Source organism: Oryctolagus cuniculus, chromosome 21 (assembly GCF_051225735.1).
Source record: "Oryctolagus cuniculus isolate XC-2025 breed Fujian yellow rabbit chromosome 21, ASM5122573v1, whole genome shotgun sequence".
NCBI lineage: Eukaryota > Metazoa > Chordata > Mammalia > Lagomorpha > Leporidae > Oryctolagus > Oryctolagus cuniculus.
The window spans coordinates 13,769,865-13,911,810 of record NC_142887.1 but is presented as its reverse complement, the minus strand read 5'-3'; the positions used below and the strand labels follow the sequence as shown (position 1 = coordinate 13,911,810).

At 49.8% G+C, this 141,946-nt stretch overlaps 3 protein-coding genes and 1 non-coding gene across 10 annotated transcripts in view; 1 reads left to right on the top strand and 3 right to left on the bottom strand.

Moving 5' to 3' along the window:
* RPH3A (rabphilin 3A) overlaps positions 1–1,603 on the bottom strand; it is a 247,979-nt gene extending 246,376 nt beyond the window's left edge. For both annotated transcript variants that reach the window (XM_051826562.3, XM_051826564.3), the window contains exon 1: positions 1,377–1,603. The gene's annotated coding sequence lies outside the window, so the exon portion shown is untranslated. The remainder of the gene's footprint in view (positions 1–1,376) is intronic.
* Positions 1,604–24,408: 22,805 nt separating this feature from the next.
* On the bottom strand, positions 24,409–119,638 carry PTPN11 (protein tyrosine phosphatase non-receptor type 11). Of its 4 annotated transcripts, none has more exons than XM_008272268.5 (16): positions 119,386–119,638; positions 88,525–88,647; positions 78,314–78,508; positions 74,399–74,591; positions 73,246–73,362; positions 72,211–72,324; positions 49,023–49,119; positions 45,696–45,775; positions 45,412–45,570; positions 40,586–40,717; positions 39,094–39,260; positions 37,707–37,774; positions 37,089–37,240; positions 31,955–32,067; positions 30,081–30,182; positions 24,409–28,653 (listed from the first exon to the last, which is right to left on the bottom strand). In XM_008272268.5, exons 1-15 carry the CDS (start codon positions 119,397–119,399, stop codon positions 30,113–30,115), a joined length of 1,794 nt encoding a protein of 597 aa, XP_008270490.1. In that variant the 5' UTR covers positions 119,400–119,638; the 3' UTR covers positions 24,409–28,653; positions 30,081–30,112. The 4 variants fall into 4 exon arrangements, with proteins under 4 accessions (XP_008270490.1, XP_008270492.1, XP_008270491.1 ...); XM_008272270.5 differs by having other exon boundaries at positions 39,094–39,248; XM_008272269.5 differs by having other exon boundaries at positions 78,314–78,505; positions 119,386–119,621.
* LOC127484776 (small nucleolar RNA SNORA26) lies at positions 103,811–103,931 on the bottom strand. Its single transcript, XR_007911986.3, has one exon. It is a non-coding gene; the product is annotated as a small nucleolar RNA SNORA26 (small nucleolar RNA).
* A 12,081-nt stretch (positions 119,639–131,719) lies between the features above and the next one.
* RPL6 (ribosomal protein L6) lies at positions 131,720–135,405 on the top strand. Of its 3 annotated transcripts, none has more exons than XM_017349557.4 (7): positions 131,720–131,831; positions 132,470–132,712; positions 132,797–132,898; positions 133,445–133,588; positions 134,135–134,183; positions 134,619–134,803; positions 135,218–135,405. In XM_017349557.4, the coding sequence occupies exons 2-7, from the start codon at positions 132,470–132,472 to the stop codon at positions 135,368–135,370; spliced, it is 876 nt and encodes a 291-aa protein (XP_017205046.1). In that variant the 5' UTR covers positions 131,720–131,831; the 3' UTR covers positions 135,371–135,405. The 3 variants fall into 3 exon arrangements, with proteins under 3 accessions (XP_017205046.1, XP_089179290.1, XP_089179292.1); XM_089323164.1 differs by having other exon boundaries at positions 131,813–131,908; XM_089323166.1 differs by lacking the exon at positions 131,720–131,831 and adding an exon at positions 131,972–132,300.
* The last annotated feature ends 6,541 nt before the right edge of the window (positions 135,406–141,946 follow it).

Genomic DNA, 141,946 nt, shown 5'->3' with positions numbered 1-141,946 from the left:
ATCTTTAGATTGGGGATTCTTTAGGGCTCTAAGGAGGCAAGGAGGCAGCTAGTTAAAAGCAGAGAAGACTTTTGGTCAGAGTGCAGAGGACGGAATAGATTGGCAATGAGGGAGAGGGTTCAGTCTGCCCAGAGCTTGAATGGCAGTCCCTGGGTAAACTGCTTGTTGGGGAAGGTGCCCAGCACCAGGTGGACTCTGGTAAGTTGGGCGGAGAGGCCAGTGGCCTGGTTTCTGCTGGCCACACCCAGCCCACCAGCCCCTAGGCGCTGTCTGCACCCAGTTTCATGGCCTCCATGGCCTAAAAGGATCTAACAGGGACCATTTGCATTTAGCCCTTTGCAGACTTAAAAAAAAAAAAAAAAGGTTATTTTATGAGTTCCTCTACTTTCCTGTAGGTTTAAAACTTTTCATCCTAAGACGTCTTTTTAAATGAACTGTCAAAAGCTGAAGGTAGGGGCCAGCACTGTAATGGGTAAAGCCACTGCCTGCAGTGCCGGCATCCCCTGTGGACGCCGGCTGCGCCACTTCCGAGCCAGCTCTCTGCTATGACCCGGGAAGGCTGTGGAAGATGGCCCAAGTCCTTGGGCCCCTGCACCCGCGTGGGAGACCCAGAAGAAGCTCCTGGCTCCTGGCTCCAGATTCGGCACAGCTCCAGCTGTGGTGGCCAACTGGGGAGTGAACCAGCGGATGGAAGACCTCTCTCTCTCTCTGCCTCTCCTCTCTGTGTAACTCTTTCAAATAAATAAATAAATCTTAAAAAAAAAAAAAAAAAAAAAAAAAAAAAAAAAGCTGAAGGTGATGTTACTTATGTTCAGCCTTCCTGTCTGGGTCTCTTCCTCAGAGCCCCGGGCCTGGATCTGTGTGGCGGGGAGCCCAGCCCTCCCCACCCGCAGGGCCGAGCGCGGGGGTGAAGCTCGCTCCTCAGCGGCCCCGTCCGGGAAATGGGAGTCCAAGGTGCGGCAGGGATGCAGATGCGCAGGGCCCTCCGGGGGGCGCGCAGCCTGTGGGTGGGGCCGGGGAGGGTCGTTCAGGGGCCGTGAACCGGGAGCGGCCGAAGCGCAAGGCCCGCAGACTTCGTCCTCCCGGCTGCGGAGGCCACAGTGTCCCGGGTTCCCCTCCTCCTCCTCCTCCTCCTCCTCCTCCTCCTCCTCCTCCTCCTCCTCCTCGGGAAGACCCCCGATCAGGCCTGGCCCGGGGCGCGGAGGAAGGTGCACACCGACTCCCTGTGGTCGCCGGGCGCCCCGCGACCACCTGTTCTCAGCTTGCGGGAGCGGCCCCCCAGCGGACCTCTGCAGGGACCGCCCCCGGCCCGCGGTAGATCAGCTCCGGGGGCCGCGTCCCGCGGGTCCCGCACTCACGTCCCCTGCCCGGCTTACCGGCCCGCAGCGTGGGGGGAGCCGCGTCTCCCGGCCGCCTTCAGCGGTGCCGCCGCCAGCGGTGTCGCCGCCAACGCCGCGGCACAGCTACTGCTCGTGACCCTCGGCCGCCGCCGCACCTGCCGCGCGCGCTGCCCGGCCACGCGGGACCCGCGCGCCGTCCTGGCCTCGCCCACCCGGGGGACGCTGCGAAGCCGGTCGTGAGCCGAGACCCGGGGTCCCGGTCGCCGCCACCTGCTGGTCCTGCGGGTGCGCTCTCTGCTCCCCCATGCTGCACCATTCCTTTATTTTGCTGACCCTCCAAAAACCACCGTGGGCTTTAGCGCCTGGGCCACAGGCACCTGCTGTCCCTGGACCCCTCCCCCCTCTTCTACAGACCCTCCAGGGAAATGGAGGAGGGCTGTTGGGTGCAGGTGTGGGAGACCCCCATCTATGGGGTCTGAAGGGAGCCTTGGCCGCAGGTGCGGGTTTTCCTCGCCTGGACTTGCAGCCGTTTTACTCATCTCTCTGCGGCCCAAATGAGACCGGAGCTGCTGTTGACAGCATGGGAAGAATCTGTGCATCTCCGAAAATCAGTTATGGGGGCCAGCAGGACCTGCACCCCCAAGGCCGCAGTGGAAGGGAGCATCCTTTAGGAGCTGAAATCTCCTTGGCCAGTGACCCAAACCAGAGGACTAGAGGTTGGGCCACAAGGCTGGACTGCAGAATACTGGTTTATCTGGCGTTTCAGAAAAACTCTGAATGAATCGTCCATACTTAAAAACAAGAGTTAAGAGGCTGGCGTGTGGCACAGCGGCTGCGGCACCTCGGGATGTAGGGGTTCAAGTTCCAGCTCCACTTCCAATCTAGCTTCCTGCTAATGCACAAACAGTGGCTCAAGTACTTGGGTGCCTGCCACCCACCCACGTGCAAGACCCAGACCGAGCTCCAAACTCCGGGCTTCAGCTGACCCAGCTGCTGTGGGCCTTTGAGGAGCTAAGCAGCAGATGGGTCTCTCCGAGAAAAGCAGGGAGTGTGGAGTAGACAGAGCTAACACAGCGCCCACGAAGACCCGGCACCTCCTCACTCTGTCTCCTCCACTGCACTCTTGTCTCCCTGGCCCCCAGGGGGCCTTGGAGCTTAGCCAGAGGCCTCCTGCTGAGCTTGCTCCAGTTTCAGAAAAAAGTCGCTGTCATTCTCCCCATTTTACAGGCTAGGAAACAGAGGCTGGGACAGGCCCCAGGTCAACAGATGGCAGAACTGAACTTAGAGCCCGGTTTTCATACCCGAGTCCCCAGGTGACCCAGGGCGGGGGGGGGGGGGGGGGACCTCTGCAGGGACCGCCCCCGGCCCCGCGGTGGATCAGCCCCATGTCCCGCACTCACACCCCCTGCCCTGCCTACCAGCCCGCAGCGTGAGGGAACCACGGTGAGAGGAAGGAGGCAGGGGGAAAGTGGTTTCCACTCGGCCATCTTTGGGAAGGGAACATTTTTTATTAATAGCACACTTTGAATGCCAACTTGTTGGGCTTCACAAGAATGTAAATTTTTAGCTTCATCTACATCAGCTCTGCCCTCTCCCACACTCACTCCACCCCCTGCTGTTTCTCCTTTAAGCGTCCTGTCTAAAGGCTTGACTAAGACCGAAAGGGCTGCTTTTCCATCCGTCCCTGGTTCCTGGCAGTCGTAGGGGTTCTTTCCGTCTTTTTTTTTTTTTTTTTTAGCCTCTTTATTTTTATTTTACTCTTTGTAGTTTGTAAATTCCCTCTCGCCAGCTGCTCGAAGAAGCAAAATGCTGCTACTGTTCAGCTTCCAGTGAGGGTCGCACAGTCTCTGAGCTCAGGAAACACAGGAGATCCGCGGGAGCGCGCACGCACGCCCTCCGCAGGCACACGCCCACTGCTTGACGCTTCTTGGCGCCATGTCTCATGGCTGCAAAATATATTTACGGATCTTCAGCGCTGAAGTCAGAGACAGGTTTTAACTCAAGGAGCATTATTTTCTGAGCACAAGTTCACCACCTTCCACGGGAAATTCTTGGAAAAGCTCGGGTGCCACAATTGGTCGTACAAATGATCCTATGTTCTTGTCCATTTTTATCTTTTTACTGTTTTTCTGCTTACTTTTTTTCAGGCAGTCTTTGCCTTTTAAAGATACGAAATATCTGAAGATGAAATGGTTTGATGCTTGAGATTTGACAGTCACGTAGCCAGAATCAATCCTGCCCGGCGCTCAAGTAGCTCTCCCTCGTCTTGAAGGGAGGCGGGGTGGAACGGAGGCAGCCTCTTGGACAAATCAAAAGCGAGAGAGAGTAGATCTCTGCTGTGGCAGTGAAGATTCTCCTTGGGATGCGTGCGTCCCACGCTGCAGTGCCTGAGCTCAAGTCCTAGCTCGCGTCCAGCTCCAGTTTCCTGCTAGCCAGCGCTTGGTGTAGTAAGTAAAGCCACTACCCGCAGCACCGGCATCCCGTAAGGGCGCCGGTTCGAGTCCCGGCTGCTCCACTTCTGATCCATCTCCCTGCTAATGGCCTGGGAGGGCAGCAGAGGATGGTCCAAGTGCTGGCCAGAAGCAGCTCCTGGCTCCTGGCTTCTGGCCTTTGTGGCCATCTGGGGAGTGAACCAGCAGATGGACGATTCTCTCTCTCTCTCTGTAACTCTGCCTTTCAAATAAATAAGTAAATCTTGAAAAAAAAGAGTAAAAACTTTAAAAACAAACATCACGGGCCAAAACAGAGCTCGGGATCTCTGGGCGCTCCCCAGCCTTGCTCCAGGTGCACACAAGTCTGTCGTCCTCAGGACCGAGGAGCTGTGCTCCTGTCACTCAACGTGGCTTCTGAGCCAGGGAACGCAGCTTGGCACTTGTCCATGCTGCCAAGGGCTGTGCCGTGTGGCGCTCTGACCACTTCCCCCCCACCCCATCAGGCACCGTTTCTTACCATTCCAGAAAGCTTTCTACCAACACCTTTGCACCAATTGTTTGGTCTGCCTGTGGGGTTTTCTTGGAGTGCTTTTGAAAACTGTGAAAAATGGGTCAGCCGGCACCCACGGTTTAATTCCCTTGGATTACTACCGAACGCATTTTCAATGCAGCAAGAATGGTTATTAAAAATCACCTACCGGATGTGACAAAAGGGACTGCTTCAGCTTTAATTCATCATTGATCTTCCTCTCTCTCCCCTGTAATAACACCCATCTATCCTAGATAAAATAGGAGAGTGAAACATACTTATTACAATAATGGAAAAATACCTATTTTCTGGCAAGATATTTCATGCTTCTATGCCCTTGCAAGTTCTTCTCAAATTTTGTCCTATCATTCACTATAACCAGTGTGTCAGTTTCAGGGTAAACAGGCAGGATGGGGTTGGGGGGGGGACATGGTGGGGGGTGAGCGTTGTCATGGCAACAAAGGATCGCAGTGATGGGTATCCATGGTGATTGTTGCTACATTCCGAATGGCTTTAAGTGCTTTATTTAAAATACATCATGACGGTGCAGCTGCTGAGGGTGTTACGGGGAAAGAGGGGAACGGGCTATGCCCTTTCATGGGTACACTTGGTGTAGCTCAGAAGGAAGACGAGGCGGCGCTATTTAGCGACAAGACTGCTGTCCCACCTGTGGGTCTCATTTGTGCCTTGATCACCTAAGGACAGAGTAACACACCTGTGACACAGTCTGGCAGGCACCAGCACCCCCCCCCCACACACACACACATACACACACACTGCCCTGGAACCGAAACCCACAGGGCTCTGAGTAGAACTGACAGCTCCCGAGGGCCGAGCTGCATCGGAAACACGAGACAGATGTGAGATTACAGAGCGGGGACGCTCATCTTCCCACCATCCCCCAGTTCACACGGAACAGGAGCTGCAAAACGGAACTGGAACGCACGTCTTGTAGCTCCTGGCCCAGAGTTCATGTCTTCTGTTTGATGTCAGAATGGGGTTTGGCTGGGAACAGTGGAGACACAACGTGACAAGAACTTTATCACGATGTCAGTTTGGGGGCCAGCGCTGTGGCTCAGCAGGTTACCGCCCTAGCCTGAAGCGCTGGCATCCCTTATGGACACTGGTTCGAGACCCAGCTGCTCCACTTCCAATCCAGCTCTCTGCTGTGGCCTGGGAAAGCAATGGAAGATGGCCCAAGTTCTTGGGCCCCTGCACCCACGTAGGAGACCTGGAAGAAGCTCCTGGCTCCTGCCTTCGGATCAGCACAGCTCCGGCCATTGTGGCCAATTGGAAAGCGAGCCATCGGATGGAAGACACCCCCCACCCACCGTCTCTTCTCTCTCTGTGTAACTCTGACTTTCAAATAAATAAATAAATATTTTTTAAAAAAGACTATTCAATAAGGCAAAGATGTAATTTTAAAAAAAGATGACAGTTTACAAAAAAAATGGGGGGAGGCGTATTAAGCCTCCGCCTGTAGCACCGCATCCCATGTGGGCACCAGTTCGAGTCCCAGCTGCTCCTCTTCTGATCTAGCTCTCTGTTGTGGCCTGGGAAAGCAGTGGAAGCTGGCCCAAGTGCTTGGGCCCCTGCACCCGCATGGGAGACCCAGAGAAGCTTCTGGCTCCTGGCTTCAGATCAGCTCAGCTCCGGCCACTGCGGCCATTTGGAGAGTGAACCTAGTAAATGGAAGACTTCTCTCTCTGTCTCCCCTTCTCTCTCTAACTCTGCCTCTCAAATAAATAAATAAATCCTTTAAAAATAAATTTTTTTAAAAGGGCAGAGGCTCAGGAACCAGAGTCCTTCCATCTTGTTGTACCACTATGTGTAGACTCCATTTCCATTGCCACTTCATAATCTACCATGGCTGCCTGGTTCCAACCATTTCATCCAAATTCCAGGTAACAGGAAAGAGGAGGAGATGAAGAACTAGAAGCTGGGGCTGGCACCATGGCGTAGTGGGTAAAGCCGCCACCTGTAGTACCAGCATCCCATATGGGCACTGGTTCGAGTTCTGGCTGCCCCGCTTCCAACCCAGCTCTCTGCTGTGGCCTGGTAAAGCAGTAGAAGATGGCCCAAGTCCTTGAGCCCCTGTACCCATGTGGGAGACCCAGAAGAAGCTCCTGGCTCCTGGCTTCAAATTGAGGCAGCTCCAGCCATGCGGCCATGTGGGCACTAAACCAGCAGATGGGAGTCCTCTCTCTTTCTCTCAATCTCTCTCTCTCTTAGCCTCTCTGTAACTCTGCCTTTCAAATAAATAAACCTTTAAAAAAGAAAAGAAATAGAAACAAAGAGCTGATTTTTTTTTTGACAGGCAGAGTGGACAGTGAGAGAGAGAGACAGAGAGAAAGGTCTTCCTTTGCCATTGGTTCACCCTCCAATGGCCGCTACGGCCGGTGCACCGCGCTGATCTGAAGGCAGGAGCCAGGTGCTTCTCCTGGATTTTTGTAGAAGCTTCCTAGGAGCTGCTGACACGGCCCCTCCCGCATCGTCCACCACAGCTAGCCACAGAGGAGGATGGGAAACAAATCTTTTTTCCCAGGAGGCTCACTGGCCGCTGAAACATCGCAGGAGATGATGGAAGACGGGAGAACACCCCTGGGAGACAGCCAGCAGTCGGAGGCACGCTCTTAGTGGGAGCTACACCCAACTACCACCCTCCCTCCCTGCCATGTCCTCCTCTTCCCGCAGACCCCGACCTGTTGGGCGATTCCAACACCGCCCAGCCGCCGGGTGGCCCTCCTGGGCAAGGCCTCACTGGTGACCATCCACCTTGGACGAATTGACCAGGCGGGCATTTGGTGCAGGCCCTTGGGACAGTCACGTCCCCTATTAGAGTGTACGGTTTGAGTCCTGGCTCCTCCGCTTCCAATCCAGCTTCCCCCAGGAGGCAGCAGGTGATGGCTCAAAGCTTGGGGCCCTGTCGCCCATGTGCAAGACCCAGATGAAGCCCCTGGCTCCTTGCTCCCTGGCCATTGTAGGCAATTGGGGGAACCAAAATGAAAGATTTCTCTCTCTTTGCCTTTCAAATAAAATGAAAATATATCATCAACAAATGTTTAAGTGAATTGATTTAAAGGGGAACACACCACGTAGACAGAGCATGCGTGGCACCAGGATCTGTGAAGTGGGACTGAAATACGGAGCCTGCAGGTGTAGTGGAAAATGTAACTTTCCTGGCACCCTGCCCCCCACCCCCGCCTTGCTGTGTGGCCTCAGCCAAGTCCCTTCACCTCTCCGGGCCTCTATTTCCTTACTTGCAAAATAAAGAAACCTGGGCTCCTTGGATGCTCTGAATAACAGGAATTCTGGGGGGGGGGGGGGAATCTACAGAGAACCCCCAGGGTACTCCAGAGGCGCCAGGTGTCACTTCTGTGTCACCAGCACAGAGGGTGATTGCCACAGCAGCTGGGGGGGGGGGGGGGGCAAGCATCTGCATTCCGGGCATTCAGAATAAATATTCAGAATAAATGCAGATCTTTATGCCAGCTCTCCAACCGCAGAATTAGACTTCATTATTTGTAAAACAATACCTCTCCGAATTTGCAAATGAGCAGAACAGACCGCTTGGCAGGGCTGTATTCTGGAAGCTAGCTGGTGGGTGGTACTGTGGGGTCCGCATGGAAGGAAGGCCTACTTCCTGGGAAGAAAGTCCTTGTCAAGGTCCCTGCGGGTGCCTAAAGGTCAACCAGTGAGGATCAGACCCGCCTCAACCTTTAACCCCCATGCCCTGAATCTATAAAAGGAGCTCTCCCAATCTCTGACGCGCGACTTCTCCGGCCCCCCGCTCTGTTGCTCTGTTGGGACAGGGGAACCTCGCCCGGGAGCGGAACCCCAATAAAAGCCTGTGAATTAATCGATTCATCTGCCTGGGGAGATCTGTTACGCGCCGGACACCTTACAGTGGGTTTGTCAACGGAAGATTTCCACGCTCTCCCTTCACACACTGCCCCCCCAGCTGTTTATTAATAACTCGGCACATTCTCCCGAATATTGAACCCGGCGTGCAGAGAGATGCAAACTCTCATTCTGCACGAGTCGCTTGTCTTAGCCAATTAACCAAACACCGTTCCCTCTTCTCTCAAGGAGCCAAAGGCAGCTCCAACTGCCAGGCACATGGGGACACAGACGCAGCGTCTCTCACACAGGGCAGCCCTGAGTGCCCAAGCGTATCAAGAAGTACACATTCAGTGGGCGCCAGCGCCGTGACGCAGTACGTTAATCCTCCACCTACAGCACAGGCATCCCGTATGGACTCTGGTTCTAGTCCCGGCTGCTCCACTTCCAATCCAGCTCTCTGCTATGGCCTGGGAAAGCAGTAGAAGTTGGCCCAAGTCCTTGTGCCCCTGCACCCACGTGGGAGATCTGGAGGAAGCTCCTAGCTCCTGGCTCCTGGCTCCAATATGCTCCAATCCCAGCCACTGCGCCATATGAGGAGTGAATCAGCAGATGGAAGATCTCTCTCGCACTCTCTGTCACTCTGCCTGTCAAACAATTAAGTCTTAAAAAAAAAAAAAAGCAGAACCAACAGAAGCCACGTGGAGCTGAGTTGAAGCCCAGCTCATCTGTGCTCTTGGGTAGATCACTCACCCTCGGGGAGCCTCGGTTTTCTCATCTGTAAAGTGGGGCTAATCAGTCCCATTAGGACCATTATGAGAGATGAGTGAGGTAGTGCTCGAGAAGTTGAACCCAGCGGACAAAGGCTCGCAGAAGCCACAGAGTCCTGGAGCCCTGAGCCAGTCAGGGAAAGAGAAGTGGATCTGTGCAGAGATGGACTGAGGAAGCTGGTGCCACTGCAGCACAGACCAGGAGGGCTCACAGGCACGGGAGGGGCGCAGGCAGCACAGGGACCATCCTCAGCGGGGAGCCGGGAGATCTCTTGGCCTCCTCCTCCTTCCCCCCTCCCTCTCCTCTCCCTCCCCCTCCTCCACCCCTCCTGTCTCTCCCGCCTCCCTCCCTTAACTGCAGCCTCCCCGCTGTTGATGGAGAGAGCTCGGCCTGCCCCCGCCGACCTTCTGAGCACTGAAGATGTGGGCAAAACAAAATAATTGCGCCCTGCGTTTCCTGGCATCTTTCCGCCGGGGAACCAAAGTGCTTTTCCAACATTAATGAGGCTGCTGAGGCTCCCAGGAGCCGAGCATCAGAGGAGAGGTCAGCGAGCGGGGGCAGGGCTGGCAGGGTCTCTCTTCCTGCAGCCCTGACAGCCCTCCAGCAGCCCTGGGAGCTAACTCAGAGGCGTGTCCGTCCTGCGGCAAAGGAACAGGTGACCGTGCCCTTCCGCCCCGCTTGCTTGAAAAGCTGGTAAATTCGACATAGCAAAAGGAAGCCTGAAACCCTTTAAAATAATCATGGATGGAATCTTACGCCATTCACACCGATTACCAACAATCAGCTCAGCCACTCCTGCCACAATTCAGCTGGAAACCAGCAAAACAGCACTCAATCAACGAAAACTTGCATCTCTCAGACACAGTAAGGTAGCATCACGCTGTTCCCAGCACCTCCATCACTCCTCCCTCCCTTTCCTTCCCTTCCCTTCCCTTCCCTTCCCTTCCCTTCCCTTCCCTTTCCTTTCCTTTCCTTTCCTTTCCTTTCCTCTTTTTTTTTTTTTTTAACTTGAGGAGAAGGAGAAAGAACTACCTTCCACCTGCTGGTTCACTCCCCAAATGCCCCCAGTGGCTGGGGCTGGGTCAGGACCAGACCCAGGAACTAAATCCAGGTCCCTGACGTGAGCGGCAGTGACCCAGTCCTGGAGCCATTGCAGCTGCCTCCCAGGGTCTGCACTAGCAGGAGGCTGCAGCTGGAAGCCAGAGCTGAGAACTGAGCCCAGGCACGCTGCTGTGGGATGCAGGGCTCTTAGCCATCACCGTAACCCGTTGGCCGAATGCCCACCCCGGGCCCTATTTTGTCTTCTTGCAATCCTTATACAACATTACCGTGACTTAGCTATCTTCTGATTCACTGCTCCCTTCCCAGCTGAAAAGCAGCCCCAGGTCTGCCGCCTGCTGCTCTGCTCCAGCACCTTGGACAGCAGCTGACAATCCGCTTCCGGGGGAAACGTTTGTTGAATGAGCAATGGAATGAAGGAATGAAGGCCCCAAGGAGGGGGCAACTCTGTGAGGTGGGAGGGGCAGGTGTCTCTCTGCCATCCGAGGCTCGGCCACACTGAAGCAGGAGCTGCAGGAGGAGACGAGGGCGAGAGTGATGCGTGAGGACTGTGCCGGCTCTGCGGCAGGGGCTGCCTGCCCCGAACCCACGAAGGAGGCGGGATCAGCCCCACGGCGCAGGTGACGAGCAGACTTCACACACTGCCTTGTGCAAGGCCGAAAAGTGCTTCCCTAAAGACGTCCGCTTCCCAGTCGCTGGAACTTGTGACCACGGCACCCCTACATGGGAAGTGGTCATGGAGGCTGCCAGGGAATTAAGGTTGCTCCCCAGTGGACCTCAAAATACAGAGTCACGGGGCAAGAGCTTGGCACAGGGGTTATGTTGCTGATTTGCATCCTGGGAGGCCGCAGGCAGACGGCTCAAGTCTTCTGGTCCCTGCCACTACCATGCCGTGAGACCCAGATGGAGTTCCAGGCTCCTGGCGTGGGCCTGGCTCAACCCTGCCTGCTGCAGGCATGTGGGGAGTGGACCAGCAGAGGGAGGGAGAATCTTTCTCTGTCTGCTGCTCTGCCTTTCAAATAAAATGAAACTAAGCAAATAAATGTTAACAAATATTTATTTAATAAAATTTTAATGGATCCTTTGAAATCTGTCAAATAAAGAGATGTTTCTGGATTATTGGGGTAGAGGGGTGGAAAAGGGAGGCGGGAGAGTGGGTCGGAGTGATGCAACTGCAAAAGACCCAACCGGCCGCTGTGGGCTGTGAGAGCGAAGGAAGCATCGAACATCCAGACGCCGAGGAAGCCTCCCAAGGAGCCCCCGGAGCCACCAGCAAGGACCAGTGCCCTCCTGAAACCTGGATTTTTTTTTTTTTTTTGACAGGCAGAGTGGACAGTGAGAGAGAGAGACAGAGAGAAAGGTCTTCCTTTTGCCGTTGGTTCACCCTCCAATGGCCGCCGCAGCCGGCATGCTGCAGCCAGCGCACTGTGCTGATAGGATGGCAGGAGCCAGGTGCTTCTCCTGGTCTCCCATGGGGTGCAGGGCCCAAGCACTTGGGCCATCCTCCACTGCACTCCCGGGCCACAGCAGAGGGCTGGCCTGGAAGAGGGGCAACCGGGACAGAATCTGGCACCCCGACCGGGACTAGAACCCGGGGTGCCGGCGCCGCAAGGCAGAGGATTAACCTAGTGAGCCGCTGCGCCGGCTGAGACACAGTCTTACATTAGTTTCTGTTGAGAGCAGCCTGGGGCCAGACCTCGTGGATGAAATTCATTGGGCCCACACCGCACTTTCAAATCCTCCTCTTGGGACGGGTTGCCCGTGTGCTTTCAGAAAATGACAAATTTCAAACTTGGATGACCTGCGTCTCTTCCAGGCCCAGAGCCCCCCGCCAGCTGGGCTCCCACTCCCAGGAGCAACAACGGCCTGAGTGGAGTGGCCGCCACCATGGTTCAAAGGGACTGGCATGCTTCTCTTTGTCCCCTGTCCCACAAGCCCCATGTCCCCAGCACCATGCCTGGACATCTGTCCCAGGGATCATCACGCTGGAGTGACCGTTTGTCTCTCCACTCCCGTGGGGTCATCTGTCTTCTGTGAGCTCCCCTCCCCTGTTCTGCCCTGACCCGTTCAGCTCAGCATCCCACCCCCCCCACCCCACCCCAGCCAGAGGCTGACCACGAGGAGCTGGCAAGGACCAAGGCCCAGGAACAGACGCTAGCCCTCCACTGAGGGCCACAGTCTGTCCAATGGCCCTCTCTACTCCGCCTGTGACTGCTGGATTCCAGAACCACTCCTGACCCCTCCCAGTGGGGAGAAGTGACCCCTCTGCTGTCACCAGCCCTGGGACACCTCCCCAGGCCTCCATGCCAGCCCATGCCTTTATGAAAAGCCCTTCCTGCTGCCCTGCCCCCGGGGACTGCCCCAGCGAGGACCGCCATCTGTGTCCTGCTCTCACCCTGACTGGCGTGTCCTGACTCTGCCCAGACCCGGGATGTGCAAGTGGGCCTTGGAGGCCACATGCTTTTTCTGTCCCTGTACCCCCTGAGAGCTCTGGGTTTGAGATCCCGATGCACTCTCTCTCTCGATGCCTTGAAATGGGAAAGACCAGGAAGCCATGTGGCTGTTAAGAAACCTGGGAAAGCAGAGAGAGAGAGAGAGAGAGAGAATGGACAAGAGGCTAAGGCTGCCAGCTGAGCATTCTTCCAGGTCCATGCCGCACTGGCCCCACTCCCCTCCTCCCTCCCAGCTGCAAGACGCCCCCTACCACAGAGCCTGCCATGTGCTCGTGGCCAGTGGGAGTGGGCGTCCCTTTTTGTACCAACTCCTGAGCTGCAGAGGAGCCCAGATAAGGCCTCAGTGGGCTTCTGTCCTGGTCCTGCTCCCCACAGCCAGCTCCCTCTGGACTTGGGGAGTGACCTGCTCCTCTTACACACAGGGGAGGAGCAAATGGGGAATGCACTTTGGAGGGTGCTGTTTGCTTCTGGCCTGCTCCTCCTAGGGGTGAAGAATGTGTGGTGCCTGGGCATGGTACCCAGCCCTGCCACTGCGAGGCCCCGGCTGGGCCCCTTTCCTGGGTTCTCCTCCCGAGGCTGAATCCCCCACCACTGAGGGCGTCTTGGCCAACGGACAGTTGTCTTAGTTGGGGGGGGGGATGAAACAGACACAGGGCTGGGGCTCCACTAGGGCCTCGAAGGTTCAGAAGAGGCGCGAGGCTAGGAAGACAAGGAAGAGTAGGCCAGAGACCAGGGCCCGGCTTCCCCCAGTGACCTCTTTGGGACCCACTGCTCTAAGAGGTCCCAGGGTCTAGGCTCAAACCGGCCTTGCAGGTCCTTATGCAGCCGTAGGTGCCCAGGCAGATGGAGTGTATCTTTTTATATTTTTTAAGATTTATTTTATTTATTTGAAAGAGTCTTTCAAAGAGAGAGGTAGAGATAGAGAGAGAGGTCTTTTATCTGCTGGTTCACTCCCCAAATGGCTGCAACAGCCAGAGCTGTGCCAATGCGAAACCAGGAGCTTCCTCCAGGTCTTCCATGTGGGTGCAGGGGCCCAAGCACTTGGGCCATCTTCTACTGCTTCCCCAGGTGCATTACTAGGGAGCTGGATCAGAAGTGGAGCAGCTAGGACTTGAACCGGTGCCCATATAGGATGCCAGTGCTACAGGCAGGGGCTTTAACCTGCTGTACCACAGCACCAGCCTCCCAGATGGAATGTATTTTAACACAACACTTTGATTTGCAACTTTAATCAGGGAGGCCAACAGTACACATGCCTCCATTTGTACTGGTGCCACAGGGTCCCCACCACCGCAGGCCAAGAAGTCAGCGTGGAACCGAAGTGAGTTCCCATCCGATGCTCCCCACTCCCCCTCCCCAGTCTATGCCTGAGCTGAGCTCAGTGGCTTGTAGCCAAAGAACTGTCGCAGATCCATCAGCACATTCGGGGCGGGGGCGGGGGGGGAGTGGGGGGGGTGTCAGAGGCGCGTCCTCAGGTCCGTCTGACTTCCAACGTCTGACAAGGCATCCAAAGACTCACTTGGATCTGCTCTCTCTGACGCAGCCCTAACTCTACCTCATATCCTCTTCCTCCCTCTTCTTCCTCTCCTACTGCCCAGGGAAAATTGTGCACTAAGGTGCACTGATGGGGCGGAGGGTGAAGCCACCACTTGCGACACCGGCATCCTGTGTGAGTGCCAGTTCAAGCCCTGGCTGCTCCACTTCAGATCCTGCTCCCTGCGAATACAGCTGGGTGTCGCTCCCCGTCTTCGTGGAGGAACGACACAGGACCCTGCGCTGTTCTTTCGTCTGCTCGGCCGTCCCCGGGTTTGCTGCTGGTCCTTCCCGGGTTGGCTACCGTCCCTTCCACCTCCGTGGAAGGGCGGCTCCCCCTGCCACATTCCCCACTTCCGCGGGGGAGCGGCACACCGCCAGCCGGCTCTCTCGGGGGCTGCACAGGTGTTCCCCTTAGATGTTCCTCGTGCATGCCGTCTCTCTCCTCCTTTATAGTCCTCTTCCACCAATCCCAACTCTGCTACCCACATGCCGAGTACGCTGCTCTCCTCCAATCAGGAGCAGGTCCCACAGTTTATTGGTTGAACTGGAGGCAGCTGTGTAGAAGCTGTTTCCCTTCTCAGCGCCATATTGTGGGAGAGCAGATGCATAGAATAAGTCTTAATTCCAGTAACTTAGTCTAGTCCGAGTTGCTCCCAGTTGCTCCCCACAGCTGGGGAGAAAGAGGATGAGGGTCCAACTACTTGGGCTTCTACCATCCACGGGGGAGCCCGGACGGAGTTCCAGGCTTCTGGCCATTTGGGAAGTGAACAAGAAGATGGAAGGCATCTTTCTCTCTCTCCCTCTCTCCTTCTCTCTCTGTAACTCTGCCTTTCAAATAAATATAAATCTTAAAAACACCCTCTGAGTCACGTAAAAAGGTTGTACATGGAGCTCCAGCTTCCATCCTCAAATGAATCAAACAAAACAAGAATTGTTTTAATCTTCCCTAAAAACCCTCAAAGCTCCCACATTTGCTTCTGCCTTTTGTAAATATTTCTCTCTCATCCTCTAAAAGTGCTGATTGGATGAATAATAATCTGGAGCGAGGACTGAGAACATTTCCTTCCTTTAAATGAGAGCCTCTCTCATGCAAAATTATTATTCAAATTATGCAAACATCAGCCTCTCCACTGGAGGAACTCACAGCAGCTGGGGGCAGACTGTTCTTGGGGGAGAGACAGAGAGAGAGAGAGACAGAGAGAGAGAGAGAGACAGAGACAGAGAGAGAGACAGAGACAGAGAGAGAGAGACAGAGAAAGACAGAGAGACAGAGACAGAGAGACAGACACAGAGACAGAGAAGAGAGACAGAGAGAGACAGACAGAGAGAGAGAGAGACAGAGAGAGAGAGAGAGACAGAGAGACAGAGAGACAGAGACAGAGAGAGACAGAGAGACAGAGAGAGACAGAGAGACAGAGACAGATAGAGAGACAGAGACAGAGACAGATAGAGAGACAGAGAGACAGAGACAGATAGAGACAGAGAAAGACAGAGAGACAGAGACAGAGAGACAGACACAGAGACCGAGAAGAGAGACAGACAGAGAGAGAGAGAGAACACCAAGAAGAGTAGAGGAGACCCAGGCCTGGGGCTGGGCCACAGCAGGGAGCAATCTCTGTGCTCCTTTCTCCTGCTCCCTGCTCCCTCCCGCACTTAGCAGATGGAAGCCCCTGAGCCACTTCCCTCCATCCCAGGAAGTGAGCTCCTCCCACTGTGGCTGGGAATCAGGAGCTCCCAAAAAGAGAGGAGGGAATTCCCTCCCGGCAGGCGTCTGGGGGCTAAGACACAACCTGAAACCAGCTTCCATATTTATTATTATTACTGCTGATGCTGATACGCCTAATAATAACCCCACTCATTTGCTGTGGTGCTTTTCTGTCTTTTTAAAATTTTTTTCTGTATTTTTATTTTATTTGGGTAGAGAGAAAAAGACAGAGACAGAGAGATCTTCCATCCGCTGGCTCACCCCCCACATGCAGGAGATGGGCCAGGCTGAAGCCAGGAGCCCAGAACTCAACCTGGGTCTCCCACACGGGCGACAGGGACGCCAGTACTTGAGCGGTCACTGCTGCCTCCTGGGACATGCACGAGCAGCAAGCTGGAACCGGAAACAGAGCCAGGACTGCAACCCAGACGCTCCAGCGTGGGGCAGGGGCGTCCCAAGTGGCTGTGCCAAACACCTGCCCCTTTTCTTTGGTTAAGGAAATGGGGGCACAGTCCCCTCCCCTGCTTAAAGCCACTGAGCAGCTTCCCACTGCACTCAAAACACAACCGGAGTCCTCACGGGGAGACCCACGTGCCCGCGTCGTCTGGCTCCTATCAGTCTCTGTTCAACTCGCAGCTCTGCGTCTGAGCCCAGCTTGCTGCCGATGCACTGGGAGGCAGGTGATGGCTCAAGTACTGGGGCCCCTGCCACGCAGGTGGAAGACTCATGGTGAGTTCCAGGCTCCTGGCTTCAAGTCTGGCTGAGCTTTGGCTGTTACGGGCATTTGGTTGAGTAAACCAGCAGATGGAAGCGCGTGCGCGCGCTCTCTCTCCGCTTTTCAAATAAAAAATAAATAAAAGTTTTTAAAAAGAAAATATCTAAGCACTCGTCACCTGCCACCCCTGCCACGCATCCAACCTCGAGCTCCGATCCATCCCATCCACCTGCTCCTCCTGCGCCCCACCCCAGCCCTACCCTGCACCATCCCCACCCAACCCCCGGGAGGCACAGACGGAGCCCCCCCCCCCAAGCCTGGCATCTCCTTCAGCCCTCCCAGCAATCCCCCGGCTCTCCTTGGGGAGGCAGCGCTGTCTTCTCTCTCCTTGGTTCTCAAGGCTGCCCAGGCCCCAGCCCCCTGTTGTCTGGCAGGGAGCCACCCCTCCCCTGCTCTCAGCCCCTGATGCGGGGTGAGGGGGACCCACATCCGCGGAAGCAGTCATGGGAGGGTTCTGACTCCACCCAGGAGTGCAGTCCATCCTCCTCCTGGCCGGAAGGATTGGCCCAGGAGTGGGCATGTAACCTGTGGTGAGCCAATCAAAGCCAGCCTCCTCATTGGCAGCCACCTGGCCACCGCGGGGACAGAAATGGGCTAAATATAGCCAACCGCCAGCTGAGAGAAAGTCCTAGGAAGGATCTAGCCCTAGCTGGAAGTGGACCAGTGCCATTCTGGCGGGAGAACGGAAGAAGGGTGTGGTAGGTAGAACAGAGGAGCGCACGCCTAGGCCCTGCGGCGGAAGCGGTGTTTTTGGGAAACAGGAGGAAAGCGCTGTGGCTCAGGGCCAGGCCCGCCCGGGCGGAGATGGCCGTGAGGATCAGGGTCCTCGTTCCAAGGACAACGGGCAGCTGTCAGGGAAGGGCTAATGTCGCTCCCCCTCTTCATGGAGGAACGACACTAAACCCTGCCTAGGCTTCATATCCGAGTCACGGCACCATTATGTCGCTCCCCCTCTTCGTGGAGGAACGACACAGGACCCTGCGCTGTTCTTTCGTCTGCTCGGCCCTCCCCGGGTTTGCTGCTGGTTCTTCCCGGGTTGGCTACTATCCCTTCCACCTCCGTGGAAGGGCAGTTCCCCCTGGCCGCATTCCCCACTTCCGCAGGGGAGCGGCACACCGCCAGCCGGCTCTCTCGGGGGGCTGCACGGGTGTTCCTTCAGCTAGATGTTCCCCATAGATGTTCCCGGTGCATGCCGTCTCTCTCCTCCTTCATAGTCCTCCTCCACCAATCCTAACTTGGCTGCCCACACGCCGAGTACGCTGCTCTCCAATCAGGAGCAAGTCCTACAGTTTATTGGTTGAACTGGAGGCAGCTGGGTAGAAGCTGTTCTCTCCTCTCCCAGCGCCATATTGTAGGAGAGCAGATGCATAGAATAAGTCTTAATTCCAGTAACTCAGTCTAGTCCGAGCTGCTCCCCACAGAGGAGAGCAGATGCATAGAATAAGTCTTAATTCCAGTAACTCAGTCCAGTCCGGATTGCTCCCCACAGATCCCCCTTTCTTTTTATTTTTGGCGTTGATACGCGCCTGTCTTCGGTGTCCCGCGGCACACACTCTGCTCTACTTGCTAGAGTTGCCACAGGCTCTTACAAGTCCTATCAATCAGGAAAACCGAATCCGGGTCCTCTCTTCGCCATGTTGTGAGGAGGTTTTTAGGCGCTGATGCGTGCCTGTGTTCGGTGCCCTGCAGCGCATGCTCTGCTCTGCCTGCAGGGGACTTACAAGACCTATCAGGCAAACCGAATCCAAGCCTTCTCATTGCCTTATTGTGGGGGAGACTTATTAGTGTTGGTTCGTGCCTATCTTCGGTGACCTGCAGCTCATACTCTGGTCGAGCTGCTTGCTGGCGCTTACCGCCTTAATCAGGCAGACCGAATCCAAGCCTTCTAATTGCGGTATTGTGGGGAAGCCTTACTGATGTTAATTCGTGCCTGTCTTCGGTGACCTGCGGCGCATAAGCTGCTAGCTGCCCGCAGGTGCTCATCGCCTCACTTGATTAGGCAGACCGAATCCAAGCTCTCACATTGCAGTGTTGTAGGGAGGCCTTTTTATTTCTCTATTTCTCTATCTCCGGGCATTCCTATTTCTCCCATTTTACTTCTATCTTCCAGCATTCCTATTTTTCTCACTTTACTTCTAAACTTCTGTTTCTCCTATCCCTGCGGCTTTCCGGCACCTCGCCCCGCCAGCGGGTTCCCGGCTCTGCGCCGCTTCAGCCCGCGCGCCTCTCTCATCTGCGCAGCTTCCCGGCTTTGCTCGGCTCGGCTTCGCGCGCTCCGCGGTCTCCACGCTTAACCCTTTCGCGTCTGAACCACGGCCTACGCCAGCGTTCCCTATCTATTCACGCCCCGTGCTCTCTCTGCACGCGGCGGCTTCCGCGAGTAACACAGCGTAGCTTGCGTCTCCACCACTAGCATTCAATCCAAGTTCCCCGGGCTAGCCTGGCGAATTCAACCCAGCGTACGTCTCCGCCCCACGGTTTGGCTTCCCGTCCTTTGCTCCCCGGGCTAATCAGACGGATCCCAACCTGGCTCACGTTTCAGCTTCTGGTTTTAACTTTTCGCCCCCTATTCCCGGGCTAACTTGAGAACCCCAAAGTGGCTTTCGTGTCCGCCTTGGCCTGCCCCCCACGGCTTCAATTTCCCTAACATTTTTCTCTACCCGGTATGTTTCCCCAAGCTTTCTTCCAACAATACTCCTCCCTCATTTCTCCTGGCCTCTCCCCACAGTCCGCGTCCGAGTCTGTTTGTTCTAGCTTTCACTTTCGCTTTCGACCTTAGAGATTTCTCCCAGCTTCCCCCCGTAGTCCGTATACGAGTCTATGCCTAGGCTTTCAACAGCTTCTTCCGGCACCTCTTTTCGTCCGGCTTTTCCCTAGGCTGTTTGCTAGTCTCTCTCTCCGGTAATTTCCCAGTTCTTCCCGTTTCTTCCCTCCTAAGTTTGCTATCCGTTCTAGGTTTCCTATCCGAGTTAGGTTTCCTATCCGAGTCACGGCACCATTATGTCGCTCCCCCTCTTCATGGAGGAACGACACTAAACCCTGCCTAGGCTTCATATCCGAGTCACGGCACCATTATGTCGCTCCCCCTCTTCGTGGAGGAACGACACAGGACCCTGCGCTGTTCTTTCGTCTGCTCGGCCCTCCCCGGGTTTGCTGCTGGTTCTTCCCGGGTTGGCTACTATCCCTTCCACCTCCGTGGAAGGGCAGTTCCCCCTGGCCGCATTCCCCACTTCCGCAGGGGAGCGGCACACCGCCGGCCGGCTCTCTCGGGGGGCTGCACGGGTGTTCCTTCAGCTAGATGTTCCCCATAGATGTTCCCGGTGCATGCCGTCTCTCTCCTCCTTCATAGTCCTCCTCCGCCAATCCTAACTTGGCTGCCCACACGCCGAGTACGCTGCTCTCCAATCAGGAGCAAGTCCTACAGTTTATTGGTTGAACTGGAGGCAGCTGGGTAGAAGCTGTTCTCTCCTCTCCCAGCGCCATATTGTAGGAGAGCAGATGCATAGAATAAGTCTTAATTCCAGTAACTCAGTCTAGTCCGAGCTGCTCCCCACAGAGGAGAGCAGATGCATAGAATAAGTCTTAATTCCAGTAACTCAGTCCAGTCCGGATTGCTCCCCACAGGCTAATAATACGACTGTTTGGAGTGCCTGGGGCGGAGGGGGTGTTCAGGGCCTGAGGGCCCCTGTCAGCGTGGGTGACAGAGGCCGGGCGCGAGGCCCAGCTGCTGCCCCCAAGAGGCCGCGGCCGGCCACGCCCACCTCTAGCGGCTGCGAGGCCGGATTGGCTGTCCCTGAGCAGCCCCCACGCACCACCCAATCACGGATGAGAGCGCTGCCCGCGCACAGCCCCAAGGCGAGGCGAGCTACGGAGGAAGCGACTAGGAGATCTTGCATCTGCTGGTTCACTCCCCACATGGCCGCAGTCGCCAGGGCTGGGCCAGGTCCACGCCAGGAGCCTGGAGCTCCATCTGAGTCTCCCACGTGGGCGCAGGGGCCAGAGCACTAGGGTCATCTTCCACCGCTTTCCCAGGCGCATGAGCAGGGAGCAGCCGGGACTAGAAAGAGCGCCCATACGGGATGGCGGCTTACCCTGCGGGTACTTTCAAATGCAGAAACACAGTCAGTGCCGGGACTCGGGTTTGTCTAACTCACACCACTGCACCCTCAGGAGACATTATCTCAGGCCTCCAGACAAAGGAACCCTTTCTTTAGAAAGGAAAACTTTCTAGGGTGCTGTGGCGTATTGTGTAAAACCGCTATCTCAGTGCTGGCATCCCATACGGGCGCCTGTTCGAGTCCCGGCTACTCCACTTCCGATCCAGTTCTCTGCTATGACTTGGGAAAGTAGTAGAAGACGGCCCACGTCCTCATGAAGTAGGCAGGCAAATAGGTTAAAATCAATTAGGTTTGTGAGCTAGAAGACCACGCCTTCGCCACGCCCCTGTGTGACCTTACGCCCTACCTGATACCTTTGCCATGTCCCTGTGTGACCTCATTCCCCTACCTGGCCATACCTGGGTGCCCACCAGCCAATCAGGTTAATTAACCACTCCCCTTTGGAAGTGGGTTAAAAGCCTGGACTGTCCAGGCCTTCTCTTCTTCCCTGGTCTCTTGCCAGCAGGGGGCTGGCTGTAGCCCTGTGTCTCCAGGGCATGTGGCCTTCGGGCCATGTGCTCTAGGCTTCCTGGCCTAGATGCTCCTCCACGTGGCTGGTTCCTGGTGCTCGGAATGAACCCATTTACTGCTCTTAGATAAAGCTCTCACTCTCCTATGCATTTTTCGCATGAAATAAAAGCCTAAAATGTACCATGCTGCCTCGTTTATTTATGCCTGTATTTAGAATTCTTCTCTAAATATTAGCCAAGAACCCTCTCAGGCTTATTAATATTGGGGATTTATTAATAAGCATATGGTGATATCGTATGGCACCCCAAATTCTGATAGCATATGTGGCACCCCAGATGGGACTTCTGGGGAACTCTAAGGGGTCACATTTTCGTATATATTCTAGGGGGTCATCTCCGATATCACTCGGGCCCCTGCACCCACGTGGGAGACCTGGAAGAAGCTCCTGGCTCCTGGCTCCTGGCTTTGGATCAGCGCAGCTCCGGCCATTGCAGCCAACTGGGGAGTGAACCAGCAGATGGAAGACCTCTCTCTCTCTCTCTCTCTCTCTCTCTCTCTGCCTCTCCTTCTCTCTCTGTGTAACTCAAATAAATAAACAAATCTTAAAAAAAAAAAACTTTCTAAAGAAGAAAATTGATTTTAGTATGAGTAAAAAAATAATGGTGATGCAGAAAGCAACCATCGAACACATGTGAATGAAAATGGAAAAAAAAAATCTTACAAGTCTCAGAATCTGTCAAGACCCAGACATCTGTCACTTCCCGAGCAGACTTTAATTTCAGAGTTCGCTTCCTTTAAATCGTTTCTCCTTCTCTTCTCCTGGTTCGATGGGTTTCACATATGCTTAGGATTTCGCAGATGCGGCTTCGGTAGGTGTGATGTCTCAGAATATCTGAAGCTATTTGCAGACATCTGGGGGAAGAGGCTTGTCTTCATCTTCTGTGCTGGGATCGCCCCACACCCTGCAGCCTGGAATCACGGCGCCTGCGTGCTATCCAATGATTCTCAAGTCCCAGATGCCGCAGAAAAACTGGCCCAAGCGCAGGTATCTTCTCCCACGGCCTTGATCTCCCCACGAAATCCCCGGGGGACAGCCCCTCGTCAGAAACGCAGATTCTGCGGAGCCGGGGCCTGAGTCTCTGTGTTTCTCACAGTCCCAGGTGCGGTTCGGCGCCAGACCATAGCTTCAAAGACAAGGGCCCCGGGGCCCAGTGGTTGCGGGGCCTGGCATCCCGTATCACGGAGCCTGAGTTTCAGTCTGTTCCCATCCGGTTTCCTGCTAATGCACGCCCTGGGAGGCAGCAGGGGATGGCCCAAGTGGCTGGGTCTCTGCCACCCATGTGGGCGTCCCAGATGGAATGCCTGGCTCCTGACTTCAGAGTGACCCAGCCCCGGCTATTGTGGGCATTCGGGGAATGACCCAGCACATGGAAGATTCTCCCCACCCCCGCCTCTCCTTTGTCATTGTCTTTCAAATAAATAACAAATATATTAACTTTTAAATAAAGTAACAGGACATTGCCTTTTAAAATCTAAAAGGCAAGCCTCCAGCAGCTGTTTTTCTCTGTTTGCCTCCCGCCCTCAGCCCAGACCACACTGCCCTGTTCTGTGCCTGGGAGACAGAGCCCAGCAGAGGGCAGCACTGCACAGCACGCCTACCCCCCCACCCCCCCTCACCCCACCCCACCCCACCCCACCCCCGCTTGCACATGGGTTGAACCAATTGGAGGCAACAACAGATTAGAGGGTGAGAAGAGTGCTGGGAGTATTTCCTCCCATCCTGCTGAGCCTACAGCTCAAACCACCTTGGGGAAGTCCTCCCTTGGTTCAGGGTGGCCCAGGAGGGTGTCTTGGAAAGGTGCCATTTGAGTGAAACTTGAATGACAGAAGTCAGCTGTGGGAAGATCGGAAGGGAGAGCATTTCAAGAAAAAGCACCGAGGGGAGGATGTTTTGCACAGCAGCGAAGTCGCCACTTGGGCCCCGCATCCCACACCGGAGTGCGTGCGGGGTAGGAGCCCCTGCTCCTCCCCTTCCAATCCAGCTTCCTGCTAATGCACACCCTGCAGGTAGCAATAATGATGGCTCGAGTGCTTGGGCCCCTGCCACTGATGTGGGAGACCCAGATGGACTTCAAGGCTCCTGGCCTTGGTCTGACCCAGCCCTGGCTGTTGCAAGCATTTGGGGAGTGAACCAGTAGATGGCAGATCTCTCTCCCTCTGTCTCTCTGCCTTTCCAATGAAATGAAAATAAGGAAATATTTTTTTAAAGAAAGCAAGAGCATCAGCATGTGCAAGTGACCACTGGCGAGCAGCCACCATGGACGAAGGGCGGTGAGGAAGCACGAGAAGAGAACGGTGCCGAGCGAAGTGTTTGACACCGAAGTGCGGAGTGGGTGGCTGCGTGGGGAGGCGGGAGGCAGGGCAGAGGCCAAAGGCAGGGTGCTACGGGTTGTGCCCCCGGAAACTCAGGGTGCAGTGCCTGGCATCCCGAAGCGGCGCTGTCATTCCTGCACAGGTGGGTGTCTGGATCTCATTAAATGCAGGGACTCAGGTGAGAAAGACAGGGAGGCATCTCACAGTGAGCGGAGACCCAACCCCTCCCTGACATTCACAACACAGAACTTACAGCTCTCTAGTTTGCTAGGTACAAAATGGCTTCTTTCTACTCATGCTGATCCTCGCTGTTGTCAGAGACGGTGGTCACGTGTGCCCGGGGCCTAAGTCAACTCTACAGGGAAGAGCTGATGTCCTGGACGTCAGACCCACGGCCAGCCCTCTGCGGTTTCTAACCATTTCCTACACACTGGACCCAGATGCAACAGGTTCTTCAAACAGAATTTCCTTCCTGTCTTCTCGAGCTCTCCAGAGAGCAGGCACTCAATGAACTCCGGAGAATCGAGCCATTTATTCTGTTTCTAAGTCACCCTCTGGACAGGAGCTGCTAAATGCTTGTTTGGCCTGGCAGCCAAGGCCCTGACTGGGATGCGCACACCCCGTACCAGAGCGTGCAAGTCCCAGTTCCACTCCTGATGCCATCCTCCTGCCAGTGCACACCCTGGGAGGGGTGACTGCCACCCGCATGAGAGACCTGGACTGAGATGCTGGCTCCCAGGTCACCCCGGCCCAGCCCTGGCCCAGCCCTAGCTACTGCGGGAGTAAACCGGGAGGGATGAGCGGCACTCTCAGTCTGCCTCTGTCTCTCTCAGATAAACTAAATAAATGTTTTTTCAAATTAATTTTTAAAAATGACGTCAGCATTTTGCTAATGTGAAAGGTCAAAGGACCCCGACCGCATTTCCCCTGGACATTTCTGATGAAGTGAATGACAACTACAACAATATAAGAAAATGGTTTTATTCCTAATTTTAGTTCCCATACAGTTTACAAATACACTTTTACTCTGATAATACAGCTTTGTAACTAGCAAAGCAGTTGAACTAACACCCATAAATACAGGTGGGGAGACAATTAACATCCACTAATGTTTCTCTACATAAACTATTCTTTTAATGTCACTGTTTTTAAAAAAAAAAAAACAATTGCAAATAGACTACATAATATACGTGGGCAAAAAGGCAATTGGGTGAATCTCTGGAAACACTAAATGTATAATAAACAGCATATTATCAACATTTACATGATTCACATCAAAATGATGACATCCTAAAACGTACTCCTTTTAAAGGATAGATTTATCAATAAAATATTACATATCTTTTAATACTCTGGTACAATACTTCTTCATACACTGCAGGAAAATTAAATGTAGGTCTAGTCATCAGCTTAATAAAGGATCCTTTTCCATTAGCTTTTATTAATAAAAGAATCACAATTAGGTCATAAATAAACAGGCAAATTATTAATTACATGATTTGAGGTTTAGGATGAAAACCTTGTAGAAATTAGTTTGCTACACAGCAAAGTTACGTAACACACTAAAACCAGCTGTTGACTATTTTTGCCTTGTGTGAACTGCCCGTAGTGAGAAAGGAACACATTTTTCAGTGATGGAAGAGACAACAAACTATATTTCAGAACTTAGTTTTCAACAGGAAGAAGGGGAAAGATTGTAGCAAAATGAAGGGCTGACACACTTCCTAATAAAGGCATCTCAAAGCCGGGGAGCGCCTGTGCTTGCCATGTAAAACTGCACTCCCCAACAACAGGGAGCAAACAACTGCGCTGGGGTGCGTTCCTGTCTACAGTCAGCTCCCTTAAGGATCACTACTCTACAACAAAACACTTCACAACTGCTCACCTTCCCACAATCCCCCGAACCGGAAATCACCCAGGCTGTTCCATCAGTTCTTAAAATCCCCAGGAAAACAACTCCGAAAGATAATCTTGACCTTTTTCTTGGCTGTTCCAAAGCCACCGGGCTCTGCAAAGCAGGCTCGGGCTCCGCGAAGTCCGCCCGCAGCTCCGCATTCCCAGGCAGCCAGGCTGGAGGTCACTGATGTCCACGGGAGATGGGACCTTGGGTTTCAAGAGGGCCATGCACTGGACGCAGAGGCGCCCTTTACTTTTTTTAAAAAAAAAAAAAGCCATGAAGATTCTGAAATTTGACCCTTTTTAAAACCTGAATACCACATGCCAGATAATGTCTTCACTTCAGATATAAAATCTTAGGCTTATAACTGTAAAATGGGCTTCCAGCCATGGGATACTGCGCGTACTTCGTGTCTGCCAGCAACCCAGAAGAAGGCTGCAAGTGCGCAGCTATCACACCCATGTTGCAGGTCAGCTGGTCACCTGTGACTGTGCTCTGGCCCCGGGGCCGCTTGACCTCCTCAGAAACCACCTCTTCAGAACTCCCACCTCCACAGTCCTTTCACCCTGCACCTGGAGCTCCCCATCCTCCCGGCCCCTCTGCCTGATCCACCCCACGTACAGCAACCTCACCTGAGAACCTGCCGACACCTTTTACCGAACACACCTCGAAGCTCAGCAACCTAGGGGCTGCCACGAATCTTGTCTTGGCGCCAGCTGACGTGACGATATGACAGCTTTGACTTCGCAGAGGGGAAACGCAAGTGAAATCAATGTCCTGTAACAAACAAAGCTCGCCAAGATCCGGGACTTCTGTGCCAAGGGCAAACACGATTCATCTTAAGCAACAGGCAGAGGCATTCGTGCAGCAGGTGTATTTGTACGATCAAACCCTTGGGTGCTGGTGAAAGACTTTGTCCCTCCAAAGTCCGAGTCCAAACACTGCCGTGAAATCGAAGCAGAACGGAGAACAATCCCATGTGACAATGCAGTAAGGACAGGACTGAGATCCTGGTCTCCGATACTGAGCTGCACGCCCTTTCTCTGAGGCCTGACAAGAAGACAGTACTCATCACCTCCCTCGCAAGACTACGTGCTCAGTCTGACCTGCGTTCAGAAGCAGCTCTAAGGTCCGCGGGTACCAGGGCCTTGGGTGGGGCCACAATGAACGCCTTGGCTGTGCAAATGGTGGCCACTGCACTCCCCAGGCCCCCTCGGGGTTTCAAGGGAGTTACAGACCCCAGCCAGGACCACTTCTGGAGCTGGACTGGGTCCTTCCTGTCGGGAGCCAAAGCGGAAAGAGCCTGGCTGAGCAGGCGCTGACTCCCGGGCCAAGCCGCTGCAGTGTGTTCTCGTCTTGACCCAGGAGACACTCGCTGGGCGGACAGTCAACACAAGAGGGATGTCTGTGGAGAAGGCACTTAAGGTAGAACATCAGCAAATCTGACTGCTTGGCCGAAACAAGAACCGAGCTAATGCACTCTGACTGGAGGCCTTGCTGGGCGGGCCCGGGCCCCCTCACTGCAGCCTGTCTGCACAAACTGCTGGCGCTAAGCAGGTTCGCATCCTGTCATGTCTGCAGGTGTCACAGGACGGGGTGGCTCTGCGCGCGGGTGCTCCGTCCCCCTAAGCACATCTCTCCTTAGGAGACCTGTTTGCCCAAGCAATGCTTCAGAAACTGCTCAGGGCTGCCAGAACTGGCTCAGCGAGCTTCTAGAAGGGCCTCTCTCTCTCTCCCGGACTTGCAGCTTAGGTGTAAGTGGGGCACACAGCTTCAGCGTCTCTAACCTCGCAGAGTTTCCCATGGCACTGGCTGTGAGGGTCTGAGAGACTGCTGGCTGCCAAGGAGTGCCCCCTGCTGAGTCTGCGCTGGGCCCACGACTGGTTTACCCGTGGAGGGGGACGGTGCTGTGGCAGTTCTGGGCCTAAGTCCTAGGAATCCTGGCTGCGTCTGCTGTGGAACTCTTGGGAGCTCTGAGCTGCCATGGGAGAGGTCCAGCTACCTGCTGGCGAGTTCCCGGGCAGAGACCACATGGACAGAGAGGGGCTGCATGCGGAGAAAGGCGCCGTCAGCCCAGGGGCTCAGCCACCTGCCCAGCGCGGCAGCGGCGCCTGTAAGACCAGCAGAATGTGGGGGAGGGGTGGTGCTGCGTGAAGCCGCCACATTTTGGGGTAGTTTGCCAGCAACACTGTATAACCAAAACACTAGTCACCCACAGATGTCCTTTGTCTAAACACATGACAATCAGTCAAATGCAAAGAAAATACGGCCACCCTTTTCCCACCACAACCTTTGCAGCCAACAGCTGTATGGTCACTGGTCACAGGCTAAGAAAAGACAGCTCTTACCCTAATTGATATATTCCCAAGATTCCCCCCTCCAGGATCATTTAATGACAATGTAAAAGAAGACAGTCAAATTCTGACTGACTGAGGCATTGGCTTGATTTAGCCAAAAAAAAAAAAAAAGAAAAAAGAAAAAGCCATCAAAACTAAGTATCCACTGCTGGATCACAGCTAGGCTTGACCAAGCCCCCTAACACTCATGTGCTGGAAATCTGAGCCCCAGTGCCCCAGTGGTGATGAGGCGGGGCCTGGGGCAGGTGCTTGGGTCACGAGGTCTCTGCGCTTCTGAGTTCATTAAGGTGCCCGCGCTGGCGGGCTTGTTATTGCGAGAGTGGGTTTTGTCATAAAAGCATGCTCAGCCCGTTCTTGCCCCCTTTTGCCACGTGACACCTCCCATGTGTTCCGATACCACACGCAGATGCGGCCCCTCACTCTTCCAGAACTCTAAGAGCAGAACTCTCTGCTCATGAGAAATCACTCGGGCTGTGGGATTCAGTTCTAGCAACACAAAACAGACTAACGCAACATGGTCAATGAAAGTGTTCTCCTCTCTCAAGGATGTGTTGTTACTTAGTTTCCCCAAACTATTTCTTCTTACAAGTGCCCTATCATGCCCCACCAAAAGAAAAAAAAATTAAGGTTACAAGAAGAAAAAATAACATTTAAAAAATATCCCATAACTAGAACTTGAATCCCCATAACCTGCAAAATACAGAGCACAGTTGAACTGCTTCCTCAATTAAAACAAAACTCTATAAAATGTAACAATGTCTACATTGTAGAGATGATTCCTTCTTATCCAAGGAAATGAACTGTTGAGTCAGAGTACGGTGGTCTTCAAAGGGTTTCCAATTTTGCTTATCCAAAGGCAGTCAGCCACAGTGCGGCCTTGCCGACCCAGATTCATTCTTCACGTAGACTTTCTCACATCTGTCCTTGATCTTTTCAGGGGGAGGACGAAAGTCCACGGCTGGGGAGAAGTAAGTTAGAATGTTTAAGCTCCAAACAGCTGGAAGCATGACAAAGCATTCACTTTAGAAGTGTGCATTTAAGGCTTGAACACACAGCTCAGTGACCTGAGGGAAAGGGGTGGTTTAGAGCCCTGGGAGGGGGCCCACGGTGGTGTCAAAGAGCCCAGATTCCCACTGGAATGGGGGTTTCAACCTGAGGCACTGACTCTGTGAGTCATTGAAACATAAGCAATACGCACTTGGGACCCTGACTAAGAAGGTGATGGACAGGGAAGAGGGATACAGGGAGATGAGCGCTCAGCTTCAGAGCCGGAAGGGAGTGGAGCTGACACCGCCAGAGGCCAGGAGCACCAGCGCCCGTGTCTCACAGCTGGTGAGAGGCCAACTGGGATGAGCACTCAGGCACCGTGATGCCCCCAACCACCCAATGCTGTGTCCTGACGTTTCCCAGTCCCTTAACAGATCATCCCCTGGCACAGCTTGGGTTAACCGACTCTCACAAACATCACTCTTAGGGCAGCCGGCGATGCGGCACAGAGGGTTAAGCAGCCACGTGCGATGCCTGGCAGCCCACATGGGCGCTGGTTGGTGTCCTGGCTGCTCCACTTCCAGTCCAGTTCCCTGTTAATGCACTTAGTCAGGGACCCAAGCGCGTATTGCGTATGTTTTAATGACTCACAGAGATGGCCCAAGTCCTCGGGCCCCTGCACCTGTACGGGACACTCAGAAGAAGCTCCTGGCCCCTGGCTTCAGCCTGGCACAGCACTGGCCATTGCAGCAATTTGGGGAGTAAACCAGCAGATGGACGATCAACTGATCTCTCTCAGTCTCTCTCCCTCCCTCCTTCCCTCCCTGTAACTCTACCTTTCAAATAAATAAAATAAATCTTAAAAAAAAATTGTTCTTAGGGACATGTGCTTGGCACTGCCGTTAAGATGCCGCCTGGGACACCTGCATCCTGTTTCAGAGCGCCTGGGTTCAAGTCCCCCTGTGCTTCCAACCCAGTTTGCTGCTAACACACACCTGGGAGGTAGCAAGGAATGGCTCAAGCACTTACGTGCCTGCCACCTACCTGGAGACCTGGATGGAGTTCCAGGCTATTGTGGGCATTTGAGCAGTGAACCAGCAAATGAAAGACCTCTGTCTGTCTCTGTCTTTCAAATAAGAAATACGGAAGTGTATTTTAAAACTACTCTCTCCCAGCAACATCAACCCCTGTGCCTGGGATAAGTACCCGCCTTGCTTCTTACACACATCATTCTATATTGGATTTTAATGCTTATATGAACTCCAACCTAAATCTAGCTTGGAGACAGAAATACAAGGAGAAAAAGGAGGCTGGTGTATGGCATTCCATGCCGGTACGGACTGAAGCAGTCACAAATCATACGGGACGCTAACGGAGACAGCACTGGCGTCTCCATACCGGTTTCTGCGCTCAGGTCCAGGCGGCTCTGCTCAGCGGAAGCTTTTCTGCTGCTGCATCAGGCCCACGTTCTCATAGACTCTAGCATTATCTTCTCGCATTCTGTGGAGGAAAGAAGGAAGGCATTTACAGAAGTGCAGTCCGTGCTGCCTAAGCTTACAAGATACCCATAAAGCACACACTACTGCCTACGGGGACCAGTTCCGATGCAGTCACGGTCCCTGCTCCCCTGAGCTGACACTCCCGGAAGGGATGCAAGACATGAACACACAGCGATACAATGACGACAGCCTCGAGTCCCGGTGCTGTCTGGGGTGGGATGGAAGCAGGCTGTCTTTCAGGCGAGCAGCGCAAAGCAGTCTGTAGGATGAGGCCCTGGAGTCAGACTGCAAAGCAGGGTGGAGAGAAAGGAATCACAGTGATTTCTAGAAGGATCTGAACAAGCAAAGGTCCAAGAAAATAAAGCGTGGGAGCAGCCAGGCTTGGAGGTCCATTAGCATCCACCCAGGTAGGGGAATGTTGGCTCCGAGCGCTGGGAGGCATCGAGGAGCCCAAGTTCATTTCTGAGTGCAGGGAGAGATCAGAGCAGGCAGGCAGGGCAGAGAGCCCCGCAGCGTGGGTGCCAGCCTGCAGGGGCTCCAGGACTGTGCACCCCACAAGGAGGATGACGGACAGAGAGGCTGCCAGCCCCGGGGCTGCCGCTGCTAATAAGGGTAGTCGCTCAAGCTGCTTCTGTGAGGCCGACGTGAGGAGACAGCTTTCTGGCAAGGACTCAGAGACCTGACGCTCCGGATCCTCGGCAAACTTCTGCAGAGCGCGATTTAAAATGCCAGCTCCCCCAGCCCATCCACGGGACACAGAAAAGCAGGCAGCAGGAGGGGCAGCTTGGAGGAGAGAATCCTTCCGCTATGTAATTTCATTTCAATGGAAACAGAAAGTAAGTGGAAACGCAAGCTGCCCAGATGCGACCTAAGAGGCTTGTATAGAATATTAAAGTCAGCAGGGCTTTTAAAATTCCACATCAGATTCAAAGAGAGACAAGACTCTTAGGGGAAAATAAAAAGTAAATGTTATACTGAAGAGTGACTTCAGAATACATACGAAAATAACAACTTAGAACTGTCATGCCTGTAATCAATATAACGGAATGTCTTCCTGTCATGTTTTAGTTTAAACAAGGAGTGGCAAAGTTTTCTGGAAAGAACAAGAGTGCATATTTTCAGCTCGGTAGGCCATGCAGTTTCTGTAGTGTTATTGTTCTTTAAAACCCAGTCACAGGCTATACAGAAAAAACCAGATTTGGCCTCTGAGCTGTAGCTTGCTGATGTCTGGTTTAAATACCCAAAGTACATTTCTGCTACTGGTGGGAAACTGACAGGCCATGAGTGCACTGATGTACGCACTGTTGATTTATTTACTCTTCATTAGCAGAGTCGTAACATGTCAGAGGGGACGTGACCCTCCTCAGCAATGATTCCCACATCAACAAAAGAAAACTCAAGATTCTCCCTGGAAAACCACTGCCTGATACACTTACGAGAGAACTTTTTAAAACGTCCATGGAAAATGGAATTAATCTCTGTCCGTCTACCTTTCAAATAAGTAAATCTTTCTTTTAAAATGGAATTAAAGGAAAAGTCTATTCTGGCATAAAAAACTGCTGAAATCTATGCATCACTTGTTTTTCTCCCCACAGTAAGCATTTTCTGTGAACTCTGCAAGCCCCCCGTGTGGTCCCGAGTCAACCCACAGAACCCGCCGTCACCGACACACGGGTCACCAGGCAACACCACCGTGTGCCGGAGAGATGCGAGAGCGGCAAAGGCTTTTCAAAAACCTCCGTTCCGGTAAGAACTTCCTTCTTCACTACTTACTCCGCACAGGGAGGCGCGGGGGTACAGGGCGGGAGGGGGCTCTGATCCCCGCTTGTCTGCTCGGCGAGGGAATACTTGATGTTTGTGTATTCGTGCCCTTTCCTCTTGCTTTTCTGAAAGTGGGAAGAGCACACGTATGAGGCACTGTGACTTTTGTAAAGGAAGAAAGAATCAAAACAGGCATTTCACCAAGAAATTTTAAAAAGAGCCACAGAAAGCCAGACAGGCCAGAGCCCTGAGGATGCTGACGTAGACCTGATGATTCCGGAATCCACCTCAAGGTAAACACACCGCGTGAGCGCGAAGTTCGCGGCAGCCACTCCACTCCAAAGCACGGAGCGTCCGACGTTCCCGCCTTGCGGTACTGAACCTCAGGACCTGTAGCTGAGCAAGGGGAGCTCACACCTTCTCTGCCGCGTTGGCACCCGGTCACTGGTGGCGCATGTAACGATTTCCCGGCAGACGGCTGGGAGAGGCGTCTAACGGCTGCACTCTCACTAGAAACAATAAGGCACTCCACCCTCTCCTCCCCTCACCCCCAGAAAAGACCCAAGCTCCTTTAGTTATTCAGTTTTGGCTCTAACCATACCTGGGGGCGGGGCAAAGACGGCCAGTAGCAAGGTGTCCCATTTCAGACACAGAGTGAACTACACTTCCAGAACTCTTGGGTAGATGATTTATTCTTTTCTAATTTTTCCCTAAACACAGCCAATTCTGAAAATCTCATCTGTCAAGTGAGCAGCATCCCATAATGTTACCTTCCTTGTGGGAGTGCAGCCCCTTCAAACACTGCGTAGACGCGGGAGCTTCCACGCACCGCGAAGGAGGGAAGCGGGCACCAGCGCTGTGGCGCACCGTTCCAGGCAGTAGTTCTAGGAACTCAGCAGGCAGCAAAACCGAAAGGCGCAGAGCTCACAACCCTGACCAGCTGCTTCTCCAGGAACCCCTGCCGTGAGCCTGCACGAGCTGTGGTGTGGGACAGGACATTCTTGACAAGGCCCACTGACAGGACAGAGGAACGCGATGCATTCACACGGCGAAGTCAAATGTGGCAGTGAAGAGCAACAACACAGGCTCCATAAAACACTGTTTATGAAAACACATTTCATAAACAATGCTAAGTGCAAAACACAAGTCCCACAACAGTCAAGCAGTGTGATGCCATCTGGGCAAATGTTCTGAACTGACTAAATGAAATCCACAGTTTACAGGTACCCGTGTTTTATCATCTAAAAAGAGACTGCAAGGCTAGTGACTGCTTGAGGGTTTCAGGCATGGAATGCGGGGGATGCAGGGGTAAGGGTCAAAGGGAAACTTAGCTGTCCCTGCTACACTTGACTTCTTCCCTTTAATTAAATGTTTGTTTTCATCCACTTGAAAGGCAGAGCAACAGAACAACAGAGAGAGAGAGAGAGAGAGAGAGTGAGACAGAGAGAAGCTAGATTTTTCCATCTGCTGGTTTACTCCCCAAACAGCTGCAACAGGCAGGGGGTGGCCAGGCCAAAGCCAGGAGCTAAGAATTCCACTGGGGTCTCCCACATGGGGTCCCGGGTATTTGAGCCATCATCCACTGCCTCCCAAGCACATCTGCAGGGAGCTGGATCAGAAACGCAACAGCCAGGATCAAACCTGCTCTCTGATCTGGGATGCAGGCACCCAAGTGGGAGCTTAACCTGCTGCACCACAACACCAGCCCCCTGACTTGTTTTATAAAGGGGAAAAGCCTTGAAATAAATGTAGGAATTGGCATTGCGGCATAGTGGGTCAAGTTGTCACCTGCAACACCAGCATCATATATGGGTGCCGGTTCGTGTCCTGGCTGCTCCATTTCTGATGCAGCTCCCTACTAATGGCCTGGGAGAAGTAGCAGAAGATGGCCCACGGCTGGCACCGTGGCTCACTTGGCTAATCCTCTGCCTGCAGTGCCGGCACCCTGGGATCTAGTCCAGGTTGGGGCACCAGATTCTGTCCCGGTTGCTCCTCTTCCAGTCCAGCTCTCTGCTGTGGCCCAGGAGTACAGTAGAGGATGGCCCAAGTGCTTGGGCCCTGTACCTGCATGGGAGACCGGGAGGAAGCACCTGGCTCCTGGCTTTGGATCGGCACAGCACACCGGCTGTGATGGCCATTTTGGGGGTGAACCAATGGAAAGGAAGACCCCCCCTCTCTCACGCTAACTCTACCTGTCAAAAAAAAAAAAAGATGGCCCAAGTACTTGAGCCCCTGCCACCCACATGGGAAACCCAGAAGAAGCTCCTGGCCCACCGCTGGCCATTGTGGTCATCTGGGAAGTGAACTAGCAGATTGAAGATCTCTCTTTCTGCCTCTTCTCTTTCTTCAACTCTTTCAAATAAATCTTAAAAAAGAAAAACTTGGTGGGTTTTCAGACTGCCACTAAAACCTAACTGAAGATACTTCTTTTCCACAAACTAGGTTGCGAGTTCCTAGACTGATTAAAATGGTCCAACACAGAGAGCAACAAGTTATAGGATCCCATTTTTAAAAGCCAATGAATTGATGTGAAGGGGAAGGGGAGAGGGAGTGAGAGAGGGGAGCGTTGTGGGTGGGAGGGAAGATACAGGGGGGAGGAGGCTATTGTGGTCCATAAGCTGTACTTTGGAAATTTATGCTCATTAAATAAAAATAAATAAATAAAATAAAATAAAATAAAATAGATCTCCTGCCCATTTAAAAAAAAAAAAGCCAATGAATGGGGCTGGTGCTGTGTGTGGCATAGCAAGTAAAGGCGCCACCTGCAGTGCCAGCATCCCTTGTGGGCACCAGTTCGAGTCCCAGCTGCTCCACTTCTGATCCAGCTCTCTGCTATGGCCTGGAAAAGCAGCAGAAGATGGCCCCTGCACCGGCATGAGAGACCTGGAAGAAGCTCCTGGCTCCTGGCTTCGGATAGGCACAGCTCTGGCCATTGTGGCCAGCTGGGGAGTGAAACAGTGGATGGAAGGCTTCTTTCTCTCTCTCTGTCTCTCCTTCTCTCTTTGTGTAACTCCAACTTTCAAATACATAAACAAACCTTTACAAAAAAAAAAAAAAGCCCAAAGGCCCATGTAAAAACAGTAGTTAATATGCTTATTAACCTAGCACCAACAATATCAACACCCAAAAAGCACTGGCTGCATGATGACTGCAAGCACTTTAGAGGCAGGATTACTGGGACTGTTACTTTGCCCATTCCATATTCTGTAACACCTGAATTATTAAGGGTGCAGCAACTAAGCTGCTGCTTGGGACGCCCACACGCCATGTCAGCGCGCCTAGCTCAAGTCCCAGCTACTCCACTTCCCATCCAGCTCCCTGCTAATGTGAGCCAGGGAGGCAGCAGAGGACGGCCCCAGTGCTCGGGTTCCTGCCACCATCTGGCAGAGACTGAGTTCCAGACTCTTGGCTTCAGCCTTGCCCAGCCCTGACTGTGAAAGGCATTTAAGAATGAACCACAGGATGGACGATCTCTCTTACTCTTTTTGTCTCTCTCTGCCTCAAATAAAATGAAAATAAATAAATAAAAAATGTTTTTAAAGTACTAAGGACTATGTTTCGCTTTTGACCTCTACCAGCCACAACCCTTCCAAGAAAAAGGTAGCAATGAAGATTTTTTTTTTTTAAACTAGTTCCTAAATCCAACTCAAAACTTTAGCTTTAGGGTCAGGGAGAACCTATGGTAATAAGAAGACCCTCAATCCTCCTAACAAGAATAAAAATCTTCTAGAGTCTTCTAAGTTTCTAAAAGAAATGAGTCCTTACACTTTAGCCCTACTTTTCTGAGCAAGGTTAAATGTGTGCTTCAAGACCCTTCGGAATGGTTTTCAACACGTAGCGGCTGTGCTACATTCTCTGATTAACAGTCTTTCGTAACTTTCTCCTTAAACTATGGCTGGCCTCAGCAACTGGAAGGCACGTGTCACGTAACTGACAGATGCCATCTGAGTATCTCATCGCAAGCTTGGGGCGACGTTTCACGCTGCTGTGGAGGCACCATTTGGTACATGCTCACGGCCCGTATCAGCCTGCTCAACGCACACCCCGCAGGGCAGCAGGGCATGACTCCAGTCCCTGGGTCCCTGCTGCCCACGCGCAAGGCTCAGACGGGGCCCCAGCCTCCTGGTCTCAGCCTGGCGAAAACCCAGCTGTTGAGGGCGTTTGGGGAGTGAACCAGTGGATAGAAGAGCTCTGTCTTTGTGTCTCTTTCTATCCTTCTGTTTTTCAAATAAAATGCAAATAAAGAAAAGAAATAAAAATAAAATGACAACTGGGATCTTGTTAATTATTTGGCCCCAGACCTCTCTATATATGCTGCTTCTGTACAATTAAACAATCCAGTGTCTCCCTGTGGACTGAGAATTCACTACACTCATTCACAGGTGCCTTACGCTGGCTAAGCCAACATTGACAGCGTGGCTGCTATCCCACTGGATATTTCAAGTAGGTGGCGGGTCCCAGTTTGAGACACAGTTTTCTGGAAGGCACTAAACAGAGAGGAGCAGGCAAATGGCACTGATGTTTAGACGTCTCCCCATCTGCAGCACAGCAACAGGGCTGAGGGGGCTCGGAGAGGGGGCGGGCACAGCTCCCCAAAGGAGCAGTCCTCTCCTCCCTCCTCTCGTTTCAGCAGGTTCCTCATTAACACAGTTTTGTGTCTGTTATGAAAAGCTTCAAATGGAAAGGTGCCAATTCCGCATCCTTCTTCATTATGCACAGCTTATTAAAACTGAAATTTCACTGTTTCCAACTAGACCAAATTAGTAGTTCAAACCACTGTGCGCTATTAAGAGTGAGGCATTCATTTTAGAAGATGGAATCAGAATAAACATGGCCTGGATCAAAGCTGGAACAGGTTGGAAACACCAAGGCTTTGAGGGCTGAGCTTGCCACGTGAGCCTGGGAAAATCGCAGGCATGGCACGGCAGCTGCTCCACCTGGCGGGCCCCTCCCTGGGTGCCTCTGTACCAAACAGAGTGGCAACTAACTACCGCTTCCAGGAAGCCCTTCTAGGTGGGTACTTGTTTCCACCCCCAAATAAGCACAGGTGCCTATCAGAGCCTGGGGCCCCGCTCAGGAGGAAAGCACCCCCAGGCTGCCCGGAGAGGATGTGAAAACCTGCATGCCAGCCCCTCCTGGCTTGTACCTGCTCCTCCTCGATCCTGCGCTGTAGTGTTTCAATGTAATGCTGGACAGCCATGTAGATAAAGCGGTACTGCGCCTCTGTCTGCACCATCCCTGACCTCTGAGACCGCACCATCTGAATGGTCTTGGGCACGTCAATGTCACAGTCAACACCTGCAAAGCAACCAACCACCACGAAGCATTAGGAGACTGCAGGGTCAGCGAGAAGCTCGTCCACATCCAGCTCTTAGCAGATGCGAGAGGAGGCAGATTCGCTAAGGTGCGAGCTGAGCACGTTCCCCTGGGCTGTGGCCCAACCCCAGCGACCCAGGAAGACGGCAACGTGTCAGACACCAGGATTCCGACTCCCCTTTCCAGTCCTGTAAGCCAGCACTCGGGAGCTGGGTAGGAACCCACCACTGCCTTCACGACAAAGGCCGTGGCAGTAGGGTCCTCAGCTCCTGGGCTGCATCTGAGGCCAAAAGCTCACACAGCACAACTTCCGTTCTCACGTGAACTGAAAGCAGAAGTGCCAGCCCGTTTCCGTGAGACGCTTTCACATTCGAATTCCCTTCCCCAGCGCCTTCCTTCCAGGAACTAACAGCCGGAGCTGCAGCTTCTGGCCCTCCGGGAGACCTACCTTTTTCTCTGATGATGTCAATAAGGATATCAATCACAATAAACGTCCCTGTCCGGCCGATTCCAGCACTGTGGGCAGAAGGACAAGACGCAGGGAGAGTGGAATCACTCACGGGAGTTTTATACCCAAAAACCAAGCTATTAATATTAACAGAAACAATATCTGCTCTTGGGAGTACTTATAACATAGTATGTTTATATCTGAAGATATATTAGCAATGAACACAGAGCTCTGCCATCAGCCAACCAGGGCTTAAAGCCCAACTTCTCCAGTACCGTGTGCCTGAGGCAAGCCCTGCAGTGTCCCCTCCTGTGCAATGGGGACAACAGCGATGCTTCACAGACTACGGTGAGGATAAGACATAATAATGGAGGGGGGCCGGCGCTGTGGCGTAGCAGGTAGCACTGAGCCTGCAGTGCCGGCATCCCACATGGGTGCCAGTTCGAGTCCCGGCTGCTCCACTTCCAATCCAGCTCTCTGCTATGGCCTGGAAGATGGTCCAAGTCCTTGGGCCCCTGCACCCATGTGGGAGACGAGGAAGAAGCTCCTGGTTCCTGGCTTCAGATCAGCGCAACTCCAGCCCTTGCAGCCATTTGGGGAGTGAACCAGCAGATGCAAGATCTCTCTCTCTCCACCTCTGCTACTCTGTAACTCTGCCTCTCAAATAAATAATTTAAAAAAAAAAAATAATAATGTAGGAAAAGCACTTAATTCAGAGGTTAGGACAATAAATGGCAGTTTTTTAAAAAACAGAACAAGTAAGTCCTCTCACACATCTACTTGTCCAACACACAAATGAGATTAGGAAATCAGACTTCCCCAAGTACAATCACGAAGCGCAGACTTGGATACCAGCAGCCAGCACATTCTGGTGCAGGGCTCGGCTTCCATCAAAGGCCTCGGCACGAAGCAGTTGGAATCTTTTGAAGCAAATATGCACAAGGACAGGGTCGGGGAAAATACGTGAGGGGACATCACAAAGTTTGTGGGAAGTGGAGCTAAAAGATAAGTTTCCTTGGGTGCAAAAAAAAATTGTGAAATCTACACACAGCATTTTAGAACATGCATTTTCCACTAACTCAGTGAACACCCTTCATCTCTTACTTCCTCAGCGGAAGAGAACAGAATCACAAAGAGATGGACCCTAAATTACTGGATTTCAAAAGAAAACGTAGTCAGAAGCACTAGACGGGGCGTCGGTGAGAACAAGGGCTGTGTCCAGCCCGCCCACCAGCCCGACCCCGCAGTCCTGCAGGGTCTGTAGGAAGCGAGCATCCCTACTGCAGCCTGCTCAGGCCTTAAGCACAGGTAAACTGCCGGGGATGGCCGGTGAAAGCAGCCCTGGGGGGCAGGCACAGGCTGCGGCAGGAGGGGCAGGGGCTGTCACCTGCAGTGAACCACGACCGGGCCGGCGTCCATGATGCTCTCCTGCTTGTGGTGGACCTCCTCCAGGAAGTCCAGCACGCCCCCGGGGTCGCTGGGCACGCCGTGGTCCGGCCAGGTCCGAAAGTGGTATTGCCAGACCGTTCTCTCCGTATTCCCCTGGAGTAGAGCCAAGAAAAACCAGAACCGAATTAAATAAATCAAGGGGTGGAGGAGCCGCCTGGTTCTGAGCTTTCCCACCTGCTACGGAAGTCACCGGTGCTGGCGGGCCCGGCGGCGCTCAGTGGCCACCTAAAGGCCCACTTGAGTCTCCAGGGCGCTCCCATGCCAAGAAGCCAAGCAGATAGACTTTGGGAGTCGGGTGGGGAGGTTTAGGCTCAAACCCCAGATATTCACACTCACTCCAGCCCTTGGGCAGCTCTGAGCCTCAATGTCTCCATGTGCAAAATGTGAAGAATCGCCTCTCTCTCGCCGCCTCTTTATACCACCGTGGGGACGGACAGCTCAGCGGCACACTGCCACTGGTCAGCACCCGAGGGCTGATCTGAGGACAGGGATCGCAAACAGAGACAGCGAAGGCCCCGAGACTGCAGGAGACAAGGGGGATTATGTCTGTGCTCAGCCCAGCCCAGGTCACTGCAGTGGCACTAGTCATGGCTACCCAGTCCCTGCATATCTGGGGACAACCCAAGGCAAGCGACAATTACAAAGGTAGCTGCCAAGCAGAAATGAGAGACCGAGGTGCCGGAGACGCTTATCTTCGGTTCTGTTGACAAATGCCCCATCTTCTCATCACCACGGGTTTCTGAGTAGCTGTCAGGACACCCCCACACCCCCCGCCACCTCCCTGCGTAGCTCCTTTGCAGTAGCACACTGGCCCAGGAGTTTGGCACCCTGGGTGCAGGTGCTGATGGAAGACTGCTGGTTTCTCCTGAATCCTGGTAATGTGGTTTCTATTTTGTACAGAATTTTATATTTTCTCTAAAGCACTGCCATGCAACATCACATAAGCTCCACCCTGCCCAGGAAGGAAGAATTAGGGCAGAGACCTTGTTGACCGTTTTCCAAGGTGCAGGGCGTGGACATGCAGCCACTCTGGGGGCAGGTCTCTCACTCCCTGACAGTGGAGCTGCCTGGTTTAGGGGCCACCCTGGAACATCAGCTCTGAGAGAGACCTGCCCCACGGACTCCATCTCAAGGCCCCAGTCACTCAGGAACACACCAACCACCCTGGGCCCCTACAGACTGAACTCAGGGAGCTCAATTTACTCTAAATGTCCTTTCTCCCCAGGCACTGGGAGGGCACAGCCATGCCTGTCTCGTTCACATGCACCAGGAGTGCCTGACTGTGCTTGGCACACAGAAGGTATCCCAACAACGGCTACTTAATCAATGTGTGAAGGCAGGCAGGAGTGCATGCACACGAGCGTAGCTGCAAGACCCTGGACCACTGCACACCACGAGCCCCGGCCTCTAAAATACGACAATATACTTACTTGTCCGACCTTCGAAAGTTTAAGTTCTCTTAAGGTATAGTCATGAGCGGCACTTTCTTTGACGTTCCTAACACGCATGACACCGTATTCTTTTAGAGCATACTCATCGGGCCAGTATTTGACACATTTACTCTGGAAGGGACCAGAGAAAAGACAGTTAACCTCCGTGAGCTCCCAACAAAAGCCTAGGCTGGCAGCAAACAGTCTAACAGGGAAATGGCACGTCTGGCTTCTTCGTGTGGCTCAACAGTTAACTCACGACCAGGGACAAGCGCAGCCCCTGTCAGAGCTGGGTGCCAGCCCTGGCTACTCTGCTTCCTGGAAACTCAGCTTCCTGCTAACACAAGAAGGCTGATGCTGGGAGGCAGCAGATTACAGCTCAAGTCCTTGGGCTCTGCCACCCATGTGAGAGACCCGGACTTGAGTTCCGGGTTCCTGGCTTTAGCATGACCCAGCCTTGACTGTTGCAGGCATTTGTGGCGTCAAATGGGGATGGAGGACTTCTCTCCCTCACACACACACTCACTCTCTCTTACTCTCTCTCTCTGCCTTTGAAACAAAATGAAAATAAATAGATAAAAATATAAGGAAGGAAGGGCTCAAATAAGAAAAGCAGGTGCTGGGCCGGCGCCACAGCTCAATAGGCTAATCCTCCGCCTGTGGCACCAGCACCCCAGGTTCTAGTCCTGGTCAGGGCGCTGGATTCTGTCCCGGTTGCCCCTCTTCCAGGCTAGCTCTCTGCTGTGGCCCGGGAGTGCAGTGGAGGATGGCCCAAGTGCTTGGGCCCTGCACCCCATGGGAGACCAGGAGAAGCACCTGGCTCCTGCCTTCGGATCAGCGCAGTGCACCGGCCACAGCAGCCATTGGAGGGTGAACCAACAGTAAAGGAAGGCCCTTTTTCTCTGTCTCTCTCACTGTCCACTCTGCCTGTCAAAAAAAAAAAAAAAAAAAAGGAAAAGAAAAAAAAAAGAAAGAAAGAAAGAAAAAGAAAAGAAAAGAAAGAAAAGCAGGTGCTTAGAGAAGTGGGACGAGAACCGGGCTCTCCCGGAGCTGCCCATCAAGTCACGGTCAAAGGCGAGTCCACGCTTGCTCATCTCTAAGGGAACAAGCCCCAGAGAGGGAGGGGCTCCAGTTTGTTGCTGTCTAGCACCACGGAGTCTGGAGTCCTAGAGATCTGCCAGTCACTCTGAGGGCAAGGCAAACAAGGATGTGGAGGCGGCTGAGCTGCCCACCGAGCCAGACCGTCTGGTTCATTTCCGCACCTGTGTAGGAGGACTCGAGGCCTTCTCTCACCCAAGTGTGAACAGCTCTGTCACGGAAAGGCAGCCTACGGGGCTTTGACCCAACTGCTTCTTCTATCCCCAGACCCATCTGATACCTACTATGCGCGTCACTTCCCCTGAACTGAGTGCCCAGCCCGCGGTCGCTGCTGGCTTCAGGAGCAGGCGAGCTGAAAAGCGCAGCACCAAGGAAACCGTTTCCGCTGCCAAAAAGGGAGCCGTTTTGCTCAATGGGAGGTGTGTGTGCATCTATCTGCTGATGGGTTCCGGGCAGGGAAAGGTTTTATGTTTTGTTTTTCTCTGGGGACAGTCGCCCATTCCACAAACTTCCTAAAGCCATCAAGGCACAAATATCAGCAAGAGAAATGGATCTTGCAGATCAGGAAGAAAGTCCCAGCTATGAGGACAAGCATGGAGCCCCGTGGCTGACTCATTTCCCTACCAGGATTCCTGGGTTCAGTTCCCCACAGCAGCTCCTGACTCCAGCTCCCCGTTAATGTACCCTCTAGGAGGCAGTAGGGACGGCTCAGATAACTGGGTTCCTGCCACCCACCTGGGGATGTGGATTGAGTCCCCGCTCCCAGCTTCAGCCCTGGCCCAGCCCCAGCTGCTGTAGTTCTTTGGAGGAATAAACTTGCAGGTAGAAGCACGCTCCTTCTGGTTCCCACCCTCTCTCTCTTTGCCTCTCAATTAATTAAAATGGCTTTATTTTAAAAAGAAAAAAAAAAAAAACTAGTTACAAAGCTCGTGTTAAGAGAGCAACTGCTAACATCGTCACAGTCCACGATTACCTGAAAGAAAACGTGGTAGGAGGAAGTTTCAACACAAGGATGCGGTCTCTTGTTCCTATTCTGGATTCAGCCTCTCCTCTGGTACTCTGCAGATCAAACCAACTCCTGATACAATGTTTATTTTCCCCAAAGAGTACTCAACGTACTCCATGCCACTGCTGGACAATCCGCTCTGAGAACACTCAGTCACCACAGAGAGCTTGGCAGAACAGAGCGGGCGACGACCCTGGACCGTCCCAGCCGACCTGAGGCGCCTGCGCACTGCTGCAGCCCTCCCCCGGGTTGCCCAGACTCTACAAACCTCGGAGACCGATTCTAAGACACGAGGGCTGACACGTTCTTTTCAACTGAAGCTCAGGAACCAAAGGAGTCCAGGGTCTGGTGTTCCTCTGAGTCCTGGGGGTACCAAGGTCATCAGAAAGACCAGTGGAGAGGGTAAAGGCTCGCTGTGCCTTCCGCTCTGCGGCCCCAAACCAAGGAGGGAGGGTGGGAAAGCAGGCAGAGACCGGGCGGGGCAGTGAGGAATGCGGCCGAGCGCTCCGGCCCAGGTCTGTGTGCAGCAGCTCTGAGGGGGACTGCCACTGCTTCCTCGGAGGCCACGCGAGAGCCTCTCTCCACAGCCCCCCCCCCACCCCGAGGACAGGCGGCCTCCCACATCGGCCTCCGGGGAGAAGGACAGAGGACCTCCAGCGTCTCTCCGTACGTAGCACAGGCAACTCTCGCCCGAAGCAGGAACTGTGAAGAGTCTGGACAGGTCCGTTCATTCAAGAACACTCCATCGCCTGCAGGCAGCTGCCGCGGGCAAGCTCTGCCGCACAGCTCACCAGGTCTGGCCTCTCAAGTGGGCTGATGGGTATCGTCTCGGAGGACGGCACAGAAACCTTGTACAATCAAACTGACATGTGGGAGGGCTAAGATCCCAAGTCCCCCCATCTGCCTTGGGCAGAGGTGTGCTTGCTACATTTCACGTAATTCTTACATAAGCCAATTAAAGGGCATCTAAAAAAATCTTTGATTAGAACACAAACAAAAACAGAACCATTTCATTTTAAAAAATAAATAAATAAAATAAACCCTGCCTGGATGGGCTCACTTTGGAATAACACAGGGAGCTACGTCACTGTCAGATCCGTCCGCACTTCTGAGGTGTGGGAGTTTCCGGAAGTGCTGCGCAGTGTGTGGGGAGCCAGGCAGGAGGCAGATGCCGCTGGCCGCTGGCGGAGTCTGACACAGGGCCGGCCCCTCAGAGGGCAATGCCACCTCAGAGGGTGGCATTGAGTACTCTTTGGGGAAAATAAACATTGTATCAGGTCTGTCAAAGAGTTGGTTTGATCTGCAGAATACCAGAGGAAAGGCTGAATCCAGAATAAGAGACCACATCCTTGTGTTGAAACTTCCTCCTACCATGTTTTCTTTTCTTTCAGGTAATCATGGACTGTGACAATGTTAGCAGTTGCTGCCTTTTTTTTTTGACAGGCAGAGTGGACAGTGAGAGAGAGAGACAGAGAGAAGGGTCTTCCTTTGCCGTTGGTTCACCCTCCAATGGCCGCTGCGGCCGGCACACCGCGCTGATCCGATGGCAGGAGCCAGGTACTTCTCCTGGTCTCCCATGGGGTGCAGGGCCCAAGCACTTGGGCCATCCTCCACTGCGCTCCCTGGCCACAGCAGAGAGCTGGCCTGGAAGAGGGGCAACCGGGACAGAATCCGGCGCCCCGACCGGGACTAGAACCCGGTGTGCTGGCGCCACAAGGCAGAGGATTAGCCTAGTGAGCTGCGGCGCCGGCCTAGCAGTTGCTTTCTTAACACGAGCTTTGTAACTGCCTGAAAACGGACAGCACGCACATCGGATGACCCAGCACTCCTTCTTGACATCTAAGCTAGAGATACACTCGCCATGTGCACATGGAGACGAGAACGAGACTGTGTTCACTTCAGTACCGCCTGCAGGAGCAAAAACCGGCACACTTAATTGCCTACCTACGGCGTGACGGTTAAATAAATTACGGTCCATCCCCACCAGAGTATCACGCAATTGCTCGATAGAATGAGATGCCAGTATGCATCAACAGTGTAGAAATGACACTTCAAACCGAGAACAGGACTTTTAGGCTGGAGGAGGGGACAGAGAAGGATGACACAGGCGATTTCAACCTTAACTGTAATGTGAGAATATTTACATGAACACACAGTTTAGATGATTCAAAGTCTTCATACAGACAGCTGACTTGAGCAGTGAACCCACTACTCCTCAAGGCTCTCATCACAGGCTTCCTTAAAGCCCTTCTCCATCGTGGTTACGAGTTACCCTCCCACCTTGGACAACTAAAAAACTGGAAAAATGAAATGATACATATAACAGTATTAGCACACAAGGACATTAGCACACAGGCATTATAAACATAAACTGGGGCTAGCGCTGTGGCGCAGTGGGTTAAAGCCCCGGCCTCCAGCACCAGCATCCCATACGGGCACCAGTTCGAGTCCCAGCTGCTCCACTTCTGATCCAGTTCCCTGCTAATGTGCCTGGGAAAGCAGCAGAAGGTGGTCCGAGTGCTTGGACCCCTGCACACATGTGGGAGACCCGGAGGAAGCTCCTGGCTCCTGGCTTCAGTCTGGCCCAGCTCTGGCCATTGCAGCCATTGGGGAGTGAACGAGCAAACGGAAGACTTCTCTCTCTCTCTGCTCTGCCTCTCCCTCTGTGTAATTCTTCCTTTCAAATAAATAAAACCTTGTGAGAAAACATTACAGAATGTACCTTTCCCCGTTCCACCTCTTTTGTTGTCATGACGATCACACGGGAGTTCTCCTGGAACACCATCCGCCAGAAGTCGTTCACCGTGTTCTGCAGGCATCCTTGCGTGGCAATGTAACTCTTCCTGGGCTTTGAATTGTTGCACTTGGTTTCAAATTCAGGCTAGAATGTAGGAAGAAAATCCTTCAGACATTCGAATATTGCTTTCAGGACACAAGGAAGGATTTGCAGTACAGAAACCTGCTGGCAACGTGTGGTCAGAGAACATCATGAACGGCCAAGTTTACCATGATGATGTTTGCGTTGATGTAATCCGAAGCAGGCTCGTTGGGATCCCCGTCATGCAGGACGACCCTGGTGTGGTCAACTGGAAGAGAGGGAGACCACTGTCACCTTGGAACACAGACTGCTTCAAGACACACCAGTTCACAGCAGCCACGCCACACACTCATCTAAGTTTTGTTCATTTAATGATGAAGCCACAAAAAAATTAAACCCCAATAAGCACAACGGTAAATGCCCCATGAGCCTGACAATGCTTCCTCTACAGTTCCCCGTGCCTAGTAACATACTAGGGGTCAACAGTACTTCTCACGAGGGACAGTGGGGATGGGTGCATGGGGGCCCTCCATACTATTTTTATAACTTCTGATCAATCCAAAATATTCTGAAACCAAGAGATTTCTTTTTAAAAAAAAAAAAAAGAGTAAAGTTCAGATAAATGCCATAATGTCTGAGATTTGCTTCAAAATAACTTGAGGAGTAGATCAGAGTATAAACAAAATAAGATTGGGCATGAGCTGATCACTGCTGACAGAGGGTGACAGGTATGCACAGGTTCTGTCTACTTTTAAATATATTTGAAATTTTCCATAATAGTTTTCATGGAACAGAACAAAATATAGTGTCTGGAAAACAAAATTCTGATAGCTTCCTTTTTTTTTTTTTTTTTTTGAGGTGTATTTGTTTATCTGAAAGACGGTTAAGGGGATAGAGGGGGAGAGATACCTTCCATCCACTGGTTTACTCCTCAAACAGCTGCAACGGCCAGGACTGGGGCCGGCTAAAGCCAGGAGCCTGGAACTCACCTGAGTCTCCCATGTGGGCAGCAGCGGTCATCCTCCGCTGCCTTCTCAGGAACATTAGCAAGGAGCTGTATTGCAAGTGGAACAGCCTGGACTTGAAACAGTGATCCTACGGGATGCCAGCGTCACACACAGCAGCTTACTTGGCTGCACCAGAATGACGACCCCTGCCACTTTCCGCTGACCAAAGCTGTACAAACACAATCTTGGTATAAAAATCTGTGGCGGGCATTGTGGTGCAGCAGGCTAAGCTGCTGCTCCGGATGTCTGACTCCAAACTGAATCAAATAGTGGCTATTCCACTTCCAATCCAGCTTCCTACTAGTGCATCTGGGAGACAGCAGAGGATGGCCCAAGTACTTGAGTCCCTGCACCCACATGGGAGATCAGAAGAGAGTTCCTGGCTCCTGGCTTTGGCCTGGCCCAGCTGAAGATATCTGTCTTTCTATCTCCATATGTCTTTCTCTCTCGCCCTCGCAAATAAATAAATAAATAAGTATTTTAAAACTTGATTAATCAATCCATAACGTGAGTGTTCTGTGTAAAGCAACATGTCTTAGAAAAAGGATCAGTAACATGTATATTCTTTGGTTTCAGACTCTTCATCTTTTTTAAAAAAATGTTAAAGGAAACATCAGTTGGGGAAGTTTAAGGGAGAAAAAGATGTTAGATACTGCACACTGCTGTTCTCTTCATCTTTTCTGCATCCAGTGTCTCACTAATGAGTACCACTGGACCCCCTAAGTAGAACTGTAAACTTGAACGTGAAAAGGACGAGGCCTCCCGCAGTCGTTAGGGTCGTGCTGCGGCTCACACTGCCTCTCCACTAGCTCCTAGCTGCCTTGTTTCGTGCTGGAAAAGCCTTCACTTCCCTCCTCCACATGTGCTCACACCACGTGGATGTGATAAACACACACCACACAGAGGCACACACACATGCAGAAGGACTAGGTTTCTCTCTCTCTCTCTCTCTCTCTGTCTCTCTCACACACACACACACATACACACACACACAGGTTGGGTCTACAACATCTGACCAGACAGCTCTGACCGGATGAGATGTCAGCAATACTCTATCACTTTGATCATGTACCCCAATCAAAAGCTTTAGAACATTGAAACTAATACACATACGTGTATGATATATACACAAATAAGCCTTATTGTTTCATTGGATAAATACATTATGCACACACTGCCATCAACCTAGGCATCACAATTTTCAAGTTTTTTTCTCTTAAAGGATATAAACAAAGAGAACTTCAGAACGCTCCTTCCCTTCCCTTCCCTCTGTGCCCTGTCCTGCACAGCCCAGCCTGCGTAAGAGCATGAAACCAGTGGCAGTGCTGGCTCTGCACTAACTCTCATTGCAACCCTGACCAAACAGCCTGAGATGGGGATGATAAGAACACCTCCTTCCTGTATGCAGCATGGATCAAGTGAGGTCCAGATGCAAAGGGTTGGGTGCGGACCTAGCCCTTGGGAGAGGCAGGCTACAACTTGTTTGGGCCATTCTGGAGCCCTCCCCAAGGCCTGCCCCGTCATGGCTCAGCTTGGACTCTGTATAGTTGCATGTGGTGTTACAGGAGGTACAGCCTTCTGAATATGTCCAAGGTCCTTGCCATGGTCTGGATGGTCTAAGTCAATCCCCAAGAGCCCCTTGTTAAATTCAACCCCCACTGTGAGGTCTGGAGGGCTGGAAACTTAATCGGACTATGGCGTTTACATGCGGGGTCCCTGGGAGGGCACCAGGGTGGAGCCTCCGTGACTGAATCCTGGAGGCTTTGTAAGAAGGAGAGCAGGCCACACACGCACACGCATGCACACGCACACGCATACACACACACACGCACACACACACACACACACACACACTCCCTGTCTACTGCCACGAGACGAACCTGCTCAGGACTCTGCCAAGCAGCAAAGCTCTCACCGACCCAGCCCCTCAGCCCTGGACCTTCAGAACCCTGGGCCAAAATAAACCTGGTTTCTTTATAAAGCTGCCTGCCTCGGGTGCGCCACAACAGTAACCGCAGACCAACAGCGCTTCCTCTGGGCCCAGCATAGGTGAGCACAGCGATCAGCGAGCACAGCAGGAGCCTGCTGCTTCCCAGCGAGGGGACAGAGGCCAGAAAGGAGGGGCACCTCATCCAAGACCCACAAGCTGGGTACGTGGAGCAAAGACACAAACTCGGATCCCTGAGGCTCATGGCAAGTGGCCTGGCGCTAGGAGATCACAAGCCTCTTGGGCAGACAGAAAATCAATCAATCAGTTAATTTGCAGAAGGGAATGACCACAGCCAAAGCCTCCTAGAGGCGATTTTACTCTGTCATCAGCAGGACAGGAGCTCACTGAATGAGTCCTTCAATCCCCACCACTGGAGACTGTTTTACAAACTGCTCATAAGTAAGAGGCTCAGGTCTCGAATCTGCTAACAAGAGCACCCGCCCCCCAGGAGGAGTGACAGGGACATATCACAGTGTCCGAGCTACAGTGACCAGCCTGCAGCAGACGTGAATACTTACAAGGCAGGATGTTTTTATATCTATTTTTGTTTTTATTTTCTTGCCTCTGACCCTCCTTCCGGCTGTAGAGAAGTTTGCACTCCTGTTGTTGTAGTGTCTAGAAGGAAAGAAAAATAAATCTTATGCATTAAGTCACCCGACAATACATACACAAAAGCAAACTCTGGCTCTGTGTTCTGCTTTAAGGAATTCATCCTCAGAAATGCACCATCAGGTGAGATGGCTACAAGAACACTCTCATGAACACTGCATCAACAGTGAGAAAAACATTTTAGAGGTTGAATTTTAAAATACCCAACAGGACAGAGCTGCCTGAGAAAGTATCACTCAAGGGTGAGTATCGGCTCTGACAGTCAAGATGCCTGCCTCCCGCATCCGGGTGCCTGGGTTCGATTTCTGACTCTGGTTCCTGCTTCCAGTTCATGTGGACCCTGGGAGGCAGAAGTGATGTTGGGCCGGCACCGTGGCTCAATGGGCTAATCCTTCGCCTTGTGGTGCCGGCACACCGGGTTCTAGTCCCCGTCTGGGTGCAGGATTCTGTCCCAGTTGCCCCTCTTCCAGGCCAGCTCTCTGCTGTGGCCAGGGAGTGCAGTGGAGGATGGCCCAAGTGCTTGGGCCCTGCACCCCATGGGAGACCAGGATAAGTACCTGGCTCCTGGCTTCGGATCAGCGCAGTGCGCCAGCCACAGTGGCCATTGGAGGGTGAACCAACGGCAAAGGAAGACCTTTCTCTCTGTCTCTCTCTCACTGTCCACTCTGCCTGTCCAAAAAAAAAAAAAAAAAAGAAGAAGTGATGCTGAAGCAACTGGGTTCCTGCCACCTATGTAGGAGACCTGGGTTGAGTTCCTGGCTCCTGGCTGTAGCCCTAGCCCAGCTCTAGCTGTTTCAGACACTTGGGGAGTGAGCCAGCAGGTAAGACCTCTATCTATCTATCTGTGTTTATCTCTCTCTCAAATAAATTATAATTTAAAAAAAATGTTTATCATTCATTTATTCATACAAAAGAATGCTCTGCAGTGTGGTGGAATGAGAACGCCATGCCAAGATGGCCGCTGGCAACAGAAACTGCCTGGCAACAGGCTGTGATTGGATGGTTTCAGAAATCACATGACAGCAGAGTCTGCCTGGCAATAGGCTGTGATTGGATGGCTTCAGAAACTGCCTGGCAACAGGGTGTGATTGGTTAGGGCATAGACCGCCCCTTGACTGGATTGGCTGCCTTGGCTATATAAGCTGCTGTAGCAACTGAAATAAACAAGTCTGCAGGCTGCTTCCCTCGGGCCTGCTTTCACCCGACTCCCAGGGGTCTGTGTGGTGACTCCACGCCTCTTGCCCCCACCACACTCCTCATCCCAGAAAGAAATCAACAGCGACACTGCAGTCATTTAAAAAGAGGTTCTAGAAGGAGTGGGTGTGTGATGCAGGCTGCACCACTGGTTGGGATGCCCATGTTCCATCTCAGAGTGCCTGGGTTTGAGTCCCTTCTTCATTTCATATCCAGGTTCCTGCTAATGAACCTGGGAAACAGCAGATAATTGGGTTACCACTACCCTTGAAGGAGACCTGGATGGAGTTCCTGCTCATGGCTTCTGCCTGGCCTAGCTCCAGCTGTTGAGGGAATATGGAAGAGTGAACCAGCAGATAAAAGTTCTGTGTGTGTGTGTGTGTGTGTGTGTGTGTCTTTCTCAGCTGTCTTACCTATCAAATAAGTAAATGAACCTTTTTTAAAAAACAGACATTCTAGGACAATATTTAATGCCTTGGAAAGACGCTCAGAGGTGAAATGGTCGAACTTCCAGAACAGCAAATGGCATGACCTGCATGCTTGCATCCACCTCTGTACATAACAACAGCTGAAGGGTTTGCACCAAAAAGATGACAATGATTTTTCTTTTTCAGAGTGGTGAGATCATGAAATCCTTTTCTGCTTTTTTATTGTTTCTCCTATGTGGGTAGCATGGACCTAAGTACTTGGGCCTTCTTCCACTGCTTTCCCAGGTACATTAACAGGGAGCTCAATGGGAAGTGCAGCAACAGAACTCAAACTGGCATTCCACTATTGGATGCTGGCACTGCAGGCAGCAGTTTAACAATTTAAAGATAACAGTTATTAAGAATGAAAACCAATGAGTCCAAATATCTTTATCCAAAATGTATGGGATCAGGCTTCAGATCTGGTTTTTTTTCAAACTTTGTAGTATTTGCACAAAGTGAGATATCTTGGGGACAGGACCAAAGGCCAAGCATGAAAAGCCATGCATTGGGCCAGCACTGTGGCACAATGGGTTAAAGCCCTGGCCTGAAGTGCCGGCATCCCATATGGGCGCCAGTTCGAGTCCTGGCTGCTCCTCTTCTGATCCAGATCTCTGCTATGGCCTGGGAAAGCAGTAGAAGATGGCCCAAGTCCTTGGGCCCCTGCACCCACATGGGAGACCCGGAAGAAGCTCCTGGCTCCTGGCTTCCGATCAGTGCAGCTTCAGCCATTACGGCCATCTGGGGAGTGAACCAGCAGATGGAAGACCTCTCTCTCTGTCTCTACCTCTCTCTGTAACTCTTTCAAGTAAATAAAATAAATCTTAAAAAAAAAAGTCATACATGTTTCATATACACCTATACACACAGCAGAAAGATAATTTTATAGAATATTTTTAATAATTTTGTATATAAAACAAAGTTTCAGGGTATGAAATTTTCTGCTTATGGTCTGGAATTTCAGATTAGGGATGCCAACCTCTATTGGTGTAGAGCAGACAAATAATAAGATATGACCATGTTCTTGAGGAGTTTGAGACCTACCTACTTGGATCATTGATTTATTCAGAACAAGCCACAGGCCAGCTCTTGGACTGGGATATTGGAGCACAATGGAAGCGTGGTTTTGGTGCCGCTGGGTGATAGGCACACAATCCCTATGAGTGAAGCTTTGCAATCTCCCCAGGCCAAAAGCCCAAGTCAGTGCCACAGGTGGACAGCCTGCGTCTACACAGACACCTGCTCTCCTGAAGTCCCCCCAGCAAAACCTGGCAAGATTAAGTGAATCCAGGAAGGACAGAGCCAAAGAGGGAGGATGCGGATCTCGGCTCCCACGGCAAGCATCAGGAAGGACACCTCTGCAGGAAAAGGAGGTGGTAACGCACTCAGGAAAAGAATACAAACCAAGCCACACAGCCGCAGGGGCTGGCCCACTGGGAGAGGGGACATGGGGAGTAGAGACGGCACCTGCCGCAGAGTCAGACACGAGCAGCCCGAATGGCGCACATTCAAGGGGGTGGATGTCATTGTCACAGCTGCCAGAGTGCCTCCTTAAGGGACCACTATTTTCCACCAACCCTGGTTTTTAATGGCGAATCTCAAACTGGCAATTCAACAAAGCAAAAGGCTCGCTGAAGGGAAAAACAATCTTTACATAAGCTAAGATGGCTACCTCTCAAACATTCTGACAAGGAGAGACAGAGGCAGTAATTCACAACACACAGCCCTGTCTTATTCCCTTTTCATTTGTCTGAATTTCACAGACAGGTAGAAAAGTCAGGGTTTTAAACCGGTGTTCGACTTGGTTTCAAAATGTGATAATCAATCTTGACACGCAGCTCATAACGAAAGTGTTTAGATAGCTAAAACCCACACAGGAAAAAATACAAGGCATGGAGAACTCTGACAATGAAATGGTCATCTAAACCTTTAAATGAGCTCAGATTGGATGATCAAAGACTCCAAGTTGTCATTTCCGTCAACTGCAAGCCGGTCTTACCAGGCAATGCTGCTCTGCAGGAAGAAGCTTCGTTCCTGACTTTTAGGCAGGTCATTAAGGTGAGGTTCAAAAATAAACTCAAATGCTATGCTGAATCAGTCACTTAAATATTAACCAAGATGATGAAGTGAAACATCAACCAAAAACTACAGTAATAAGGGGTAGAGTCTGGAAGTCGTAAATGACTTGATTGAAACAAACTCAGCAGTCAGGCATCCAGGTCCTCACTGATGAACCAAACTTCACAGGATGCTTCCCTTGTGGGGGGCACACGGGCAGAGCAATTGCTATGGAAAGTGAACTTCCAGGGTCGGCGTGGCACTGCAAGTTAAGCCACGACTTGCAGTGCCGGCATCCCCTACCCAGAACGCCAGTTCAAGTCTCAGCCACTCTGCTTCTGATCCAGCTCCTGCTATTGCTCCTGGGAAAGCAGTGGAGGATGCTCCAAGTACCTGGGGCCCTGCCCCCACATGGAAGAACTGGGTGGAGTGCCAGCCTCCTGGCTTCAGGCTGACCCAGGCCCAGCCATTACAACTATTTAGGGAATGAACCAGTGGATGGAAAATCTCTTTCTCTATCTCTCCCTTTCTATCATTCTGCCTTTCAAATAAATAAATCTTAAAAAAGAAAAAAGGTCCTCCAGTCCCCCCTGTTAATCATTGTCCAACTTCCTCCTTCAAGATTAAGTCCAAGCTTTTCAGCACAACACAACCTCCTTCTCACGGCTGTTACCTGGGGCCTGCCTCTAACCGCAGCCCCCTCTGCTTTGTTGTGCCACCCAGCCTGTCTGTCCCTCAGTCTCCCCAAGTATGAATGGGGATGATCCTGTTTCTCTATGTATAGGGTCGGTGTAAGGGTTCAATGAGATGCATGTAAGTTGCACACAGAGCCAGGAATACCACAAACCGTGTACGCAGACGCTGGCTGTGGCTGTTACATTAGTAGTAGTAGTACATGAACTCCATATTCTGCCTAGTCCTCGTATGTCTGCACACCAGCAGCCAGCCAGCACCGCCTGGGAGGCCCCAGGTTTACTCAGTCAAGATTTCCAAGGGATTCAAGTGTACATTACAGTCTGAGGAGTGCTGCCCCTGCCCAGCCACGCTAATGACACACAGGGTCTTGGCGTCACCTGACTCCTCTGATGTGCCAGGCCCTGCTGCCTGGAATTCCCTCTCCCCCTGCAGCACCTCTGAGTAGTTTTATTTTCTTTTTTCTTAAACAGTTCCTCCCTAAGGAGCTTTCTCTAACCCACTCGGCCACGCACTAGCCTCCTCTGTGGCACGTGGTACTTAGCACATCATCTGCAGTACCAAGCTCCCTGAGTGCACTTCTCCCACAGAACCCCAGCTCAGTCCTCACATGTCCAGCCACATGCAACACAGTGCCCAGCACTCAAAATGTGTTTGCTGAATGAACGAAGGAAGGGAGAGGGGAGAGAGAAGCAGGGAGGGAGGGGTACACCAAGCACAGACTGGCCTGGGGATGGTCGGGCACTGCAGGCCCTGGCCTACCCACAGCCATTGCAGCCATTGGATGGAAGATTCTCTCTCTCCAGTGACTCTTTCAAATAAATAAATAAATAAATGTTAAAAAAAAAAAAAAAAAAAAGACATATCAATACCTTCTCCCAGGCATCAACACAAGAACTGGATAAAGAATAAAGAGAAAACTACTTCTCATATGTAAAGCCAATGTTACCTACTTTAACAGGTAGCACCAAGAACCACCATCTCCACAGGAAGGAGACACTGGGGCCTGACGGGCATCAGGCACAGCTGTGGCTGGCAGTCATCGCAGATTCACAACGCCTAACAGTGCACGTCTCCCGAGCGCATCTAACTAGCTCCTTCCCTGGTGCCCAGACCACCCTCATCTGTGCCGCAAAGCCCACACTGCCCAAACAGGCTTCATCCCCCTCGGTGGAAAGCTGCCATCCGTCTAGAGTGAGGCCAACAGTAAAAGGCATGGAAGCTGTGACTTCCCCGCTTTGCCCACAGAGGCCCCAACTGCACGGGGCTCCCATCTGCTTGGGAAACTCTCCCCAAGCCCCACCAGGCTGCCGGCCCCCGGGAGTCAGGAGACCATTTCTGGCCTCCAGGAAGATCTCATTTGCTAGGGCTTATCTTGCAGAACCTTCTACTCCCCAGCAGCCCCTGGGGCACAGAAAGCTGCTAAGGACCTGTCAAGCTGAATGTCACTGCGTTTCCATCCCCACTCCCCACTGGGCCTCCCTGATGAAAGGGCTCAAGACAGGCAGCAAAAAAAGACAATGGGCAGCTGGATACAGACTGAAAGATACCGCATTTCCCTAAGTAATACCATCAAAAGGGATCCGAGCATAATTACAGTACCTGATCACGCGAGAGCATGCAGATCAAAAGCCACAGACCACAACTAACCACTAAACCTTAAGAAACACCCAGAGAAAATCCATGTTGATCCATGCTGTGTAGAGGCACTACCAACCACGGGTGGGGCAAGTTTTCACTACGCAGAACCTCCCTTATATTTCTGACCACTGATTGAACATGCTTTGCTTGCTCCCCACCTCTGAAACCCTGTCAACCTAAATGGCTTTAGCAAAAGGCCCAGTCACTGTGATGACCAAAATAGACTCCCATAGGCTTCTAAAGCCTTCCAATTGCAAATCGCTGGAGCTGGCTGCTGACTAGAATTTCATGAAAGGAAGTGACTGAAAAGAGCCAGGGGTTGGGGCCAGTGCTGTAGCTCAGCAGGTTAACACCCTGGCCTGAAGCTCTGGCATCCCATATGGGTGCAGGTTCGAGACCCGGCTGCTCCACTTCCCATCCAGCTCTCTGCTATGGCCTGGAATAGCAGTAGAAGATGGCCCCTGCACCCGCATGGGAGACCCGGAGGAAGCTCCTGGCTCCTGGCTTCAGATCGGCACAGCTCTGGCCATTGTGGCCAATTGGGGAGTGAACCACTGGATGGAAGACCTCTCTCTCTCTCTCTCTCTCTCTCTCTCTGTGTAACTTTGACTTTCAAATAAATAAATAAATCTTCAAAAAAAAAAAAAAAGAAAGAAAAGAGGCAGGGGTTGTAACGGTGGTTGTTAAGACTTTGATTAAGGCCGGCGCCGTGGCTCACTAGGCTAATCCTCCGCCTGCGGCACTGGCACACCAGGTTCTAGTCCCGGTTGGGACACTGGATTCTGTCCCAGTTGCCCCTCTTCCAGGCCAGCTCTCTGCTGTGGCCCGGGAAGGTAGTAGAGGATGGCCCAGGTCCTTGGGCCCTGCACCCGCATGGGAGACCAGGAGAAGCACCTGGCTCCTGGCTTTGGATCAGCGCGGTGCACTGGCCACAGCGGCCATTGAAGGGTGAACCAATGGTAAAGGAAGACCTTTCTCTCTCTCACTGTCCATTCTGCCTGTCAAAAAAAAAAAAAAAAAAAAAAAAAAAAAAAAAAAAAGACTTTGGTTAAGACATTCACATCTTCTGCTGCCTGCAGTGCCAGTAACCCATATGAGTGCTGGTTCAAGTCCCGGCTGCTCCACTTCCGACCCTGGGAAAGTAGCAGAAAATGGCCCAAATGCTTGGGCCCCTGCACCTACGTGGGAGACCTGGAAGAAGCTCCTGGTTCCTTGCTCTTGGCTTCAGCCTGGCCCAGCCCCAGCCGTTGCAGATATTTGGGGAATAAACCAAAAGATCTCTCTCTCTCTCTCTCTCTCTTTCTCTAACTCTTTCAAATAAATAAATAAACAAATCTTAAAAAAAAAAAAAAAAAAGACACCTGCATCCCACCCTGAGTGCCTGGGTTCAGTCCCAGCTCTGGCGCCTGACTGCTGCTTCCTGCTAATGCACATCACAGGAGGCAGTGATGATGGCTCCAATAACTGGATTCCTGTCTCCTGTATGGGAGACTTGGGCTGCGTTCCTGGCTCCCAACTTCAACCTTAGTCCGGCCCTGACCATTGCAGGCAATTGGGGGAGTGAATCAGCGGACAGGAGATCTCTCTATATATATTTATGTGTGTGTCTCTCTCTCTAGCTAGCCCTCAAATATTAAATAAATATGGGTGGTTATTTGTCACCACTAGGGATGTCTCCATCCCATATCAGATTGCCTGGGCTCGAGTCCCGGCCCTGACCCCAATCCAGCTTCCTGCTAACGGGCACTCTAGGAGACAGCAAGTGATGACTCAAGTACTTGGGTCCCTGCCACCCACACAGGAGACTTGGATTGGGTCCGGCTCCTGGCTTCAGCTGGGCCCAGCCTAGCTGTTGCCCGCATCTGAGAAGTGAACCAGCAGATGGGAGAGCTCTGTTTTTCTTTCTCTGCCTTTCAAATAAACGAAAATAAATAATTTATTTTTTAAAAAGTAAAGGAAGAAAGTGGAGCAAAAGCATCGCTGGTAGGGCGAGTCATCTGTGGGCCCCGGGACAATGCTCCAATGACCATTCTGCCTGCACGGCTCTGAGCAACAGGGCCAAAGTGCCAGAGGGGAAAATAACTGATGCCACTGACCACCGAGGCCAGAACAAGCTGTGCCATTGTTTACTTTTAAAAACACGGCCGAGTGTGTGTGCTGGACAGGGCCAGGCCACGGAGGGGATAGAGAGGGAAAAAACAAAATTAATGAAATGTCAGCAGGTGTTAAGGCGGGGGTTACTATACTATTTTCTCCACTAATGGGTCTGTTTGAAAATTTCAATAAATAAAGGGTGTGATAAACACGCTGATAATAAATAGATAAAAAAGCTCCTGCTAACCCCCCCCCCCCCCCTCGTGGCTGTGACTCCAGAAGGAGAGAGAAGTTGAGAAGGGCTGTCGTCGGACAGACGGCCTCTCCGCTTGGACGCCATGAATAATTAAGACAGCGGTTAACCACCTGGGCCGGCTCCAACACCAGGCCTCTGATGGGACTGAAGAAACTGCTGCCTCCCTGTGGCATCTGGCCGCTCTGCGGAGCAACTCTGCAGTGTCTCCTCCCAGCCTCTCCCCTGCCGGCTCTGCAGCAGCAAAGGCCCTGCTTTCCGACGCTGCGCTGCAAGTCCCGGCTGCTCTGGATCTGGGGCAGCTCTTCCTGAGCGAGGGCGGCGCTGCCCAGGAATGAGGAGGACACCGCAGACGCTCATGGCCAGGGCAAGTCCCAGCTGACCGACACACTCTCAAAGTACCACGAAGGCTTTGATTCTCCACCAGGTGCTGTGTAAGCCAACTTTCACCTCCACCCCTCCAAGGAGGGGGTGAGCACATCAAAAAGCTAACTGGGGCGGGCATTTGGCACAGCTATTAAGATGATGGTTGGGACATCCACATGCCATATAGGGGTCCCTGGGTTTGAGTCCTGGCTCCACTTCTGATTCTAGCTTCCTGCCAATGTGCACCACGGTCTCCATGTGGGAGACCCAGACTGAGTTCTGGATCCTCAGCTGCAGCCTGGCCCAGCCCTGGCTACTGCGGGCATTTGGGGAGATAATCAACAGATGGAAGATCTTTGTCTCTCTCTGCCTTTAAAATAAAATGAAGACAAGTAATATAAAGTTTTTTTTTAAAAAGAAGAAAATTAATTAAAAAGGCATGGCCCCTAAAGAACAGGTTCTGACACATGCAACAGCAGCAGACTGTACAAGACAAATCTATAATTAAGTGAGTAATTAATTACATGTTATGGAATTGAAGGAGTGAGAGCCACAAAAACTAGCTGCAGAGGTTGCTGTGGGAGCCCAGGCTGGACACGGGTGAGCACAGGAGGATGGGGGGCGCGAGACAAGTGGGGGGCGGGGTGTCAGGTGCAAAGGCGGCTCAGTGCGCTTGTGGGCAGGTGAAGGAGCCTGGGTGGTGAGTCTGGAAGCGGTGCGAGGAAGGCGAAGGAAAGGAGGTGGCAAAGGAAAGGAGGTGACAAAGGAAAGGAGGTGAGGTGAGGAGAGTGAAAACATGGAGGGGTCTGGAGACTGGGCAGAAATTTCCACGGCTGGGTGAAAACAGATAGGGGATGGGAGATGCCAAGTTCAAGTTCAGCCAGCCACCTCCCAGCCACCTGCCAGCCACACCCCGGGGACGACCTGCTCACTTCTGGAAGTCACAAGTTCAGCTAGCCACCTGCCAGCCACACCTCGGGGACGACCTGCTCACTTCTGGAAGTCGGTTTCCTTGTCTTCAAAGGAAAACACTACACCTCTGGTAGGAAACAGGGAGACACTGGAGGGTTGTGAGCAGAGTGGTGACACGAGAGATCCCAAGAGAAGACTGGCATGAAGGGTGAGTGGGGGGCAGAGGGAAAGGTTAGAGAGAAAGGGCAGCTTTTGTCTTCTAAGCTGCTGAGAGCCTACACTTCCGGCCTCAGGCAGGAGCCCTATTCTGCTGCTGCCCCTGGGCAGCCCTGGTCTCCTCATCTATCAGAACACGCGGCAGCCACACAGCCTCCCTCACAGGACCCTGGATGCAATGAGACGCCTCCGCAGTGCAACACGCAGGACCATGCAGGCAATAAATGCTGCTTTTCTTCCTTCCTCTAAGGCCAGAAAGACATCAGGAAAGAGAATCAACAGGACTTGGAGAGAGGCGGGGAAGGGGGAGCCCTTTGAGTCAAGGACACTCTGCGGGTCCCCGTCCAGAGAAGAAATGAATGCCAGCAGGGACGGGGCCGTTAAAGGGGATCACTGGCTTGAAGGAGAAAACAGCAGGGCCTGCTTGGAAAGCTTGAGTTTGAAGAGCCGTGACAGCCAAGAAGAAAGGTGGAATGTACAAGCCCAAAGTCAAACCAGAGCTCAAAAGCAACATGAACATGGGGGTGACCAGAACAGGAGGAGATGGCTGTGTTCTCCAAGGACCGTGTGTTCACAGGAAGGCTCTCAGAGAACCACGAGCGAGCTACGCCGGAAGAGGATGCAGTGAGCAACAAGGGCACGAGGAGAGAGAGGGTGTGATCAGGGTGCTGTGGCTGCAGTTCAGACATCAAGAAGGGGCAGCAACCAGGAGCTGGCCAAGAGGCTGGACACACCCACAGAGGGGGCTGGAAACAGACTACGCGGTCACCGCAAGAAGGCCACTGGGGTCTTTCCAGAGCATCATTTCATTGCATCAGAAGTCACATAACAAGACTAAAGAACGCGGGGCAGGCACCGTGGCACAGCAGGTGACGCCACTGTGTCTCATATGGGAGTGCCTGGGCTGGAGTCCCACCTCCACTTCCTAACAAGCTTCCTGCTAATGCACCTTAGAAAGCAGCCGGTGAGAGCCAAAGTGCTTGGGCTCCTAACACCCACAGGGGAGACCTGGATGGAATTCCAGGCTCCCGTTTTTGGTCAGAGAGAGAGAGAGAGTGAGCGAGAGCAAGAGCGAGAGAGCATGGGGGATGAAGGAGAGACAGGGACAAAAGAAGAAGAAGAGAAATACTTCACCACAAACACCTTTCTCGAGCATGGAGCATTGAGCTTGTGGAAGCAAACCTCTGTCCACGGAAACGTTCTTTCCCCAGGAAAGCAGCAGCTCTTCTAGTAGGCAACTGCGAACTCGCACCGAGATGGAAAACGCTGGCAACAGCACAAGCCCACCATCCCGGAGGGTTTTAAGCAGGAGACTGGAGCCCTGGGTACGGCTGCCACCAGAGATCACCAGCCAGAATTCTCATGTGGGACGTGGCTCTGGGCTGCACTTGAAGCTTTGTTTCCGTCAAACCTAACCATCTCACAGCAGGATTTCCAACCCTCCCCAAGCAGGACACAATCGCATGAAAGCAATCAGACTGGACTGTGAGCCGGGAGACGCTCCGGCCTGTCCAGGAGACCCACGGGTGAGCAGGGCAGCAGGGGCGTCCAGGGACAGCCACGTGGCCGCCCCTGCTATGACAACCAAGAACAGCTCTTCCCACTTCACAGAGGAGAGCCTTGCATAATGGAAGGAGCTGGGTTCTTTTTAAAAACAACAACGGAATTACTACAGGAAACACGTTTTACAGCACTAAGAAAAAAGTAACCTCAGTTAATAGGGTATTACACGGGTGTTTTGGCTCATTTGGGGCTGAAAGGGGTTGGTACTGGAGGTTTTTGAGGTTTTTTTTTTTTTTTTTTTTTTAATTAATCAGAAACAGGAAGTTTAAAAATAAAAGCTGTCAGAAATTCAGCACTGCAAACCCAGATTAGATCTTTCTGGACATTTGCGTACAGTGATCTCAGAGGATAAAATGTGAGCCCAGGGGCCAGCGCTGTGACGCAGCGGGTTAACACCCTGGCCTGCAGCGCCAGCATCCCATATGGGCACTGGTTGGAGACGCGGCTACTCCACTTCCAACCCAGCTCTCTGCTGTGGCCTGGGAAAGCAGTAGTGATGGCTCAAGTGTTTGGGCCCCTGCACCTGAGTGGGAGACCCGGAAGAAGCTCCTGGCTTCGGATCAGCACAGCTCCGGCCGTTGCGGCCATCTAGGGAGTGAACCAGTGGATGGAAGACCTCTCTCTGTCTCTACCTCTCTCTGTAACTCTGTCTTTCAAATAAATAAAATAAATCTTTACAAAAAAAAAAAAAAATGTGAGCCCACCAGGCCTCAGATGGGCTTGAGATAAAGACGGACTGTAGGAGAGAGAAGCAGAACATCTCAGAGCAAAGCCCAGAACACTCCCCAGAACTCTGAAGCAGCAAAAAGCTGTTTTCTTGCTGAATATACACAAGAGTCCGAATTAACAGAACGCTCTCTCACTACCGAAAGTGGTCAGATTCAACATGCCACAGACACTTCTCTGCGCAAACCACTTGCCAGGCTCTCTGTGGATTCTGCAGCCACAGTAAACCAAGAATGACCTTGTCTTTGTGGGGCCCATGGACTGCTGAGTTTTTTTCTTTCCTAGATAAACACAGCCGAAAGAAAATAACAGGACCTAGATGGGTCTCCATATTGGTTCCTTATCAGTTTTGCCTGAGCAAAATCTCTCTCTGTTCCAACAAATCTACTAACGTTATCTGCTTGTATGGATTCCTAGTATCTGAAACCAACAACCATACAAATTATTCACGTACCATAGAGACAAGGATTCCCTGCCCTGCACACATGGAACAGAAAAGACCAATATAGCCATGGAGAGGGGCATCAAGGAAGGTCTCCACGAGAAAATGCCCCTGAGGCTGGGAACTCAAGAGTGAAGAGGGGGCCAGCGCTGTGGCACAGCGGGTAAAGCCCTGACCTGAAGCACCGGCATCCCATATGGGCGCCGGTTCAAGACCTGGCTCCTCCACTTCTGATCCAGCTCTCTGCTGTGGCCTGGGAGGGCAGTGGAGGATGGCTCAAGTCCTTGGGCCCCTGCACCCACATGGGAGACCAGGAAGAAGCACCTGGCTCCTGGCTTCGGATCGGCGTAGCTCTGGCCATTGCGGTCATTTGGGGAGTGAATCAATGAAGGAAGACCTTTCTCTCTGTCTCTCTCTCTCACTGTCTGTAACTCTACCTGTCAAATAAATAAAATCTTTTACAAAAAAAAAAAGAGTGAGGAGATGTGAGCCAGGAAGAGAAGTGACGAAGGAAGAATGTTCTAGCGTAGTCGCAGCTGTAACATCACAGAACTCACTGCAGAATCATGCTCCAGACAGACGTCTAATGGGCGATTCAAACTCTCACATGTCCAAAATAAAAACTGGTCCCCTCCCCCAAAACCTATTCCTTCCAGTCTTCCTCATCTAAGTAAACAGCAACTCTGTCCTCCCAATGGCTCAGGCTTTCACACCACCCCTGACGTGGCTCTGTCAAGTCATGTGACCTGTAACCTCCATCTCCAAATCCTGACAACACAACCTGTGAAACAGGTGCAGGACCCAACCACCTGCCCACCATTTCTCTGCCTGGGTAACAGCAGCAGCCGCTTTACAGGGCTCCCTGCTCCCCCTTCTCCCTCCGGCTGCCCTCCCCCCGCAGTTCGCGCTCACAGCCCCGCTATGCTCACTCTCCATGGACTTCCTCCCTCCTCCATGCACAAGGCCAAAGCCTTCCACTGACCACTATCCGGGCGCCGTCTGCTCCTCCACCAGACACTGCTGCACTGGCCTGCTTGCTGATTCTACGCCAAGGCTCCGTGCTCCCTTTGTCTGGAACGCGCTTCCTGCGCTGACATGATGTGTGCCTTTATCTCCCTCAGGTCTCTGCTCAAACGCCATGTATCACCGAAGACCTGGGAAAGCCACGCCTCACCAATTCATCCTGTACATCCTACCTACCCTACTTTTTTTTCTAATACTGACTGATTGCTTGACTGATTTGAAAGGTAGAACAACAGAGAGAGAAAGACAGAAACCTTCCATCTACTGGTTCACTTACCAAATGGTTTCAACAGCCAGTGTCAGGCCAGGCTGAAGCCAGGAACTAGGAATTCCATCTTGGTCTCCCACATGAGTGGCAGAGGCCCAAGTACTTGGGTCACCTCCTACTGTCTTCCTTGATGGGAAGCTGGATGGGAACGAAAACTGGCACGCCAACAAGGAATGCCAGCAATGCAAGCAGCAGCTTAACCTGATGTGCCACAACACTGGCCCGCTCTACTCTGTTTTCTTCATAGGAGTGATCATCATCTCACGTGCTGGGTATTTAACTGTATCTTTGTTTACTATCTGTCTCTTCCAATTGGACGTTAGTTTTATAAGGATCAAGACTGACTTCTTGGGACAGGCATTTGGCACAATGGTTAAGTCACCACTTGAGATATCGCATCCCATGTCAGGGTGCCTAGTTTGAGTCCCAGCTACTTCACTTTTAATCCAACTTCCTGCTAATGCGTATTCTGAAAGGTGGCATGGAATAGCTCAGGTCCCTGCTCTCCACATAGGAGATCTATGGGCTCCTGGTTTTGCCCTGGTCCAGCCCTGGTTGTTATAGGCATTTTGGGAGTGAACCAGCATATGGAAGATCTCTCTCTCTCTCTTTCTCCCTGGCTCTGCCTCTCTGCTCTTCAAATAAAATAAAAATAAAATTAAAAAAAAGATTTTTTTTAAACTGATTTGTTCATTGCTGACATCCCCAGACCCTAAAACAGAGCCTAGCAGAGTCTGTGTTCAATAAATATTAGTAGGGGGAAGGAAGAAAGAAGGGAGGAAAGGAGAGAAACCAACACCATTGGTGTCTATAGTCTTAGGTGATATTTTTGGGATGTCTGCCCACCTTACTACAACCTTCCTCTCTAAGAACCACTTTTCCCCGAGGAGGGCAGTCCACGGCGGACACACCTCGTTCACATGATCATGCACTTGGCATTGCTCTTTGGACTCCAGATAGGTAGCACCTGAACCCATGAGAATTGCTGAGACTTGGGTACAAAGACTGAAAGTTGCTAGTTTCAAAATATATATTTTTAAGATATATTTATTTTAAAGGCAAAGTTACACAGAGTCAGAGAGAGAGAGAGAGAACGAGAGAGTGAGAGAAAGGTCTTCCATCCACTGGTTCACTCCCCAAATGGCAGCTGCAGCTGGAGCTGGGCCGATCCAAAGCCAAGAGCCAGGAGCCTCCTCCAGGTCTCCCAAGTGGGTGCAGGGGCCCAAGGACTTGGGCCGTTTTCCACTGGTTTCCCAGGCCATAGCAGAGAGCTGGATTGTGGAACAGGCAGGACTCGAACCAGTGCCCACACGAGATGCTGGCACTGCATGCAGCAGCACCAGCCCCTCAAAATCTATTTGAGAGGGAGACAAACACACACACACACACACACACACACAGATAGTAATAGACAGAGACGTTTCATCTACTATTTCACTCCCCAAATGCCTTCAATAGCCAGGGCTAGGCCAGGCTGAAGCCAGGTGCCCAGACATAATCCAGGTCTCTCTTGTGGTTGGCGAGGACTCACGTACTTGAGCCATCACCTGCTGTCTCCCAGCGTGCACACTAGCAGGACGCTAGAACTGGGAGCAGAACCAGGACTCAAACCCAGGCACTGTAATAAGAGATGTGGCCATCCCAAAACGTGTCTTAACCACCAAACACCTGCCCCTACTTTCCATATCTGACAGGGGTCGGACAATCTGTAAGTCAAGAAACTGAAAATCTGCTGATGGAAAAAGACTAGAAAAGATGAGGAGGGAACAGGGATTCTGGACACAGAGAGGGCAGCAAGCTAGAGGAGGGTGGAGAGGAAGAGTGAGGCCCAAAGGACTGGCAGCACCTAGATCCTCTAGGCAACCGACCCTGACGTCGGTGAAGGCAAGCGCCCAGGCTCAGACCAGTGTCCCCTGGCAGCTCAGGCCTAGAGGACTCAAAAGGGAGGGACAGGCACAGAAGGCAAACGCCACATAAAGGTGGCCATGCAATACCCACCTTGCCACGAGGCACAGGCTGACTCAAGCCTGGCATAATGTGCCCATCGCAAGCGCAGACGTACAGAACCATAAACTGCCATGCCACTCCTTTACTGTCAGGCTCACTGGGGCAGAACTTTACTGGATGTCCATAAATTTGGAAATATTATCCACCTCTTTACATTCATGAGCAGATGTGAGATGTTTACACGGCTCAGAAACGGGCAATCTCCAGGAAAAATCAAAGACTTAGATTCATGGCATTTTGATTACACAACATATCCTAGATGGAAATCATCAACCTGAATTTATTTCAGTAGCAAAGGAGAAAAAAATCAACGAGCTTTAACGAAGACTTCGTATTTTAAGATGCGTCAAAAGCAAAGGTAATTTATAGGTATCTTCTGGGTAAACACACCAGAAACGATGCACAGTTTTACAGAAAACCAGGAGCTGAGCAGAGACAAAATTTAAAAAAATGGCTGCCAGGGTTAAATTACTGCCAGCGTCATTTTCAGAACCATCAGGGCCCAGATTTATCACCCTCTGGTGCACGAAGGTATAATCACTGAAGTAACACTGCCTTGCTGTGTTCAGTTTGGCTTCAGAGGATTTAAATTATAACGGGGGGATCTGCTTCCAAGGATCTGCTTTTTTCTAGAGCGGTTTGCTTTGTTCTCGGTCTCATTCCCCTGGGTCCAACCTGAAAGGGCGATTTTTTTAAAAACTGGCTGAAGTGGAGAAGCAGGCACGTAAGAGAGCTAGCAAGCAGGACGCCAGCTCCTGAGACACGCTTCAGTTTCGAAGAAATGTTAATGCCCTGATTTAGGGCACCGCCTCAACCTGACCTCTACAGAGACCTTGTATGGCTGTGATCTTGTTATTTTCCATTTCCCTCTAAAGCCAACTCAATTTCCCCCTTTTTGTTACAAATAATGTATAAAAGATGAGCTGAATCTGAGATGTCACAGAGTGAAACCATCAGGTCAGCACTTAGATCCACTGTCTTTTTCCATCAGAGAGCTGGGCTTCTAAGGTCATATCTTGATCCCAATGGGACCATGAAAAGCAGCCCTTGCCACCAGCTCTCTGGGAAAGTTTTGTTTTTCTTTTTTTTTTTTTTTTTTTTAATGATTTTTCTTATTTATTTGAAAGGCATATTTACAGAGAGTGAGGAAGAGACAGAGAGAAGTCTTCCAACCCATCATTCACTCCCCAAATGGCCACCAACGACCAGGGCTGAGCCAGGCCAAAGCATTTTTGCAAATGCAGTCATTCCACCTCTCTGCTAAAATTTTTAGATCCAAAGTCACTTTAGGAGCCAGCACTGTGGTATAGCAGGTAAAGCCACTATCTGCAATGCCAGAATCCCATATGGATGCCAGTTTGAGTCCTGGCTGCTCCACTTACGATCCAGCTCCCTAGTAATGCGCCTAGGAAAGCGGCAGAAGATGGCCCAGGTACTTGAGCCCCTGCACCCACACAGGAGACCTGGAGGAAGCTCCTGGCTCCCGGCTTCAGATCAGGCCAGCTCCAGCCACTGAGCTGTTGAACCAGCAGATGGAAGACCTCTCTGTCTCACCCTCTCTCTCTCTGTAACTCTGCCTCTCAAACAAATAAATAAATCTTTATTAAAAAAAATAACTTTCCATGAAAAGTCATTTATGTATAGATCATCATTTCTGAAGGAAATATAAGACTAAAAAGAATTCAGATCACAAAATAACTTCCTTATATTTAACTGACATTTTAATTAACAACAGTATTTTGCAGATGTTAAATATGCTAACCAAAATCTTGTCTAATATATAATGAAAGTTAAGGATGGGAAGCAGGGGCAGGCACTGTGGGGCAGCAGGTGAAGCCGCTGCTTGGGGCACTTTTCACTCCACATCAGAGAGCCAGTTCAGGTCCTGGCTGCTCTGCTGGCCATCGTTTCCGGTCAGTATACCCTGGGAGGCAGCAGATGACAGTTCAAGCACTGGGCCCTGCCATCAACAGGGAAGATCAGTATGAAGTTCTGGGCTACAGGTTTCGGCCCGGTCCAGCCCTCACTGTTGTAGACATCTGGGGAGTGAACCAGCAAATGGAAGATCTCCCCTCTCCCTCGCTCTCATTCTCTCTCTCTCTCTCTCTCTCTCTACTTCTCTACCTCTCTTGCACATGTGCTCTCTCACTCTTGCTCTGCCTTTCAAGTAGATGAAAAATAAACTTTTTTTTAAAAAAAAAGATCAAGACTATTTTAAGAAAGATGAGAAACTATTATCATTTTTTAACTTAAAAAAAAAAAAAAAAAAAAAACAGGAAAAGACACAAGGACATGGTTATCATGACCCTCTTTGTAATTCATTTAGAAATTACCCAAATGCCTATCCATACGTTGAATAAACTGTACTTCAACCACACAATGCAGTACTATGCAGTAAAAAAATGAATGAAGAGCATCTTCAGATACTACCATGGACTGACGTCCAAGATGCTGAAAAGGTTAGAAAAGAGTGTATGTAGTGCCGGCGCCGCAGCTCAATAGGCTAATCCTCCGCCTTGCGGCGCTGGCACACCGAGTTTTAGTCCTAGTTGGGGCGCCGGATTCTGTCCCGGTTGCCCCTCTTCCAGGCCAGCTCTCTGCTGTGGCCAGGGAGTGCAGTGGAGGATGGCCCAAGTGCTTGGACCCTGCACCCCATGGGAGACCAGGAGAAGCACCCGGCTCCTGCCTTTGGATCAGCATGGTGCGCAGGCCGCAGCACGCCAGCCGTGGCCACCATTGGAGGGTGAACCAACGGCAAAGGAAGACCTTTCTCTCTGTCTGTCTCTCTCACTGTCCACTCTGCCTGTCCAAAAAAAAAAAAAAAAAAAAAAGGCAAAGAGTGTATATAAAGTTGCACTATGTTTGTTTCAGAAAAAATAGGAATATATACATATTTCCTTACATTTTTAACACGTAATGATAAATTACAGTTTTTTAACTACAGTTAAATACAGAGAAGGAAAGGACAGGGATAAAAGGAATGTATTTAGTATGAAACCTGACTTCCAAATCGAAGTGCATGCTCTGCATAATTATAAATAAAACTTTAGGTTCCAATGTAAAATGACAGAAGTAAGTGAATGCACACTCCGCTCATTTGTAACCACACAGAGAATGACAAATGAATTGAAGGCACTGATCTGACTCTACACCTCTCAAGGATTAAGAAAGAAACTGCAAAAATATTCAACCATTTTCAGTAATCAGATTAAGAAGTGTTACCATTTTGAGGCAATGTGGGATGCAAGCAAATAAGTCATCACGTAACAGCTTTGAGAATAGAAATTCTAGCACCAGAGGAAGAAGATGCAGAGGTAACCAAGATCAATGAGGTTAATAAAAACTCCAAAGTCCTGAACTTGATTTGGAAGTATCGTCTGAACTCAGAATGTATTTTATTTCAAGGGAAAAAATTTTTAAAAAACGTCTAGCCCCATGCACTGACGAGGTCTAGAAGTAATAACCAACCTAGCAGCAATGAACTCTGATACCCAGATTACAGTCTAGAAACACCACTTCCCTTGAAATGAACAAAGAGAAGGAAGGAAAAGGGGAGGAAACGCAGAAAAAGGGGAGAGGTCAGCCCACTGGGTGGGGGAATGAAAGACGCAGTTCTGCACTGCAAAGCAATTAGCCCGTGAAAAGGCAATCCACCAGAAAGAGGAATCAAGCAGGGTCTGCTCAAGCTGAATAGAAGGGCTAGAAGCCAGCCCGCAGAGCTCACACTGACCGAAGGTAAGAAGAGCTGGGCCTGGCATTTTGGCGCAGTGGGTTAAAGCCCCTGCCTGCAGCACCAGCATCCATATGGGCACCAGTTCAAGTCCTGGGCTGCTCCACTCTGACCGAGCTCCCTGCTAATGCGCCTGGGAAAGCAGCACAGGATGGCCTGGGTCCTTGGGCCCCTGCACCCGCATGGAAGACCTAGAAGAATCTCCTGGTTCCCAGCTCTGGCACTGCAGCCATTTGGGGAATGAACCAGTGGATGGAAGACCTCTCTCTGTCTGTTTCTACCACTCTCTGTGGCCCTGTCTTTCAAATAAATAAATAAATCTTTTTTAAAAAAAATCTTAACAGCAAATATGATAATAAATTTTGTAGACAGAAATACATCAAATGTGTTAAACATCCATGAGTATATATTGATATAAAATAAAACTTTACAGTATGTTATTTTGATTTTTAAAAATATTTATTTTTATCTATTTGCAAAGCAGAGTTACAGTGAGAGAGAAAGACAGAGATCTTCCATCCACTGGTTCACTCCCCAAAATGGCTGTAATGGCTGGGGACTGGCCAGACAGAAACCATGAGCCTGGAGCTTCTTTCAGGTCTCCCACATGGGTAGCAGGGGCCCAAGTACTTGGGCCACATTCCATTGCTCTTCCCAGGCCATTAGCAGGGAGCTGGATAGGAAATGGAGCAGCCAAGACTCGAACTAGCACCCATATGGGATGCCGGCATCACAGACAGCAGCTCCACCCACTATGTCACAACAGCCCCAGAACGTTATTTTGGAAACTACTTAGAAAAAAAAAAAAAAAAAAAAAAGGCCGGCGCCGTGGATCACTTGGTTAATCCTCCATCTGCAGTGCCGGCATCCCATATGGGCGCTGGGTTCTAGTCCTGGTTGTTCCTCTTCCAGTCCAGCTCTCTGCTGTGGCCCAGGAGGGCAGTGGAGGATGACCCAAGTGCTTGTACCCCTGTACCCAATGGGAGACCAAGAGGAAGCACCTGGCTCCTGGCTTTGGATCGGCGCAGCACTGGCCATAGCGGCCATTTGTGGGGGTGAACCAACAGAAGGAAGACCTTTCTGTCTCTCTCTCTCACTGTCTAACTCTACCTGTCCAAAAAAAAAAAAAAAAAAAAAAAAAAAAAAAAAAAAAAAAGAATCAAACATCCCACCAAATAAATAATGAAGAATCATAAAATTATAAAATCATTACCTTAGAATCCCTTATGAATCAAGGGGTCCAAGCAATAAATATCAGTTACTGTTCAGAACATAAAACCAGAAACCACACAGGACTCAAGTGCCTGCTGATATTTCACTGCTATGTAGTCTTGGCAAAGAAAAACTTTTTTTTTTTTTTTAAGATTTATTTATTTATTTGAAAGAGTTACACAGAGAGAAAAGGAGAGGCAGAGAGAGGTCTTCCAACTGCTGGTTCACTCCCCAATTGGCTGCATTGGCTGGAGCTGCACAGATCCGAAGCCAGGAGCCAAGAGCCCCCTCCTGATGTCCCATACAGGTGCAGGGGCCCAAGGACTTAGACCATCTTCTTCTGCTTTCCCAGGCCACAGCAGAGAGCTGGATTGGAAGTGGAGCAGCTGGATCTCGAGCCGGCACCCATATGGGATGCCGGCATTGCAGGCGCCAGGTTTACCAGCTGTTACCCACTACGCCACAGCGCCGGCCCCAGAAAAACTTCCAATAGAACTTCTGCTTCTGATTCCAGTTTCCTGTTAATGCACACCCTGGGCTGCAGCAAGTGATGGCTCATGCACTGTGTCTCTGCCACCACAGGGAAGACCTGGCTAGAATCCCAGGCTCCTCTTGGGCCTGACCCAGCCCCAGCTGTTGTGGGCATTTGGGGATTGAACCAGTAGATGGGAGCTCCCTCCATCCTTCTACCTCTGTTTCTTTTTCTCTGACTTGCAAATAAGTAAAATAAATAAAAAAGAAATGATTGCTGCAATGTTGCATTTTGTTAAGTAGGCAGAAGGGGTAGAATGAGGCAAGCGGTGAGCTGGAGAGTTTGAAATCCCGGCTCGTTACGTTCGTCATCGCTTTTCAGGGATGCTTTTCAATGCTCCTTTAGGCAAAAATCTGTTCTGCCTTGCTCATTACAGTGCCCTTAGCACTTGACCCCACGCCTGATAAGAGAGAATAAGCCTGGACTCAAGTCTCTGCTCTGCGCTGTTGGGCCGCACCCATCCCCAGTGCTGGAGCTCAGCCCATGTCAGGTCTGGACAGTTTAAACTCCCTGAGCCTCAGCTGTGCACCTGCAGAACGGAAATGTTAGCCAGCTCACCGTGCTGCTCTGACACGCCAGGGCTAAAAGGGCAACACTGCCCAATCGTTCATTCCACAACTATTTGTAAACGCAAAAGTCTCACCAAAAGTATGGAATGATCAGTTCCATCAAAAAGAACAGTCATAACGAAATGATGGCGAGCATCATGGCACGGAGGGGTAGCCTGCTGCGTGTGACGCCTGCATCTCACATTGAAGTGCCCGGGATCTTGGATGGCACCCAACCCCCACTTCCAAGCCAGCTTCCTGCTAACGTGCACCCTGGGAGGCACCCTGGGAGGCAGCAGAGCAAGGCTGCCATCCACGTGGGAAACCCAGATGGAGTCCCTGGCTCCTGACTTCGGCCTGTCCCAGACCCAGCTCTTGTGGGCATTTGGGGAGTAATCCAGAAGGAAGATTATCTTTCTCTCTTTCAAATAAATAAAAAAAAACTTTTTACATTATGTAAGCATTAGCTAAATATAAATACTCATTCAACAAACATTCATGGAGTTTCTGCTACGTGCAAGAGACCTTGCTGAGTGCTAAATGCAGAGGACAACCACACAGGGCAATATGCCAGAATTTCTGTTTTTGAACAAGTTTCACTCAAATAGATGCGAACAGAAAGAGATCACAGTGTCGAAGGTAAGTTACACGGAAGAGCAGGAGAACTGCGCAGAGCCCCATCAGGGACATTCTCCACCCAAGCTGCTTTCAGGAGAGAAATGGGTTCCCTTAGCTTCCCAACGATACCAAGTCAGTCCTAAATTAGAGCCAACATGAGCCATTTGTCTTTGACTTACTCACTGCAATAAGGCTATAGATTTTTTCTAAAGACCCCAGTGAATGCTGGAAATCCTCCAAAGGAATTAGATACTTTTGTTTTTCTGAGTTTCTGCCAGTGGTCCAAACCAAAAAAGCCAAATGGAGCTGTTGGCGCGCCCGTTCCGTACTAACTGCCAACTCGTCTCTGGGAACACAGCGCCCTTCTATTTCAAAGAGGCCCCTCGGCAACTTGTTCCATGTCAATCAATGGCTGAATTAAGAAAGGATGTCAGATTCAAGTGTTTCAGATCCAAGTCCAAAAACAAGACCAACTTCTCTTCTACCAAAAATAGGATTTAATAACTTCATGTGAAAAGCTTTTTAAGAACTTACCTCAAATTCTTCCCAAAAGCCTTGCTTGACTTTATCTGTGGTCTCGGCCAGTTTGCTCAGTTCTCGAACCCGGCTCTCTATTTCAGCTGCGTTTATACGGGTTGTATTGAGGGGCTGATCAAGTTCAGCAGTAGGTGTAAAATGAAGAAAATATAATGTTAATATATAAAGAAAGCCTGCAGGCAAGGACAGGCCTCTCGGGATGCGGTATGCCACAATAAAATTCTCAAATTCAGGGGCAGGCGTTCGGCCACTTAGGACACCTGTCTCCCACATCAGAGTTCTAGTCCTGGTTCTACCTCTGATCCTAGCTCCCCACTTATGCACAGCCTGGGAGGCAGAGGTGAGGGCCCAAGTACTTGGGTCCCTGCCACCAACATGGGAAACCCAAACTGAGTTCCAGGCTCTGGCCTGGCCCAGTCCTGACTGTTGTGGCCATTTGGGAAGGGAATCAGCAGATAGAAGCCTTCTCTCTGTCTATCTCTGACTCTCTTTCAAATAAAATGAAAATAAATAATAATAATTTATTTAAGTTTTCAAATGCAGTTTCACCTTCTCTTCTGTGCTGCTAGGAAACGAAACTTTCTTCAATTCCACACACACATTACTCTGCTGATAAAAATTCAATCCTATTTTTCTTTATAAATAGACCACAACATTATTTTGAAAAATTCTATCATCTGCCACTGTCATAAGGGTGAACTCCGAAATAGCAACAACTTTAATGTCCATGTGGTCACCTAACAACAACCAGAGTGGATCCATGCTGAAAGCTTCCTCTAAAGCCATCAGGCTCTTCACAGACACCAGTGGAATTCCACAACATCTGGACTTGGTTTCCAGACACCACGGAGGTGGCCAGTGAACACAGCATACAGAAGGAAGGACTAAAGAATCAGTTACAATTGAGGCTGAAGAACGAGCACATGGACGTTGACAGCGCTACTCTGTCTACCCCTGTAAGTTCGGAAAACTCTAAATTGGGGTTTCAAAACTTTAAAAGGAGAAGGAGCTGTAGCTTTCTGAGCCACTTACCTGCTTGAGTTGCAGCACTGTGCCCAAGGTTTCTACCATAGGATTTTTCTTGTAATGTTCCACCAGATCTGTCAGAGAATCAAACCGCTCTCCTCCACCAACATCGTATTTCAGTTCCTTTCAAGACAAAAAGACGGCATGTATTACCTTTGTGTTTAACTATTGTGCTTCCTGCATTCCTGTGTTCGCGGCAGCAATATCTACAATAGATGGGATACAGAAACAACCTACACGTCCAGCAACAGATCAGATGAATAAAAATGGGGGAGGGGAGAGTGCTATGGGACAGAAAGCTAAGCTTCTGCCTGTGGTGTTGGCATCCCATAGGGGTGCTGGTTCAAGTACTAGCTGCTCTTCTTCCGATCCAGCTCTCTGCTATAGCCTGTGAAAGCAATGAAAGATGGCCCAAGTGCTTGGACCCCTTCACTCACACAGGAGATCCGGAAGAAGCTCCTGGCTTCAGATCGACCCAGCTGCAGCCACTGCAGCCATTTGGGGAGTAAACCAGTGGATGGAAGACCTTTCTCTCTCTCTCTCTGTAACTCTACCTCTCAAATAATAAATAAATCTTTATTTTAAAATGTGGTGTGTGTATGTATATGTGTGCATGCACAAATACTGGAAAATTATTCAGCCATAAAAGGGGGGAGGGGGAGCAAATCTTGACATGTGTGACAACATTATACTTGCAGACATTACGTAAGTGTAAAAAGCCAGGAAAGAAAGGCAAACACTTCGTGAGCTCACTCACAACTGGAAGCTAAAAACACACCCATGGTGACACAGAGCAGAACAGTGGTCACCAGGGGCTGGGGCAAGGGGCGGGGCTGGCCAGAGTGCACAGCTTTCAGTAGGATGCGGAAGCGCAGGGGCCACAGTCAGTAACAACGTCTTGTCAGACTGGACTTTGCTAGAAGAGTAGATCTCAAGCATTCCCATCATGGGGGGAGAGGGGGTTGTTAGGCATGATTTAATCTGCCAGAGATAACCTGGAAGTAAATGACTCAAAAGAGTTTTGAAATCCTGAAACAGTTATAATCAACATACCACAAGTGCAGAAACGCTGACCTGGGCCGCACAGCATCTGTCTCCTCGCAGGGGAAAACCCCCCAGGGCGACAGTTTGCAGCCCTGCAGGCCGGGCGGAGCATTACCTGACAGCGAATCATGACGTGGGTCACCTTGGACTTGCCGTCATTGCTCTCCACCTTGTCGTCGCCAGTGCGGACGGAGAGAACAAAATCTCCAGGGTGGCTCTGGCTCTCGCGGACCAGGAAGCTGCCATGTTTTCCTTTCTCAGTCAATAATTTCTCTGCTTCTTTCCCAGAGAGGTGCCCGTGAAACCACCTGGTTTTAAGAATGAAAACAAATTGAGTTCCACTGCCAGTTCACAACATTCTTTTCTAAAACTACCGTAAATACTGCAGTCATTGCTAATGTTTCCTGCAGAGTAAAACCCCAGGTGAGGACCACTGCCTCATTCATTCATTCATTCATTCACAGGCAAAATTCATAGCCTCACCACGTTTTCCCTACTCAAGACAGTATGCCACTGGATTAACTGGCTTGCTCTTGCAATTTCATGTATTTTGCAGATCCTATCTATGATTTCATATGATCATCCCACACGTATGTTCTGGATACAAAGCATCCTTCTCATTACTGAATTTTTTTTTTGGACAGACAGAATGGACAGTGAGAGACAGAGAGAAAGGTCTTCCTTTGCCGTTGGTTCACCCTCCAATGGCCGCCGCGGCTGGCGCGCTGCAGCCGGTGCACCGCGCTGATCCAAAAGCAGGAGCCAGGTGCTTCCTCCTGGTCTCCCATGCTGGTGCAGGGCCCAAGCACTTGGGCCATCCTCCACTGCACTCCCGGACCACAGCAGAAAGCTGGCCTGGAAGAGAGGCAACCGGGACAGAATCCGGCACCCCGACCAGGACTAGAACCCGGTGTGCCGGCACCGCAAGGCGGAGGATTAGCCTAGTGAGCCACGGCACCGGCCAGTCTGAAATGATTTTTAAGCATAACACATGGCACTGTATGGCAGATTATATAGAAAGTTTATATAAATTTCAAGGAAATAGCAATCAATCAATCAATCAATAAATAACTACCATATATAGTCAGCTCTCCTAAGACAATTACGAATTAGTCCCTGCAAGGGACTGATCAATCTCACATAAGACAGAATTCGCAGTTCAGGAAGACAGGAAAATGACAAAAATGTTAAAATGACCAGTCATTTGGAGACAAATGTCTTCCAGTTTTTCAATTAAATCTCTCAATTTTTTTAGAAGATTTATTTATTTATTTGAAAGTCAGAGTTACACAGAGAGAGGAGAGGCAGAGAGAGAGAGAGAGAGAGGTCTTCCATCTGATGGGTCACTCCACAAATGGCCACAATAGCCAGAGCTGCGCCCATATGAAGCCAGGAGCCAGAAGCCTCTATCAAGTCTCCCACATGGGTGCAGGGGCCCAAGGACCTGGACCATCTTCTACTGCTTTCCCAGGACATAGCAGAGAGCTGGATCAGAAGAGGAGCAGCCGGGACCAGAATCGGCGCCCTTACGGGATGCTGGCGCTTCAGGCCAGGGCGTTAACCTGCTGTGCCACAGTACCGGCCCCAAATCTCTCATTTTTTAAAGACACAATTTGCTCTTTTTGATTGCCCACTCTTAAAAGACCAATTATTCTATCACAGCCATATAAGAAAGTTCTAATAAGACACTGCAGGGGCAGGCATTTGGCACAGCAGTAGGAACACCACTTGGGATGCCTGCACCCATATCAAAGTATCCGGGTCTGAGTCCTAGCTCCCCTTCAATTCCACCTTCCTGCTAATGCACACCCTGGGAGGCAGTCGGTGATCACTCAAGAAGTGGAGTCTCGGGGCCGGCCTGAAACGCCGGCATCCCATAAGGGCACCGGTTAGAGACCTGGCTGCTCTACTTCCAATCCAGCTCTCTGCTATGGCCTGGGAAAGCAGTAGAAAATGGCCCAAGTCCTTGGGTCCCTGCACCCACGTAGGAGACCAGGAAGAAGCTTCTGGCTCCTGGCTTCGGATCGGCACAGCTCTGGCCATTGTGTCCAATTGGGGAGTGAACCATCAAATGGAAGATTCTCCCTCTCTCTCTCCCTCTCTCTGTGTGTGTAATTCTGATGTTGAAATAAATAAATAAATCTTAAAAAAAAAATGAAGAAGTTGAGTCTCTGTCACCAAAATGGGACTGAGTTCCTGGCTTCAGCCTGGCCCAAACTTCGCGTTGTAGGAATTTGGGTAGTGAACCAAAGGACAGTAGATTCATTCTCTTTTGTGTGTTTATCTTTCAAATAAATAAATATGTTTAAAGTTGTGACAGAGACAGGAAATCATTTTGAGTGTTTGCCATTACTTTATTGAAGATTAAAAAGGATCTTTGTTATAAATTAATTCAAACGTTCTAAATTTTGCCATATTTCCAATCTATACTTCAATAACCTCCATATTAGCTGTCATGTCTGTGGGCTATATAGAGGACTATCATTTTAAATTTCAATGCACACTAAGACTTGGAGTTGTGTGACAGATTTTGTTAAAAATGTGAATTCTTGGGGCTGGTACTGTGGTTTAGCGGGTAAAGTTGCCGCCTGCAGTGCGGGCATCCCATATGGGCGCTGGTTTGCTCCACTTTCAATCCAGCTCTCTGCTATGGCCTGGGAAAGCAGTGGAAGATGGCCCAAGTCCTTGGGCCCCTGCACCCGTGTGGGAAGACCTGGAAGAAGCTCCTGGCTCCTGGCTTCAGAATGGCACAGCTCTGGCTGTTGTGGCCAACTGGGGAGTGAACCAGCGGACGGAAGACTCTCTCTCTCTCTCTCTCTCTCTCTCTCTCTCTCTCTCTGCTTCTCCTTCTCTCTCTGTGTAACTCTGATTTTCAAATAAATAAATAAAACTTAAAAAAAAATGTGAATTCTCACACCCCATACTCAGAGTCATCAATTAATACATTTAAGTCCGAATGGACCCAAAAATCTAGAGGCTTAACTAGCAGGCCACAGAGTCCTGACGTAGGCTGCCAAAGGTCACTCAAGGACAGACTTTGAGCCAACACTGCTCTAAGTTGTTGTGGGAAGCATCGTCACATAGTCACGTAGGCAGTGGGCCTTTTCCCTCAGGACCTCAGTAGGAAAGCAAGCATGACTGAGGCGGGTTATGCTAACCGTCCACCACTAAAGGAAAGGTCTCTGAGTTCTTTCTCATCCACACTCAACTGGAAAGAGTGCAGCGTAGAAACGAACTGCAGAGCTGGCCGACAGCCTCTGCTTGGAAGCTGCAGGGGGAGTCAGAAACAAATTATTGGCACATGAACAGCACTGATGTAATGGTGTAAAGCTGAAAAAAAAAAAAAAAAAAACCCACACCTGCCGATACAGACAGACAAACCTCAGTAGCAGACCCTGCACCTGTGCTGAATCAGAGGCGGCCGGGGATGCAGAAACCCAGTACGAGACGTGCAAGTCGGTCAGGCCCCAGCTTGCATCACTTGGTTCCCACACCAGGGGAAGATCTCCAACATAATGCAGTTCCCGTTAAATAAGGGCCCTCCCACATTCGTGGATATAACATGAAAAGAACAGATGACAAAGCTGGCCCTCCGAGTTCTCTCTGCGTTTCCACTTCCGGGCTTCAACTGACATCTGCTGGTGGACTGCTGAGTAACTACTGGTCAGGAGCCGCCCAGAGAGCTGCTGCGATCCTGGTGTCTCCATTACCATTTGTCTTCCTCTCAATACCCTCAAAGGTTTTCAACTGAAGTGCAACAAAGCTTAGAAGTACTGCATGTGCCACGTATGTACAGGAACAGCGTGAGACCCCGCAAAGTGAGTCCAAGGAACGCTTTATCAAGCTTCTGCAAGGCAAGGTCAATCTGAGAATAACTTGATACTACTCTTCTTACTTTAGTAACATTTTCACTGAGAAACAGACACCAGCTTTGGAGTCGGTGAGTCACACACAACTCACCACACTGCACTTGCATGACACGCATGGCACAGGAGTGACACAGAGTCTGTGTCCCAAAAATGTCACTGACCGTTCAGAGGTAGGATCTGCACAGTTCAGAGGGTACTTGAGCTCAATCACATCTCCATTCTTCTCCTTCAGCTGCCCATGGTGTTCCATGTAATACTGAACCAGCTCAGCCAAAGTGGCAAACTTCTCCCCTCCATAGAGGTCATAATAATCACCAGTGTTCTGAATCTTGATGTGGGTGACAGCTCCATTTCTTCTAAAATAGTCCATTGGAAAGGAAGGGAGAAACAAAGAGTTAGACTAGTAAAAACATATCTCACGTTCGATATCAGACTTCACCCAAATGTTGAGATGAACCCAAGGAAAGAATGGATTTCCTCCTTCGCTGTAACAAATGCAATGGGCAAAATGGCCACACGGTCCACTGTCTCCATGTGAAAGGCTTTGCTCTTTAGTTTCTGTACCTTGTAAATCTTCTACTTCGAATGATCGACCTATCAAAGTGACAATAATTATTCTCATCAGTATTCAAGGACACATCTAATTACAGTAACAAATCTACCTGTTTTGTTCCTCAAACTCATGCCAACATTCAAATCCCAAAACCTTCTTATGTTAATGGTTAACGGATCAGTGGTTCATGGATCAAGGATGGAGGTTAGATTCAGTTTGTATCAGAAGATGGGCCTTTGGAAAGCAACTGAATTAGATTGGGTTACGCTGCTAGGGTGGAGCCCGTGGTTCAACCACGGCAGCTTAAAAAGAGATTTAACTTAGAGGGTAGAAGAAAGTTCTTTGTCTCTGTGCTTCCTGGATCACCACACAACTTCTGTCACCCACCATTCACATCACACACCAGACCAAAGGAGCAACCAATCTTGACCTGTGAATCTTCAAACTGTAAGCCAAAATAAACCTTCTATCTTCCCCAGAAGTTATTTTCAGTATATCAGTTAAAGCAGCTAAAAGTTGACTAATACAAGTCCCAAGTATTTTACTAAAAATTATTTAGCATCAAAGCACTTATACGGGACCGGCACTGTGGAACAGTAGGTTAATCCTCCACCTGCAGTGCCAGCATCCCATAGGGGCTCCAGTTCGAGTCCCAACTGCTCCTCTTCCAATCCAGCTCTCTGCTATGGCCTGGGAAAGCACTGGAAGATGGCCTAAGTGCCTGGTCCCCTGCATCTGCGTGGGAGACCTGGAAGAAGCTCCTAGCTCCCAATTTGGGATCAGCTCAGCTCTGGCCATTGCAGCCATTTGGGGAGTGAATCAGTGAATGGAAGACCTTTGTCTCTCCCTCTCACTGTCTGTAACTCTACCACTCAAATAAATAAACTTTTTAAAATCTAAAAAAAAAACACTTATACAAGAATGTCTGTCTCAAAAAAAGACAAGCATCTTGGTGCAGCAGGTAAGCCACCACTTGGGAAGCATGTATTCCACATCAGAGTACCTGGATTCAGGTTCTGCCTCCACTTCCAACCCAACTTCCTGCTCATATGCACCCTGGGAGGCAGCAGGCAATGACTCAAATTCTTGGGTCCCTGTCACCTATGTGGGAGACCCAGACTGAGTTCCTGGTTCCTGGCTTTGGCCTGGCCCAGCCCAGTTGTTGTGGGCATTTGGGGAGTGAATCGGTAGATGGAAGATCTCTGTCTGTCTCTCCCTCTCTCTGTCACCCTGCCTTTCAAATAAATAAATAAATAAATCATTTTTTTAAAAATACAAGCTCAATGGCCGGCGTCGCGGCTCAATAGGCTAACCCTCCGCCTGCAGCGCCGGCACTCCAGGTTCTAGTCCCGGTTGGGGCACCGGATTCTGTCCCGGTTGCTCCTCTCTTCCAGGCCAGCTCTCTGCTGTGGCCAGGGAGTGCAGTGGAGGATGGCCCAAGTGCTTGGGTCCTGCACCCGCATGGGAGACCAGGAGAAACACCTGGCTCCTGGCTTCGGATCAGCGCAGCGCCAGCCTCAGCGGCCATTGGAGGGTGAACCAACAGCAAAGGAAGACCTTTCTCTCTGTCTCTCTCTCTCTCACTGTCCACTCTGCCTGTAAAAAAAAAAAAATACAGGCTCATGGGGTCACCGTTGTGGTACTAGCCTGGAGTGCCAGCATCCCATGTAGGCAATGGTTCAAGTCCCAGCTGCTCCACTTCCGACCCATCTCCCTGCTAATGCACCTGGGAAAGCAGCAGAAGATGGCCCAAGTCTTTAGGCCCCTGCACCAATGTGGAAACTTCAAAGAACCTCCTGGTTCCTGGCTTTGGATGGGCTCAGCTCCGGCCATTGTGGCCATTTGGGGGGTGAATCAGCAGCTGGAAGACTTTTCTCTTTCTCTCTTTCTCTCTCTCTCTCTCTCCCCCTGTAACTGTGCCTTTCAAATAAATAAAATAAATATTTTTTAAAAACTAAAATAAATCAGGCCGGCGCCGTGGCTCAATAGGCTAATCCTCCACCTTGCGGCGCCGGCACACCGGGTTCTATTCCCGGTCGGGGTGCCAGATTCTGTCCCGGTTGCCCCTCTTCCAGGCCAGCTCTCTGCTATGGCCAGGGAGTGCAGTGGAGGATGGCCCAGGTGCTTGGGCCCTGCACCCCATGGGAGACCAGGAAAAGCACCTGGGTCCTGGCTCCTGCCATCGGATCAGCGCGGTGCGCCGGCTGCAGCGGCGGCCATTGGAGGGTGAACCAACGGCAAAGGAAGACCTTTCTCTCTCTGTCTCTCTCTCACTGTCCACTCTGCCTGTCAAAAAAAAAAAAAAAAAAAAAAAAAAACTAAAATAAATCTTTAAAAAAAAAAAACTCAAGATTCAGGATAGCAATAACAGTAGGTTAAGCCGGCCTTCCGGGACACCAGCATCCCATATTAGAGTGCCAGTGTAAGTCCTTGCTGCTCTACTTCTGATCCAGCTCCCTTCTAGTGTACCTGGGAAGGTAGCAGATGACCCAAGGACTTAGATCCCTGCCACCACATGGGAGAACTGAGGATTGAATTCTTGGTGCCTGGAATCAGCCTGGTCCAGCCCTGACCATCACAGCCATTTGGGGAGTGAATCAGCAGATGGAAGGTATCTCTCTCTCTCTCTTTGTCTCTGTCTCTTCCTCTCTGTGTGTAACTATGCCTTTCAAATAAATAAAATTTTTTAAAAATTTTAAAATACAGGCTCACTAAAAATATTATATAAAATTACCCTCAGTCTTTTTTATGTAAAGTGTATATAAAACATAAATCAATTTTGTGTTTATAGACTTAGGAACCATCCCCAAGATATCTCATTACATATATATATATATATATATATATAATTCCAATATATATATTCCAATATATATATTCCAATATATATATTCCAAATATATATATATTCCTATATATAGATATATATTCCAAAAAATGCAAAAATCTGAAACACTTCTCATCTCAAGTATTTTGGAAAAGAGATCTTCATGTGTGTGTGTGTGTGTGTGTGTCAGAAGTAAGATTTTATTAATTCAAGGTACGAAATAAATATCAAATGTAAGTGAAACAAAAACAGACAAGAATTAACCTTAACTCATTCATTTCCAAATTGATGGAGGTTGACTGAATTATTTACCAATGTGATGGTGATTCTAAATTTTTACAATTCTTAGTATTACTACAGAGACAATTTTGACCATTAAGAGAATGTTTATGATCAACAACTCCACTACTGAGCATACATTCATACAAAAGAAATGGATAAGAGACATTCAACCCGTATCACATATATGGAAAGGGAACACGTGGAGGTCTGGCAGGCTCACTCAAAACACTGGTTCTGAGAGCGTTCACCAGAGATTACAGACAGCCTTTCCACTTCTGAAAGGAATTTCAGGTTCAATCATAAGATAAGTGAAAATTAAAATTTCCCAAGATCCCACTTCTCGCCTCACAGATTAGTGACTGATAATGAAAAGCTCGCACAGCAGTCCAACCACTATGGAGAATCTGGAAAAACCCGTACTTCACTCCAGTCCCAGTCATCTCTCTCACTCCCACGAATTCACTCTGTGGAAACATTTCCAAGAGCACAAGAGAACATATGCAAGCAGTTATTACATTCTTTGAGGCACTATATATCATTTTCAAATATCTGACACAACTAAATTCCCATCTGTTGGTGATTATATACAGACCTGAAATATTCACACAATAGAGTGCTATGCAGCTGATTAGAGATGAGATCACTGAAAGAATTCTTTAAATGAAAAAAAAAGTAAACTACTAAGAAATACAGTCAATATTCAGCTTCATGTGTACAAGTAAAAGGAAAATAATTGGGGACTGGCACTGTGGCACAGAGGGTTAATGCCCTGGCCTGAAGCACCGGCATCCCATATGGGTGCCAGTTTGAGACCTGGCTGCTCCACTTCTGATCCAGCTCTCTGCTGTGGCCCAGGAGGGCAGTAGAAGATGGCCCCCAAGTCCTTGGGCCCCTGAATCCACTTGGGAGACCGGGAAGAAGCTCCCGGCTCCCGGCTTTGGATCGGCGCAACTCCGGCCGTTGCGGCCATCTGGGGAGTGAACCAGCAGATGGAAGACTTCCCTCTCTCCCTCTCCCTCTCTCTCTCTCTCTCTCTCTCTCTCTCTCTCGGCCTCTCCTTTCTCTGTGTACCTCTGACTTTCAATAAATAAATCTTAAAAAAAAAGGAAAATGTTTTTTAAAAAAACTCATATTTGCTTAGTTCCTTTTGCAAGAGACACAGAAGGATGAATCAGACTAGCAGAAACGACTACCTCCAAGGACAGATGGAGAGAGTGTGCAAGGGATAGAGACAAGAATGAGATCCTGGGGCTGGCACTGTGGTGTAGCGGGTAGAGCTGCCGCCTGCAGTGTCTCATATGGGCACCGGTTCAAGTCTCAGCTGCTCCACTTCCCATCCAGCTCTCTGCTGTGGCCTGGGAAAGCAGTGGAAGATGGCCCAAGTCCTTGGGTCCCTGCAACCACATGGGAGATCTGGAAGAAGCTCCTGGCTTCGGATCGGCGCAACTCCGGCTGTGTGGTCAATTGAGGAGTGAACCATCAGATGGAAGACCTCTCTCTCTCTTTCTCTCTCTCTCTCTCTCTGCCTCTGCCTTTCAAATAACTCTTTAAAAAATTAAAATTTTAAAGTATTTATTTATTTGAAAGAAATAGAGGGAGAGACAGTGGGTTACTGCCCTAGCCTGAAGCACCGGCATCCCATATGGGCGCTGGTTCGAGACCCGGCTGCTCCATTTTCGATCCAACTCTCTGCTGTGGCCTGGGAAAGCCCAAGATGGCCCCTGCACCCACGTGAGAGACCCGGAGGAAGCTCCTGGCTCCAGATCGGCACAGCTCCAGTCGTTGCAGCCAATTGGGGAGTGAACCATCGGATAGAAGACCTCTCTCTCTCTCTTTGTCTCTCTCTGCCTCTCCTCTCTCTGTGTAATTCTGACTTGCAAATAAATAATCTTTTCAAAAATAAAATAAAATAAATAAATCTTAAAAAAAAAAGTGAGATCTTTCAGAACACACTTTTTTGGGACTGGCGTACACTGGGTAAAGCTGCCGCCTGCAACACTAGTAGCTCACATGAACACTGGTTCATGTCCCAGCTGTTCTATTTCTGGTCCTGCTCTTTGTTAACAACCTGGGGAAAGCAACAGAAATGGCCCAAGTGCTTGGGTCCCTGCACCCATGTGGGAGACCTGGATGGAATTCCAGGCTTTCGGCTTCGGCCTGGCTCAGCTCTGGCTGTTGCAGCCACTTGAGGAGAGAACCAGTGGATGGAAGGTCTGTCTGTGTGTGTGTGTGTGTGTGCGTGTGAGTATGTGTGTTTGTGTAAACAGAAAGAAATGAATCTGTGAGGTAAGTTCATAACTACACAAAAAATTAATTCCAGCAACTTTTGAATGTCTACACTTAGAAGGATGTAGTATAAAAACAAAAGGACTCCAGAGGAATCTTGTACTTAACAAATCTGTAATTAGAAATGACAGTGGCCGGTGCCGCGGCTCAGTAGGCTAATCCTCCACCTAGCGGCACCAGCACACCGGGTTCTAGTCCCGGTTGGGGCGCCGGATTCTGTCTCAGTTGCCCCTCTTCCAGGCCAGCTCTCCGCTGTGGCCCGGGAAGGCAGTGGAGGGTGGCCCAAGTGGTTGGGCCCTGCACCCCATGGGAGACCAGGAGAAGCACCTGGCTCCTGCCTTCGGATCGTCGCAGCGCACCAGCTGTGGCGGCCGTTGGAGGGCGAACCAACGGCAAAAGGAGGACCTTTCTCTATTTATTTCTCTCTCACTATCCACTCTGCCTGTCAAAAAAAAAAAAAAAAAAAAAAAAAAAAAAAAAAAAAAAAAAGAAATGACAGTGATGATCCTGGCTTCAGATCGGTGCAGCGCGCCATCCTTGGCGGCCATGTGGGGGGTGAACCAATGGAAAAAGGAAGACCTTTCGGTATCTCTCTCTCTCTCTCTCACTGTCTAACTCTGCCTGTCAAATTAAAAAAAAAAAAAAAAAAGATAGTGGTGAATGGAGTGAGGATGGTAAGTAGGTACAGGGTAAAGTTGGATAGCTTGAATATGCATAATATTCCATGGCACAGTAGGATAGCTGTAGTGGACAACAATTAATTATAAATTGCAAAATAGCTAACAGAGGATTTGTAATATTCCCAACACAAAGAAATGGTAGATATCTGAGGTAATGGATAAGCCAATTACCCTGCTCTGATCATTTCATATTGTATCCCTGCACTGAAATGCCACACTGTATCCCAAAAATATGTGCACTTATTATATGTCGATTAAAATTTAAAGTACACATTTAAAAATAAATGATAGTGGGGCTGGTGCTGTGGCACAGCAGGTAAAGCCACTACCTAAAGTGCTGGCATCCCACGTGGGCACCAGTTTGAGTCCTGGCTGCTCCACTTCCAATCCAGCTCTCTGCTATGGCCTGGGAAAACAAAAGATGTCCTAAGTCTTTGGGCCCCTGTACCCATATGGGAGACCCAGAAGTTCCTGGCTCCTGGCTTCAGATTGGCTCAGCTTCAGCCATTTGAGGAGTGAATGGAATAGCTCTCTCTTTCCCTCTCTCTGGCTCTGCCTCTCGGTAACTCTGCCTTTCAAATAAATAAATCTTTTTTAAAAAAAGAAAGAAATGATAGTAGTATAGCAATTCTGAAACTAGTTTGTATTCGAAGTTTGGGCAAACGTGGCCACCTATGGATGCTGCTGGAAATCAGAGCTTGCTTGCCTTTTTTTTTTTTCTTTAAGATTTATTTATTTGTTTGAAAGGCAGAGTTACAAAGAGAAAGGGAGAGATCTTCCACCTGCTGGTTCACACCCCCAGTGCCTGCAACAGCATGGCCTGGGCTAGGCCAAAGCCAAGAGCCAGGAATTCCATCTGGGTCTCCCACATGGTGCAGGGACTCAAGTACTTGGGCAATCACCTGCTGTTTCTCAGGTTGCACATTAGCAGGAAACTGGTTCTTTTAAAGGGCAGCATATCAGGCACTCTGACCTGAGATGTGGGGGTCCCAAGCTGCAATTTAACCTACCACAATGCCTATCAGTAGGGTTCTCTTCACAGGAGAAGGCAGATACAAATATGGAATGGGGAAGATAAGGGCACTGGGTTTAGCTGGAACTACCAGTAAAACTACTTGGTGTTAAATATCTATATACTTATTTCCCAGTTTTTCCACAATAAGAGTCTAGAAGCAAGAACACCCCAGGGGCACCAACATATCGAGCACCAAGATCTTGGCTTCTAAATATGATCTCCTACAAGAACCAAGGCTCCTGTGAGAAATGCGTGATTCTAGGCCTGGGAAAGGAAAACTGCAAAAAACATCTTATGGATCTGGAAAGCAAGTAACAATGCAGACTACTGGAGACATGTCGTAAGGATACAGGCCAAATTTGGAGCAAGCCGAACAAAAAGAATAATGTTACCAGTAAGTTAAAATAGGGGCCGGCGCTGTGGTGCAGTGGGCTCAGCTGCCACCTGTAATGCATCCCACGTGGGAGCACCATGTGAGCTCTGGCTCCACTTCCACTCCAGCTCCCTACTAGCATCCCTGGGATGCCAGCGGGTGACGGCTCAAGTACTTAGGGCCCTGCCGCCAGAAGGAAGTCCCTGGCTCCTGCTTTTGGCCTGATCCTCACCTGGTAGCTGCAGCCGTGTGTGTGTCTCTATTCTGCTTTTCAAATACTTACATACATACATAAAACTTATAAAAAGTAAGTCAGCATATATTGGATAAAAAGAATAGAAAAAGCATCCTTGAGCTCACAGTGACACTCAAAACTAAAAAGGAGCAGGGCCAGCACTGTGGCATAGAAAGCTAAGCCTCCGCCTGCAGTGCCGGCATCTCATATGGGCATCGGTTCAGGTCCTGGCTGTTCGACTTCTGCTCCAGCTCTCTGCTGTGGCCTGGGAAAGCAGTAGAAGATGCCCCAAGTCCTTAGGCCCCTGCACACATGTGGGGGACATGGAAGAAGCTCCAGGCTCCTGGGTTCAGCCTGGCTTAGGCCCAGCTGTTGCAGCCATTTGAGGAGTGAACCAGTAAATGGAAGATTTCTCCTGTCTCTCTCTCTTTGTAACTCTGCCTTTCACATAAATAAAAATAAATATTAAAAAAACTAAAACTAGGCCTGCGCCGTGGTACACTTGGCTAATCCTCCACCTGCAGTGCCAGCACCCCGGGTTCTAGTCCTGGTTGGGGCGCCAGATTCTGTGCCAGTTGCTCCTCTTCTAGTCCAGCTCTCTGCTGTGGCCTGGAAGTGCAGTGGAGGATGGCCCAAGTGCTTGGGCCCTGCACCAGCATGGGAGACCGGGAGGAAGCACCTGGCTCCTGGCTTTGGATCGGCACAGTGAGCCAGCCGTGGCAGCCATTTGGGGGGTGAACCAACGGAAGGAAGACCTTTCTAGACTCTGTCTCTCTCTCTCACTGTCTAACTCTGCCTGTCAAAAAAAAAAAAAATAAGGCCAGCGCCGCGGCTCAATAGGCTAACCCTCCGCCTGCGGCGCCGGCACTCCGGGTTCTAGTCCCGGTTGGGGCGCCGGATTCTGTCCCGGTTGCCCCTCTTCCAGGCCAGCTCTCTGCTGTGGCCCAGGAGTGCAGTGGAGGATGGCCCAAGTGCTTGGGCCTTGCAGCCGCATGGGAGACCAGGAGAAGCACCTGGCTTCTAACTTCGGATCAGCTCAGTGTGCCAGCCACAGCGCGCCGGCTGCAGCGGCCATTGGAGGGTGAACCAATGGAAAAGGAAGACCTTTCTCTCTGTCTCTCTCTCTCACTGTCTACTCTGCCTGTCAAAAAAAAAAAAAAAAAAAAAAAAAACTAAAACTAACAGAAAGTAACTGAATATCCATCACCAGGAGACCATCCCAATAAACGGAGATGGTCACATCTTTTGACTGTTACACAACCATGAAAGTTAATAATTCCATCTGCACGTATGAGTACAGAATTTTCAAAAGTGGTAAGAGGCAGTTATAAAATGAATGAAGCAATTTATGTGATTTTTGAAAACATACAAACCAACGTCATATAAGGATACTTTAAAGGTGGTGGAAAACACAGATGAATGATAAAAGTTGACTTTGGTGTAAAATTATGTTCATAACCCAAGCAGTATTATTATCATACATATCATCCATGAGCTTTTTGAAGATCCCTCCTATGCACAAATTTCAAAAAAAAATTTGCTGTAAAATAAATGTATCTTGTAATTCCATTATGGGTAAACTTCTCTAAGTTCTCCGGCGTCATTCCTGCACAACGAAAATGTGGTACAAGAATAGAAACGTGGTCAGAAAGGCCCCGCGCCAGCCCCTTGGTGGTGGTTTCCTCTGGGGAAAGAGGGAGGGGAAGGGGACTGGGCAGGGGAGCAAAGGGGCCACAACTTCCTGTCGTGTTTTATTTCCTGGCAAAGGAAGTGATCTGAAGGACCCCTTGGAAAGTATTCCCCATGAAGGAACCAACGGCAAGGAAAGGAAAAATGCAGGAACCAGGAGCAAGCACGGGGGCCTTCAGAACCTGACGGGTCTGTCCAACTCCTCCTCAGTGGGAAACTCGGCTGGCCAGGCCGGGGCAGGGGGAGATGCTCACCACCCACCCCTTCCACTGAATTCCCCAGCTTCTCACTCCCAGGAGGCCGTCCCACAAGCCCTGTGAGCCTGGGGCCCCCGCTTTCAACTCTAAGCAAGGGAAGTAAGTTGTCCACCTGTGGTGTTACCAGTTCCTACCTGGAAAACACTCCCAGCATCATCTTTTCCTTCCACCTTACCTGACGGAAAGTGTGAAGTCTCCAGGGTTACTTTTACTGGGCCTTGCCAAAAAACTGCCATCAACTCCTCTTGTCAACAGTAGGTTTTCTGCCTCCACACCAGTGATATTTGGGTGAAACCATCTGGAAAGAGGGAAAAAGACAGAAAGCAATAAAGCACAAAGAACTCAAAGCACTGCTTCCCACACCCCATGAGTGGGTGGGGTAGAGGACAGAAACACAAAGCCAGAGCTTGCCTGCCCCGCCCCTCCTTCTCCTTGGTCACCACCCCTCCCTGCCTTCTGGGTAGGCGCCTGGTACCCTGGAAGCACTGTGGGATGAACTGGGAGGATAGATAGTACTCTGGTGGGCCCGACCCAAAAAGACAGCCCATATGGTCAGGAAATTGAGTCCGCTAAATGAGACGGAGCAAATAAGTCAATAAACCAACTTCTTAGTTTCTCGATGTTGGAGAAGATACAAGTACGGAAATGGAGAAAACCAGAGTAAATTTTGTGGTGTTAGACTGGAATTGGAAGTATCAATGCAAACTCTAATTTTGAACATACATATGGACATAGATATCTGGACACAGAAATTCAAACGCATGCTTCTGTGTGTGTGTGTGTGTGTTTATGAAGACACATCCACACCTTTCTTAGTGCTCCTTCACAAGGGGCTTAGAAAAAATGACATCCTTATAGCAATCAACACACCTAACACCTTCAACATGGTGTCTAACAATGATTTTCCAATATAAGGAACTGGGCTCCTTGGATAAATGGCCAATTCCCTCCACTTCCAATCCAACTTGCTGCTAATGGGCACCCTAAGAGGTAGTAGGTACCTGGGTCCCTGCCATGCAGGCGGGAGACCCGGAAGGAGTTCCTGACTCCTGGCTGCAGGTCATTGCAAGCACTTGTAGAATAAAACAGCAGATGGAAGATCTTTCTTTCTCTCTGGCTCTCCTTGTCTGTCATTCTGCCTTTCAAATAAATAAATATATAAAGCTTTAAAAAAAACACAAGCAAGAATGATTAAGTCCATCATGAGTGGCATTCACTTCAGAGGTGTCCTCTCCAGTTTCCAGTAAAAGTCCCTTCCTGGACCCCGAAAGTTACTAAGATTTGTATTAAGACAGTAATTTCTAAAGCTCAATTATCCTGGATCTTTACAGACTACTTCAATACTCTTAAATACTCCCACGAACATAAGTCAACATTAAATGTAGAGTCCTGGTACGGACAATCAAGTGAACTTTAAAGAAACTTCCTCATCAAATACCGGCCTGATCAAAGTGTTGTACAACAGGGAAGGAGAGGGAGAAGGCAAGGGTGAAGAGCTGTCACAAGCCCTATTCCAAGAACCAGGACAGCCTCCCAGCACATGGTCAGAATCTCCTGCCCCAACAGAACTGAGCTCTGCCACTTGCTAGCTCTGTGACCTAGGCAAGGGTTTCTTCTTCTTCTTCTTCTTAAGATTCATTTATTTATTAGAAAGAGTTACAGAGAGAGGGAGAGAGAGGGAGAGAGATCTTCCATCTGCTACTTTACTCCAGATGGCCACAACGGCCAGGGCTGGACCAAGCCAAAGTCAGGAGCTATACCCAGGTCTCCCACATGCATGGCAGGGACCCAAACACTTGGGCCATCTTCCACTGCTTTCCCAGGCCATTAGCAGGGAGCTGAATTGGAAGTGGAGCAGCTGGGACACAAACCAGCACCCATATGGGATGCCAGCATCACAGGTGGCGGCTTCACCTGCCACACTGTAACACAGTCCCCTGAGCAAGTTATTTCATCTCTCCCCACCTCATATCCCTCGTCTGCAAAATGGAGGCAGTAACTCTTAAGCTCGTTTTAAGAATAAACTGAGGCCAGCGCCACGGCTCAATAGGCTAATCCTCCACCTAGCGGCGCCGGCACACCAGGTTCTAGTCCCGGTCGGGGCGCCAGATTCTGTCCCGGTTGCCCCTCTTCCAGGCCAGCTCTCTGCTGTGGCCCGGGAGTGCAGTGGAGGATGGCCCAGGTGCTTGGGTCCTGCACCCCATGGGAGACCAGGAGAAGCACCTGGCTCCTGGCTTCGGATCAGCATGGTGTGCCGTTTGCAGCGGCCACTGGAGGGTGAACCAATGGTAAAAGGAATACCTTTCTCTCTCTCTCTCTCTCTCACTGTCCACTCTGCCTGTCAAAAAATTTTTAAAAAAATTAAAAAAAAAAAGAATAAGCTGAGAGGGGGCTGGTGCTGTGGCGTAGCAGGTAGAGCCACTGACTGTAGTCCTGGCTGCTCCACTTCTGATCCAGCTCTCTGCTATGGCCTGGGAAAGCACAGAAGATGCCCAAGTCCTTGGGCCCCGGCACCCCCATGGGAGACCCACAGCTCCGGCTGTTGTAGCCATTTGGGGAGTGAACCAGAGGATGGAAGACCTCTCTCTCTCTCTTTCTGCCTCTGCCTCTCTGTAGCTCTTTCAAATAAATAAATATATCTTTTAAAAAAAGAATAAACTGAGAGGAGCCAGCACTGTGATGTAGTAGGCTAAGCCCTTCCTGCAGCACCAGCTTCCCACATGTGCACCAGTTCTTGTCCTGGCTGCTCCACTTTCAAACCAGCTCCCTGCTAATGGCCTGGGAAGGCAGTGGAAGATAGCTCAAGTACTTGGGCCCCTGCACCCAGATGGGAGACCCAGAAGAAGCTCCTGACTCCTGGCTTCGGATTGATGCAACTCTAGCCATCGTGGTCATTTGGGAAGTGAACCAGAGGATGGAAGACCTCTCTCTGTCTCTTCCTCTCTCTGTTTGTAACTCTGCCTCTCAAATAAATAAATCTTAAAAAAAAAAAAAAAAAAAAAAAAAAAAAAGGGTAAACCGAAAAGTCACACATTCAGAAAAAGGAATGAAGGGATGGGCATTTGTCACAGTGATTAAGTTGCCTCTTTCAATGCCCACTTCCCCACATCAGAGTGCCTGGTTACAGTCCTGGCCACTCTGTTTATGAATCAGCTTCCTGCCAATGTACACCCTGGGAGGCAGCGGGTGACCACTCAAGCACCTGGATCAATACCACCCACATGGGAGACCCAGAGAGACCCAGCTCCTGATGCAGCCTGGCCTAGCTCTGTTGTGAGCAATGGGGAGTGAACCTCAGATGGAAGATGTGTGTGTGTGTGTGTATGTGTACGTGTGTGTACGTGTGTGTATGAGACTCTAGCTTTCAAATAAACTCAAAATAATTTTTTAAAAATTTTTATAAAGGAACGAAATACTGCTTCATGTAGTAACACAGATCAGCCTCAAAACCATAATGCCACATGAAAGACCAGACACAAAAGGCCACACATCATATGCCACGTGAAAGACCAAACACAAGAGGCCACACATCATATGATTCCATTGATATGAAATGCTCGAAACAGACAAATCCACAGAGACCCCAAGGATATCAGCACTTACTTATGGTGGGGGAGGGAAGGGTGGGATCAAGATAGCTAATAGGGAGAGCTTTCTTTCTGAGATGATGAAAACATCCTAAAATTGTGGGGATCGTCACAAATATGAATGTACTGTTTGTTAACCACTGGATTTTACAGTTAAAATGGGTGAATTGTATGGTACAGAAACCGCATCTCAGTGAAGCTCTCTGAGAATATCTACGACTTAAAAGAAAAAGAGTATCTGAGATAATGAAAGAGAAGCACTCACCGGATTCACTCACTCGACCAACACCGAGCGAGCACACAGCACAGGAAGACGTCCTGCACTGAGGACCGGGCAGTCAGTAAAATGTACTTCCTGACCTCCTGAAGCAGGGGACAGGAGACAGGGTCTGGTGCTGGGACACAGCAGGTTAAGTCACCACGCGCAACACCTCACCACAAATACGAACACTTCTTTTTTTTTTTTTTTTTTTTTTTTGAGATTTTAAAAAGCAAGATTTATTACAGTCAAAGACCTCCAGCCAGAACAGGATGGAGGGAGACTTCCAACTTCCAAGAGAGGAAAAGACCCAAAGGGTCCCACGGCACTGGGGTTTTTAAGTACAATTTTGAGGAAAAAAACCTGACAATCAGACTGACATTCAGTTATGAGGCAGGGACCTGATTTACCCTCCTTCATCCTCTCTGGCTTGCTATAAGCAAGTTCTGGCTGCTCCACTTCTGATCGAGCTTCCTGTTAATGCGAATACTTGGGCCATTTCTGCTGCTTTCCCAGGCACATTAGCAAGCAGCTGCATTGTAAGTAATACAGCCAGGACTCAAACTAGCACTCATGTGGGATGCCAGTGTCACAAGTGGTGGCTTAACCCACTGCACTGTGACGCCAGCCCCAAGAAAAAAAGTTTCTTAAATACAGAGGTAATAGGCAAATAAAGCGTCAGATGGTGATAAACGAAGAGGAACAAAGCAGGACGGGCACAGCAGATGCGCAGGGAAAGTGAGGTGGCTGGGAAGGCCTCAGTGATAGGGCAATATCTGACCAGAGACCCAGGAGGGCTGAGGCAGTGACATGCAGATGCCAGGAGAGGAGCTGCCCTGGAACAGGGAGGAGCAAGGTCAAGGGCACGGGGGCCAATATTCGATGTGCTCAAGTATGCAAGGGGCCAGTGACACCAGAGCACTGGAAACAAGCAACAGAGGAGCAGGAGATGAAGCCAGTGAGGTAATGGAAGGCCAGGTCATGCAGCCATGATCTCAGAGACCCTGTAAAAACTCCAGTCTTTATTTCTTTGAAGTGGGAAAAGACTGGAGGGTTTTAGGCAGAGGAGCAACATTATCTGATTTATGGTTTTTGTTTTTTATTTTCAATTAGTTTTTAACATTCAATATACTTGGTACTTTTTTTTTTTTTTTTTTTGACAGGAAGAGTTAGTGAGAGAGACAGAGAGAAAGGTCTTCCTTTTTCCGTTGGTTCACCCCCCAAGTGGCTGCTATAGCCAGCGTGTTGCGGCTGGTGCGCTACGCTGATCTGAAGCCAGGAGCCAGGTGCTTCCTCCTGGTCTCCCATGCGGGTGCAGGGACCCAAGCACTTGGGCCATCCTCCACTGCACTCCCGGGCCACAGCAGAGAGCTGGACTGGAAGAGGGGCAACTGGGACTAGAACCCGGCACCCCAACCAGGACTAGAACCCGGGGTGCTGGCACCGCAGGAGGAGGATTAGCCTATTGAGCCGCAGCGCCAGCCGGTAGATACAATTCTAATATAATCATATTCCCTCTCTCCCTCCCCCTCCCTGATTTTTGTTTTATTTTGTTTTGATTTTTAGATTTTATTTATTTGAGAGGCAGAGAGGAAGACAGAGAGAAAGGTCTTCCACCTGCTGGTTTACTTTGCAAATGGCCACAATGGCCAGAGCTAAGCCGATCCAAAGCCAGGAGCCAAGAGCTTCTTCTGGGTCTTCCTTGTGGGTGCAAGGGCCCAAGTACGTGGGACATCCTCTGATGTTTACCCAGGCCATAAGCAAAGAGCTGGATAGGAAGAGGAGCAGCCAGGACATGAACCAGCGTCATATGGGATGCCGGCACCACAGGCGGACACTTAGGCTATTATGCCACAGCGTCAGCCCCTCTGATTTGTTTTTTTATTTGTTTGTTTGTTTGCTTGCTTAAATTTTATTTATTATTTATTTGAGAGGTAAAGTTACAGACAATGAGAGGCAGAGACAGGGAGAAAGATCTTCCATCTTCTGGTCACTCCCCAAAAGGGCCCGAAAAGGCCAGCACTGGGCTAATCCGAAGCCAGGAGCCAGGAGCTTCTTCCGGGTCTCCCACACAGGTGCAGGGGTCCAAGCGCTTGGGCCATCTTCTACTGCTTTCCCAGGTCATAGCAGAGAGCTGGATTGGAAGTGAAGCAGCTGCGACAAGAACCGGTGCCCATATGGGATGCTGGCACTGAAGGCAGAGGATTAATCTACTGCGCGATGATGCCGGCCCCCCCTGATTTTTTAAATGATCCTTCAAGTTACTGTGTAAGAACACAGACAGAAAAGCATCCAGATCAGTCAAAACACCCCCACTGGGCAAGAAATGATGACGCCAAGTACCCAGGCAGCAGCAATAAGAAAGGTGCGAAGCAGCTGCACTAGAAATATTTTAAGGGTAGTCAACAGGATTTGCTAATGAATTATATAAAATGGCAAAGACAAGAGGGAAGAAGAATAACTCCCAGGCTTTTGGCTAGGCAACTAGAAGATAGAAAGTTCTGTATAAAGGGATGCAGAAAAGGTAGAGAGAGGAAAACCGGATGTGTGGGAATCAGTACATGTGAAACCTGAGCTGCTTAGTAGTCATCTGAGCACCTAGTACACATGGAGCTCTAATGTTAGGTACGTGCTGATAATGCCGATGCTGATACTGCCAATCATAACAGGATTGCATTCGAACAGTAACAGTGGGGTGGACCCTGTGCAGACCTTAAGCCCCTGCCTGGATGCCCACATCTCATACTGGAGTATCTGTTTCAAGTTCTGGCTGTTCCACTTCTACTCCAGCTTCCTGCTAACTAGTGTCTTAGGAGGTAGTAGATGATGGCTCAAGTACTTGGATCCCTGCCACTCAAGTGGGAAGCCCGGATGGAGTTCCAAATTCCTGGTGCCTGCCTGGCCCAGCCCAGGCTGTCGTGGGCATTTAAAGAGTAAACCAACAGATAGTCTTTCTCTTTCTCTCTCTCCCTCTCTCTCTCAACCCCCCCCCCAAATAAAAATAAACATTTAAAAATAACCAGAACAGCTGTGAAGACCTAGCCTTTGTTTCTGTTAGACTGCTTTTCAGTTCTATAATGAGTATCTTAAGTACTGTAGAAAAGATGCCACTTCTTCCTTTAAGGCTGTTTTGTAATATATACAAGGACTGGAATTGTGTTTTTTAAAGAAAAGCATTCAAGTATGACAATATACTATCTGTGTTTCACCATCCAAACATAAATAAATAAATAACCAGGAAATGGAAGAATCCAGATGTAGTATGACTTCAACATTCCTAGTTTACATTAAATGAAATTTATTTTTAATTTTTCTTACAGCATCTCATTAGAGCTTTGGGAGAAATCTAAATGTCACTCTGACTAACTGATTGGCCTAAGAAAAAAAATCACAAGGCTCAGATCAAATGAATAAAATATTAGTTTGCTTTTTGTTCCATCTGAGAGCTTGTCAGAAGATGAAGACGGACTCTCGCCCTGGGAAACATCGACCACAATTCACGCAATACTTGTCATACCCTACTTCTGCATTCAGTATCATTTCTTCAATCATCTAATTATCAGGAGGAAAAAAATCACCTTTGTCCTCGGCTTCTTTGATCTGTGGTTCCCATCTAGGTGCTTAGAGCTGTAGGGAATCAAAAAGGAATAAAAGGGCTTCCAGCTACTTATAATTTTTCAAAAGTTATAATGGAACTCTCATATTAACCCTCAATTTGTCTACCCACATAAACTAATTAAAATGTCAAATCTCTTCTGCTTTTGACTGCAAAACAATTCTGTTACCTTGGTATGGCAGTCAGAAGCTGAATGCCAAATATGGCTTCTACCCATAGGGGAAGGAAATGGAAAAACAGATTATTTTATAATACAGGTTTGGAAACCAAGTCTTTCAGAATAATAGGTCTATGGTTTAAAAACAAAAAGAGGTACAGACATTTGCCATATCAGTTCAGATGCTACTAAGGATGCACACATACCATATTAGAATGTCTGGGTTTGCTACCTGGCCCTGTTTTCAATTCTAGCTTCCTGCTAATTCATACCCTTGAGGGCAGCAGGTGATAGCTCAAGTAGTTGAGTCTCTGCCACCCACACAGTAGACTGGAAATGAATTCATGATTTCCGGCTTCAGTCACTGTGGACATTTGGAGAGTGAATCAGTAGACAAGAGCACTCTCTCACTCTGTCTCCCCCTTAAAAATTAATTTAATTAAATGAAAGCAAAATTGTAACTGCACTCCACCCCCAGTTTGACGGAAGATCACTAGTATGTGGTAACAACACTTATAGGGGCAGGAGCTGGAACTCTGGTCACAGATAACCTTGGTTTGACTTTCAGCTCTATGTGACCCTGAACTAGTTGTTTAACTTCTATGTTAAGTAATCCATAAACTAAGGATAGTACAAGGTACGTTTTTAGCACAGCAGTTAAGACTCCACTTGGAACCCCACATGGCTTATCAAGGTGCCTAGTTCAAATCCTAGCTCTGAGGCCAGCATGGTGGCCTAGCAGGTAAAGCCACTATCTGTGACAGCAGCATCCCACTAGGGTGCCGGTTCAAGTCCTGGCTGTTCTACTTCCCATCCAGCTCCCTATAAATGGCCTGGGAAAGAGCAGCAGAAAATAGCCTAAGTATTTGGGCCCCTGCCACCCACATGGGAAACCAAAACGAAGCTCCTGGCTCCTGGCTTTGGCCTTGCTCAGCCATGGGCATTGCAGCCACTTGGAGAGCAAACCAGCAGATGCAAGACCTCTCTCTCTCTATGTAACTCTTTCAAATAAATAAGAAAATCTTAAAAAAAAAAAAAAAAAAAAAAAAAAAAAAAAAAAAAAAAAAACTAGCTGCACTTGCAATCCAGCTTCCTGCTAATACACACCCACAGAAGGCAGCAGGTACCTGTCCCCCTGCCATTCACATGGGAGATCCAGACTGAGTTACACGTGCTGGCGTCAGCCTGGCCCAGCCCTAGCTAATGTGAGCACCTGGGGAGTACATAAGCAGAAGAGAGATTTCTCTCTACCTCTCAGTCTTTCAAATTGTAAATAAAATGGGGGGAAATGAGGATAGTAATAGCATCTATCTCATAGGACTGTCGGGAGGATGAGTTTATATTTATAAAGTGTCTAGAACAGGGCCTATGCTTCCCAGAAGCCAAGAACAATGCAGACTGCTTAAATCCACATTTCCCCACAGATCCTTCAAAAACAATACAGAACTTAAAAAAAAATCAAATATACAAAAAACACACAGTCAAAAGAAGAAACCAGGGAATGATCAAACTTCTAAAGTACCACAGGAAAAAAAGAAAATATGCCAAATCTCAGTAAATGATCTCTCTTCCTCCTACTACAAGCCTTTGTGCCAAACAAGGGCATTTTGAGAAAAATCTTACACAGCAGAAGAGACAGGAGCTAGCTGCAGGCCTAAAACTCCACCACAATTTCCAGAAAGAACGTGTGAAAACAGGGCGGCGCTGTGGCGGAGTGGGCAAAGCCACGGCCTGCAGTGCCAGCATCCCATGTGAGTGCTGGGTCGAGTCCCAGCTGCTCCACTTCCAATCCAGCTCTCTGCAACGGCCTGGGAAAGCAGTAGAGGATGCCCCAAGTCCTTGGGCCCCTGCACCCACGTTGGAGATCTGGAAGAAGCTCCCGGCTCCAGGCTTCAGGTCAGCACAGCACCAGCCATTGCAGCCATTTGGGGAATGAACCAGCAGATGGAATATCTGTCTGTCTCTCTCTCTCTCCCCCTCTGCCTCTGCCTCTCTGTACCTCTGCCTTTCAAATAAATAAATAAATCTTTAAAAAGAAAAATACTGATACCTATGCCAGATAAAGACAGAGCAAAAAGAAACAAGAGACCAATGGTACTCAGGAACATTGATGCAAAAGTTATCAACAGAATGTTAGAAACAGAATCCAACACCACATGTAGAAAGTAACACACCACAACCTAACCATATAGTTAGGCCCATATCTCACATATAAAAGAATAAATCCTAAATGGATTAGAAATTTTAAGGGGTCAGCACTGTGGCGTAGGGGGTAAAACACCACCATCAGTGCCAGCATCTCATATGGGCACTAGAGTCCTGGCTGCTCTACTTCTAATCCAGCTCCCTGCTAACGCACCTGGGAAAGCAGTGGAAGATGGCCCAAGTCTTTGGGTCCCTGTACCCACATGGGAAACCTGGTAGAAGCTCCTGGCTCCTGGCTTCGGACTGGCCCGGGTCCAGCCATTGCTGCCATTTGGGGAGTGAACCAGAGGATGGAAGACCTTTCTCTCTCTGCCTCTGCCTCTCCCTCTCTGTAAGTCTTTCAAGTAAGATTAAAAAAAATTTTTTTAAACAAAAAGAAAAAAAAGAAATTTTAAATGTAAAAAATGAAACCATACAAGGACAAGCATTGTGATAAAGTGGGTTAAGCTGAGAAGCCCACATCCATGTTGGAGTGCTGGTATGAGTCCACTTCTAATTCAGATTCCTGTGTATGTGCCTGGGAAGACAGCACATGACGGCCCGAGTACTCGAGTCCCTGCCACCCACCTGGGAGAGCTGGATGGAGTTACTGGCTCCTGGCCTCAGCCTGGCCCAGCCCTGGTTGCTGTGGCCACCGGGGAAGAGAACCAGCAAAGGAAGGTCCTTCTGTATGTCTCTCCATCTCTGTCACTCTGCCTTTCAAATAAATAAATAAATCTTATCTCCTTCAATTCTTTTTTTGTTTTGTTTTGTTTTGTTTTTAAGAAACAGTCACTGAATGGTAAAACCTCAAAGACAGTTCTCACCTCCAAATCAAGAGTCTGTCCACAAACCATTCATTCTCTGGGAACCAAGATACTGAAACGCAACTTCTGTAGAGGGAACAATGGACAGCCCAGTCCTTCTCCCTACGTTCAGGGCTACTCTCAACCTAAAACCTTCACGTGTAAGAGCAATGCACCTCCAGGGGTCGAAAAACGGCCGTGTTATTGAACCTGGATGTATGTTAGGCTCTCCTACTGTTTAGTCATCTTTTTCAATCTGCAAGTCTAAAACCTATCCAAAGGGAGAAATAAAAGAAAAATGAGTCTGCAAAACACGTTTTAACAACCTCATTTGGAGCATGTTCTCATCACTGAAGCTGGCTATGGAGCCAAAGCACTGTTAGGAATCCCAGCATGCTACAACTTCATCTCTCTGTCTCAATCTCTTTATCTGTAAGATGAGGGGAAAAATATTGTCTACTTCTTAGGATGTGAAAATTAGTAAGTTAACACTTGAAAAACAGCCTTAGAACTATTATAGTTTGTTTGCTTACTGTTAATCTCATTCAACATATACAATGATTCTTTTTTCTTTATTTCTTCTTACTTTATTTGGAAAGCAGCGAAAGGAAGCAAGAGAGGGAGATAGAAAGATAGTATCTCCCATCCACCGGTTCATTCCCCAAATGCCTGCCACAGCTTGGGGGGGCCAGGCTGAAGCCAGGAACTGGGAACTCAGTGTAGGTCTCCCACGTGGGTGGCAGGGACTCAGGCACCTGAGCCATCATCCCTCGCCTCCTGCAGTACCTATCAGCAGGAAGCTAAAATCCTAAGTGCATCTGGGATTTGAACCTAAGCACTCCGATATATAAGATGCAGGCATCTTAACCACTGTGCCAAATGCCTGCCCCCAAAGATTCCTGACTACAATCTCCATGCCATGGATTGTACCTTTCCTCAATACAAAATTATTCTAGTATTAAATAACTTAATATTCTTTATTTTGAATTCCACTTAGCCTGATGTAATTGGTACCACTCAAATCCTTTTTGCTCATGTTTGTTTAAATCTGTCATTCTTTCTGTGCCAATCAGATTAGTCTAATTTCACCTGATTCAGCCACTGAGTGAGAAGGTTTAATCCATTACTACTGACACCTTATGTTAAGTTTCCTATCTGCCAACTGTTCTGAACTTTCAAGTTTTGTTTTGTGTTTTGCTACTTGACTACTTTGGCGATTAGAAAGTACACACTCTAATTTTTTTTAATATTTATTTATTTATTTGAAAGGCAGAGGGAGAGACAGAGAGATCTTCCACCTATCAGTTCATTCCCCTAAATGACTGCAACAGCAAGATCTGGGGCAGGATAAGCCCGGAGCCTGGAACTCCAACCTGATCTCCCACATGGGTGGCAGAGTCCCAAGTACTTGGGTCATCTTCCACTACCTTCCCAGGTGCTTTAGCAGGAAGCTGGATTGGAAGTGGAGCAGCCAGGACTTGAACTGGCACCCACAGGGGATGCCAGCAACACAGGTGGCTGCTTAACCCACTGCACAATGTCAGCCTCTCTATTTTTTATTTATGAAGATTATTATACTTTAGTATTTTAAAAAATATCCTTAAGCCTAAATGATGGAGTTCCTGAGGGGGAAAGTTTTTGTCATCTCCATGGATGGCGAGGACTCCTCTGGGGATGGTCGCTCCCATCACCCTACCCCGTTAGCCTTCACCAAGCGTCACACTGCAGACTCTGCACCTGCTTCCTGGCAAACATGAGTTACCCGGCAGCAGCCTCCATAAGCCACCTGCTAATCTGCTCCCTTACCATCACCGCTGTTATCTACTTTCCTTTTTAAAAATAGGTCCTAGAAGAATTCCTCACATTGTGCTTCACCACACCACTGTGGTGGCAGCCTCAAGTACACCATTAACCATGTCCATCGAGATCTTTGTATTTGGTTGTCCTGTTTTTCACTCCCACTTAATCTTTACTTAGCCAGTCATTTCAGGTTCTGATTTTTGAGTCAATTTCTTTTTAAATCTTGCTGAGAACACAAGTATAAACTTCCTAAAATTGTTTTAATCCATTTATTAGAACAGTGCAGGCAGCTATGAGAGCCAAAGAAAAGCTCAAGGTTCCTTTGGACTAGTGGCTGAACTGGGTCAGAAGGAACTGAATAAGCAATGTCTTGATCTTTTTACAAATTTTTAAAAATCTATTTCACTTGAGGCCAGCCCTGTGGCATAGGAGGTAAAGCTGCCGCCTGCAGTGCCAGCATCTCATATGGGCGCCGGTTGGAGTCCCGGCTGCTCCACTTCTGACCCAGCTCTCTGTTATGGCCTGGGAAAGCAATAGAAGATGGCCTAAGTGCCTGGTGCGCTGCACCCGAATGGGAGACCTGGAAGAAGCTCCTGTCTTCGGATTGGCTCAGCTCTGGCCATTGCGGCCATTTGGGGAGTGAACCAATGGATGGAAGATCTCTCTCTCTCTCTCTCTCTCTCTCTCTGCCTTTCAAATAAACAAATCTTAGGGAGAGAAAAAAAGGAAATAATGTGCTTTGCCAATATATATGCTTTTAAAATTTTGACAAATACTGCCAAACTATCTTCAAGAGAAGGCTATAAATTGCATGAGAAATCCCCATCTCTCTTCACTTTTGTCAGTACTATGTATAACCAAACTTTTTCATCTTTGTTAATGGAAAATGATACATTTCAAGTCTATATTTCTTTGTGAGATCAAGTACTTTTTCATGTTTTCAAGCCACCTGTTTTTCCTTTTTATGAGTTGTCAGTTTTTTATTGCTCATTTTCTATAAAATTTATTTTTATTTGTAGAAGTTCTTGATTTAACCAGAAAATTATCCTTTAGCATATGTGTGGCAAATATTTGTCTCAAGTTTTTTTCCCCCTTTTTACCTGTGGGTTTTTTTCCTATAGCAGTTCATCGTGCCATGGTAAAATTTATCAGATTTTTCCATTATGACGTCTGTCGTGCACTGGAAACAAATTAATGCATGCAAAATGCTTAGCACAGAGCCAGCCCCAAGAGTTTCACCTTTGGAACCCAGAGTTTAGTTTTCAACCAGAAAATACTTAGAATGAAGTCATAAGTTTTCACAAGGCTTTACAGGGTGTGGCCTTTACTTGACTCTCATGCTCCAACAATCTCTCCGATTTCCTCAGACGTGCCACACCTGACCTTGCACCTGTTTTTCCCTCTGGGTCCTCACAGGCAGTTCCCTTAGCCCACCTTCTCAATACATCATGCTTCTCCTGGGTGACACACAACAAAGTGTCTAATAACATGTTTCTACAATGTTTCCACTGGGTAAAATACAACACAGTATCTAATAACACATTTCTATCATGTTTCCACTGGGTGATGCAGTGTTGAATCATTGATTTCCTTTAAAAAAAAACGTTTTATTTGAAAGGCATACACAGAAAAGAGATCTTCCATCTGCTGTTTCACTCCCAAACCCACGTAACACCCAAGGCTTGGCCAAGCCAAAACAGCAGTGCAGAATTCAGTCTGGGCCTCCCAAGTGGACTGTAGGGTCCCACCTGCAGGAACCATGGGGCACATCAGCAGAAAGCTGGGAGTGGGAGACAAAGCTGGAACTCCAACCCAGGCACTCTGATTTGTGGGACACAGGCAGCACCGTAACTGCCATGCCAAATGCCAGGCCCCAAACCACACATCTCTACGATGTTTCCCTTAATGACACACAACATCTGACCATACTTTTCTACAATTGCCTGTCAGAAGCTAGATTGGCAGGTCCCTGGGGCAGAGGAGGTGCTTAAGTCTTCTCCAGTGTATCCATATCACCCCCCCAGCTCTTTTTTTTTTTTAAGATTGATTGATTTATTGATTGATTTGAGAGGCAGAGTTACAGACAGAGAGAGTGAGATCTTCCATCTGTTGGTTCACTCCCCAAATGGCAGCAATGACCAAAGCCAGGAGCTGCTTCTGGGTCTCCCACATGGATGCAGGGCCCAAGCACTTGGGTCATCTTCTACTGTTTTCCCAGGTCATAGCAGAGAGCTGGATAAGAAGAGGAGCAACCGGGACTTGAATTGGCACCCATATGGGTTGCTGGTACTTTTGCCCACTACACCACAGCACCGGCCCCTCCAGCTCCTTACTGGACCAAAAATGTTTATTATTTCTAGTATACAGTTACTTCTTATGCAATTTGTGGTGCTGAAGCCCCATTTTTCCCTGTCTATATGCCAATGCAGTGATATTAACAAGAATTTATAAGGTTGATTACTAGTGCACCTGTGCATATAAACCAAAACCATGCACCAAAGCCTCCCATGCATTTGAAAATAAATTTTGTTATTTTAACACCAGTGGAAAGAACCGTGAGGGCCAACATTGTGGCATAGTGGGTTAAGTCACCACCTGCAAAGCCGGCATCCCATATGAGCACCAGTTTGGGTCCCAGCTGCTCCACTTCCAATCCGGCTTCCTATTAATGCACCTGGGAAAACAGCAGAAGATGGCCCAAGTACTTGGACCCCTGCACCCATGTGGGAGACCCAGATGGAGCTCACCACTGGTAACTGTGGTAATAAACACACACTTGAAAAAAAAGCTACTGCAGGTGCTTTCTATACGGTAACAAGCTAAACTAAATCTCACAGCGTAGCACACTAGACACACCATCTAAAGCAACGGACCTTTGTATTTATGCTAATAGAAATGGCAAGTTCTATCAGGCTGATAGTAGAGGGAAAGAACCAAAATCAGAAACATCTCTACAGATGTTGGCAACCATCCTACCAAGGTCACAGCAGGTAGATTATAAACTGGTTTAAAGCTCTGTTTAATTTATGAGAAGAAATGTAATTTTTTTTCCAGCTGTGACTCCAGACAGGATTCAAAGATGAGCTGACAACCTCTTCTCTGGGTTTGATGCAAACTTACTTTCCCCTTCTGTGCTAGCCTCTTAAAGCATTCTGTCAGCTCTAAAAGGGCACAGCAAAGGGTGAAACATAATTTTTCTACCAACTGCATTTAACAACAACAACAAAAACTCATACATTCTGGGGCTTTTTTCTCTCCAATAAAGGCAACAATCATACATATTTTAAAGAAACACATGCACGTTTATTGGCTGACATGGCTGTGTTTTTCTAAACATTAAATGTGCTCAACTATTATATCATCAAAAACAAGAAATATTAGCTTATTATTCCCTTCCTAATTACTCACAATGAAAAAAAAAAGTGAGACTAAGGCACAGTTCTGTTTTCTCAACACGCAATCTAATTTGAAAAGAAGTGTTTCGAAGCGTATAATACATTCTCTCTGTTTTAAGCTACTGCTATAACTTAAGAAGCTGAAATACCACATTAAAAGTTTCTGACATGCAATTAGCAAACAACACAGTAAGGACTGGATAAGGGAAGAATCACCAACAGATGCTGAACTGAGGGAGAAACTGAGAGGAGCAGGATATACGGGACTGGGGACGTAAACTATTCCTGTCTCAGTCACTTTTTAGTGACAAAGGACAAAACTGACAGTTATACAATGCAATTATCCATTGGAGAAACATTATAATGTATAATTATACATTACACATGTATCATTGTATATTATACATAGTAATGATACACTGGAGAAACATTACAATGTATATAGCTTTTTGAAAGCTTTCTTTCTTTTTTGAAAAGGAAAGAGAGAGAGAGAGAGAGAGAGAGAGAGAGAGAGAGAGAGAGAGAGAGAGAAAGCTCTTCTATCCACTGGTTCATTCCTTAAACACTTGCAATAGCCAGCATTGGGCCGGGCTGACACCAGCAGACCAGAACTCCACCTGGGTCTCCCACGTGAATGGCACAGACAACCAACACCTGCTGCCTCCCAGGGTGTGTATTAGCAGGAAGCTGGGATTAGAAGAGGAGCCAGACTCAAAACCAGACATTTCCAATACAGGATGCAGGTACCCCAAGTGGCACCTCACCTGTTTGTTTGTTTGTTTGTTTTTTAAGATTTGTTTTATGTATTTGAAAGGTAGAGTTACCGAATGGGGAGGGGAGACAGAAAGAAAGGGAGGGAACAGGGGAGGAGAAGAGAGACAGAGGTATCTTCCATCCACCAGTTCAAATGGGCCGGGCTGAACCCAGGAGCCTGGGTCTCCTACATGGGTAGCAGGGAACCAAGTACTCAGGACATCTTCCACTGCTTTCCCAGATATGTTAGCAGGGAGCTGGATCCAAAGTGGAGCAGCCAGGACTCGAACTGGTGCTCAAATGGGATTCCAGCTTGACAGACAGTAGCTTAATCCACTGCCCCACAATGCCAGCCTCCTGCAAATGGCTTCTTAACTGCTACACCAAATGCCCAGTCCACAATGTATATTATTTTATGCTGTAATTATACAATGAAGATGAACAACCAAGTGATCAGGCAATCAAAATTAACATCATCAAGGCATGTCCTGTAATACTCAGAAGTATACAATATTGTCTATGTAAATGCCAAGGATAAATCTAATATAATGATTAGAGTGAATCTAATCATGATTAGAATGATGAAACCACAGACAAATCCAAAATGAGAAATTTATTTTAAAGGTGGGGAAGGGCTTATGCATTCTTTAAAAAATAAAATAAAATAAAGGATAAAGGCTGAAGAAATGTTCCAGATTAAAGAAACCCAAAAACCAAATACAACTGGATCCAGTACTGGAGAGGGGAAAATGCTATAAAGGATATTACTGGGTCAATAAACACAGATGGAATACAGAGATTAGTCAAACAGTATTGTTAGTGGGGCTGGTACTGTGGCTTGGTAGGCTAAGCCTCCACCTGCAGCACAGGTATCCCACAGGGGCGCCAGTTCAAGTTCCAGCCATTCCTCCTCCGATCCAGCTCTCTGCTTATGGCCTGAGAAAGCAGCGGAAGAGGGCCCAAGTGCTTGGACCCCTGCACCCACTTGGGAAACCCAGAAGAAGCACCCAGCTCCAGCCATTGCAGCCAACTGGTGAGTGAACCAGCGGATGGAAGACCTCTCTCTCTGTCTCTTCCTGTCTGTAACTCTGCCTCTCGAACAAATAAAAAAAAATATTTAAAGACAAAAAATAAAAGTATTGTTAGTGGTAAGTTTACTCAAGTTAAGAATTAAAGAGAGGGGCTGGCACTGTGGCATAGCAAGTTAAAGCCCTGGGCTGAAGCACCAGTTTGAGACCCGGCTGCTCCACTTCTGATCCAGCTCTCTGCTGTGGCCTGGGAAAGCAGTGGAAGATGGCCCAAGTCCTTGGGCCCCTGCACCCACGTGGGAGACCCGGAAGAAGCTCCTGGATTTTGGCTTTGGACTGGCACAGCTCCAGCCATTGCGGCCATCTAGGGAGTGAACCAGCAGATGGAAGACCTTTCTCTCTGTCTCCACCTCTCTCCGTAACTCTCTTTCAAATAAATAAAATAAATCTTTAAAAAAAAAAAAAGAATTAAAGAGAGTAACTTTATCCTCAGAAAATATACACTGAATTATGTATACAATTTACCCTCAAATGTTCAGAAAAATATTTAAAATATGATAATTTTACAGAGTAAGAAAGAGAACGGGGGCAGCATCATGGAATGGCAAGTTAAGCCACCACCTACAACACCAGCATCCATTTGGGCACTGGTTTGTGTCCCAACTGCTTTGCTTCTGACCCAGCTCCCTGCTAATGGCCTGGGAAAAGCAGCAGCAGATGGCCCAAGTGCTTGGGCCCCTGCCACCAATGTAGTACACCTGGATGAAGTTCAAGGCTCCTGGCTTCAACCTGGCCCAACCCCAGCCATTGTGGCCATTTGGGGAATGAACCTGCGGAAGAAAGATTTCTCTCTCTCTCTCTAACTTTCAAATAAATAAAATAAAATATTCTTTAAATTTTTAAAAAGAAAAAAGAATGATAAAAAATGGGACAACACATTAACACTGGTGAATTTGAGAAAATGATGGCTATTGTTTGTACTATTCTTATAACTTTTCTCTTAGTTTGAAATTAATTCCAAATAAAAAGGTCAAAATTGCTTCAAAAAGGTCTGGTAAGTCCATTTGCTTGAGTCATCAGCATGACTTACATGATCAGGAAGCTACCCGTCCTTACACCTGAGCTGGCTGTCATAGGTACTAACAATGGATGACAGGAAGAGTAAGATAGACCTGAGAATTTACAGCAGGAGATTATGGGGATGGAGAGAAGACAGATTTATATCCTTACTATATTTAAATAAAACCTTCTAAGTTATAAAATTGCAAAGTTGACTTCTCTACACTTATTACAAACTTTGTTTCAGCAATTGTGAATTGATAACTCTGTGCTCTGATAACAAGACAAAATTAATACACATTAAAGCTGGTTAAAATTACAACTACCATACTGCTCCATTACATTACGCCATTGAGATAGACAGCACTTAGGCACAGACAAATATATCAGATACATAAACACATACACACAGGTTTCTAAATACTTTGATGTGTGTGTGTGTGTGTGTGTGTGTGTGTGTGAGATTTCTGGCTCTTTGTGCTGAAAGGGCCTGTAAACAATTACACACATACATGTTCACACATATACGTACACACACACACATATCTTTTCAAAGCAATAAACATGCCTAGTAATCTAATATTACAACTACATTTACTGAATGTTTGCCATTTGCCTGTGAGCAAAGTGAAATTGGCTAAGCCTCCGCCTGCAGCATTGCATTCCGTATGAGCTCCAGTTCTTGTCCCGGCTGCTTCTCTTCTGATCAGCTCTCTGCTATGGCCTGGAAAAGCCATGGAAGATGACCCAAGTGCCTGGACCCCTGCGCTCACTTGGGAGACCCGGAAGAAGCACCTGGCTCCTGGCTTCGGATCAGCCCAGCTCTGGCCATTGCAGCCATTTGGAGAGTGAACCAGCGGATGGAAGACTCTTCTTTCTGTCTACCTCTCTCTATCTGTAACTCTGCCTCTCAAATAATAAAATCTTAAAAAAAAAAAAAATCATGCTTTCAACCATTACATTCTGCTATTTTTTTTCTAAAAGTTTTGCAGCAGGATTCTGAATTCAGATAATGTCCTATTGTAACTACATGTTCTCACTTTGCATATTTTACAGAAATTTTTATTTTTTATTTTTATTTTTTATTTTTTATTTTATTTTTTTTTTATTTTTTTTGACAGGCAGAGTGGACAGTGAGAGAGAGAGACAGAGAGAAAGGTCTTCCTTTGCCGTTGGTTCACCCTCCAATGGCCGCCGCGGCCGGCGCGCTGCGGCCGGCGCACTGCGCTGATCCGATGGCAGGAGCCAGGAGCCAGGTGCTTTTCCTGGTCTCCCATGGGGTGCAGGACCCAAGCACCTGGGCCATCCTCCACTGCACTCCCTGGCCACAGCAGAGGGCTGGCCTGGAAGAGGGGCAACCGGGACAGAATCCGGCGCCCCGACTGGGACTAGAACCCGGTGTGCCGGCGCCGCTAGGCGGAGGATTAGCCTAGATATTTTACAGAAATAACACTTTCCTAGAATATTCTGCTGACACAGAGGATGCAGGACACACCATAAAAGTCGTTTCCAAGGCTGAAGGTGAGGCTGCGTAAGCATCACCTACGCCCATCAGCTAGATCAGCAACAGAAGATAAGGCAAATCATCATCCTTACCCTTCTATTAAATAACCTGCACTATTTCACTTACAACTTATAATTATAGCTATCCTGTTATTAGCACAAATGGATGAGAGTTATGTTTTCAAGGGAAACTTAGTAACCAGCATTTAGTACAGAGGCTGGACAGCATAAGCCCTTAATAAACATTAGTTTCCACTGTTGCTATTATTATTATCATCATCACTGGTGTGTATTAAGCACGATAAATATTTCTCATGCACAATTATGCTAGCTTCACATAGGCCATTTTGATGTAGGTGTCATTTAAGCTACACAGCTTTGTTACATACTTAATTTCTTCATAGCTCTTAGGCTGTCTCTGCATTATGCTAAATAACTTTGAATTTCTATTCCATAACCCATAGGCTTAAGCTTTAATGTCCTGAACTCTCCTTCCTTGGCTATTTCTTCAGAAGGCATTTGTAATGACTGAAAACCTTTCTCCAGTCATCTGTTTAATATGTGTTTTCAATCACTGGCATTCCTGTGATATGTAGCATTTTTCTCATTAGTACGCGGCTGTTATCATGCATTCCAACTCCAAGACCTACGTAGGGGAAGATAATGAAGAATGGAATTAACGGGAATTTTTATTTATAGGGCTGGCCTCAAAGGTTATAAGCACTTGGGATATGAAGCACCAAGGCAAAGAATAAGGACTCCACACATCTCCACCCTGCACTGGCCACCTAGCAGACACGAACAAAGCCTGCTATGCAACTATGTCGGCATTCTCTAAAAAGAAGCACAAGGCCAAGGCAGTGTGACTCCACTTGAATTTACCAACAAGGTGATTAACACGGAGAGTCCAACAGAATGAGAAGGGACAAACTTTCAGCCCTCACCATGCACACAGTAGGTACTTGATAAACCACTGTTGGCTGAATGCAAGTTTGAGGGGCGTGGATACATAAAGACCCTAAGGAGAGGCACATGGAGAGGAAAGGGGAAACACTCTCCTCTTGCTCACTCCACGCCTGCCAAGCCTAGCAACACCTTCCCTCTGACCCTCTTCCGGCATTATCTCTGTTGAGGAAGGATCTCAGGTCATAACATGGTCCAGGTGGGTACCACCCACCTCCTAAAAAGACTTAAACACGGTTGGTGCCACGGCTCACTTGGCTAATCCTCCACCTGCGGCACCAGAACCCCGGGTTCTAGTCCCAGTTGCTCCTCTCCCAATCCAGCTCTCTGCTGTGGCCTGGGAAGGCAGTGGAGGATGGCCCAAGTGCTTGGGCCCTGCACCCGCATGGGAGACCAGGAGGAAGCACCTGGCTCCCGGCTTCAGATCAGCACGGTGCGCTGGCTGTGGTGGCCATTTTGGGGGTGAACCAATGGAAGGAAGACCTTTCTCTCTGTCTCTCTCACTAACTCTGCCTGTCAAAAAAAAAAAAAAAAAAAAAAACAGACTTAAGCACACAATACCAGCACTTGTGAAAAACAGCATCAAATCAATGTCTAAAACAGACTTCAGGGGTTGAGTGCTGGGCTCAGTGCTGAAGTCACCCTTGGGCTATCCATAACCTGTATCAGAGCACCTGATTTGAGTTCCGGCTACCCACTTCTGATTCAGCTTCCTGCTGATGCGTACCCTGAGAGACAGCAGAAGATGGCTCAAGGACTTGGATCCCTGCCACCACAGGCGAGACCCAGATGGCGTTCCTGGCTATTGCAGGCATTTGGGGAGTGAACCAGTGGCTGAAATATTCTCTCTCTCTCTCTCTCTCACCACCTCTTCCAAATAAAATGAAAATGAATAAATAAGAATTAAACATCATCTCTGAATTATTAACAAAATTTTTTAAAGAACCAGACATCATGATCTACTACACAGGAGCAGTATGCTGACTGGGCTTCAAGAAATGAGACGTAATCCCTGCCAGCAAGAGCTCACAGACCCAGACTGCGTGTAGGAAAATCTCAGCCACAGTCTCCATCCCTCACGAGGGAGCGCGGCGTCTGCCAGGCCTCTGCTCTGTGAGGCTCGGAACCTACTGATGTCAAGGGGTTAGAAAACTGCTGATGAGACAAAGCAAAAGACAATGAAGCTGAATATCTTGTTTCACCTATGCCTCCCCCTCCCCAGTGACGTGGGGAAACAGGCAAGCAGGCTAAGAGTTTTGGGAACTTATTCTAAGGACTGCTGGACTAAGAATGGAGTTTGAACTAGTGATCCAAAGTCTCATTTCATTTAACACAACCACCTGGGACACCCGCATCCCCTATCAAGTGCCTGGGTATGAGTCCTGGTTCCACTCCTGATCCCAGGCTCCTGCTAATGCAGACTCTTGGGAGGCAGCAGGTGACAAGCCAAGTATTGGGTCTCTTCCACCCCCATGAGACCTGGATGAAGTTCCAGGCTCCTGGCTCTGGCGTGGTGCAGACATCTGGGGTGTGAACCAAAAGACAGATCAATCCTCCCTCATCCATCTTCCTTTCATAAATAAACGAGGGGGCCGGTGCATAGCAGGTAAAGTTGCCACCTGAAGTACCGGCATCCCATATGGGCTCCAGTTTGAGTCCTGGCTACTCCACCTCCAATCCAGCTCTCTGCTATCGCCTGGGAAAGCAGTAGAAGATGATACAAGTCCTTGGGCCCCTGCACCCTCATGGGAAACCAAGAAGAAGCTCCTGGCTCCTGGCTTCAGATTGGCGCAGCTCCTGCCGTTGCAGCCATCTGGGGAGTGAACCAGCGGATGGAAGACCTCTCTACCTCTCTCTCTCTCTCTCTCTGCCTCTCCTTCTCTCTGTGTGTAACTCTGACTTTCAAATAAATTAAATAAATCTTTTAAAAAATGTAAAAAATAAAAAAATAAATGAGGTGCCAGTGCTGTGGTGTAGTGGGTAAAGCTGGTTCAGTTCCAGGTGCTCCACTTCCAATCCAGCTCTCTGCTATGGCCTGGGAAAGCAGTGGAAGATGGCCCAAGTGCTTGAGCCCCGGAGCCTGCATGGGAGACCTGGAAGAAGCTCCTGGTTCCTGGCATCAGATTGGCCCAGCTAAATTTTGGGGAGTAAACCAGTGGATGGAAGACCTTCTCTCTCTATCTTTCTCTCTCTGCCTTGACTGCTGCCTCTCTGTGGCTCTGCCTTTCAAATAAACAAATAAATAAATGTTTTAAAAAAAATGAATGAAAAATGTTTAAGTCTAATTTCAGTCTCTTGCCTACATATAAAGCAATACTGAGCATATATTCGTACCTGTTGCTCAAGAAAAATTATCATCTTTGTCCTTGGAGGAAAAGTTTATAATTTGGAACTTTCTGCAGACTACAAGCCTAGTCCTTCTTTCTAATTAAGGTTTAACACTCCACAGCAAAAGGGTAAGTCATGAAGACTTGCAGTCAGTAGGATGAGCATTGTAAGGGGCTCCAGAGAGGTATGAAAGCAGCTTCTCCACGGAAGGAGACAGCTCTGCCTTCACAAATCTGTCTCCTCCTGGCGTGTCCCTGGGCGGCAGCTCTGTTCTGATGGCAGGGCAACAAAAGAAAACCAAACCCAGAACCTCGTACGCAGATCGCTTGCCTCGTTCAAAGCTGCTCTCATCACTAGTCTGATTTCCCTGAATCCACTCTGCCTCCCACAATCCTTCCTTCACTGCAGCCAGAGAGAGATTTTTAAATAGATCAGCGCATGCCACTTCCCTAATCACGTCCTTCTATGGTTCTGCACTGCTCTTAAAATACAATCCAAATTCCTTTCCGTGGTCCACATGACACTGAAGACCTTAAGAATCCTTGTGTAGGGGTCAGTGCTGTGGCGCAGCATCCCATATGGGCAGCAGCTTGAATCCTGGCTGCTTCCCTTCTGATCCAGCTCTTGCTATGGCCTGGGAAAGCAGTAGAAGATGGCCCAAGGCCTTGGGACCCTGCACCCTCGTGGGAGACCTGGAAGAAGCTCCTGGCTCCTGGAGTGAACCAGCAGATGGAAAACTCTCTCTCTCATTCTCTCTCTCTCTCTCTCTCTCTCTCTCTGCCTCCGGTTCTCTGTAACGCTTTCAAATAAATAAATAAATCTTAAAAACATTCACTTTATTACAAATAAATGCTGTGTAGTACCACCTTCCTTCCCAGTCTCACTGTGGCTCCTGCACATGTGCCCTCCTGCTCCTCAAGCATTCGAGAGTCCCCCCACCTCCACTCTTCCACACGTGTGATTGCCTAAAACCTGGAGCGTCCAATGCCCAGCACAGTGCCCGGCTTACAGAAATCAACAATGAATACTTGTTTCATTAGAGTGGGTCAATGGAAGAATAAAGACTTGGCCTATGGTCTATCATCTTTAAGACAGTAAATGTGTGTGTGTACACTGGGTCTTCAAGAAATTTAGGAAAATGTATATTATGAAAAAAGAACCTATGCATGGGTTTCAAAATTCTTCACACTAAAAGAAGCTTATCTTTTAATTCCATTTTCCACCAACTTTCTGAAGTGCATGCTTACATATGTATGTATGTACAGACAGACCAACATACATACACGTATATACATACACACACGCAGTATGTATTCATGCATATATGGGTCAGTATGCAAGTGTGTGTGTGTGTGTGTGCACATACCAAACAGCCTATTCTACACTGATAAATTTAAATTGTAGATTATCAAACTCATCCAATACTGGCATAAAAGTCTGTCTTCCGGCCGGCGCCGCAGCTCACTAGGCTAATCCTCTGCCTTGCGGCGCCGGCACACTGGGTTCTAGTCCCGGTCGGGGCGCCGGATTCTGTCCCGGTTGCCCCTCTTCCAGGCAAGCTCTCTGCTGTGGCCCGGGAGTGCAGTGGAGGATGGCCCAAGTGCTTGGGCCCTGCACCCCATGGGAGACCAGGAGAAGCACCTGGCTCCTGGCTCCTGCCATCAGATCAGCGTGGTGCGCCAGCCGCAGCGCACTGGCCACGGCGGCCATTGGAGGGTGAACCAATGGCAAAGGAAGACCTTTCTCTCTGTCTCTCTCTCACTGTCCACTCTGCCTGTCAAAAAAAAAAAAAAAAATCAAAAAAAAAGTCTGTCTTCCTCTCTAAATTCATTGCTCCCTGCAAACATGGATAATATCTTTCATATTCCAACGCTAAGGACATTTGCTAAATGCACACAACCCTCCAAAATTCCTCATAATTCACTGGGCTACATTTCAGGGCATTTGATTCCATTTCAAGGGCCTCAAACCCTTGGTTGTGATCCACAACTCCGACAGAACGTGTTAAATGCCAGTATTTGCCTTTCTCGTCCTTAAAAATGTCAGCTTCGGATAGGCAGTGCTGTCTGCATTTCCCAAAGGAGAGGGGAATCAGCTCAGTGTCCCCTTTGTTCTGGAGTTGCTGCACAAGGCACACCAAGGCCTGCTCGGAACAATTACAAACAGGAGACGGCTCTGCCGTTCCAGGGTCATGTGCAGCTCCTAACAGTCTCCACATTGACCTCGCACAAGAAGGGTAAGGAACCGCAGCAGCACTCCCTGAGCTCAAGTGAGCAGCTCTGGTCAAAAGCCCTGCCTTGTATCAGGACTACGTTAACAAAGACACCCAGCTTCAACTGGGAAGACACAGACTGTTACTTCTCAGCCAAGCAAGTTTATTTACTCCAATGGGAGATCAACAAACATGGCCACCAGGGACAGCCTGGGATAAAATGTACTTGACCTGCAGGAGATAGACCAAAAGCACTGAGTGTGAGAACAGTCTCAGTTTGCTGCCCGTCCCAGCTCTAGCCATCGCATATATCTTCCAGAGGAACCAAAGCAAAAGTTAAAGATGCGCCCCTCAGAGGGCATCGTGGAGCACAGAGCAATCTCAAAACCTAAATCCAGTGTATGCGCCCTAAATTACCTACGGGGGCAGTCAGCTAACTGCTCGGAGCCCGAGTTTCCCAGCTGTGGTGCTGAGAGGTATCAGTCCGCGGGATGTACACTATTTGTAATTAAGTTTTTTAAAAAGTTTCTTATTAATTTATTTTCATTTTGTTTGAAAGGCAGAGAGAGACAGGGACATCTTCCATTTATTGGTACATCCCCCAAAAGCCTGCAACAGCCAGGGCTGAGCTGACCCAAAGCCAAGAGCCAGAAATTCCGTTCCTGTCTCCCACATGAGTAGCAGGGACCCAAGGACTTGAGCCAGCATCCGCTGCCTTTCAGGGTGCACATTAGCAGGAAGCTGGAACTGAAAACGGGGCCAGAACTTGAACCCAGACACTGCAGTATGAGATGCAGGCATCCCAGGTGGCAGTGCTGCACCAAATGCGTGCCCTTTTGATGAATATTTTAATTACTGAATGCATACAAAACTCTGAACCCTAAAGATATTAATCTAAAGGAATGATTTTTGATAATTACACAAAACAAAGTCTGGAATACTTGTCACTGAAGCGTCAGCCCAGATGATCACACCCTCAGAGAGACCTCCCCTTAACCACCTATCAAAACCCACTGCATTTTCCCCCTAGTGCTTAGTACTACCTGAAATCGTCTTATTTGTGAATGTCCACCCCTGCTTTCTCAGCCATGCCAACAGCAATCCTCACCATCTTACTGCTTTACTCTGCCAGATTCAATAACTACTTATTGAATGAACGAATACCAAGATAAAAGTAATTGAAAAAAAGAACAAACTTGGAAAATACCACTGAGTTCAAGACTTACTACAAAGCTACAATAATCAAGACCAAAATGGAATAGAGTCCACAAAGAGACCCACACGTCAGCAGACAAGTGCTTTTCAACGGAGATGCAAATCCAGTGGCCCCACGCGGCCTTTTCAGCGAATGGTGCTGCCGCACAGCAGATTAAGCCTGGGCTCGGGACGCCCACGTCCCTTACCAGAGTGCTGGTTCAAGTCCCAGCTCCTCCACTTCCAATCCAACTTCATGTCATGCGCCTGGGAAGACAGCAGGCGATGGCCCAAGTGGCTGGGTCCCTTCCACCCATGTGGAATATGGGGCTCCTGGCTGCAGCAGGGCCCAGCCAAAGCCACATCTCACGTAATACACAAAGATATATTCAAAGTGAATGGGTAGCCTAAAACTGTGAAACTTGTGGAAGACAAAAGAGAAAACATTTGAGGCCTTGGGTCAAGCAAAGATTTCTCAGAAATAATACCAAAAGCATAGCATCAGAAAAAAATAAACTGGACTTCATCAAAATTAAAAAGCTCATACTATTTTTTTTTTAAGATTTCCTTATTTGAGAACCAGGGTTACAGAGAGGCAGAGAGAGAGGTCCTCCCATCTGCTGGTTCACTCCCCAGATGGCCGCAACGGCCAGAGCTGGGCTGATCTGAAACCAGGAGCCAGAAGCTCCTTCTGGGTCTCCCATGTGGGTGCCGGGGCCCAAGGACTTGAGCCATCTTCCACTGCCTTCCCAGGCACATTAGCAGGAACTGGATTGGAAGTGGAGCAGCCGGGACTTGAACCAGCACCCCTATGGGATGTTGGTACTGCAAGGCGATGGCTTTACCTGCTACACCAGAGCGCTGCCCCCCAAAAAAACCTCATGCTATTAAGAAAATGAAAAGACAAGCCATGGACTAGGAAAATTTATCTGCAATTCTGATAAAGGACAAGCATAGAGATTATATAAAGAACTCAATAATAAGAAAACAAATAATGAAATAAAAAGAGATCTGGACACATCATCAAAGAACACATGCAGATGGCAAATAAGTGCAAGAGAGGATGATCCGTGTAACTAGTCGTCAGGGAAAATACACAAACTAAAACTACAGTGAGATACCACAACACTTCCACTAAAATGGCTAAAATTAAAGGCTGACCATACTAAGTGTTGGCATGGCTGTGGAGGAACTGTAACTGTCATATAATGGTAGTAGAAATATAAAATGACATTACCACTTTGAAAAACAGTTTGGCAATTTCTGAATGCATTCAATAAACCTCTGCTAAATGATCCAGCCATTCCACTTGCGGGCACACGTCCGTATGAACACCTGTGTGTGAGAATTCTAAGACTCTTATTTGTGACAGCCAAACAGTCAAGTGTCCATCAACAGGAGAGTGGATAAGCAAACTGCAGTGTATCCACACAACGGGACACTCTACAACTAAGCAATAAAAATTCTGGAACTATGGGACACACTGTAACATGGACGAATCTCAGCATACCTGTCTGAGGGTGAGAAGCCACACCAAAGAGGAGGACACACGAAGGACATTTATATAAAATCCTAGGAGATGCACACTCGCACACAGTGACAGGAAGCAGAACAGTGACTGCCTAAGACCTAAGAAGGGATTATAAAGAGCACAAGGAAACCTCACGGGGGTTATGGATACGTCCATTATCTTGACGTGGTGATGACGTCCCAAGTGGATACACACATCAATAGTTTGGGAAGACACACTTAACAATATGTAATTTATTTCACATCATGGATGTCTCAATAAAGCTGGTTAAAAATCCAAAACTTAGGCCGGCGCCGCGGCTCACTAGGCTAATCCTCCGCCTAGCGGCGCCGGCACACCGGGTTCTAGTCCCGGTTGGGGCGCCGGATTCTGTCCCGGTTGCCCCTCTTCCAGGCCAGCTCTCTGCTGTGGCCCGGGAGTGCAGTGGAGGATGGCCCAGGTGCTTGGGCCCTGCACCCACATGGGAGACCAGGAAAAGCACCTGGCTCCTGGCTCCTGCCATCGGATCAGCGCGGTGCGCTGGCCGCGGCGGCCATTGGAGGGTGAACCAACGGCAAAGGAAGACCTTTCTCTCTGTCTCTCTCTCTCACTGTCCACTCTGCCTGTCAAAAAAAAAAAAAAAAAAATCCAAAACTTGACTCACAATCTAAAAAGCAACAATTTCCAACTAAGTGTGTTTTGTTCAGACCCTGACTTTTAGGTGGCGCCCACTTCTTTTCTACAATAGCAAGTCAGAAATACCAGGGCCAGAAGGCAGAAGGAATCACTCCGTTTCAAACCGCCACCTTGGGAGTGTGTTTGGCACAGTGAGTAAGATGCCTGCATCCCATGCTGGAGAACCTGGGTTCGAATCCTGGCTCTGCCTCTGATCCCAGCTTCCTACTAGTGTGCATCCCGGGAGGCAGTGGATGGTGGTTCAAGTGCTTGAGTCCTGTGGTGACCTGGAACGAGTTCTGGACTCCCGACTTGGGGTTAGTCAGCCCTGCTATCGTGGGCATTTGGGGAGTAAACCCAAGGATGGAAAACCCATCTCTCTCTAGCTCACTCTTCCTTTCACTCATTTAAAAAAAAAAAATGTCAAATGTCACTTCAACCGTTTGCTGCTTTGGCAATGCCCACACTTCCCTGTTTCTAAACTAACAAGCAGCACAATGCAGGGTCTACTGGGACTCAGCCCCTTTCCCCAGCCCCAGCCCCCAAGTCTTTCTGTCCCCCAACGCAGCAGATCCTTACTTGTCTGAAAGAGCAGACACAAGGAACAAAAGGCTCAATGACTACCTGACAGATCAGAGAACAGACAACTGTTTCATGTGGGAGCTCCCTAAAGAAGTGGAACGTTTGGGGCCGCACACTGTTCTGCAGCATGCAGTTAGACACCCCCGGTCTGGGAGCACCTGCCGACAGACCTGTCCCCCTCACTCACTCACTCACTCACTCACGAGTTTCACTTTTCCGTTTCCTGCCCTCTTTTGCTCCAGGTCCGTGCACGAATGGCATGCATGCAGGTGTGTGCGTCTCGAGCAGACATTCCTAATATTCCGAAAGCACCTCTCGTTCAAACAGCCCCGACCCCCTGAAAGCGCTTCTCCAATGCCTGGGACGGTGACCCTCGCAGAACAACCACGGGCAAGCACAGACAAAGGTCTTATGTGTGAGTCCCAAGCAACGAGCAGTGATGCAGAATAGCAGCCTCATTATCTGAGAACCACGGGTCACGCTACTGTTTAACAGCAAAAACGACCCGTGACGGTTATAAAATAATAGCAACTCGGCGATCAGCACTGGACTCGGGCTCCACCATTTACTGAGCGGTGGGAGGCAACGCAGATTTCTGCTTTTTTACAGCGGGGGTAGCTGGACCGACCTCAGCGGACTGCTGGAGTTCAAAAGTCTGCGTCTGGACTCAAAGCGAGTCAACGTTAGTTCGTGCAAACTCCCCCTTCCTGCTGACCCGCACGCTCCTGCGGGGCCTCGGTTTTCACATCCGTGAAATGGGTCCTGGTTTTCCAGGTTGTAGCGAGATCCAGCTCCCTTCCCGCCCATCTCCCAGAGCGAGGATCGCAGAGGAAGGAAATACTCGTAGCGGCTGCACACACAGTCAGTTTTTCCACTTCTGGCACGTGAGGGGCGGAGGGGGGGGGGGGAGAAGGCGATGCAAAGGGGCACATGCAAGGGTCAGGGGTCCTGAGTGGAGCCCCCCACCCCACCCCGAGGCGCGCGAGTGGCGGCGCGGCCCCGGGGCGGCGAGTGCCCAGCGGCGCCCGGGGCCCCAGGAGCCTCCCCCGGAGAGCGGGGTTATTTCGGAATCACCATGAGGCAATTCTCATGAGGCAATGGGTCAGGAATGCGGCGCCGAGCCGGGCCGCTGGCGGCCGCGGCTCTCCGGGCGCCTCTACCTGCTCCCGGCCGGACGGGCATCCCCGGGCCGCTGGAGCCGGAACTCGGGGAGGCAGGAAATGAATGGGGACCCGAGGGTGGGGGTGCGCTGGGGCCCCGGGCTGGGGGCGGCGAGGGGGTCCGGAGCCACCCTGCCCTCCCCGTCCCCCTCGCCCGGGACCGGGGTCCGAGGCCCGGCCGGGACGCCCCCCTCCCGGGCGCGGCTGGGCGGAGGCGGCGGGGGCCCGGCCCAGGCCCGCGCCGGGGCCCCTCGGGGCTCCTCACCTCCGCGATGTCATGTTCCTCCCGCCCTCCGGCTCCGCGACGGACCCGCTCCTTGCTCAGGCTCCGCAGGGCCCGGTCACATCGGGCTGGCCCGAGGGAGGCCCGCTCGGGACCGGACGTGGGGCAGAGCCAGCCGGCCGCGCGCAGACCCCCCTCCAGGCCTGGGGGATCCCGGACACTGTGCAGCCGCCCCCCAAGCCCGGCTGGCTCCGCCTCCTCCCCCGCCCTTCGCCGCCGGCGCCTCGGTGACGTCATCCGTGCGACGCCCGCCGCCACTTCCTGCTTCCCGTCGGCGGCGAGCGAGAGGCGGTCGCTGACTGCGTCTCGGGGCTCGCGGGAGCCGCCACCGCGCGCGTTCGCAATCGCGCCCGCCCACGCCGTGTCAGTTTCCGTCGCCGAATAGACGCCGAGCCGAGTTCTGTTCGTCTCCCTCCCCGCGTCGCCGCCCCTCTCGTTGGCTCTGCAAGCTGCAAAAGCTACGTGGTCTCTCCGAGCTCCAGCGTCCCCCATGCCTTCGTTTGCGTGAAGAAGGGCTACGCGTTCTTCATGGCGTTACCGTGAAGATTCACCGTGGAAAACAGGCAGGCCTGCGCCCGTCTGGCGGCACAAGCTGCGTTGCAGTCGTTTCTGATGAGTGTTTTCCGTCTGCTGAGCCCTGGTTTAAACCGTGGCTTCGTGAACCAAAAGTCCGAAAAGCCCTGATCTGGAAACAGTCAACAATGCAGAGGAATTCTGGTGTGCGTGCTAGGTTATAAAGACGTCTGTGTGCTGTTTGTAAACGCGGAAGGCCGCGTGGAGCTCAACTCCACGACCCCCAGGGTGCCCGAACCACACTCTGCGCGTGTACATACATGATGAAGTTTCATGTGTTTAACCACAATAAAAAAAAGTTAATGAACGTAAGCTGTTGTGTGAGCGCAGCGCTTTTTGGTACAACACAGTGCCATCAATCAGAAGGCATTTTCTTTTTTTTCTGAGAGATTTATTTATTTATTATTTGAAAGGCAGAGTGACAGAGAAATCTATCTGCCAGTTCACTCCTCCCCCCCCCCCCCCGCCCAATACCTGCGACAGCCATGGGGAAGCCAGGCGCCCGGAGCTCCCTGGGGGTCCCTCACGGGGGGTGGCAGAACCCCACCTCCCCGGCCATCCTCCCCTGCTTTCCCAGGCGCATTAGCAGGGAGCCGGATTGGCCGCAGAGCAGAAGCATCGCAAGCAGCGGCCCCAGAAGACACTTTGTGTTCAAGCCGATCACCCGCACATTGGGTGCTTTTTCTTAGCACTTGTGCTACGTGGCGATACCACCTTGCACATTGGGTGCTTTTTCTTAGCTAAGCGCTTGTGCTGCGTGGCCATACCACCTTCTGCAGTTATAGGAGTGACAGCAAAACTACAATGAATTCCGTTTTCCTTCTTCACTGTTAGATCTTAGCAACCTCAGCTTACAAGTTTTGTGTTTTTTTTTTGTTTTCTCATTTATCTGAAAGGCAGAGAGGCAGATCTTGTCCCCGCTGGTTCACTCCCCAAATGCCTGCAACAGCCAGGTCTAATTCAATCCCGGTCTCCCACGTGGGGGATGGGGACCCAAGCTGCTGCCTACCAGGGTGTGCATTAGCGGGAAGCCGGATTGGAGGTAGAGGGAGGTTGGAGCGAGCCCAGACGCTCGGATATGTGATGTAGGTGTTCCAAGCAATGTCTTAACTGCTACATCAAAAGCCCACCTATAAGCGTGCGATTATTTTCCTTGCGTTGAAAATGTTCACCTTTTCCCTTCAAAGAAGCACTTCCTGGCTTTTCTTTGGCTTGTCCGATTGCTGGTTGCACCTTGGGGCTGTTACTTGTGTTCTTGAACACAAACCCTGCAGTGTGCATTGCAACACAATTAGCAAACTTAGCAGTTGTTTATTTCTGGAATTTTCCTTGTGAGATTTTTGCACCAAGTTGACTGTGAATAGTTGGAACCAAGCAATATCCCAGACGTGGGAGGGACGAGTGTATTACCACCGTCTTTCTTTCCTTATTTTTATATTACCACTTTAAATTGAGTAGTGAGGGAAGGCCTCCCTGACAAGATGCAGTTTGAGTGACGCTCTGATAAAGCAGCAGCGTGTGGCGTAGCACTTCAAACACAGGGAGAGGCCAGTGCAAAAGTCCTGGGGCAGGAGGCTGCTGCCTGAATTTTTAAATGCTTATTTATTTTTGCATTTTATTTGAAAGAGAAAGAATTTTCATCTTCTGGTTCACTCCTCAAATGTCCACAACAGCTGGACCTGGACCAAGCTGAAGCCAGGAGCTGTGACATCCGTCTGGGTCTCCCAGGTGCGTGGCAGGGACCCAAGCCCGTGAGCCATCCACTGCTGCCTCCCAGGGTGCACATCAGCAGGAAGCTGGATCAGAAGCAGAGAAACCAGGACTCCGACAAACCAGGCACTCTGACACGGAATGCCGGGCATGCAAAGCAGTGACTTAACAGCTGAGCCAAATGCCACCCCTGCCTCCTGCATTAGGAGGTCTCTGACGATAGGGGGTGGGGGGAGTATCAGGAAGCAAGACTAGAAAAGGGTAGAGATAGCATCGATCCTCCAGGCTATTGAAGCAGCTGAGGCTTTTACTCAATAACGTGGAGATTCATTTATTTAAGATTTGCAGCAGGGGAGGAAAATAACACAGGAGGGTACTTCAAAGAGTTCAGAGAAAATAAAATTTTAAAGGGGCCGGCGCCGTGGCCCAGTAGGTTAATCCTCCGCCTGTGGCTCCGGTATCCCATATGGGCACCAGTTCTAGTCCCGGCTGTTCCTCTTCCAATCCAGCTCTCTGCTGTGGCCTGGGATAGCAATAGAGGATGGCCAAGTCCTTGGGCCCCTGCACCCACGTGGGAGATCCAGGGGAGGCTCCTGGCTCCTGGCTTCCAATCAGCACAGCTCTGGCCATTGCGGCCATTTGGAGAGTGAACCAACGGACGGAAGACCTTTCTCTCTGTCTCTTCCTCTCACTATCTGTACCTCTACCTCTCAAATAAATAAATAAAATCTTAAAAAAAAAAAAAAAAGGCACTTGGGCCATCCTCCACTGCCTCCCCCGGACCATAGCAGAGAGCTGGACTGGAAGAGGAGCAACCGGGTCAGAATCCGGCACCCATATGGGATGCTGGTGCTATAGGCGGAGGATTAACCAAGTGAGCCATGGCACCAGCCCCAAGAAAAGAAAATTTTAAAAAACAAGCGGGGGGGGGGTGGTGGAGCGGCACTGTGGCATAGCAGGTAACGCCACCACTTGCAGTGCCAGCATCCCATATGGGCGCCGGTTGGAGTCCCAGGTGCTCCACTTCCGATCCAGCTCTCTGCTATGGCCTGGGAAAGCAGTGGAGGATGGCTCAAGTGCTTGGGCCCTGCACCCACGTGGGAGACCCAGAAGAAGCTCCTGGCTCCTGGCTTCAGATCAGATCAGCTCTGGCCGTTGTCATTTTGGAGTGAACCAGTGGATGGATTACCTTTCTCTCTTTCTCTCTCTCTGCCTCTACCTCTCTGTAACTCTGCCTTTTAAATAACAAATCTTTAAAAAAAAAAAAAAAACCTTAACAGGGAGATCTTTCCCTGCTCTTCCTCTTTCTCCTCCACTCCTCACTTCCTATCATCTTGTATTACTCAGAGAGCACTTGCATTACAGATCTGAGCAGAGAAATGCTTTCAGATATTCATTAGCCCACCTACCCATAACTTATTTTCAAAGATAGGATAGAGTTGTAAAGTGCTTTTTAAAGAAAAAAATTATTTATTTATTTGAAAGTCAGAGTTACACACAGACATAGAAGGAGAGACAAAGAGGTGTCTTCCATCTGCTGGTTCACTCCCCAATTGGCCGCAATGCCAGAGCTATGCCAATCCAAAGCCAGGAGCCAAGAGTTTCCTCCAGGTCTTCCCACATGGGTGCAGTGGCCTAAGGACTTGAGCCATCTTCTACCGCTTTCCCAGGCCATAGCAGAGAGCTGGATTGGAAGTGGAGCAGTCGGGACTCGAACTGGCACCCATATGGGATGATAGTACTGCAGGTGGTGGCTTTACCTGCTATGCCACACTGCCAGCCCTGGAAAGTGCTTTTATAATACAATATTATTGTTAAAGGCAAGGATCGGCCAGCACTGTGGCTCACTTGGCTAATCCTCCACCTGCGGGGCCAGCACCCCAGGTTCTAGTCCCGGTTGCAGTGCTGGATTCTGTACTAGTTGCTCCTCTTCCAGTCCAGCTCTCTGCTGTGGCCCAGGAGTGCAGTGGAGGATGGCCCAAGTGCTTTGGTCCCTGCACCCGCATGGGAGACCAGGAGGAAGCACCTGGCTCCTGGCTTCGAATCAGCGCAACACCGGCCATAGCGGCCATTAGGGGAGTGAACCAACAGAAGGAAGACCTTTCTCTCTGTCTCTCTCACTGTCTATAACTCTCTCTAACTCTGCCTGTCAAAAAAAAAAAAAAAAAAAAAGCCGATGATTGACTCTTTTTATTTTGACATGGCATGTCCTGAAATAAATATCTATTCAATATGGGGAAAAGAAAAGAAAAAAAAAAAAGCAGGACCAGTGTCATGACACAGAAATTAAACTGCCACTTATGCAACCAACATCCCACATGCAGGTCCTGATTTGTGGCCTGGCTGCTGTTTCTGATCCAGCTCCCTTCCTAATGGGCCTGGGAGGCAGCAGATAATGGCTCATGTACTTGAGACTTGACCATCCACATAGGAGACCAAGATGAAGCTCCTGGCTCCCAGCTTAAGCCTGGCCCAGCCCATAGCCCTTGCAGCCATTTGGGGCGTGAACCAGCAAATGGAGGATCTCTCTCCCTTTCTGTCACTTTGCCTTTCAAATAAATACATCTTTAAAAACAATGCACATTTCTACAAACCTTTTATGAGATTTATTTATTGATTTGAAAAGTAGTTACAGAGAGTCACCCCCGTCTTCCAAGGAGGAGGTTGGAAGCCTTTGTCGTGGTGTTGAAATCCTTCATGGTCCATCCTGAGTTAGTACCCAAACAACAGTTCCCAAGGCTGCTTGCTGTGTCTTATGTCCTTGCCTTGCAGAAATTCATTCCTTCAGCCTGGAATACTCTTCAAAGCTTTTTCCATCTGGAAAGCTCTGTGTTAGGCAAAAGTCAGCCCCAGGTCAGACAGTTCTGCCCAGAAATGGTCTGAGAATAAGCCAGAGTTCCCCTTGTATGTGCCCGAGGTTCCTGCTCATAGCTCTTTCAGTGTCTAACACATTTTTTAAAAATTTATTTATTTATTTGAAAGTCAGAGTTACACAGAGAGAGAAGGAGAGGCAGAAAGAGAGAGGTCTTCCATCCGCTGGTTCACTCCCCAGATGGCCGCAACGGCTGGAGCTTGGTCAACCTAAAGCCAGGAGCCAGGAGCTTCTTCCAGGTCTCCTGTGCAGGTGCAGGGGCCCAAGGACTTGGGCCATCTTCTACTGCTTTCCCAGGCCATAGCAGAGAGCCAGATCAGAAGTGGAGCAGCCGACTCTCAAACCAGCGCCCATATGGGATGCCGGTGCTTCAGTCCAGACTTTAACGCACTGCGCCACAGCGCCGGCCCCTAACACATTTCAATATCATTGTTGGTTGGCCTTTCTGTCTCTTACTCCAGATTTTTTTTATTAAAATTTATTTATTTGAAAGGCAGAGTTACAGAGAGGGAGAGAGGTGGAGGCAAAGAGAGAGAAAGGTCTTTCATCCGCTGGTTCACCCCTCAAATGGCCACAGTGGCCAGGGCCAGACCGTAGCCAGCAGCCAAGAATTTCATCTGGGTCTCCCACATGGGTGCAAAGGCCCAAGGACTTGAGCCATCTTCTGTTGCTTTCCTAAGCATATTAGTAGGAAGCTGGATAGGAAGTGGAGCAGCTGGGACTTGAACCAGTGCCCATAAGGGATGCCGGCAGCAGATTAATCCGCAGCGCCACAATGCCAACCCCTCTTACTCTAGATTATGAACTCCTTTAAAACAAAGCTATGGCCGGCACCACGGCTCAATAGGCTAATCCTCCACCTTGCAGCGCCGGCACACCGGGTTCTATTCCCGGTTGGGCGCCAGATTCTGTCCCGGTTGCCCCTCTTCCAGGCCAGCTCTCTGCTGTGGCCAGGGAGTGCAGTGGAGGATGGCCCAAGTGCTTGGGCCCTGCACCCCATGGGAGACCAGGATAAGTACCTGGCTCCTGCCTTCGGATCAGCGCGGTGCACCGGCCGCAGTGCGCCGGCCACGGCGGCCATTGGAGGGTGAACCAACGGCAAAGGAAGACCTTTCTCTCTCTCTCTCTCACTGTCCACTCTGCCTGTCAAATAAATAAATAAAAAGCTATTGTCTTCTCCATCTTTAAAATTTATTATTTTTTATGTATTTGAAAGGCAGAAATATATATAAAGGGGTCGAGAGAGAGAGAGAAAGCTAACAGGTCTTCCATCCACTAGATCGCTCCTCAAATTCCCACAGAAGCCAAGGCTGGACTAATCTGAAGCCAGGGGCATGGAACTCCATCTGGGCCTTCTGCGTGGGTGACAGGTACCCAAGACCTTGGGTCATCACATGCTGCCTCCCAGGATGCATGAGAGCAGGAAGCCGGGTGGGAAGCTGAGGGGGATTCCATCCCAGGCACTGCAGAACAGGATGCCAGCGTCTCAGGGGGTGGCTTAACCTGCTGTGCCACAAAGCCCACTCTCTGCGTGGCACCTTAACTGCTGCCCCAGATGCCATCCCTGACTTTGTTTAGTTTCCAGCATTTTGTGTGTTTTGGGGTTAGTTTGGGGGGTGGGGGGAAGTACCAAAAACAATGCTTCCAAGCAGGCACTGCAGGCCGGAGCTTTAACCCACTGCACCACAGTGCCAGCCCCACGTAACAGCATTTTCTATAGAGCAAGACCAGGTGCTAATGATAATATTTAGGAGTGGGTATTTGGTGCAGTCGACACCCACATTCCATATAAAGCACCTGGGTTCGAGTCTTGGCGCCACTTCCATAGCTTGCTGCTAATGCACACCCTGGGAGGCAGCAGATGGTTTGTGAAGCTGGGCCCCTGCCACCCACATCAGAGACCTGAACTGAGTTCCAGGCTTCTGGGTTCATCTGGCCCAGTTCCTGAGTATTTGGAAAAGTAGATAGAAGATCTTTTTCTATCTATCTCTGTGTGTGTGTGTGTGTGTGTGTGTGCCTTTCAAATAAAATGAAATTAAGTAACAAATAAAACTAACTTGTTCAAATGTTTACTTTGTAACCAACATATTGGTTGTGTTTGGCCCAGCTAACAAATTTTAAGTGTTGCAATACCACAATGAAACACAAGAGGGAGTCGAGTTATACTTTTAGTTCAGCAGCAGGTGTTTTGGGGGCTATGTAGTAGGTGAATGACGAGGGGTTCAGGTGATCAGCTCTGCAGTAGCCATTCCAGAAAAGCTGCTGCCATTCCCACTCTCAGCCAAGAACAATGTCCACCAAGGCTGGGGAGCCCTCCCTCTGGCAATGGGCCATTTGGATATTTATGACCCGCCAGCCACGCAGTATTACCAACTTCTATGTAAGCCTTCTATAGATTGAATTTCCAGTCCTCCCTGAGGTTGCCTTGGCAAGGCCAGGCCAAATGATTTTGTGGTCCTTATATGGCCCACGGGCCAGATGTTCCCTACTCCTGGTTGAGAATGTTACAGACCTTCTTGGTGAATAATCCTAAACTGGCAGCAAATGCAGCCTGTTGGGCTCTTTCCTTCATCTTCAGTCTGTATGGAAAGCAGACAAGCCTGGAAGTCACACGTTTGGGCAGCAGGGTCTGTCTGCACACACTGTGGTCTGAAGGGTTCCACTGAAAGTTCTGAGGCCATGGGGCCGGTGCTGTGGAGTAGCAGCAGGAGCTACTACTGCTGTATGGGCACTGGTTCAAGTCCCGGCTGCTCCACTTCCCATCCAGCTCTCTGCTGTGGCCTGGGAAAGCAGTGGAAGATGGCCCAAGTCCTTGGGCCCCTACACCCGCATGGGAGACCCAAAAGAGGCTCCTGGCTCCTGCCTTTGGATCAGTGCAGCTCCAGCCATTGCGGCCAGTTGAGGAGTGAGCCAGCAGATAGAGGACCTCTCTCCTCTCTCTCTGCCTCTCCTTCTCCCTCTATGTAACTGTTTCAAATAACTAACTAACTAAATAAATAAATCTTAAAAAAAAAAAAGTTCTGAGGCCTTCAGCAGAATGTGATTATTGTGTTTGTATCCTCAGTCAACCAGAGCCAGAAAAGCATTCCTTTAAAAAAAATTTATTTATTTAGGCCGGCGCCGTGGCTCAATAGGCTAATCCTCCACCTAGTGGCACCGGAACACCGGGTTCTAGTCCCGGTTGGGGCACCGGATTCTGTCCCGGTTGCCCCTCTTCCAGCCAGCTCTCTGCTGTGGCCCGGGAAGGCAGTGGAGGATGGCCCAAGTGCTTAGGCCCTGCACCCCATGGGAGACCAGGATAAGTACCTGGCTCCTGCCATTGGATCAGCGTGGTGCGCCCGCCACAGCGCACCAGCCATGGCGGCCATTGGAGGGTGAACCAACGGCAAAGGAAGACCTTTCTCTCTGTCTCTCTCTCTCTCACTATCCACTCTGCCTGTCAAAAAAAATTTATTCATTTGAAAGGCAGTTACAGAGAGGCAGGCAGAGACAGAGAGAGAGAGAGAGAGAGAGAGAGAGAGAGAGATATCTTCTATCTGCTGGTTCACTCCCCAAATGGCCACAACAGCTGGAGCTGAGCTGATCCAAAGCCAGGAGCCAGGAGTTTCTTCTGGGTCTCCCATGCGGGTGCAGGGACCCAAGGAATTGGACCATCTTCTACTGCTTTCCCAGGCCATAGCAGAGAGCTGGATCAGAAGTGGAGCAGCCACTTCCAATGAGATGCCGGTACTACAGGTGGCAGCTTTACTCGCTATGCCACAGCCCTGGTCCCCAGAAAAACTTTCAATTCCCAGAAATGCAGTCACAAAGCAGGAGGTTTGGGTCTGAAGACATCAAGGTGAAAACTCTGGTCATCAGCGACAAATAGAAGGGAACAGAAAATTGAAGCAAGAAGCTATCACTAATTCGTACATGTTAGTTTAAGGGTTGTGAAGCAGTAAATAAGTATCATGTATATACTGTGGTATTTTTCAAAGGATAATAACTACTCTTAAAGATTTTTTTAAAGATTTATTTATTTATTTGTAAGAGTTATGCAGAGAGAGAAGGAGAGACAGAGAGAGAGAGAGAGGTCCTCCATCTGCTGGTTCACTCCCCAGTTGGCCACAATGGACGGAACTGTGCAGATCTGAAGTCAGGAACCAGGAGCTTCTTCCAGGTCTCCCACATGGGTTCAGGGGCCCAAGGACTTGGGCCATCTTCCACTGCTTTTCCAGGCCATAGCAGAGAGCTGGATGGTAAGTGGAGCAGCTGGGACTTGAACCTGCGCCTATATGGGATGCCAGCACAATAAGCGGCAGTTTTACCCACTATGCCACAATGCTGGCACCTAAAGATGTATTTTAAAGGCACAGTGACAGAGAGAGGGACAGAGAGAGAGAGAGAGAGAGATATTTTCCATCTGCTGGTTCACTCCCCAAATGGCTGCAACAGTGAGGACTGGGCCAGGCTGGAACCAGGAGCCTGAAATTCCATCAAGGTCTCCCACATTGGGAACATGGGCTCAAACACTTGGGCTATCATCCACGCTGTCCCAGGCACAATAGCAGGGAACTGGATCAGAAGTGGAGCAGCTGGAACTTGAATCAACGTACCAATATTGGCATGCCAGTGTTGCAAGTGGTCACAACCTGCTGCATCACCACCCGGTGCCACTGTCCTTACTTTTAATTCTAATACCAGCAAATAATTTTTAATTCCTCTTTATTAATCATTTCTTTCATCTTTGCAGCTTAATGGTTAAGGGTGCAATCTTTGGCATCCCACCCATGCTGTCAGCAGTTACTCCAGTCCTTTGAGGCTCAGTCTCATCCTGTTGGCACCCCTAATAGGTTGTTGGGGGGACACAATGAAATAACACAAGCACACAGCATGCATAATCACTCCTATATCTCTGGTGCACAAACTTTAACAGAATACTTGGTGCACAGTAGGACCTCATCAACAAGCCTACAGGTGATGATGATGATGATAAAAATGGTGGTAATTATAACAAGAGCTATCATTTACATAATACTTGCCATGAATTAAATACAGTGCCCGGTGCTTTGTGTATATAAATTTATCTAATCTTCTCAACAGCCATATGAGATCTGTATGATTGTTATCCTCATTTTAGAAAGTAAGAAATTGGGGGCCAGTGCTATGGTATAGCAGGTAAAGTCACCAGCTGCAGTGCTGGCATCCCATAAGGGCGCCGGTTTAAGATCTGGCTGCTCCACTTCCTATCCAATCCAGCAGCTTCTTCCGGGCCTCCCACACTGGTGCAGGGCCCAAGCACCTGAGCCATCCTCCACTGCCTTTCTGGGCCACAGCAGAGAGCTGGACCAGAAGAGGAGCAGCCGGAACTAGAACTGGAGCCCATATGGGATGCTGGCACCACAGGCGGAGGATTAACCAAGTGAGCCATGGCACCAGCCCCTCAAATAAATAAAACTTAAAAAAAATTTTTACATAGGAGCCAGCAGTGTGGCTTAGCAGGTAAAGCCGCCACCTACAGTGCCAGCATCCCATATGGGCACGGATTCAAGTCCCGGTTGCTCCACTTCCCATCCAACTCCCTGCTAACGTGCCTGAGAAAGCAGCGGAAAATGGTTCAAATCCTTGGACCTCTGTTCCTGTGCCTGTGCCTCTGCCTCTCTGTAACTCTTTCAAATAAATAAAAAAATCTGTTAGAAATGTTTAAATAAAAATAGAAGTGAAGAAACTGAATACAAAGTGGACAGTACGTGCTTCTGAAAGGGATGAATGCTTCTTTTATGCGTTCATGCCCTCTGCATTTATTGTTCTGACTGACACTTGCATTTATCAAATTCTAGTGTGTTCTTTCAAATGCATTACAAAAACCAACTCTTCCATAAAACTTTCCTAAATTTCCCAGGAGAAATATCTCATAATTATTCATTTTTGCTTGTTTGTTTGCTTTTTCCCTTGATTTCATATCCATCCAGAGCAGGACTATGTCTTATGAATTAAAAAATTTTTGAATTTATTTGAAAGCAGATATACAGAAAGACATAGACAAAGAGATATCTCCCCTCTGCTGGTTCACTCCCTGGATGCCTGCAACAGCCCGGGCAGGGCCAGGCCAAAGGCAGGAGTCTGGAACTCCTTCTGTGTCTCCCATGGGGGTGGTGGAGCCCTAAGCACTGGAATCATCTTCTGCTATGTCCCAGGGTGCACAGCAGTAGGAAGCTGGATCAGAAGCAGAGCAGGGACCTAAACCCAGGCACTTGGATCTGGCAGCATCTTAACCAAGCTGCCAAACACCGGCCCCTATTTTATGCGCTTTATCTCCCAGCTTTTTTGAGGCCTCCACCATTGAACAGTCTATATTCTGAATTGGGCATTAAGTCAACTGCAGAGAAAATGTCTGTGGAAGTCTCCCAATGAGCCTTTCAAATGACTCATTTCACTGTGCAGGGCTGACGCTGTGGAGTAGTGACGCTGTGGACCTCCTGCGGTGCTGGCATGCCATGTGGGTGCCGGTTCGTGTCCTATTCTGATCCAGCTCTCTGCTATGGCCTGGGAAAGCAGTAGAAGATGGCCCAAGTCCTTGGGCCCCTGCACCCTTGTGGGAGACTGGGAAGAAGCTCCTGAATCCTGGCTCCTGGCTCCTGGCTCCGGATCTGCACGGCTCTGGCCGTTGCAGCCATTTGGGGAGTGAACCAGCAGACGGAAGACCTCTCTCTCTCTCTCTCTCTCTCTCTCTCTGTAACTCTGACTTTCAAAATAAATTTTAAAAAATTTTGAAGGCTGTCTTGACTAAACTACACTAAAGTTCAAACCAGGTAACTCTGGTTCACCCCCACAATGGCTGCAACAGCCAGGGCTGGGCCAGGAGCCAAGAGGCAAGAGCCCGGTAGACCAAGGGGGTTTCCCACGCGGGTGGCAGGGACCCCAGCGCCAGTCATCTGCTGCTGCCCCCCAGGATGCATGGAAGTAGAATGGAAGGTGGAGAAGCCGAGCCCCATGGGCAGGCTGATAGGTGATGCAGGTGCCTGTGTCACAGCCCTGGCCCCAGGGAGTGACTGTTTTAAAAAATAATTTTTGTGGCGTTGTGTAAAGTGAAGCATTACGAGGCATTATGGTCTTATTTTCTGCTTCGTATTAAGCAGAATAACTCCTGTTCAAATCTTTCTGCTTTTCCCATGGTTGAAAAAACTACACTTCCCATGATGCCTCGGGCCCGGAAGGAAGTGAGAGTAGACATTTCCCGTGATTGCTTATAGACCGGAAGCCGGGCCCTTAGTTCTCTTTCCCGTCTTGCAAGGTAAGAATGGCAGCCTCCTCTGCGAGACTCGATTTCGGGACCCCAATCCTTAACCATCCGAACCTGGGAGGCGCTGGGTCAGCATCCGCAGGAGCCGGACAGGCTCAGAGCCAACTGAGACGCCTTACAGTGGCTGCATTTCTTGGGCCTGGCTTTGCGGCGGGGAGCGAAGGGAGTGGCGGAGAGACTGCGGCCGCCCGCCGCTCTCGTGGGCCGGGGGCAGGAGGCGCCCGCGGGCGTCTGTCCCGGGCTGGGGGAGTTAGAGGGATCAGGGCGACAGCGCAGTGCGCGCTGCAGAACCGTGGGCCTGGCGTCCGGCAGACGCCGCGGAAGCTTCGGCCACGTTGATGTTCGGGGGCTGCCGCCGAGCTCCTGGCGGCCTGCGCCGGAAGTCGCTGGTCGTGTGCAGGGTTTGGGCTGCAGGGTTCCTGCCCTCATAAACCGAAGAGTGTGCTGGGGGGATGTAGAGGTGCCTGCGTCCGGGAGAAAGGCCTGCATCCGAGCGTGGAGAGGGGCTTGTGGTCTGGGGGCCCAGCGGCCCATCCGTCCAGTGTCGTGTCGCTCTGTTACCGGGTGGTGGATGTCCACCACCGCCCCGTTTTAAAAAAATATATTTTTTTTTTTTTCTTACTTGGTAGATGGCGGGTGAAAAAGCTCCCGCTGCAAAGCCGGACGCTACCAAGAAATCTCCAGCCAAGAAAGCCGATCATGCCCGCGGCAAGGCGAAGAAGAAGACCCTCGCGGAGAAGAAGCCCAAGAAGGGGAAGCCCCACTGCAGCCGAAACCCCGTCCTGGTGAGAGGGATTGGCAGATACTCCCGCTCCGCCATGTACTCCAGGAAGGCCCTGTACAAGAGAAAGTACGCGGCTCCCAAGTCCAGGGTAAGAGGAGCCGAGAGCCGGCGCCCGCTGTGTCTTCGCCGTAGCCGTCTGCTGCGACTTGATGGTGGGCCCATGTCGTTGTAGATTGAGAGGAAGAAGAAGAGGGAGAAGGTGCTGGCTACCGTCACGAAACCAGTTGGTGGCGACAAGAATGGTGGCACCAGGGTGGTCAAGCTTCGCAAAATGGTAAGGAGTGGAGGAGGCTGGCAGGCAGGGTCTCCGTTGAAGCTTGGATGCCGGGAAGGTGGCTGTTGATGGGAGTGACAGCTGAGTGTTTGCCGCCTGGCTCTAGCGTTCGTCAGGTGTTGATGTTTGTGCTGAGGGGAGACTGGCTGTTGATGGTGAGTTGCTGTGATCGTAATAGTCCTGGGGTGCCCGCTTCTTGCAGTAAAAGACCTGGTAGTCCTGACGTCTGGTCTTGCGCGGCGTGTTTTCCTTTGCGGGTAGAATGGGACTCACTGTGAAGATGGATGCAATGTGGAGGATGCTGGTGCGCTTTGCGTTGGGAAACAAGCCCGGGAGGGCTCCTCTTCCTGACATGTGTCATGTGTTGTCAGAGCACATCTGAAGTGGTGTGTCTCGCACGTGGACCTCTTGTAGTCTGCATGAGAGAAATGCAGATGGGGTGGTGTAAAGAAAACGTTCGGGGCCAGTGAGTGCACAGGCTCAGAACTCAGCCCTGCCCATCCGAGCGGCTTACTGCAATGAACTGTCACCTTGGCCTTCGTGCAGCCGCGGTACTATCCCACCGAAGATGTCCCTCGGAAGCTGTTGAGCCACGGCAAAAAGCCCTTCAGTCAGCACGTGAGGAAGCTGCGGGCCAGCATCACCCCTGGGACCATCCTCATCATCCTCACGGGGCGCCACAGGGGCAAGGTGGGTAGAGAGCCGCCCGCTGGGTGCCCGGGGCCTCTGTTTAACCTTTGCTGTGCGGGGGCAGGGCGGGTGGTCCAATATTCTGTCCGTTTTCCCGCTTGCTTTTACTTGGTGCAGATAAGTCTGACACGTCATTGATTTAATAACCTCCTACCATTTGCTGTGTAGCCTGTTGAAATTGTCCATTTTTCAGAAATGTCTTCTGTTTGCTATACATCACTTAGTGGTTTGGTATGGTTGCTTCAAACTGTTGAGCCACATAAGTGTAGAAATTTGGCCAGATGTATATGCCTGTGATTTGACTGACAGAAGTCAGTTTTTAGGGCTAGATTGTGGCATATTGGGTAAAGCCCCACCGGCAACGCCACCAGTTCCTGTCCCGGCTGCTCCACTCCAGTCCTGCTCTCTGCGAATGGCCTGACGGCCCCTGGCCCTTTGCCAGTGTGATCGTGAATCAGCGGGTAGAAGATGCCCGTCTCCCCTCTCTCTAACCCTGGGAAGAAGTCGTCCTCCCCTGCAGCTAACACTGTTCTCTGTTGATTGCAGAGGGTGGTTTTCCTGAAGCAGCTGAGCAGTGGTTTGCTGCTTGTGACTGGTAAGGAGATCTCAGACGCTCGTCTTCTCTGAAACTGGGTTTATTAAATGCTGCAACCCACATGTTTGCTCCCACACACATAGACATTTTCTCCATGCAGAGCAAGTCTGAGAGCCATCTTAATGTGTCTCGTGTACACGCGGTTAAACAAGGCAGGTATTTATGTTTGTAGCAATACGTCAAATAACTGCCACCCAAAAAAACGGAGTGATTGGCCACTGGCACCAGGGTGGAGTTCCTAATAGACAAAAAGTGGATTGTCCGCTTCATGCAGGCGGCACTCGGTCATTGGAGACCTGTGAGCCAACCTATTTAAGTGACCTTGCCTTTGAGAGGAAGAAGGCCTTGGGCAAACACTGGGAGAGGCTGGGTGCTGGCCTAGAAGGAGCAGTCGGAGCTCCCCAAATTCATGTTTCTGCTCTAAAAATCCTACAGGGCCTCTTTCCCTGAATCGGGTTCCCCTGCGTAGAACACACCAGAAATTTGTCATCGCCACCTCCACGAAAATTGACATCAGCGGTGTGAAAATCCCGAAGCATCTCACCGATGCTTATTTCAAGAAGAAGAAGCTGCGGAAGCCCAGACACCAGGAAGGCGAGATCTTCGACACCGAGAAGGAGGTGAGATGGGGCTCTGCTCCTGCGCCCCAGCTGGACGCACCAGCCCCTCCAGCTGAGAGTGAAAGTAAGGGCTTACGGGAAATGAGAAGTGGGAGCAGTGGAGTCCGGGAGATAGTACCAGATTCTCCGAAATTCTCCAGTTCTCAGTGATGTGGATGCCGGGCGCACAACTCGGAATCCTTAGGGTTTGGTGTGGATCCTTGAATTGCTGCTGCTGTTGTGTTGGGAGTGTGCCCTTGCTCATCCTTGACGTATGTGAGCGAGCTGTTGTTTTTAGTGTACTAGAAAACGTTGTATTGCAACCTCCAAGAAGAGGAGGGCTCTCAGAATTGCCTGTCATTGTCCGAATATTCCCGAGTTCTCTTGAGGTAGGATTTGACAGCTGTCCCTAAAAATGTTTTTCTCTTTGTTTAGAAATACGAGATAACAGAGCAGCGCAAGGTTGATCAGAAAGCTGTGGATTCGCAAATACTGCCGAAGATCAAGGCTGTGCCGCAGCTCCAGGGATACCTGCGGTCTGTCTTTGCTCTAACGAACGGAGTTTACCCTCACAAACTGGTGTTCTGATTTCGGAGGGGAAGCTCATTAAATAACGAACAACACCTGTGTCCTTTTCCTTTTTTCCCCTTCGTCGTCGTCTTGACTGGAGCGGGATTTGACCATGCTGACCGCAGCATCATGGGATTTTGCCCAACTACAAAGTGGGGTGGAGAGCAGAGGCGTCTGTGGCCGAGCCTGTTCCTCCAGCCGGGGCCGTGCCCTCAGCTTCGGCTTTATTCTTAGGGTCTGGCTTCTCCTTCACCACCCTCAGTCCATAGGACATAGTGGCATTTTCTCAGGCTTTAACAAGTCAGTGCTGAAGCGTACAGATGAAGAGTGTGGGGCCAGACATTTTCCTGTCCTTCGCCCAGTATCCACTTCTTCATCTCCATCTCAGCCCCATCCACAGACATTGATGTGAATTTCTACAGCAAGTGAGGGTAACTGATAAAGCCTTAGCATCCTGGGGCAGGCCTCAGGGCACCTGTAGAGCTGACATCCTGTCCAGAGTGGGTTCCAGTTCTGGTTACTCCACTTAGAGTGGATGGAAGATGCCCCCACTTGTTACTCTGTTCAAATTTTTTAAAAGGAAAAAAAACTTAAATTGGGAACAAGGAACTTCATACACTGCTCTTCAGTATTATTTTTTTTTATTGTTATTTTTTTTTTTTGACAGAGTGGACAGTGAGAGAGAGAGACAGAGAGAAAGGTCTTCCATTTGCCGTTGGTTCACCCTCCAATGGCCGCCGCGGCTGGCGCGCTGCAGCTGGCACACCGCGCTGATCCGATGGCAGGAGCCAGGAGCCAGGTGCTTCTCCTGGTCTCCCATGGGGTGCAGGGCCCAAGCACCTGGGCCATCCTCCACTGCACTCCCTGGCCACAGCAGAGGGCTGGCCTGGAAGAGGGGCAACCGGGACAGAATCCGGCGCCCCGACCGGGACTAGAACCCGGTGTGCTGGCGCCGCTAGGCGGAGGGTTAGCCTAGTGAGCCGCGGCGCCGGCCCTCTTCAGTATTATTTTTTAGCAGTGAATATGTGCTGCTATAATTTTTTTTTAATGTTTGTTCATTTGAAAGGCGGAGTTACAGAGGCAAAGAGGTCTTCATTACTGTTCATTCCCATATGGCTGCAACGGCCAGGGCGGAGCTGGGCTGCTGCAAAGCCAGGAGTCTGGAGCTGCTTCCAGGCCTCTCGTGTGGGTGCAGGGGCCCAGGGACTTGGCTTTCCCAGGCCATCGCAGAGAGCTGGATGGGAAGTGGAGCAGCCCAGCCACACCCTGTGCCCTCTAGATGTCCAGTGATTTCTTGTGTTCTTGGCATCTTACAGGGTCCGATAACTTTGAGCGCTGTAGGCGCAGTTCTGAGCAGTTTACGTGTGTTAATTTGCACAACTGTCTTGAATGAAGCTAAATCGTTTTAATTTGAGCTGCTATAGGAACAATACCATAGCCTGGGTGACTGAAGCATTTCCGTTACTGCTGCCTTCTCACTTTATCCTCCCAAGGCTGAGAAGTGAGCTCCAGTCACCACACGTGTGTGTGTGTGCTGGAGTGCATACGGCCTCATCTGTACCTAATCAGCTTCCAAAAGATGCCTCCTAACACAACATCCCATTGCTGCTTAGGGCTTCAGAAGACAAATTTTGGGGGCACACAAGCACACAGTCAGTATTAAGGGTAGAGAGCTAGGGTTTGACCGTACACTGGATCCTTCGCTGAGACGTCCCTGGGGCTCCGTGGGGAACAGCTGGGACCATGGAAGGGTGTTGGACTGGGGCCCCTGTGAGTGCTGCTTTGATGGTGTTTAACTGAGATCAAGTGCAAGCACTCAGTACATAGCACCTTGTAATACAGGGCCAGCATTTGGTGGGAGACCTTTACTTCCTCCTAGAAGACCACGGGTGCATACAGATGTTTGCATCATGATGGAGCCCCTGCCTCACTTCCAGCTCCAGCGTCCTGCTGCTCTGCATCCTGGGAGGGACGGCCAAGTACCTGACTGCCACCCAGGTGGGTTCCCAGGCTCCTGGCTTTCAGTCTCACCGACGGGGATTTGGGGAGTGAACCAGACACACAGAGAACTGTGTCTCTCTCTGCCTTTCAAATAAAAAACAATTATATATATACACATACATACGTACACATGATAGCTATGGGGATTGATTTTTTTTTAAGATACATTTTATTTATTTGAAAGGCTGAGTTAGATTTTCCATCTTTTGGTTTGCTCCCCAAATGGCTTCAATGGTCAGGGCTGGGCCAGGCAGAAGTCAGGGGCCAGGAGGTTCATCTTAGTCTCCCCCATGAATGCAGAGGCCCAAGAACTTGGGCCATTTGGGAGCTGGGACTCAAACCATCACCATGAGGGATGCTGGTGTCTCAAGTGGGAGCTTGACCTACTCCACGATGCTGCCCTGAGTACACGCTCTTGGAGCCTGTCTGCCATGTGAGTATGGCTCACGAAGACCCAGAAGCCTCAAGGAGGTGACGCAGGGACGATAGGAGAGGCCTGGGTCCACAGGAAGACCTGCCTGGTGGCCCTCGGCTGCTCCAGCACCATCACCCCACCCTGGTCAGGACTTCCTGAGTGACCCTTGCTTGAATCTCTAACCCACAGAAGCAGGAGGGAGAAGAAGATTAGAATCCTGGAGTTTGCCTTGCGGCACCGGCACACCAGGTTCTAGTCCTGGTCGGGGTGCTGGATTCTGTCCCGGTTGCCCCTCTTCCAGGCCAGCCCTCTGCTGTGGCCCGGGAGTGCAGTGGAGGATGGCCCAAGTGCTTGGGCCCTGCACCCCATGGGAGACCAGGAGAAGCACCTGGCTCCTGGCTCCTGCCATCGGATCAGCGCGGTGCGCTGGCTGCAGCACAGCTGCAGCACGGCGGCCATTGGAGGGTGAACCAACGGCAAAGGAAGACCTTTCTCTCTGTTTCTCTCACTGTCCACACTGCCTGTCAAAAAAAAAAAAAAAAAAAAAAAAAAGAATCCTGGAGTTCTTAATGTGACTTCAGATTGAATTCCTTCCTGATGCAGGTACTGAGAGAACATAGGAGAGCAGGAAGAAAATGCACAGCTGGGGGTTGGGATGGAGCAGGTTCAGCCGCTGCCTGGGAGTGATTGCTTCTGGTCCAGCTGCCCACCAATGCACGCGGGAGGCAGCTCATGGCGGCCACCCACGTGGGAGATGGAGTGCTTGGCTCCTGGCTTCAGCCTGGCCCAGCCCCTGCTGTTGGCGGCCACTTAGAGTGAGTCAGCAGGAAAAGGAATCTCTCTTCCCTCACCTCCACCCGTGACACTGCCATCAAAAAAAAGGTCAACTGTTTAAAAATAAAAGGTGTTTTCTTTCCTACACTGTGTGCTGCCTGCACGTGGTTAGATGCATATAAGTGTTGTTCCTATAAGTATATGCAAATTTTGGTGGTCCGATACTCTTCATGAAATATTTCATAATTTTGGGTTGCTGTCCAAGCTACATAATTACCCCTTTTCAATGGCTGCATGCTATCATTTATTTATTTTTTAAATTATTTATTTATTTGAACAGCAGAGTTACAGAAAAGGGGAGAGAGAGCTTCCATTCACTGGTTAACTCCCCAAATGGCTGCAACAGCCAGGGTTGGGCCAGGCTGAAGCCAGGAGCCAGGAGCTTCTGTCTGGGTCTCTCACATGGGTGCAGGGGCCCAAAGACTTTCCCAGGCCATTAGCAGGGAACTGGATCGGAGTGGAGCAGCTGGAACAGAAGCGAGCACCCACATGGGATACCGGTGCTGCAGGCTGTGGGCCTAACTGCTAAGCCATGACTGCTTTATTTTAAAATGTGCACTGATGGTTGTAAACGGATCATCTCACAGACTCAGCTGTTCTCTTTTGAGTGACTTGTTCTCTGCCTTTGCTCCTCTCCACCTGTTCCTTCGTTAACGTGTCACTTTCAGGAAGTCATAGCCCTGTCTCTGGTCTGTATTGGACTGTGACCCTTAGAAATTCATGCACTGGGGTGGCGCTGCAGCATAGTGGGTAGAGCCACTGCCCGCAGCACCGGCATCCCATATGGACATCAGCTGGAGCCCCAGCTGCCCGGGGCTCCAAGTACTTGGGTGTCTGCACTCTCCTGGGAGACCTGAAGAAGCTCCTGACTCCTGGCTTCGGCCTAGCCCAGCCCCAGCCACTGTGGCCGTTTGAGGAGTGAACCAGGGGATGGAAGAGTTCTCTCTGCCTCACTGTAACTGTGCCTTTCAGGATAAATCCTTTTTTAAAAAAAATCCAGGGGCCGGCACTGTGGCATAGGGACCAGCGTTGGCATAGCGGGTAAAGCTGCCACCTGCAGTGCCGGCATCCCATATGAGTGCCAGTTCGAGTCCTGGCTGATCCACTTCCAATCCAGCTCTCTGCTATGGTCTGGTAAAGCAATGGATGATGTCCCAAGTCCTTTGGCCCCTGCACCAGTATGGGAGACCCAGAAAAAGCTCTTGGCTTCTGACTTCAGATTGGCACAGCTCCAACCATTGCAGCCATCTGTGGAGTGAACCAGCAGATGGAAGACTTCTCTCTCTCTCTCTCTCTCTCTCTCTCTCTCTCTGCCTCTCTGTAACTCTGCCTTTCAAATAAATAAATCTTTAAAAAAATATAAAATCCATGCATTGAAATCCTAGCCCCCAACACTTCAGAATGTGGCCTTGTTTGGAGATGGGAACCAATGTAACCAAGGTAACCAATGAAGTCACTAGGATAGGCCCTCATCCAACAGGACCAGTGTTCTTAAAAGATGTTGATGAAATCTGGACACACACACACACGTATGGGGAGCCAGGGAGAGAGGTCTGGAACAGACCCTGGCAGGCCTCAGGGAGCCAGCCTGGCGTGGTTACCAAGGTGTTTACCATGACTCCCATGCCCTCCTGAAGGGGAGAAAAGTGGGCCTGGCTAAGCCAGGACCTTGTTTTGTGGTCACATGCAATGAACCGCAGTCCAGACCCCGGCTGCCCACGTTCCAGAACACTGCGTGCTGCTCTCTGGTTCCTGCGGAAGCTCTCTCCACCATCCTAACATCCACGGCTTTACCAGCTGTGCCACAGCGCCGGCCCCGGTCACCAGCTTCCAACACCTGAGGCTTCCTCGTGCCTCGGCCAGCTTCCTGGACTTCGAATCCTTAGCTCAGGAGGCAAGGGAAGCTTTGTCTCCTTGGAGATTCGGATCTTCCAATCCTGGCAGCTGGCCTGGCACAAAGTAGACACTAAGTGAACACTGAATCAAGTTTGCTTTTCCTCTTAGGAAAACTCTGCCCACTTTTCGTCCATGAGAATCAGTTTCTCTTCATCTAAATGTGTGCAAATTCCCAAGTCAGAACTGTTCAATTCCCACATGGCAAGGCCCCTGAAGCCCACAAGGTGGCGCCAGAGGACACATCATCCTTGAGTGTCCTCCGTGCATCAATGCGGCTTTATTTTAATTGGTTTTCCTTTTAAAGATTTACTTGTTTGATAGGCACAGTAACAGAGAGACAGATATCCTTCATTATTTCGTTTACTCCCCAAATGCCTGCAACAGTCAGGGCTGAGCCAGGTTGAAGCCAGGAGCCAGAAATTCCATCTGAATCTCCCATGGAGCTGGCAGGGCCCCAGGTGCTGAGCACCTGCTGCCTTCCAGGGTGTGCGTGAGCGGGGAGCAGGATGCTGGCGCACCACCACGCCTGCCTGTCCGTGGCCTCTCCATCAACGTGGACGGTTATTCCTTAGCTTAGGTCATTCGGGTGGAACTCCAAGGAGAATCCCCCTCTCCTTGCTTTCAAATATCCCTTTCATCTGATTTCCTTCCCCTGCGTCACAGACCCAGCCAAAGAACCAAAATAATCTTCCCTGAAATAAAATGAACCAGGCCTCCTACCAGCTCAGCTGGCGGAAAAAAAAAAAAAAAAAAGGTTTTGAGTAGGCGGCGTTTCCTCTGTGATGAGATGGAAATAATTGAGCTCCCCCACAGGTGTGGCCGTGTGTGTTTAGCAGATGTGGGTTTTAGGGGGGGCACAGTTTGAAAGGCCTTAAAAATTAACATGGCTGCTTCATCTAGAACTGTCTTTCAAGTTCTACTATGGTTTACCAGGGACTGCTTATCTTCACACCGCACTCGCACGTCTGTGGGCCCCGTAAGGATTACAGACTTATTTTCTAGAAAAAGCCGGCAGAAGGGAGACTGCAAAACTCCCAGAGGGGCCCCAGCCGGCGCCAAGGCCAGCAGCAGGGGCAGGTGGGAAATGGCCCCCAGCGAGCGTGGCCTGGCGGCATACCCCACATCCAGCCCGCCACTGCGGTGGGGTGGCTCTCCTCCCAACTTGGCTTCCCCGGCCGACGCCTTCTCCTGCTCCATTTCTCATCCTGGTCCTCTCCGCCAGTGGAAGTGGAGAGAGACGATGCCAAAGAGAAGTCACAGCCACCTGGCTTTGCTTTATGTGGACGGGTGCTTCCTGTGTGCACGGGTGCACACGTGTCCATTTTCTTGGTGAAACATGGATTCCCTGCCTTCAAGATTTCCGGCATAAAGTTCTCATGACCAGGGACTGTCTTTGTCCTGTTGATCCGTTCTAGAAATTCCCACTAAATGGGCCTGTTTCCAGAGGG

What these genes read in the sequence shown, in the direction of transcription:
- PTPN11 (XM_008272268.5), bottom strand. An exon ending in ATATAAAAACATCCTGCCTT is followed by an intron (nt 45,776 to 49,022) that starts GTAAGTATTCAC and finishes CCTCTCTTCCAG; the next exon opens with TTGACCACACCAGGGTCGTC. An exon ending in AAGAGGTGGAACGGGGAAAG is followed by an intron (nt 40,718 to 45,411) that starts GTACATTCTGTA and finishes GGTCCCTTCCAG; the next exon opens with AGTAAATGTGTCAAATACTG.
- RPL6 (XM_017349557.4), top strand. Translation starts at nt 132,470, where the DNA reads ATGGCGGGTGAAAAAGCTCCCGCTGCAAAGCCGGACGCTACCAAGAAA. An exon ending in ACGCGGCTCCCAAGTCCAGG is followed by an intron (nt 132,713 to 132,796) that starts GTAAGAGGAGCC and finishes ATGTCGTTGTAG; the next exon opens with ATTGAGAGGAAGAAGAAGAG. An exon ending in CGGGGCGCCACAGGGGCAAG is followed by an intron (nt 133,589 to 134,134) that starts GTGGGTAGAGAG and finishes TGTTGATTGCAG; the next exon opens with AGGGTGGTTTTCCTGAAGCA.